This window comes from Ambystoma mexicanum, chromosome 1p (genome assembly GCF_040938575.1).
Source record: "Ambystoma mexicanum isolate Mex_15411 chromosome 1p, UKY_AmexF1_1, whole genome shotgun sequence".
In the NCBI taxonomy this organism is placed as follows: Eukaryota; Metazoa; Chordata; class Amphibia; order Caudata; family Ambystomatidae; genus Ambystoma; species Ambystoma mexicanum.
In genome coordinates this window covers 845,908,066-846,052,244 of record NC_090921.1, presented here as the reverse complement: position 1 = coordinate 846,052,244, position 144,179 = coordinate 845,908,066, and positions in this window count along the sequence as shown.

Here is a 144,179-nt window from a genome sequence, read left to right as displayed (position 1 = left end):
TTATCTCTATCAATCAGAGTTTTGAGATTTTGAATGCAGAAATGGAAATTAAGCTTGGTAACATCATTCAGGCACACTTGTTGGAAATTGCCCTCGATCATAAACCGTCTCCCACTCTAAGGGAACACAAACATGCATTTGACTTAAGAATTCATTATTTAGAACTCCTAAAAAACTACAACATTAGGAAACTAGCACGATTGAATCTGAGTTTTATTGCCTATGGAGTGGAAAAGAAGCATATTATCCTCTCGTTTAAGCACCATATTAGGGTTTTGAGGCAAGAAATTGCCCCTAAAGACAACCAGCGCATGATGCATAACATTTTGGCACATGATACTAGGAATATCTGGACTCTTATTAGAAATCTGAATGCCCCTAGCGCTTCAAATGAACCTTCTATCTCAGCCGCCACCTGGGTTAAATATATTTCTGGAAAATTTGTACCTCCTAAATCTTTCCTGATTGATCCATCTATGGTGTACTCAGAGTTTATCTTAGAATATTGTCCGTGGTCAGTAGAGGACATGACAGATGCTATTATCAAGCTAAAAGATACTAAAGGATGTGGACCGGATGGTATTCCTGCATGTGCACTAAAACTAGATCTGCAATTCTGGGCCGGAATTCTTAAAGTTAAATTTGATACAATTTTTGCAACTAAACACATTCCTAGTTCATGGTGTTCTGCCATTATAGTCCCCATCTATAAGAAGAGTCCCTAAAATGACCCTCAACATTTTAGACCCATAGCATTAACTAATGCTTCTGCAAAGGTCTTTTCTCAGCTCATCTTAAAGGAACTACAAGATTTTCTGCTCAGGAATGATAACCTGTCCAAATTTCAGACTGGCTTTCGCAATATGGGGTGTACTCTTAATGCTATTATTTTATCGCTTCTCCAGTGCCAAACCAAAAAAATGGGATCTGGTGCAGTCTATCTGGCTGCGTTAGACCTTAGTTCCGCATTTGACACTGTGATAAAATGTAAACTATGGAAGATTATGATCAATTTAGGGATCCCTGTACATTTAGTGGCTCCCATAGCATTATTGCACTCCAATACGAACTATATGGTACGTGTCAATACAATAGGAACACTAACTGAAGAAATTCCGACTGAAATCGGACTCAAACAGGGCTGCTCTATGGCTGCGATATTATTTAATTTATATCTTTCTGATATAGATATACTTTGGAAGGATTTAACAACTCATCCGGCAGGTCTTGGCCATCTCAAATTAAACTGTATCAGCTTTGCAGATGATCTTTTATTTTTTGATAGAACCCAATTTGGGTTACAAAATAAACTGGATGACTTCCATCTCTTTGCAGAGGACCATAATTTAAAAATAAATTGGGCTAAATCTAAAATCTTGATTTTTTCTGATTGCAAGAAAAAACCCAAGAAATACAACTGGTCAATTGGAAATGAAGAACTTGAGGCGGTTAGTGAGTTACGCTATTTAGGCTATACTCTTAATGACCGGAATTCCAAGATATGGTGGTCCAAACTCCTAAGAGATAGAATTAAACCTTTGACATCGCAAATGAGTATTCTGTATGGAAAATATTGTACCTTTTTCCCTAATACCTATTGTTCAATTTTATTTGTTAAAGATTGAACCATGTATATTATATATACTTGATTTATGTATGGTAGAGATGGAAGAATTTCTGGACATGATGCAAAGTCAATTGTGGAAAAAGGTATTGGGCTTTGCCAAATCTGTTCCAAATGCCATAATTCTGCATGAACTAGGATTGTTGCCTCTTTCTGCAAAATGGAATTGGAGACAATTGAATAATTACAGAAAGATGCTTAGTCCTCCTAGGAACTCCCTATATGTAGATGTCAGTAAAATAATAGAACATGGTTCTTTACCTATCTTAACTAAATTTGCTAAGAAAATGGATAGCATTTTAGAAGCTACTAATATTCCTAAGAAAGATTTCATACTATGTCTACCTGCAAACAAACGCAAATTCCAATTGTTGGCTTGGTGTCTGCAATCAGATCGTTTTGGTAACATTAAATCGTTTAAAGAATATGCACTTTTCAGAAGAAAAATGGGCGTTTTGCCCAGGTACATACACCTATTCCCTATATAGGATGTTAGCACTAACCTGAACATTCAGCAGTGACCGGGAAGGCAATGGAACAGACGAATATGAGAGTTTCCCTACAAGCCCAGTCACTCCCTACCTGGGTAAAACAACCAGGAGAAGAGAGGACTGCACCCCCAGGGAAACCCTCTATGGGAAAAAAACCATGTGTAGCGGTGACGGCTGTTCGATGTCGTCTGGTCTTCAAGAGCAGGAATCTTGCAGGAGTTTGTCTTTGATTCAGATATACGATTTCCGCAGGGGAGTTGTTCTGCGAATGAGAAAGGACAGGTATGAAGGTTTGTAGAATAGGGGGCAAAAAAGGAGTCCCACGGAAAACAGCCACCCACCTAAGATCCGCTTGGGATATTCTAATGCAGATCAATTATACTCGCTGTGTTTAGTAACTCGGAAGGCTGCAAGAAAGGGATGAACGATCCTAAATAGAAGGGTGAAAAGGGTTACGAAAGGTTCAGTTATAGTAACAGATATTTCAATGGCATAATCTGAGAGATGGTAAATATAGTTGGGAGGAAGTGCAATGTCGGGAAAGTATGTACCACTGAACGAAGTCAATTGCGGAATGCTATAACGAGTTCCAGGCAGAAATCTGGAGATAGACAGGAAGGAGTCTCGGATGGCGGAGTCAAAGATTCCCCGATATCTGGAATAGTCAAATCTGAAGCAAGCAAGAGGTAAGAGGTTAGAATTCAGGTAAGAGCCAGAAAGTAAAGATCCCTAGATGGCGATCACTTACGATGCATATGGGCTAGGAGTAGCGACGCACTGAAGCAATGCACTCGATCCCTTATATTCGGTCACATGACCGGCAGGCAACGTCGGGGAAGCACGTGAAACAACTAGGCCGGTGCTCAAAGAATGACATGAAAGATCAGCCACCATCTTGGAAGGACTCACAAAAGCGGAACGGCAAACTCGGCCGTAATGCCAAAAAGACCAACATTTATAGCAAGATGTAACAGAAATAGCATTAAGATCGGTAACCGAGGTATGGAATGTCGTTTCTGTCAAATACATGGTACTGTTGAATCATTGAAACATTTGGTGATCTATTGTAAATACTTTGATGAACTCAGAACTAGACATTTGGGAAGCCACTTGTATTCTGATACGGAATTCTCGAGGTTAACATTATGGAATAGATGTATGTGGGGGAATAGTGTTAAGCTGCTTATTAGTGTGACAAACTTTTTAAAAGTACTAGCGAAATGTATTTCAGCACTAAATGAAGAGAATTGAATTGAAGATTTTAGCTTTTCTTATTTGTTTTGATCCTTTAAATTAGTGGGAAATTTGTTTGAAATTGTGTATTATTGTATTACTAAACAGGAAAAGAATTCCGAATGTTTATATTGCTATCTATGTAAATTTATGAATTGTAAAGTTTCTTTTATGAATCAAACACAATAAAAAAAAGGGCATCCAATTGAACCCTGCAAATTATTGCCTATTAGCGATGCATGATTCTAGCCAAAAAAGATTTGCCACTATATTATGAAGGAAGCTGATGAAATGGGCTAACGAGAAAGCCCTTTTAAATCCTTTTCAAACAGGTTTCCAAAAGAACTACGGTACCATGAGAAATATTTTGATGATTCAATACTTGATGGCAGACTCTAATATAGGCATAAAGAAAACAAATATATATTGCAGCTATGTAGATTATAGTTTAGCTTTTGACAGTGTATCTCAACCTTTGCTCTGGAATAAACTAGTAAGATGAGGAATTAATCCTCGTTTGCTATATTACATTAAGGGATTATATACAAATACAACAGTCACAGAACATATAAGCTAGAGTGGTGAATTGACCAGTCATTCTAGGACAAATCAAGGTTTAAAGCATGGCTGCGCTCTGTACCCTACATTATTTAATCTGTATGTAACCGTTCTCCCATATACTTTAAATGCAATACGAAATTTCTCACCTAAAATAAATGGTGTCCCAATTTGTTGGCTCGCACATGCGGATGACACAGTCTTATTTGATATAACACCAATAGGATTACAAAGGTCAATTAATGCACTGGCTTTGTATGCAAAAGCGAATCACATGACCATTAATATTAAGAACACCATGGTCAGAGAAAATCTAAATTTATCTGGAAATTAAATGGTAATGTCCAAGCCATAGTTGAGCATTATTGCTACCTGGGTTTCGACATTAAAAAGAACCCCGGCTCATTATATTATGCTTAAATGTGTATTCCGCACACCTAGAAAAAATGGTCTACTGCTAAGCAATATGTTGGGAAAAGCGGAGGATACAATATAATGGCACTGATAGAGATATATAAAGTGTGTATTGTGCCGAGCTTTATGTATGGATTAGCAGTTTTGCCTAGAACTCACGTCAACCGGTTGGACAAAATAGAAGGGAAAATCTTACAAAGCATAATAAATCTTCCTTCATCTCCCACAGTTAAAGCTTTGAGATTAGATTAAGGACTTACCTCACTTTTCACAAATTGGGCAGTGCAGCGCACTCTGTTATGTTTAAAAATGATGCCCAGAAAACTGAATACCAATGATTTGCTGATCTTGCTGGGTAATAGTGGGTAATAGCGAGTAATAATGAGTTATTGGTGGAGATTTAATCATTTACTGCAGCATATTTGAAGAGTTTGAATGTTACTCTTCAGGAAGCCATGACATGCCCTACTGTTGACATTGTTCTGAAAAGAAAAGTGTAAACCTGCAATAAGATTTTGAACATTGAAAACTACCCAAAACTAGCAGATACGCGGAATATGCTACACATGGTTTTGCGGTGGCTATAACTTTTTCTTATCCAAGTAAATTGTGTTCAAAAGCTTTGAAACACTTCATAATAATGCTGCATCTCAACTTATTACAAACAATGGATCAAGTAGGAGCTCTGCAAGGTCTACCATGTGAAGCTTGCCAATGTTGATTGTGTGCCGAGACTATCGAAACATGTAGACATGTTTTAACGTTCTGTCATATAATGGAGAGTTATTACAAAAAAGAATATGCCAACATTTGCACTGACCTCAGACTGATTAACTCAGATCAATGTTGGAGCGCTTTGTGTAGAGCTGATTCTGTCGTTGCTTCATCTTCTGCTTTTTATATATGTAAAGAGTTTTTTAAATTAGTGGGATAAATTAAGGACTTTTATATAGTAGTTAGCATGATTTTATTGAGATATTTATGAGATAATAGTCTACACATATGAATTTGTTTGGATTTTAACTTTTAAATGTAATGTGTTTTATAATTATGTGATTATATATTGTTGTTTTTTTATTGTGCTTAAGGCTTGTTTAATAGCCAAATTACACATTGAAAACAAATCTAAAAAAAGAAAATCATTCAGAAATGGTATGGCATTTTATTTTCAATCAGTTCCCCAGTGGTTTCCCTTACAGCCCAACACTTTCAGTGGCCTAGCAAGTAAAGGATTCCAGAGGAAATATATTTAATTGTGCTGTGGCCTTTGTACTCCCTTCTGGATTTGTCTTTTAAGGCACAGGAATGGTATGGCATTTCACAATTCCAGGCAGCTTCACCCATTCATTTTTGCCTCCTGTCTTCTGATTGCAGCTTTCAAAATCCTTCTAAGGGAATCTGGTCCTATTGAGGGAAGGTTCTGCTTCAGGTTTCCTCCTCTGGAAAAGGCCTTCTTAGGGGTTGCCCCATTAGTTCCAAAGTAATATCCCACTTCTGCACTTTCACAGACTTATCAGAAGCACAGAGCTCTCCACACTTCCTATGTGTTTGCACTTGTATAGAGGTAACATTTTCTCATGCAGTATCATCTAACATTGGAATTTTTCATTTGACACGTTTTGTAATTGGTTTCTTTCAGATGCTGACACTCCCAGGGATACACTGCTCTATTTGGAAGGTCCAGAATATTTAACCATCTCAAAAGGGGAGGTTCTTGCCACATTTCGACCCGCCTCCATTTTTCTTCCATAACACTTGTTTAGGAAGATGTCCCACTATTGAGATATAGATTTGTTTAAACTGCACACTAATTCTGCATCTATAAACATGGTACATGCTCCACTACATGAAAGATGACAAAGTTATTAAATTATGTAAATGTAATAATTTATATTATTGATATATCATGGTTATACTTATACTGTGGGGCATGCTCCACTGAATTCAAAACTGCCTTTGCTTTCACAAAGGACCTAAGCATTACCAAGTTATAAGTGACAATGTAATTTACATTTGTGCAATCTTAAATGGACATATCTTTACATAGAGGTCAATCTTAGCTAACCATTAACTCAAGCAGGGGTCATTTTATGTCTCTTGAGATCTGAGAATACATTAAAATGAACAGATGTATTTATGGATGAGCCATATTTCATGTTAATTCGAAGATGGGTGAATCTTCTCTACTTTGATCCCTTTTTTCTGTGCAAAAAAGGAGTTCCAGCATGTGACCAATTCTAAGTGGCAAAAGGAAAGTAGACAATGGAAATTATTTGCAATTTTCCAACAATTAGCATTTGTTTCCTGTGGGTATAAATCCTCTTAATGGGTTCATCCAATGAAGGTTAAGCAGCCTGGCTTTGACAGGTGGATGACTCATGACTTCAAATGACTTTGGCCTCCCACTTTATTTTGAAACCTCTTTGTCCTCTTAAAATAACACGCAGGGTTAATTTAATATGTAGATTGTTTCTCTTTACTTTGGTTACAGTTCTATTTTGCATGAATTCAGTTTGAACGAGATAGCATTTACAGAGAAAACATTTATTTAGTATTTATTTGAATAACAGAGATATCATTTTCAATCAGAAATGACATACAATAACAGATTTACAGGCGGGTAAGGCATTCCCACACAAAGGGTGTCTGTACAATAGCACAAATATTAGAATAAGTTATCAAATTACTGTCCTGTCATCTCACTCCCTTTTCTGGGTAAAATGCTATAGAAAGTGGTTCCATTACAATTAAAGAAGTGGGTAAGAAAACAGAACCTTCTGGTAATGAATGTTCCAATTGGGCTTTAGGTATTGAGACAACAACATTACATATAATAGACAATGTATTAAAGATGACAGATGATGTTGGGAAATGTGTGCTTGTACTATTAGACCTCTAGGCTGCATTCAACACTATTGACCATGCAGTTTTATTAGACTTCATCTCTGAATGGGGTTTGGTGGGAAGGTATTATTATTGATTATTGACCAAGATTTTTTGATGTTTCATATAGTACCTTACTTGTTGTGATGCTGGAAAATGCAACGGAGGGACAGGTCCTCTGGATCCTTGTCCTTTACTGCTTTTTATTGTGTGTTCTGTCGTGTTTTCCGCACAGGAGTTCATGTGGGACTCCTGGCGGTGCAGCTCTCTTTCTTTTGGTTTGGTGAACGGACCTGTGGGATACCCTTATGGCACCCATGGGTGGGAGTACAACCCTGTGCCCCTAGTGTATGTTTTTGGGCACCTGTGGGTGGGCCACAGAGCAGGGTATGTGCTGGTGCAGCTCCATGCTAAATGTGACAGGTGCGCGGCGTATCCTCCATTTTGGGATACCCCGGCCCTGCAACTGGGATCAGTTGATTCCTGATGGAAAACAAGATGGCCCCGCTGGCCTCTTGCTTTCTATTACCCATTACCTTGTTTTGCCTAAGTCCTGGGAAGCCCTGACTCTGTCCCTTCCCCCTGACTGACTGTTGGGTGAAATGCCATATATGGTGTTGTTGTGAAGGCCCGGCCAGACTAGCTGGAGCCTTCCTGGTGATGTATGTTGTGGGTACCTCTTGTGGGTGGGACCTGGGTGAATAGAGTGTATGACGAATATGCATTCTGTGTTGTGGGTGTCTAGTATCTGGTGGTTGACACAATGACTGAGACAACCCTGCCCGAAACCGGCATGAATGCAGCTTGGAGTGTTGAATGGCTCGGTACTTGTCCAAATACACATAACTTGTTGTGAGTGTCTGGAGAGAAGTGAATGGCCTGAATACCTCGTGTGCCTGATTGGATGCCCGCCTGCATGAATGCCCGTAGTCGTGATTGGATGCTTGAGTGTGACCCAGCGGAATGAATGGGAGATCAACAGTATATCTGGGGACCTCTCACTGCTAGGAATCGTGTTCAGAAGCTGAAGTCCACTACGACGAGTAACTGGAGTAACTGACGCTTGACCTTGAAACCTCAGCTGGACGAGAAGGAGGGCTGTGGCTCTCCCTCGCTATCTGAAGGCTGCTGCGTTTCCAAGGACTGACCCAGAGAGGACCTGGTAAGGCGCCCTCTTCCCGAGCTACGAGGGGCCATCGTGCACAGCTGATCTTTGCCAACGCTCCCTTGTAGACAGACCTTCAACAGGCTGCCGACCCGATACAGGGACTGCTGCGGAACTCGAAGGAGAAGCACCCGGACTGTTGTCCGCCACTGTCGATGACCGCCATCACCGACCGGAGCCGCCGTGCTCCCGTTTGCCTAAGAACTTTAATTGGTCATCGGACGCTCTCGTCTGCATCGTCATACGCTTGTTTCCCACTGGAGAAGGCCTGACCATCGACGCGCCGAGGAGCATCCACCGGTGGGTTTCCCGCCACCTAAAGACCGCAGAGACGCCGACAACTCGACGCCCTTGTTGGGCCACAGTTCTTCATCATTTCTTTGCGGTCCAGAACTATCGTCACTGAGGTGCCCCGCACGCCTCTTCCTTGCAGGACGCCAACGCTCTGTCGTCGACGAGCACCGCTAGGAACGAAGCTGCCACTTCCTTGCCGTAGTTCAACCTGTTCACCATCGGACGTTCGACGACCCGTGACTCCCGCCTTAAAGGGAGGGCACTCAAGAAGGGCCATCGATTCCCCGACACCGAACGCCAAGTTCCCCGACACCTCTCGACGATCCATGGCTCCCGCCTGAAAGGGAGGCACTCAAGAAGGATCGGTCGGCGCATCGTCGGAGAACTCTACTCCACCAGGTACATTGGGGGGGTAAAACCTTAATAGGAAGAAGTGAGACCATTGAACATGTGGACTGGGCTTGTGCGATATATCTTTATTTTAAAGGTTGCCCAGGTGGGGGGATCTCCACACAGAACTGTGCCTAGGGGTAGGGGTCAGCATTCTGCCTATTGTTTCAACCATCTTACGTCCCTCCCTATCTCTATTGCTGGTTTCCTCGTTATTAATCTGTGTGACATTTTAACCGTACAGGTGATGCACTTTAATGAGATTCGATAACATTAGTGGTACCACTTTAGAATTGTATATATTTATCATTGTTGACTTCCGAGTACAAAGTGCATTATTGTGATCGTGTACATACCTTTGAATATCAATTATACAAAGACTGTGTTTTCAGTAATTCAGTAATACAGTGTGTGGACATTCCTTTGTGGGGGTTCGGGGACTACACTGTATTACTGTACTTAAGAACCAGCCTGCATCACCTCCTGAGAAGCTAGGCCTTGATTGCTCGACCACGTACCAATAATAGAGAATCTTGGCTGGGGTCCTCTGTGCCTCTCCTCTACCATATAGAGAGCGGAAGTACAGACACCCCCTACCAGTCTTTACACTTGTATCAAAACCAGTGGTTGATTCTCTCACCAATTGTATTTGATCTGTATATGGAACCATTGGGGGAGATTGCAAGAAAACACAAAGTGCATATAAGCCAGTACATGGATGATATGAAGCTATACATCACGGTCTACTCTAAATTAGTAGTCATACAATGGGGAGACTGTTTAAAGGAGTTCATTGAATGGATGTCAGCAGGCTTTCTTAAGCTAAATCCCACAAAAATGTTTTTCATTTTTTCACATAAAGTACCAGACCCCCAAATACCAGATTGGTTTTTCAGATTTGACGATGTTGGGAGCCTAGGATGTTGAGTTTGCAGACTCAGCGAAATCTATCGGTTCCATACTAAATTCAAAATCATCTCTTTTTACCACACATACATGGAATGGTGAAGGTGAAGGCTGCACATTTTTGTATCTTCAAATTGAGAGCAGTGACACCTTTTATCAATGAGGTGCACTTCTGGCTTCTTGTTCAATCTTTGCTAATGTGCCATATAGATTTTAGGAATTCACTGTTAATGGGCTTTCTCTGAACTTCTTTATCGCCTCTAAAAGTGTTTTTAACACGTCGACTCAGTTAATTTTGGGGGCAAGAAGATATGAGCATATTATTCCACTATTAAAAACCCTACATTGGCTTCCTATAGAACAGGGGATCATGTTCAACTTTCTTAGTATTATGCTTAGAGCACTTTAATCTAAGACACCTGCCTATTTAGCAGAAAAATTGAAAATCTCAGGAAGCGAGAGAGGATTAAGGAGACATGAATCTTTAAGATTAGGAGTTCCTAAACATAAAAGGTTAAATGCCATGAGTCTGCCATTATCAGGGGCAGCAACAAGGTGCTGTAATGCACTTCCCAGTGGTTTAAGAACGACACCCTATTTCTTCAAAGGTCATAAATAAGCGAATGCTGAGATTTGATTATTAATATGGCATATTTTAATTATAACTGTTTTGTTTTTAGTGATTTCTTTTAGATAAATGTGTATGGGAATTGGTGTGAAACTGGTACAGCGCTCTGATACATTTGCTTGTCGAATTTCCACTATGTGAAACAAATAAATAAATAAAATGAATGAATAAATCTGGTAAGTCTGTTAATGAGGGTGTACAAAATGGGCATCTACCAGGGACAAAACAAACAGAAAACAAATGTATATAAGAAAACAAGTGACAAAGGTAAGATTAACCTAAGGGGAGATACTTCAATCTAAAGAGGAGTGCTGTATAAAGATACAAAATTAAATGAGTATAAATCACTGGAGGATTTTGTGGGGTCAGCTAGCGAGAATGGGGGAAAGGGCAGGAAGCGCTCACTCTTAATCAACTAAGTGAAGTTTAAGGCAAACTTCAAAGAGATCCACAATTAGGCTGGCTTTCACAGTGATGGGCAGAGGGTTCCAGTTGAGTGGGGCCAGTAGGTACAAAGACCAGACGCGAGAAGAGGCACAGGGGGCATGGGATAATGAGGTTAAGTTCAGAATTCTGTCAGACAGAACAAGAAGGTGAGTAAACGGAGATACATTCCGACAGGTTCTGAGGAGCAAGACCATTGACAGTGCTTGACATAGGGCATAGTGATTGTCTAGAGAAACATTATTCAAATTGACTATTGCATTACACATGTCCTCCAAATGCAATACATTATTTGCTGGACACAAAATACAGTTTTTTTCCACGCACATTTTAAATATATGCACAATTGTATTTGCAGATGTTAAAACAAGTTATTTGAAAGGGCATATCATTGGAATTCTGCTGCTAAAAAACACATCTATAATGGGATGGTACATTACAGAGATGAAAAGCAATGCACAAAACATGTTGCTTAGTAAAAATGAATTTCATTTGTATAAAAACTACTACAGCGTGGTGCGATCTAAGCAGCAATGGCACAAGTACATATGGGACAGTCAGGTGATGTCCGTGTCAGTGTATCTCATAAGCATTTTAAGGCAGGAACTAGGACTCACTTCAGTTATTTGACTTCTGGGTTGCTGGGAGGTCCTGTCCCAGTGCTCCAGGGGAAGGGTAGTCCTTGTTATGCTCTTCCACATCAGGAGGTTTACCAGAGAGCACCTGCAGGAATTGCTAATTCCAAAGAGCAGGCAGCAGGCATGGCATTTATCCATGCACCAGGACCACACCAAATATGGCTGTGAGATGATTTATAACAGGAGCCTTCCTCTTGTTTGGAAGCCTCTCGGCTCCCCCGCTCTGACAGACAACTTTGTAGCATACTATATGCCTAACCAGGTGAATCCTTTTTCTTCAGTAGTCTGCTAAGGGGAGAGTCTACCCCTTATATAGGGAAAAAGCTACAGCAGATTGACCCAGAGAAAGCATTGTTTTGAGGGGTCAATCCAGGCCGCTGTAGCAAGTGCCCGTCGCCTGCTGCTGTTATACCCAGAGTGCCTTCTCTGCAGGATAGAAGGGGCATGAAGTTTGGGAGCCCTAGAAAGATACAAGATGTTAAGACCCCTCTGTGGATTAAACCTCTCCTCTGGGCTACTCTAAGTCCACCACTGCCTTCTGCCTGCCTACATCAAAGGCTCTCCAGTAATCATCCCCTTGGTGTGAAGTAGCCATTTTGATGCCATGACTGTCTTTGAAGCATGGGTTCCCAGGGGATCTTCTGGGGATACATCCTTTCGTCGCAGGATGTTATTCGCATCCCATCGAATTTTTTAGAAAATGGGGAGGTTGGGTGGGAACTCCCCACCCCAAAAAAATTCGATGGATTTTTTCGAGAAAAAAAATCACAGTAAAAAACCCTGTGAAAAAACATCCCGCGATGAAATGACATGGAGCCCTTCTGGGGAGGGTTCTTGTGCCCTAGAAGCAGATGACTACCACCCTCACAGAGGTGAAGAGAGGTTTCCTGGGCTGGGCACTACATGGTTCTTGTGGGTACACCCAGACCCTGCGGCTAACAAACCAAGCTATGCATGAATGATCCACTGCTCAGCAAGCTGCCAATAAATTAAATCATATGCGTGTGGCTTTAAAACAGTGCAGTCTCAGCAGCCACCACGTCAAACCTAGACAAGGCTTATATTTAGTTATGAAATAACTGCCATCACCAGAATTATAATGTTTTGAACCAGAGGTGCAGTTTAAAAACCATCTCTGCATGTTGGAAATGTGTGTTAGTTCAGGGATGCACATGTGACCTTAGAACCTGCCCTGCTCGAACTGTAGGGCAGCTGCTGGGAATGTCAGGAGATGGTGACAGCAAGGTACATGTGTGCATTATGCTTTTTGGCATGGAACATTATGGATGTGGGATATGATTAGCAGATCTCACTTTGAGGAAAGAATTGCCCACATGTATTAGTAAAAGTTAAAAAAAACTATTGCTCAGCAAGAAAATGTGCGGCAATGATGGTCGCTATGAACATGCATGGATGCTTTCTTCACAGTGAATCTCTATGGTTTCGCTTGCTTTTTTCTCTTGTAAAAAGCAGGTGTCAATCCATAGGGATTGTCTCTACCGGCATAAAAATTAGCTATAGGACTGGGAGCTTTCAGTTTTCCCTCACTGAGCAGATAAATGCACGTGGTTTATTTTGGCGCTACACTCTATCAGCAGAATCATCACTAAAATGGCAGGTTTTAGAAAAAACTTGAAGAGAACTTGTCACGGGCCACTGCCTTTCTTTTCTCACCTATCTGCGTTATTTAACAGAGCCATCAAATTGAGGATGTAAGATGTTTATGTTTGGGATTAGAATATTGCACATGCCGAGGTTACCCACACTCTATTATTGTCCCCGGGGCTGGGTGTGTACTCATCACAATATGCCCTGGAAGCATTTACAATTGGATCATTTTGCAGCATTGTTTTTAAACGTAAATCTGTGAAAAACCTTTCGAGAAATGACTCGGTATGATATTGACGTATGCTCCCTGTGAATATGATTTTGTAATTCGTGCATTGGAGTTGATTGGTTTATTCTGGGCCCCGGTTTATTCTTTGCCTTCTCCCCATTGTTTCAACTCCCATGATCTGATCTGCATAGACAGCATGTGGAGCAGCTTTTCCAGGCATGTGGAGACACAGCTAGTGGTTGCCAAGCAACTGTTCCTGCTTGGAGGCTTTCTGGATAACTCCCCCTCTTGCTCTTTTCCCATTTCATGCAGAATGCAAATCCCTGATGTGCTGGAATCCAAGCAGCAGTGGTGCATTCGTTTGGCAGCAAATAGCAGGATGGCATAACTGATTGCTTTGTTGTCAAGTACTTCACACATTTCGTTTTCCAGGAAATCATCTCCCATGCTCTGGAAATGGAAACAAATTGTAAATGAGTACCGCATGCCAACATTCATTTTAGCATATTTCAAAGCAGTGAAATACACGTATAGGATTTTTGGTAACTGTTGTGCTAGACCTCATAGTTCAAATATTTCATTGGCACATTTGGCAGCAGGCACAACAATGCAACACTTAATTGAAGCAACCTGTGATCAGTGAATTTCTAATGCAAACATGTCCACTATTCTGTACTTTGACAGTGGGCCTCATTATGACCCAGGCGCTAAGTATTAACGGCGCCGTAAAAGGTTGCGGCGCCGTTAACCACTTAGCGACTTACTACGAGGTCCCTTTGCGGGACCCGACCTGAACGGCTGGTCTGGACCAGCCGTTAAAGTAGTGACCCGCAAAGGGACCCCTCAGGCAATTACGGTACCGCAATTTGCGGTACCGTAATTGCCGCCTTCCCCATTCCCATTGAGCCCTATGGGGCTAAAATGGGAATGGGGAAGGGACATGGTGAAATGGGGAAATACTGCCTCGCCAACCTTGGAATGGGGCGGTATTTCACCATGGCGGCCTCGTTACAACACCGGCACCAAACATGGTGCTAATAACGCCATGGTTTAGCGCCGGTGTTGTAATGAGGGCCAATATGTTTAACTGTGATTTGTAATTGTCTAACATCTCACCACTTATATGTCATTCGTGTAATTAATGCAAACTCATCCTTCCCAGAAACAAATGATTTCAATTTTAGCTGAAAATGAAATTCAGGGATTATGTTTTAATTCCAGCATTGCTTGCACGTTTCATGCACATAGATCATATCCAAGGGGCCACAGTGCATCTGTGACGGCAAATGGCCCGTGCCAATCACATTACCTCATTTGCATAGAGATTTCAACATGTAAATAACCAGAATGCCAATTGTCCCTGATCAGGCCTCCATTTCTTCACACAGAACGTGGCAAAAAAAAGCTCACAAAAGAGCCACACAGTGTATGGCACTCGCAAGTGTGGTGATCATTTTAAAACACCAGTAAGTGGAATAGAGGGAACGATTGCCCTTAAAGGGGCAACGACAAATATGAAAAACGTGTGGGGTCGTCTAGCCCCATAATATGATATTTCTAACGCCCTTAATACCTCTGGTGCTCCGTGTCATCTTGCCTCCAAGGTGAGCACGTTGCCCCTGAGCAATCCTCCCAGCACCCATGATGGTGAGACTGACACATGTCACAAGGGAATGACAGTCTTACCAAATTTGCACACTGGCTTTTGTTCATTGAAGTTTCTTTTAAATCCTTACCTCTGTATAACTGTCGCAAAAAAAGCATGCTGTCACATGACTTTGCTAATTTCTGGTTCTTCACTATTACTCAGGGATTTGTAACTGGTACTGTTTGAATTATGTACTCAGCGTCTTCATATATATGGCCGTTTATTACCAGCTATGTGGAATTTAGTTGTGCTTAATATCATGTGTTCATCACATCAGTAGCTATAACTACCATGGTATGTTTTTGGAAGAGATGTATGTTCAAGTATATTATCACTGTAAGAAGTCTGTCATTCTGGCTTATTTTTAAGGAAACCACATTGCACTGTAAGGGCCTTCACAAAAATCACACAGGCAGACCTTAGCAGAAAGTCTGTTGCTGGTGGTTTCTTTATTTTTTTAATAGAATAATTTTGTATTATAGATATTAGCACCCCGGGTTTTGAATCCGTAATCCCGGTTTGCTGACAGCAATGTATTTTGTTTAAATAAACAGGACACCTTGCAGTGTCCCATTCATAAAAATAAAATATTTCCCTAAAATGGTCGCCATGGAACTGGAAGGCGGGGCTCCAGAGAGAGCCCCTATTCCATTTCCATGGCGGCCCAGGATGCAACCGCCGTCCTAGAAAGAAATCAGGTAAGCGCGGTAGGAATGCAGGGCGGGAATGAAACAGACACTAGAAGGTAGGGTGGGGGTAAAATGGCAGGGTGGGGATTCAGCCCACGATCCAAGCAACCTGATTGGTTGACTCCCCCACCCCCTGCTGCTAATACACATTAAATCCATAGGGAGTGTGCGTTGTAAGGCCTAGGATATTTAGTTAACATCACTGGCGCACATTATGGCTTAGGCCCAGGGAAACCCTGATCCTGATCTTTGATTCAGGAACTGCATACACACAGTTGGAGACACTTTCCTCCCCCTTCAAGGCCGGACCAGTCCAAAGAAATACCTTTATACAGTGGTGGGTATTAGTGTTGTTCTATGTGATGAGACCTATGCTAGCATAATAACACAATTAATGTTTTCACATATGTAGGATACATAATGATGCCCGACTGTAATGAGACCCAGGCTCTGGCAAGTTTGTCCTGCACGCCATGCTCATGCAGTCAAGGTGCAGAATACATGATATGTTGCTTGAGCCCCTATCTATTAATGTGCCCTATCTATGAAGGGACACAAGCATTACAACTCACACCATCACTCATCTTACAACTTATATTACTATCTGGTTAGGTCATGTTATGTCAGGTTATATCATGGCATATCATGCCATGCTCTATTATGTAATTTCTTGTCTATGTTTGAAGGCAGTTGAAGGCTGCATATTAAAAAAGGATGCATGTAATAGGCTGATTTGGTGCAGTCTTCAACGGGCGAAAAAATTGCCATTTTGGGGGATTTTGCACCACTGAATCCCCTGCCCCAACCTCCCCTCATCTTCTGCCGCATTGACAGGATTTACTTTTAATCCAGGAAATTAACCATCAAACGTCCCTTCCATGCCCCACCCCTCACGCTCCTCAGACTCCTTGGTGTGGGGCGGGGCTCGGCTTCAAAGTTCCTCAGGTTTCCGTTTACAGTCTTCTGTGCCTGCAATCATTAGATCGCGGGCAGCAGTTCGTAAATCGTCATTTCCCATTAGATGATATCATGATTTTGTTATATTAACTGATTAGGCTATGTTTTACTATGTCATTTAACATTACTGTCAAATGTTTTACCGCTTTGACAAAGACATAGGTGACAGGTAGCACTCCACAAAAAACCTGGATAAATAAATAATACACAGGGGCGGCACTCAGTTTATGAAAAGGGCCATTTTACTCAAAGTAGACCTGCAAATGTAAACTGACTAGGCACACCTGTTTGGAACTATGATCCAAATGCTTCCCTCTATTAGCAGGGCAAGATAGCTAAACCCACCCTCATTTAAAAGTGCCCATTGTTTCTCCTAGCTTTCCCCTCTGTCAAACCTGGCCATTCGTAGCCTAGGGAACAAGTAGGTCATTTTGCTTCCTGGTTCCCTTTTGTATGGTTGCAACACACCAAGACCCACAATGACACTCAGCCTAAGACACACTCACATCCTTACTATAAGGATAGCGCCAGATATCTGCCCTTAACTCAACCCTATCTACCTTGTTTGGGTCCACATCCACCCATGCCTTTCTCATATCCAATGAACACCGCCTGTATAGGTAGCACACGCTATATGTTCTGATGATAGATGTCTACATATTACTATACTTTGATAGCCTACTTTCAAGTAAGGCACCACCCTGTCTCACTGTGAAATAAAATAAAGTCTAGCATGGCTTGACATGAAAGAAACTCTTAATAATAAATAACCTTTTTGACATCGGGGTTCTAGGCTTTTTCAATGTTACCGTCCTATTTTGACCATTCCATCCTGTACCTTCTGCTCTTATGAACATTCAGCAGCATACACAGTTTATTTTTTACTATGGCACTCTGACCTCAGACTAGGCAGTCTCAGAATAGAGTATGAACTGGGATACAACTTATAGGCATGCCTGAAAAAAATGGATCTATGTGATAATTGTACTTGGAAAAAAGTAACCAAGGAGGCGATTTCATTTCCTTCACCCCTAAAAACCTTCCCCAACATATTTTAGGACTGATATTATTTACTATTAGCACCTTCGGTAGGTGGAACCAGCCACTCAGGAGGCACAGAACACAGACTGACACTGCTAGTGTTAGCCTGCGTTGCAAGCTGCCTGATGGCCGGTTCCCCTGCCCGCCATCTTATTCCTCACCAACCCTGCTTATTTTTTCTTCTTCTCCCTACCCCAATTCCGCTTACCTGATTACTGCTGTGGCGGGACCCGCCACCGCATCTCCTGCAGCTCCTGCCCCAGCTCTGTTTGGCCATATGGAGTCCTGCCTTCCTATTCCATTGTGGCCATGGTTGTATAGTATTTTCTCCCCGTCAATTGGAAGCCGTTCACGGAGAGAAAATAATTTAAATGATTTATTATTTTAAACCATTAGTGCCCGTGTAGCGCACTACACGGGTGCTAATGGCGATAATCCCCTCTGTGTCAGGCAGGCCCTCTAGGTAACTACCCTCCACCCTCGTTAAGGGACCCTGGCTGTGCTCGGGCACTTAACTTGTGCAGCAGACAGTTACCTATAGGGTCGGCTCACCACCTTGGGGCATATTGCCTCATTACAACCTCCAGTCATGCAATATTTGGGGAAAGTTTTTTATTTCTTTGGCGTGCAAATTTGGGGAAATGTCGCACCCTGGCAACTTTTTTTCAGGTGACATTATAACTGAATACCCTGAAAATATGCCACCAAAGTTCTTGGATTGCCTGAGAACACACCCTTGAGGCACTGATTCATCCAACCCTACATTGTGTTTTATAACCAGAACCCAATTTTCCCAACACTTTATGACATATTTGCCTCCTACCCTTTGCATAACTATGGTCCACCTGACAAGACTGACAAGAACCCATGCAATAACAAAGCATTCTTCTAGCGCGGCATCCCACGGTTTCCTTGTTTGCAGCATCTATTTCCTGCTTTCCCATTGTGATCCCCTTTGGCACTTTTTTTCCTTCAGAAGACCATAGTCTAGATAACCCTAGTGGGGCCACAGTACGCCACTCCAGAGAAAAGCCTAGGTGATCTGAAACTACTACAGTGATGATTTGGCACAGTATAAAAGCATATTACCATAACGTAATGTAACCTGTTGATGAAGGGATATTGATCAGTGACAAAAACGAAGGACAGACATAAATCAAATTAACTGAATACCCTAATGATAAAGAGATTCAGATTTTCATTTTTGTTTTGCCCTGAGCTCCATTGGGTTGCTAGGAAAGGGGCAGCAGACTCATATTGGCAGATAGGGAACACAACATGTCCCGTCCCTTGAAGAGATACATTTGCCCTTTTGTCAACTGGATCTCCTGTCAGAAAAGTGCGTGCAGTAGTAAAACCGATCACTTTGCACTTTTTGCCACAAGCTTGAGAAGCTGCTTTTCAATTGTTTGTCTGCAAAATGACTACAGAGATCAACCATGGTGAATGCCACAATGATGCAAGCTCAAGGATGTCAACCAACACTGCACTGACAATCCCAACTAAGATCGGAACATGCATTTGGTGGCTTGGTACATCATTGAGAGCATTCAGTCTCAGGTTCATAACACTGGGTATTAAATAGCAAAGTGCTGTAAGTCAATGACAATTTCCTCATATGGAGCTAAAAGCTGTTCTGACAATTTGTATGGCCATAGTGCATTGCTCTTATCTGAGATAAACTTCCAGTTAAAGCTGTGCATGTGTGCATTTTCAGTTGAAATGGCCCACTTAATACAATGGATTTGTTTCAATTATTTGATGGATTTGATTGTTAGATGTAGTCAATATTGAATTTCCAAGTGCTGCGTAATCATTTAGTTTGCCTGCACGAAGCTCTTCGTCAGATGATCAAAAATTTTGAAAGATCCTATACCATGCTTGCGAATGCCACTTAACTTTGACACAAAAGGCTGTCTCTGTGAGTTCAGAAGACTTTGTATCTACATCCAGAAGGGCAAGCGGCCTATAGTTTGCAGCATTGGCATGATCACCCCTTTTATAGATACAATTATAGAGTTCTTCCATGAATCATGCATCTGCCTAATTATATATTTGTCTATCTCAATGAGAAGTTTATTTTTTAATGTGATGTTTAAAAATCCCTTTCTCATATAGGTCGGTATTCAGTATATTTGTATTTCATTGTAATGTGAAATTTTCATATAGTTCGGTATTAAGCATACATTGGTTTCTTGCAATGTTAAGGTTTCATGTAGTTTGGCATTCAGCATACCTTGGTTTCGTACAATGTTAAAGTTTCATATAGTTCAGTGTGCAGTATAACTTGATTTCTTGCAATGTTAAGTTTCATATAGTTCAGTATACCTTAATTTCTTGTAATATTAAAGTTTCATGTAGTTTGGTATTCAGTATACTGTAGCTTCTTGTAAGATTAAGTTTTCAAAAAGTTCAACATTTAATATAGGGATGGGCACTTGCCTTTGGTCCTTTTTGAAGCTCCCCAGTGCTTGTGTGTGTCTCTGACACTCACCAGCTGCTTGTTTCTTCTGCCTTTGGGTCATCCTGGAGCTCACTGATACTCGCCAGCGGACTGCTCCTGTTCCCGACAGTTTATGTGGCGGTTCCCACTCCGCTTCTGGATGGGAAAGACTGCTGATGCAAGCCCTGCTCCCTTTGTTGCTTCTGATGAATGTGGACAGTGTTCTGTGAGACCTGGGTCTGCGGGTGTCCTGGTTTGGCATCCAGTCCCTCCACAGCGGTCCCTCGAAGAGCGATACCTTGCTGGTCTCTCTGCTTCTCCTTCACGGCTCTGTGATCTTTTATACACCTGCAGCCCTCTAACAGGCTGCAGGTGGGTCAGGCTAATTAGACCTGCCTGAGTGTAGTTATGCAGCTCCCATGTCTCAGTACCATAAATGGTAAAGAGGGGTAATCTCCATTGTTCTCAGTTGCCTCTTTTTCGTCTCAGTACTGTCAGGTGTTGTGTGTGGAATCATGAGGGGAGTTGGCTTGAAACAGCCTATAAAGTTTGGGGGAGTGTTAGGTAGCTATTACTAGGAAAAGGGGGATACCATGCCTCACCTAGAGGCATCCCACTCCCAATCCTCAAGGACCCTCCACTTAGGTGATCCTATCTCACTTCTTCACCCCTAGGGTCACGATCCAAATGGCGATCCGTTCCCTGGCCACCTGCGTAGATGATCCAGGGGAGTAGAAGTGAGAATACCCTCAGGTTTCTCACATAGGTTTAAAGTAAGTGAAAGAATGTATTATCGCTGACTAGCTAGTATACTGTGTGCTCACAGTCTGTGATCATGGCGTAGTACACAAAATATTCAATATAGGTCAAAATATAACAATTTGCGTGCTTTTTTCCAAAACAACCAATCTTTATAATCATCGGGGCCAATAAACAATTAAAAACAGAGGCGGACAGATATTGTGGCCAATGCATTTCGGATAGTACACTATCCATTATCAGGGCCGGCTAGAATACATGAAAAAAAAGGATGTTAAAGACCAAAATTAATAAAACCAAAACACACCTTAACAAAATCCCTCAGTAAGCACAAGCATGCATGGTGTACCAAGAATGCCTGTCTCCTAAGTTCAAGAGTATCCACAGCTGTCTATCACACACAAATCTAAAGAAAAATAGGCAATAAACACATGGTGAAACGCAACCTAAAGGGAATAGAAGATGGAAACAAGCAAAAAAATGTGTACATTCACATCATTAGGATACCTGTGACTAGGTTTGAGATGCTGCTGTATGAAATATACGGACAATAGGCTGGTAAGAAAACAGAAATGGAGGCTAAGCTACAATAAACACTCAGCACAGGGCTGTATATAGCTATGGGTTTGTACCTGAATAGGGTGCATTAGGTGCCTAAAATCACTGTAGGAAACAGTCGGGAAAAGGAAACAAGAAGCGAGAAAAGTCACGAGACTGCAGTCAAAGTACCGAGACTAGCTAAACAGATAGTAATTTCAAAAAAGGTAGGATAAGTCGAGTTCTTTGTTGATTCGGCCGGGTAGTATGTTGCCCATAACATGTTATGTTACTTGCATTTTCTGCCAGGTAGTATGCTGCTCAAAATTGTTATAGTACTTGCATTTTTAATTACCGAACTTCTCATTTGATATATTTCTTGTCATAGGTTTCTTTGCAATGTCAGTGGCCCCTGAAGTTCATGTCATGCAGGCTGTTTTTCATGACTTTACACGTTACATCACACTCTTACTCAGTGGCTGAAGCTAAATTATATTTTGACTGGACCTCCTATGGTTACTCTTTGCTGATAATGGCTACCTACATTTCTTTTTTAACTTTATATTCACAATAGCGAAACAGATAACAAGGAAAACAAGGACGAAAGAGGACACATGATGTATAAAGTTATCTTAGATGAAACTGTGACCCACTGTGTCTGGGATGTGTGAAACTTGAGGGCGGAATGGAATGTGCAGGCTGATAAATTACTTGCATGGTGTTTACAATTTAGGGTGATATAACAGTGTTATTTGGACCATGATTTGTTTTGGTGGTGTATCAGGCTATGTTAAATAAAAAAGAGGAGAACATTGAAATGATCTCATTGAGCGGCAATTCCAAATTGTTTGAAATATAAATGCTTACGTGCATACTGTAGATCCCTTTAAACAATGATCACTAGCTGTTATTATGCTGCTTTAAATAAGTGTAGTGTAATCTATCATTAACATTTGGCAGAAGGCTTTTCTTTCATGGATAACACCCCGTAAACTGTGTGGTGCATAACATTGTTTTCTAGACTCCTATTTTCCAATACCATTCCTTAGGGACCCCAACAACAAGGTATTGTTGCAGGATCATGCATGTTTATTCTGTGCAAACATTGAGCACCTAACCACTGGTATTTTTTATTCTCGTCAAAGACACACCTGGTTCTTACCTAGAGTCAAACACCTCCCCTTATAAAATGGTTGAACAAATGCACTTTACGAGTTATTGAATTATGTTCACATTTTCAAACAAAGTAAGCAAATTACACTCCCCTTGAAGGGTGGTAATGCAATTCTGCTTTCATGATGGAATCACACTGCATCATAACATATCTCATTATACTTTTTCCTTTCCAATTCTTTCAAGATGGACTGAGCAATCGGCTGTGTACTGAGTCTGGTCCCTGGTGAAGTGCACACTCTGATGAACGTTCGTGAATTCATGGATTTTCCTTGCGGGAAACCTTCTGTGGTTATTCTTACTGTTAGCCTCTTCTCATACTTTAACAGACAGTTTACATTCTCAAGGTTTGAGCAGGTGTTAATAATATGCAACACTAAACTGTCAACTGAGATCATGCATCCATTTATAGAAAAGTGTTGTCGCATGTGGTGTTCATTGATGCTTTAAATGTTCAAGATGCATGAAAGCTTTTAGTCCCCCGCTTTATTACAATGGCAGGTTAAATAGTATTCTACTTGATTTAAGGGTTAATAATTGTACAAGAAACTCACTAAGCACGCAGAAAGTCTTATAATCAGAAAAATAAAACAAGACAATCACATTAAACATATAGTTACCGCTGCACCATCTGTTTTGCAGTAGCTGCATGGATTACTTATTCTCTGTCTCCCTATGTTATCATTGTGGGCGGGCAATTCTTTTTAATGATAAATTGAAAGCATGAATGTACTAAAATCATCGGCACTCATTCGTACTTACAACAGACTCAGTCTATTTCTCTAATGGAGATTGAGGTCTTGGGACAGCCTGTCACGGGCAATGGATTAACATCATCTCCTTCTGCATTGACCTGAGGTAGGCGAATTTAACCTCTCAGACAATTGCGTCTACCACCCTTCAAGGTGAGAAACCAGACCTTCCTGTTCACTCAGGCTAGCATACACCAGGCTGATGGTCCTTCACACTGAACCTCCCAAAAAAGAAGATTCCATGTTGAGTTCATCTCTAACTAAAACTACCTGATACCTGGAGCAGTGGTCATAGGACTTGTCTTGAGAGGGCTCTAAAATATGTAGACCCAAACTCTAACACTCAGCATCGCTTATCAATCCCTATGCAAGATTAAGCTTGAATTAACCAGGGAAGAAGAGCAAGCTTCCATTAGATTTGCTCTTAAAACATTGGGAGCCTTGGTCATCAACATTGTTGATTGCGCCCATTCCCACTAGTCCCAGGAGGGCTCTCCATATCCTTATATATATGTTTTCATGAGGTCATCATAACTCCTCGTTTGTATGCATTTGGTGATGGTGAATTGTCATATCAGGGTTCTAAAGAGAAAACTGAAACATGCATTACTCAATGTGTACAACAAAACAGCAGCACACATAAATGAAAGTGACAATGAAGCTGTGAGTTGCACCGCCCATACGAAGGAAAACGACATGCCTTGAACTGTTAATTTTGGGTGGCGTCATAAAGCACTTGGTTTACTACAGAGCAACAATTCTGGGGCCTACAATATTGTGCACTGTGCCATTTATATCTGAAGTGATTGGCACTGAGGCTTGATGTGGTTTAGCTTTTTAAATGGCATAGTCAGATACCTGTAAACACTGCTTAGCTCAATCCATGCACAATGTTTAAGGGAAAATAACCACTACATAGAATTTGGAAGTATTCGTATTTAATTCATTTCCGTAATTGTTGTGCACTGCGAGAAAATAATTAAATCCGCACGGAAACCATTTGTTTTCGCGGATGCCAGACTGGCGGCCTGAAAAAAGCTTAGAAAGAATTACCATATGTCTAGTCAAAATGGAAAGAGATTGAGCTGAGTTATATCCTAATTGAGAGAATCAGTCATCAATTGAGGGAAATGAAAAATTGGATGGGAGGGAGAGCTTTTGGCGTTTGCCTTTTTGGAGGTCAGATGGTCAGCGAGACTCAGGCATTTGACTCTTGAGACTGTTTGGCCATTTTGTCTGGTCACTGTTGGGTGGTCGGCCTTTACCAAGTTTACTTGCTGATCTCTATTTCGGAACTGTGCTGGGGACACCCTATCGAACAATAATTCCACTCTTCATTTTATATTTATCAAAAGGTATTTTTATATTTGAGATGCTGATCAAACTTTCATTTTTACATTTCACTCATGGACGTTTTTTCAACATTTTATGTTTTTATTGGTGAAATATTCAATTGAAATAACTCATAACAATTGTTTAATTTTGACCTATCATGGATTGTTTTCAAAATGAATACCTGCTCTTTGCCACCATTCCATACATTAATTACCTTCTGTCTAGTGAAGGCTGTGGAATTCAGACCTTTCAGTGCATCCTTGGCCAACAAATGTGGTAAAAAATGTATCCTTTGTTTTTAATGTATTTAGTGAATAAAGAAAACACATTTTTCATGCTATGACACGTTGCCAAACTTAAAGTGTCATTTTACAAGAATTCCAAAAATCAAATTTTGGAGGCTTGATATATAACAAAAAAATTGCTTGTACTGGATTAATCATAGGTATTTTATACATGTAACTGGTGGTGTGTGCATCTCTTGGAAAGTGTGAATGTAAATATGTTTTTTTTTTCAAATAATAAGCTACTGGTCTAAGCTGGGTTTATGTAAATACGTGGGCTGGGTTCTAGAAAATGTTTCCGCCTCTTGGAAATGAAGCAAACATATTTAATTAATTCATGTAGTCATTCATCCAACAGGTTATTTAATGCCAGTTTACCTGAAGAATCCCCTCTGGTAACAGAGGTTTGAATTCCCAACATAAGGTGGATTTACTTGTTTCAGAGCTCAAAGGGCTAAGACTCGACTGGTACTAATAGTTAAACATTTAAAACTGTCCATTTTACAAGATGGGATTCGTAGGGTGAGTGATTGCATCAGCTGAGTGGAATAATGGCATTATAGTTTCAGTGCATTCTGTTTTCAGCTCAAGTTAGAGGCGAAAAGAGAGTGGTTGCATTGCACAGGGAGGAGAGTTACAGAAATAAGTGCATGCAGGAACCTCCAGTGCAAAGAAAATAGGTTTGCATATGACCCGCCCACAACACGCCCCCAGTGCAAACCAATGCCCTGCCGTAGAAGACTCTTCTTGCGCGAAATGTGAACCGTGTCAATAGATATGGCGAAAATGATTAAAAAGTGTACAATTACTGACAAGTAACCACCATTACTGCCACCAACCATTCCCAGTCGCATTATTGCTAGAAATCCGTGCACCCCAAATGCAAAGTGCAGCTACACCCTCTATTCCTACTCCGTGTACACCCACCAATCTGCGCACCCCAAATGCAAAGTCTGCTTACACCCACTATACCTACTCCCTGTACACCAACCAATCTGCAACTCACACACATAACTCTACATCCACTCTTCCTCCTCACAGTACCAGCACCAACAAGGTGCACCCATAATCCTCATGAATTCGCACTCACTCTTCGCCCTCTAAGTACCTGCACCAACAAAGTGCTCCCCTAATACTCAGGACTCTGCACCTACTCTTCCCCCTCAAAGTACTTGCACCAACAAGGTGCACCCCAAATCCTGAGGGCTCTGCATCCACTCACCCACCTCTCATGAAAAAATAGGACATTAAACCGATCACTGCCCTTGCTCTAAGCTTGACTCAGAGGCACATCAGTATGTCTGATACACTCCCAGAGCAATGCATGTGTCCTCTGTTATGTTGTGGATATATCTGGTATGAAAGGGAGATGTTATATTTAGTCTTGTATATTGTAGTCTAATCACTGGCCTGGAGTGCTTGCTATTAGAATTTGATGTATGAATGCAGCCAGGAGAATGTTGAGTGGATCTGTGTATGAATGTTCTGAGTGTGTCAGTGGGGGCCTGAGCTGGGGTGAGAGGATGGCCGGTGGGTCTTCTCCTTATATGTAATGTACTTACCAATACCTGTCCATGTCCAGTCATCTATGTCACTGTATATACTTGAGAGTAACAGGAACATGTATATAATGTACATATTGTACAATAAAGTCTACCTGGATCAATCTGAGTCTCCACAGCAGGTATGTGTGTCTGGTTGACTACAAAGAGACTTTATTACATCCTCCTGTTCCCTTGCAGACAGGAACACAAACATTGCCCTGCCAAACAACTATAGTTAAGTCACAGCGGACATCAAGACTGTCCATGGCAGAAGAAAGATCAGTACCCCAACCACTACCAAGGACAATTGGGAGTGACCAGTGCTGTAGACCATGACCAACCAATATTCAATGGCTCTTCTCTACCAGAAGAGCACACTGTGAAGTAGAGCAGCCTGTTATTGAGTCCATTGCAAAAACCTTTCAGCAACCTGGAAGGCCAGAACAGCTGAAGCTCCCTGTTCACCCACAACAAAGTGGTTTCTCCGTGTTCCATGCATCTTGAACAATAGCAAATGCCCCAGTGCAGGTATCTGCATTCGTTCAACATCTGCATTTTTTCAACCAGCAAAACCTATTGCACAGAATGAAATACAGCATTAAACTGATTTGTGTCCTTGCCAAGCATGTCACTGTCCCGCACACAAGTAACTGCACTACAGTGCACATAAACCGGATCTCTGGTGGGACACTCACTGGCTCAAATCAGAGGTCACCAGCATGGCTCTGCATAGCTCCCTGAGAACTGCAGCCTCACTGCTTGCACCTCAATGCACCCTTCAGCACCACTTCATGACGGCTACCAGTGGCAAAAGCCATACTTGGTGTGGCCTAGATTGAGGCACACTTGGGACTGGCCTGATCTGCATCACTTGAGCTGGTGAACTTCTTCTGCACAAAGCACCCACATTTTCCCCTGCCCAACACCCGCTTGCTGCCAGGGCCTCCATGAACGTCCATGCATGACTGAGCATGATCTGTTACCATCAACTTTGTAACATGTGTTGGGAAGGGGTGACCTCGTCCCACCCACCTAAGCGCTTTAGAGTAAGGCGAGCTGCATTCAAAGCATGATGATGGGCCATGGGGGAGGGAGGGCGGTGGTAGGACCCCACTCCAATATAATGAACCCACATAGTATGTCCAGGACATGAACAAGACTGGCATTTTATGTAGATGTTAGTAATCATAGTTGGGAGACAAGACCTGCGTGGCAAATGCACCATTTCATGCACTGGGCCCTAATTGCGAGACGAGGGAAACTTCCAGCCATGTCTGAGCTCCCATGAGAAAACCCCACACCTCAACTGCTATAAAGCTCATTCATTGTTCTAACGGTGTTGCAAAGATGTTTTTCTACCCGAAAGGAATGTGCGCTACAAGGCTGCGATCATAGACCGGCGCCAGGTGTGCATGTTATCTCGAACTGGCCAAGGTCTGACCTGGCCCATCCGTAGGCGGCCACGAGTTATAGCCCATATAACTGAATATGCCCCATGATCCCTGAATTCCATGGCACCAGGTGACCTTCAACCATCACACCTAAAGTAACAAGTCTTGAATGTTCAAAGCGAATGGACACGTCTGTGAGCTACAATCATGTGATTTATATTGCAAGGTGCTGGGAGGGAAACATTATGGTTCAAAATGAGGGTGGGGAACTTGGAGCTGGATGGCGTGAAGGGCAGTGAGTGAAATGTGTGTGTGGAGGTCCGAGTGCCCCAGAGCCTCCTTTGTGCCAGTCTCAAAGCCAGCCAGGTGCATAGTATAATAATGAAGTAGCATTGTGTTAGGAGTGTAGTTAATTTGTTCATTGACCTTCGTCGATGAGAAGAAGTTGATCTCTGCAGCACCCATGTGATGGAAGACGGACGGACGGATTGGGCTGGAATTAATGACACCAACCAGCCGCTCAAGTTCTTACTGTATAGTATTGCATCATGATGACAATGTGTGTCCTCTTAAGCCTCTGCGTGTACCTTTTTCCAGCAGAACGTTCTTAGTAGCAGAGTTCTTTGCTTTTGCTCTAATTTTTGTGTGAGATTAAAACATGTTATACTTACAAGATCGACTTGGTCCTTTCTTCCCTAACGGGTTGTGTTCTCTCTGGTGTGAGCATACAAGGGCGTGCCTTCACCTGCCTCAGATGGGTCAGTACACCATGAACCGAATTCAGGTACTGTGACACTGATCTGCCCCATGGCCATTTGGAACCTACAGACTGGTTAGGTCATGATTGCACATGTGTTCAATGAGAAAACTTCAAATGTAAATACCTTAACTACCAGCCCTGGAACGCACTTAATCCAGTATGTTGCATCTTCTCAGTCCAGTTCTTTCGGGTGGGATTGTCTAGTAATCGCTTTAAATTAAAATCGAATATTTTTCAATAAAACCCTGGTTGGGCATTCCCTTCATTTTGTGATACTGTGTGGTTTGGGTAACTACAGGTCAGCATTCTCAAACCTCATGATAGAATAGCCTTCCCTTGGCCCGCGTTACCAGAAAAGGTGAAGGAGGTATATCAATTAATTGTCCCCGTTCACCTTCATGATTGTGTGGTCTATACCTTTGTAGCTGTGTGAGGGCAGACTTGCCAGTTTAAACATGACTCGCCCTTGTACACCAGTAGGGCACAATCCTAATCTACATGGCCGTGTCTCCCATAATGTTCACTATGTAAACATCACTGACTCACTTCATCCAAAGGCACTTGTGCTGATGTTTCCATGCAATCACCATTTGCACATGTTGAGCTTGGAGCACACCTAGCCACACATTCAGCTGTCCTACACATGTTTAAGGGATGTGTGGGGTATGTGAGGGGTCAGAAATGCAGGGCAGACAACTGTTTGATGATGTATCAACATATGCCATTGTATTAAAGAAAATATAATCAAAAGGCCTCACTCTCCCTACTCTGCTGAGGGTTTCCCTACCTAGCCAAAACTAAGGGGAAACACTCTAACATGGGATAACTGGCCTTCACACTAAGCAACACATACACAAAGGAAATACATGGTAATACAACATAACATGAATACCATTCACAGTCTTTGAATAACCTTCTAATGTCCTGGGTGATTTCACTGCCACGAGATTCAAGATCTGCTAATGTTCACCAAAGAAAGAAATGACTGAAATCAGTTCTTAATGTTTCAAAGTCAATGTAAATGTTTGTCAACCAAAGTTCCAATGATAGCAAATCTCTTCTCCTTGGTGATCTATCCACTTTCCACTTTCAAGAAAAAAGCACCAATGGTAATCCCAGACACAATGCTTTGTTACCTCTTCAAGAAGACTTGCCACAGTTAAAAAGAAATGCAATATCCACAACTATTAGTGATACACAGTTCTTGGTAAACAGTTGGTATTCACGTGGTTACAGCATTGGAATTCACAATCGTATATTTGTCAGGATGACTTCTTAGTGCTGCTGCTTCCACCTCAACAACTTCCCTTCTACTTGATTCACTATGAGAACATTCACCTTTGTCTCACATTATTCCACTTTGTTTGGACTACTACAATTTTGCATCTACTGACAACCAGATATACCACCACTGCTTCAGTACTTTGAACTAATACCACAGCTTCACTTCTAGACAGGCTTTGACAAGATGCACTTCAAAGTACTTCTACAACTTAAAGTAGGCACGGCACTCTTCCTCTGAATAACTGTCTTCAAAAGGGGCAGCCTTTTTGCCTGTCTGTCTGCCACAATAATAACCTAGGTTTGCCTTTAAGACTCATTCTTTCTGTCTTCCACAGTTTCTGGCACTACAGGTTGTGTCAACTTCAGAATAGTGTTTACAAGCAGCTGGTTTCCCTTCCCCAACTTTATCTGCACCATTCTGCCAATTATCAGCCCAAGGAATTACCCAGATGCCTTGGTGTCACTCTCTTAGCTCCAGGTAATACTTGCACACTTGTATCTTAGGTCAATGAACTGTCAGTAACTTCACAGCACAGTTAAATTGATTTTCAACTCTGTGAAAGGCTGATTTCACTGTTAATATGGAGAGTCTCTTGGCATGGGGAGTGTTTGTTCGATTCTTCAATATAAAATAGTCTATAAATGAAAGGTATGCTACATTTAAGGAAAGAATAGAGTTCAGTCTCTCTTTAGCAATCACAATTAGGCACACTTGACCACTTATTATGGTAGTTTCCAAGGCTCAAAGACTTGTATTTAATTATATTCCCGTGTGAAAGTGAAGGATGGAGTTCAGTCCTCCTTTAGGAATCACAATTTGGCACATGCAACCACATCTTGATGTCGTGTTCACAAGTTGCAAGTTTTAACAATTATATTATCAAGGTTAGGTATTTGGTAATGGTCTTCACAGCATTCACTCTCTTTAATTAGTAACACACGACCATTCCTTGAGGCAATAACAGTCTTTTCAAGATTGAACAATGGGTTAAAGCATTGCAAGCTTCTCACGTCAGTAAAATAACATTCACATTATGCACAAGTGATACATTTCCATTGTTTTGGTATTTCGGCTTCACCTAACAACTTCTTCTCGGTTTAAATCTTGCGCAAGAAGTTAGAATGCCATGCTTCCCTCACCGGCTTCTTAGGCACTTGCTCTGCAGATTGCACTGCTTTCACACCTTCTGCCACACCTTCACCTGCTTCTGGCTTCTTAAGGACCGACACCCTTCCTTTGTGAAGGTGTCTCTATGGTGCGGCCACATTGTTTTGGAGCCCTTCTTGCTCCTGAGTCCCACATCTTGACAACTGCTTCTAACCTTGGTTTCCAGCATGTTTGCTGCATGGCAACCACTGCAATCAGGCTCACATGGGGAAAGACAGCTCTCCTGCATGCCTTACACTGTGCAGCCTCTGCACTTGGGGGGACAGGACCCTCTCAGAAGAAGCAGGTGAAATCTGCCGTCTCCATTTTCCAGCATCCCTCTTTTTCTCCCACCTCTGCTTGGTTTGCAAGCCTTGTGCCTTCTTCCTTCTGCTACTACTGCTACAGCTCGCATCCCAGTCACAGTTCCAGCTCCTTTCACTCCTTCCAATTGCCTGCACCTGAGGGGACCTTTTTTGCCTCCCAGGTTCCTCCAGGTGTGGGCTGCAGGCTTAATTTCCTGACTACTGCTACAGCATGCCTCTTCGGCCCTCTTCCTCATCCCAGTACTTGAACAATTGAGTTAATTTTAAGGGCAGATCTACTTTCCCTAAACGTATTCAAAGATAGATTTCCAGAATTAGCTGTTACAGAGGAAGTCATTTGATTTAAGGCATTTTCTCTACATCCTTAAACATTGTACCTTAGGGCGTAAGGAAGGTATTTATTCTTACAAGATCTTTATGTTGACAAGGTTTGCTCAGATTTAACAAAGCTTGTACCCCGGGTCACAGATCTTACATGTGTATTAGGGATACTATAATGGCAATGTACCATCACCTGTTTAGGCAACCCTGAAAGGCACTTCCTTTCAGAAGGCAGGTACTGTGTCCCATCCCATTGGATCTCCTCACCACCCTGGGCCCTGTCTCTTCACAGGTGATCCTCCTGCAGTACACCACACCCAAGTTCAGGATCAGGAAGTGTCTGCCTTTCTCTGGCCACCTGGGAGGAGTCTTTAGGCAGGGTTTAAGTGAGGGAGGCATAGGATTTTTCACAGGTGTTACACATGTATTTTTTTCCACTCTGGTCAAATACACATCATGGAAGGAGGAGGGTAGTACATTGTATCTGAACACATCCACAGGATATGTGACCCCTCATATTGCCTTAAACCACATGTCTTGTGGAATGCCAGTGTCACACACATGTCCATAGACCAATATTGCCCCAACCCAAATAGGACAGTTAAGGAGAACAATTGTACATTCTATTGTCACCAAGAGGAAGAGGCAATAATTAAGAAAGACCCAAACAAGCATTGGCCAGACCCAAGAAGAGCGAGGGTGATAGAAAGTAATTGATTCAAATTTGAAGAAGCAAGTGTGGCAGAATAACAGCAATCCTGATAGTCAGTATTCAGGCTGAGAGGAGTGGAATCTGCATTTTAGGTGGCAATCCCAAAGGTAAAACCAGCAACATCTATGTGTTTTATTTTCACCCAGCAAATGTAGCCCATATTGAAGTTGTTGTTATTGATTTTGTTGAAAATAAATACTTTGTTGTGGCAGAAGAGCTGCCCTCATGATAGCCAACACTCAGGAGGAGAGAAACATAGTCTGAAATAGAAGTGGCATAAATGGCATCAATGTGGTTCATGTTCATAGAAGAAGTGTTTATCTCTGAAGTTGGTGAAAGCCAATAGATTTTACAAAGTTGTTCCTGAAGTTGCTGAAAGTCCAAAGACTAACTTTACCACAGAAGTACTTGCAGTAGAGTTTGTGGTACTGGCAGGCGAGTATAGCAGGGCAAGGGACCTTGTAGTGTTAGACCTGGCAGGTGAGTGGACCAGGCGGAAGATTTTAAAGTACTGTGTTGTGGTTAAAGATTGTAGGGAAGAAGAAGTGGCAAAGCCACTACCTCATATTGTGAATCATTGTTGCATCATCCTTACAAACTATTTCTGTTGCCATTAAGGAACGGTGGAAATATTTTGGTTCTGAAGAAGAAGTTATGTTTAATTTTTTGTTATCAATGGAAAACACAGATTTTTTATTTCTGTTGCAGCTATTGGGAAGACACATTCAGAGACTTGTTGGAGCAAGACGAACATTGTTTTCCAGACTGTGTTATAAAACTGACCTTTCCTATTTGGGACTGTGGATAGAAAATTCCTGCTTTGAATCTGTGGAAGGGAACATTACCCAGATCACAAGGAGAAACTGTTATTAAGTATATGTTTGATATATCTGTGGTTTTGTTATACTTTGAATTGTTATACATTTCCTTCATATGTTTATTAAATGTATAGGTGTGAGGGACAGATTCCTTTTCTTAGAGTGTTTCCATTAGTTTCTAGGCAAGGAAATTCTCTTTAGGGTAGGGATAGTGAGGCGTTTATCAAACCCTTTTAAGTTAATAAAATGGCACTTTATGAAAAACCTTCAGAAAGTTGTCTACCACACATTTCTGACCCCTCAAACCATCCTGACAAAACTTTATTGTATTGTTTTTCAAAGAAGAGAAGTTGTATTGAAGACTGACTAAAAGTGCGAAGACCAAGGGCCTCATTATAAGTCCAGTGATAACCCGCTGGTGCTACCAGCCAGTTGCCGACAGACTGAAACACTGTTTCCGCTGCCTGATATGCCAGTGCCACCGGCACATTACAAGTCCCAGTGGCCCAGGATATCAGGCAGTGGAAAATGTTGTTCCCCATTCCCATTGAGCCCCATAGGACTCCATGGGATTGGGGAGACAGAAGCACCGGCACTACTCTGCTTTCCGGGGTAGTTGACCCTGGCAGGTCAGACCTCCTGGGTGCACAGGCCCAGGAAAGCAGAGTTGTAGTCTGCTGCTCCAGAAGGAGTGCCGGTACGTTGCTACCGGCACCCTTAATTCCAGACCGGCAGACTTGTAATGAGGCCCAAAGTCTTTTTGGTTTATTGAGTAGAAGCTTATGGAAACTTTGATCAAACATATTTGAAGAGTGATAAATCGAGTTTAACATATTCAAATGGCAAGTGAAAGACATATGGAGCGAAAAGAACTTTGTATTGCACTTGAAGCAGAATTTGGGTACTGAAAAGAACTTTCTTGATTGGAACTTTGATCTGGAAAATCCTGCATTCATTTTGGGTAAGGGGGTTCCGACCCAGGCTACAAGGACATATGTTTACAAAGTTTATGTTTGCATATCACTATTACATTGGTGAGTTTGATTGGCCATATAATACCTGTATGATTTTGTTTTATTTATAGGTGTGAGGGACAGAAACCTTTTTAGAGTGTTTTTCTTTAGTCTTACTTTAACAGGTAGGGAAATCCTCATTAGGTTAGGGAAAGTGAGGTGTTTTTCTCACCCTTATTATTTACTAAAATGGCTAATTGTCCGCCTTGCATTTCTGACTCCTCTTACAAGGTTTGAGGAATGGGATCAGAATCAAATTAAACAAATTGGGGAACGATTAAATTTGAGAAACTTAGTAAAACAGCCTCCAATCACACCATTGAACAATCTGTAGGATTTTACATTTATAGTCGTAGAGGAAAATTGATTCAACCTTGAGATAGAGCATTGATATCCACAGATTTAATTCGTATTCCTCCTACTGGGACCTATATCAGACTGGCCTCTAATGCAGGTCTAGCTTGGCGCTATGGCTTATTGATCAAAAATAACGGGAAGAAAGCATATCAAGTCAAAGCAGGAGAGAGAATAGCTCAAGGAATATTAGGGAAGGCTTTATTTCCAAAACACAGAGAAGTTAAAAACAGTGACCAAACTGAAAGAGATATAGAACGTTCTCTGGAACCAATAATAAAACCCAATATTGATGAAGAGGAAGGGACTATGCGTGACTTAGCTTTTGCTCAAAGAAATGATCCTTTGCTAGCAGAACCCTTCATTCAAGTAATATCAGAGAATGAAGGTAGATAAAAGATGAGACCATTTGTTTTTCTAAAGTCTGGATTGTTTTATAGAGTTGGTGGGGGACCAGCAGATATACCCTGATCACAAATTGTAGTACCTAAAACCATACAAATATTGTTCTAGAAATTGCTTCGTCCCATTTGACAGGAGGCCATTTAGGGACTGCAAAGAACTCAGGCACACATTTTGAATAGATTCTGTTGGCCTGGGATTTATGCTGACATGAAGAATGTTGTCAATGCATTGGCCTTATGTCAGTAAGAACAGTACTCCAATTTCCTCCTCCAGTTCCTTTACAATCCTTGCCTATTATAGATGTTCCCTTTTCACAGATAGGGATGGATATAGTAGAGCCTTTTGTAACCTCAAAACTAGGAAACGGATACATACTGGTAATTTTAGCATGTTACCCCGAGGCGTTTCCATTGAGAAATAACACTTCACAACAGTTCTTGAAACACTTACTCGCTTTATTCTCTAGAATTGGATTCCCAGAAGAGATGTTGATGAATCAAGGATCCACGCTTATGAGAAAACTTATGGCTGAAGTTAAGGAAATTCTTCAGATTAAAACTTTACGCACATCCATTTATCATCCCCAAACTGATGGATCAGTAGAAATTATTTATCAGAACTTAAAACACATCCTAAAGAATTGAGTGAAAGCAGACGAAAAGAATTGGGAAATTATGATACTGTGGACCCTGTTTGCCATTAGAAAGACTCCTCAGTCTTCCAGGGGTGTTTCCTTCCTTGAACTATTATATAGGAGAGAGCCAAGAGATGTGTTGGACATGTTGCATGAAACATGGGAAGAGAGAGGGAGGGGTGCACCCATACCATTATCCCAAACTGCTAAAAGATTGAATGAACATATAACAGCAGTTTGAAATATAGTTGAAACCAATATGGCACAGACTCAAACATAAAAAATAATACTATAACAAGAAGGCGGTGATGAGATACCTTTCTGTAGGTCAAAAGGTATTGGTTTAGATTCCATCTTCCGAAAAAAAGATGCTCTCCAGGTGTCATGGCCCTTATGAAATCATAGAACAGATGGGACCTTTCCATTATAAAGTCTATCATCCTGACAGAAAAATCAAAACCCACATTTATCACATTCATTTATTAAAGAGTCGAAAGAGGGCTTTATTAAAAATATATCAGTAATATTAAGCAGTGTATTATGAAGAAGAAAATGATACCAATAAATACATTTCTCTGGATTTACCACAAAATCAAAAATAAGACCTGATAGTTCTCCTGCAACAGCTCCCTGATGTATTTAGAGCTGAACCAGGTAGAGTAAAAGGGGTATATCATTAGATCTTCCCTTATTGTGCTGGTTGCTAAGCATGATAATTCATAGAGGCTCTGTATTGACTTCAGAAAAGGTTAATGAAGTATCACAGTTTGATAGCTACCCCATGCCCAGGATAGGCGAGCTTATTGATAGGTTGGGATATGCTGTAGATGTTTCTACTATTGATTTAACAAAAGTATATTGGCAAGTACTAGTTAACCTCATAGACAAACCAAGACAGTCTTTTCTAATCAGATAGGCTTATTTCAATTTAAGGTTTTACCCTTTGGGTTGCATGGTGCCCGAGATACCTTCCAAAGACTAATGGACCACGTTCTTAGACCATATGCTTCATGTTGTGGTGCCTATATTGATGATATCATCATCCATAGTATGTCATGGCCGGAACATATGTCACATTTATATATCGTTACTTAAGCTTTAAGGAAAATTGGACGTACTGCCAATCCGAAGAAGTGTTACCTTGCCAGGTCTGCAGCAATATATCTAGGCTTCTATGTGGGAAATTGATTAGTTCAACCTCAAACTGAAAAATGTAGAGCAGTACAAGACACCCCAACCACTAAAACCAAGAAAGATCTACGGGCCTTCCTGGGCCTAGTTGGTTATTAATAACTTTGCTTCCATCACTTCCATTCTCACAGACAAACTTAGAAATGCCAAACTTCAAAAACTTAGTTGGCATCCCAAAGGCCATGTATTTTTTGACAGATTAAAAGATATATCTTATGTTTTGAACCTGTCTTGAAGGTGGCAGCAGTGGCAGAGCCAGGGGGGAGATCAAGGGCACCACCCTGGTGCCCAGTGTGCCTCCCCTGGCTCCCAGTGGGCTGTTGTGGTTGCGGCACCGGTGGGTACATCACAATCGTGCCTGCTGCGGGCCCGCAACATTCCTGCTGTGTCGTGCCCATGCCACTAATGTAATGCGACTGCCTGCCTGCACAGTGTTTTATTGAAAACTCACTTGACCTCAGTCATTTCCTGCAGATGTTTGTTCATGTGACCCACCCGGACCCAAACTGAGGTAAAACTGCATGCATTGGATAAGTGCATCCATCAGTAGGGAAGGCTGGCTAGGCATTTATTTGCTACACGAATGTTGATTACAATGTAATAAGGCCCAACGAATGTCATCCAGCAACATGCTGACGACTGCACACAGTGGTACCCTGTGGCCACTACTCCCCAAGGATCACTGTTTATTGCACTTTAGTAGACCCAGAAAACCACATTACCACTCACAGCAATGTCGAATGTAAGCATTTCTTAAATTCTAGCTCAACCATAAGAAAGATATATTTGCAAACCACATGTTTCTTCGAGAAAGTGCCCTCGAAAGGTAAGCCAAGGACAGCGTTCTGCTTGTGCCAGGTGAGTATAGCAATCACCTCACAATGCCATATCTTGATTTCTTCTTGTATATGGTCCATATGCAATGCATATGCATTTATATCACTTTGTATTTATGGCTAAATGGTCTTCACATAGGAAGTGGTCATTTTGTGAAGCTTATATTTGCAACTATACAACAAAACTGCATAACATATCCAAGTTTGCCAGGGGCAGCAGAGGAGAGAGCCCCCCCCCCCTGGTCTCAGACTGGGATGATAATGTGAAGGATCCCACATCCGGCTGTGAAAAAACAGATGGTAATTAATTATGCAGGCAGCACCAGCCAGCCAGGCCCGGGATGCAGGGTAGGGCTGAGTGCTCAGGGGCGCACTGCAGGTCACAGAGTTTGATGAGCGGCTGATGGCCTGATGCTCTTGCAATTAATGAAAATCACACTATGGTGCTAAAATGACACACTTCTGGCACTGCAGTTCAATTTCCCACATCCCCGGCCAGACTATCTGGAGCCGGGACCGAAGTAGCCAGGGCACATTTGCTATAAATTGCCTTTGCTGTTTGCTTTGTCCTTTGACTGACTACATCCTCCACGCACCACTATGCCACGCTGTCTTGTCTGGATGTGTCTGTCTTATTCAGTTAGAGCCAGTAGCCAGCCAGCTCAGGCCTGGGCGAGTATGGCTGCAGCCTGCTGCCCTGGGTACCCCGGGCCCCCTGCTGGGCGCTGCAGTCCCTCAGTCCCTGTCTACATTTCTGCCTGACCCTGGGCTTTGGCGCTGGACTGTGACAGAGCCACTGATGCTGATGTAGTGCTGCCGAGGGTCTGGGACGGCTAGTGCTATCATGGGACGTGTCATGGAGAAGAGGTGAGAGAACGTCCATGTGCCCACTGCCCTGCCAGCACCTGGCTGCTGCACTGCCTGCCACTGCCCTGTTGGCCTGCTCTGTGGGTGCCCAGAACCCAGTGCCCTGTGTGCGCTGCTCACCAGGCCCGGCAGAATACAGGACTTCCCGCTTTCGCATGCAATGTGGTAAAGTTAGCCATAGGCACTTCAGTGTCAAAGTTGGAGGTTCTGCTCTCTGGCATATATATATATATCTATAAAGCTACTGGGGACACTGTGCCTTTGCTCGCATGGGCCTTGTCTTATTTCTACCATTAATATAGTAACTTGCGGTGTGTTGAGCCTGCCATATAGTCAAACTCACAATTGTTCTCATAATTGTCACTATTTCAGTGCACCAGTAACCAGTGTTGTAAGCAGTGTCAGCCAGGTGTAAACACGGGGGAAGGTGCGAGGTTTGAGAGGTCCTCCTCACGCAGAACACATAATTTCCCCAAGGACATACCAGGCTTCAAAGCGGCTTCCCAAAAGCGCAGTGCAGGCTGTGCAGCAATGCACTGGCGCTGGGGAAACTAGTTAGGGAGATTGCCTTCATCAGCTCCCATTCATCTTTAGAGGCTGGACTAGACTTCCAAAAATAGGAGCTTGAATGGCAATCTCTCTCCTGCAGGAATTGGCAGTGGTTCACTCCACGTGGCTACCAGAGAGAGAGGTCATGCTTGAGTGACTGTCACTGGGCAGACATTTACAGTGGACGGTCACTAGGCAGGCCGGGCCGCTGTTTAGACATCTTAAAGGACTGCCACTTGCTCGACAGGTCTGTGGGCGTATGGCCATAAGTGACTGCCACTAGACAAGTCACCCAGGTCTGCATTGTTTACATTTTAAGTGACTGTCGCCAGAGAGGTGTGATATGCATGTGCAGTGGCTGTCACTACCAGTAACAGTCAGTAGACCGGTCTGCATGTGGACATGTTAAGTGACAGCTGTCAACCACTAGAGATGTGCTGTGTGCAGGTATTTGAAGATACAGTCACTTAGGCAGGTCACTCAGGCAGGCCTGTAAGTGAAGCTATACCATCTCATTTCCCTCCCAAATTATGCCAGAAGGGTCATGTGCATTGCATAACTTTAAGGCTTAAGTGCAAAGCTGACGTTCAAATGGCATTTAAATGAATCGAGACACCAGTCGATCGGCAAATCTCTAGAAAGGGAAATGTCGACTTGTCAAACTGATTCGGACGAGTTCATTATTTGCGAATGTACCCGTAGCTAAATCCAGTACTGCGCAGTACAAAGCTGTGGGCAGCTGTTTCGCCACTCTGGCTGGCTTTACAATGTACACGCTACAGGCTCACACAGCGAAGATGCAGCAGGAATCTCTCTGCCTTTGGGGAGCCCCTATGGCCCTTGCCCTCCACTGCCTCTCCCTGGCCAAAACACACCCTTCTGGGCTCTCTTTGAATTAGCTCTATCAAACAGTAACATGAAACTTTGCACATCCAGTGTTATTTCTAAGCAGTCTGCTAGTCATTCTTTAATTGCAGTTGTACATTTGGTGATGTAATAAAGTTTTAACCATCTGCCATCAGCAGCCATTTGATTTAGATCTGTTCATTTCACTCAAGTGAGTCCTGATACAGACATAGACAAAGCCAACAGCTTTGCTTTTATGTAGGCATGGGATAGGCATTTTCCAGGCACATGCCCAGGTAATCACACAATTTTCCAGCTGTTGCCCATATAGCCAGGTACTCCCGGTATGGCAGTGCCTGGCAAATGCCTCCCCATTGATCCCGTTAGACTTGGACATTGACCTGTAAGGTTAATGTCACTCACTCCTCATGTTACAATATCTGTGACTACAACCATAGCCTGAGTTAATGTGAATTTTGGGAGGGAACACTGCAACTAACTCATAACTACACAACTGACTGCCTGCCCTCTTACCAGGGCTCTGTCAGCCACAGATCCATGATCATGTTTTAGCTGCGGTACTGAAATTCATTCCCTAACTGCACTTGCAAATGGCAATTCATTCCTTTTGTGAAAGACTGAGTATTATCCAACGGGGGTTGTGGCGGATGTTGACGGTATTTGATGCAAATTGTGCATCTTAAAGAATTTGTATTCAGTAATACAGGTCAGAAATACTAGCCAATGGTGTAGTAACCTATCAAACTGGCCCACAAGTAAGTGCCCCAATTTGACCCAATAAACTGGCACAAACTGGCAATTTGCATTTTTGGTTCGGCCACTGCCTATTGCCCTGTGGCTATAGGTCAGTCTGAGCCTGCCTCTGCCAGCCTTGTAGTGCAATCCAGCCTATTTACCTGGGAGAGCTTTAGGCTGGGAAGTAAGCATTTTTTAAATGAACAGGGCTCAAGTGCAATGTGTGGGTTGGCATGGGGGACTCATTAGTGTATGCATATGCACCCAGTATATGGGGGAAGAGACAGGGCATAGGCGCACCCATTCTCCTTGCCATGCTCAGCTAAATCACTGGTTGAGTGGCAGGGTTTCTTTCTCCTCTCCTTCTGGCATGCTTGGGGACGTGTTACTAGTAATGCATGTATCAAAATTAGCAACTGCTGCTCATTTCAAAATTGGAAAGGAGCTTCGTTAACAACTGAACGTTGTTTGAAGGGGGAGGGATGAGCCTAATCTACTTTAGGAAACTGCTTAATAATGAATTTAACATTCTGTTTAACTCATCACTTTATTAGAGAGAGACAATCTTGTTGCTGTTCAACTTGAATCATTGGTAAGTTCGCTGTGTAAACTTAATGAAAACATGCACTTATCTGTGTTGCTTTCCTTCTCTTTCTGCAGAAGTTGGGAATGGAGCAACATCATTAATCCAGAGTCATCAAAACCAACAACGTCAGGAGCCACAAGACGAAAAACAGGTCAGCAAACAGAAACTTGCCGAAGAAGCAAAATCCACTCAAGACATTTTGTCTGCTTTTAAGATCCAGCCCAAAGGTTCCACTGACAAGCAGGAGCAAAGGTAAGTTATTGCCCATTTAAGTAATGCCAATCTTTTTAACCACTGACTGATGTTATTGTAGCTACAAGATTCTTTCAATCCTTTCTTTCAGAACTCAGCAGGAAAACCCCCTTCATTCTGTCCCTCATGTTTCTGGTGATGAACATCTGTCTATTGCTTCCCCTATCATGATACATTCGACAGATCAGCCCTCATGCACTGACATTTCTGAGTGTCCACAATGCTCTACTGAATCTACAGAGGGTCCTGATGATCACTCAACAGACAATGTTAAGTATGTTAAGTATTACAATATTTTAGCACAGCATATTGCTCATGGTAAGTGGAATGAAACCTACTTGACCCATGAAATTCAGAATTATTTCATTAGTGCACTTGTGAAAGAGACAATGCACATTATCCTTGAACAAGTTAAATGGCCACATTAGTGTCATTGTTGACTCTACAATAGATGTCAGATGAGTTTATCATATTTCTTTATCTCTTAGATATGTGACATCATCTGGTCATGCAGCTGAACATTTTGGAACATTTGCTGAACTTTCTAGAGCAGGATCGGTGGACTTTTATAAACTATTGACATAGGGGTAATTACGACTTTGGGGGCAGCCATGGTGCTATTAGCACCATGGCTGCCCCCAAAGTCGTCTCCGGGTAGTCGGAATGGGGATTTACCGGGTCATTCCAACCTTGGAGGACCCGTCAAATCCCCATTCTGAAAACCATTCCCCATTCCCATTTGAGCCCCCATAGGGCTCAACGGGAATGGGGAAGGAGCTAATAACGGGCCCGCAAATAGCGGGCCCGTTATTAGCTCCCTGGTCCCTTAGTGGTTCCCCCTAAGGGCAGCTGGTAAAACCAGCCGGCCTTAGTGGGACCTGCTAAGGGACCTCGGAATGCGGCGGTAGGGGGTTAAAGTCACCGGCATCCTTACCGGTGCCGTTAACCCCTTACCACTGGCCTTGTAATGAGGCCCATTGAGTTTAGAGTCCCTGGAACTGGATGCTTCCTTAATCTGTGGGCATGGGTATGATGGTGCAAGCACTATGTCCAGGTACATTGCTGGAATGCAAGCACTTGTGAAAGAAGTCTTGCCCAGAGCTATATATGTTCATTGTTGTGCACACCATTTAAACCGCATGATGATTGAAGCCGCACACCCTTGTATAAAAGGAAAGTTATTTTTGGGTACACTTGAGGCACTGTACACTTTCCTTACATGCAATCTGCCTCGCTTGAAAGTTCTGCAGGAAGAACAACAGGAGCATGACTTACAGGAAACCAACCTGACATTAAAAAAGCTATCTGACACTATATGGGCTGGTCATAAAAGGGCAGTAGATTCTGTGAAACAAAACATTGTACTAATTATTACAGCATTGGGCCGAATATCCACTGTATGCATTCCATATGCAAATGGAAAAGCACTTTGGGATGCACAAGAGCTCTGGAACACAATTGAAACCTTAAGGTTTAAATTCGTAATATGTTTTGGCACAAACTACTGCAAACTATGCATACACTGTCAACATATTTGCAATGTAGAACTGAAGGTTGTGACATGCTGTAAGGAACTAGAGAAACTTCAGTCAGATGAGACATATGATCGGTTTGAAACAGATGCTAGATACATGGCTGAAGAGTGTGGGGCATCAACAAACTTTCAAGAAAAAAGGAAGAGGGCTAGGAAAAGCTTTCATGATGAAGCAGTTGATTATAATCATTTAGAGAGTGGGAGGCAAGCATTCAAAGTAGAAACCTTCTATGTTGTTGTTCATAACTTTATTTCTCAGATGACAGTGAGGTTTCAAGATTTTAGAAATACTGTGCATACATTCTCAGCACTGAATCCTAAACTGTTTACTAGCTCAGATAATTCGGACTCATTGAAAGAGTTAGCTACATTTTATGCAGGTGATGTCACTGTGCCCAACGCTGTGGAAGAGTAGTCTTCTTTTTGTGCACTATATGGGGAAATATTCTCTGACAACAAGCAGTTAATAATAAATCATGTGCCGCATGTCTTGATAGCCAATGATATGCAAGCTGTTTACCCAGACCTTTCTAATTTGAACAGAATATTTCTCACTTTGCCTGTAAGCAGTGCCACTACATAAAAATATTTTAGCAGGCTGAAGGTGATCAAAAGTTACTTACGGTCAGCAATGGGTGAAGACAGACTTTCAAATTTAGAGACCTGGCTGACTCTGTGAAGTAACTTTTGATAAAGTAATTCAGACTTTTACTTCAATGAAACCACACAGAAAGGTTTTGTAGCGCAGATGCTCCATAGGTATTTGTTGTTGTGGCAGATGGTTTCTTGGTCCTAATCTGTCACAGCAAAACATTGTCAAGCACATTAGTCTTTTTAGTAGCCTACCGCCGAGTGGGACACAATCTCATTCTCACGTTGCATTTGATTGAAGAGTTTCATCATCATTACATGTATATGTTTGTGTGTATTTATTGAGTCATTATTATGCAGCAAGCATTTGATAATGGGGATGTTTATTTTCACCTCAAATGTTTGGCGACATGTTGGCTTTTTGGTACTTAGAAATGTTTACAAAAGATGTTGCACTGATGCACTAAGGGAATAATGGCAATTATATTGAAAGATGTACACAATAAACAATTGTAATGTTTTGCTTTGTTTCTGGAGGATCCATATGTCTGTTGCTGGGGTTATTTTTGCTCCCACTCCCAATCTGATATTATATTGGTATTTATATTATGAGGGTATTTTGTTTAAAACTGAAATGTCCGGAAAAATGATGGCTTGTTTGTGCCAGGCAGACAACTTTGGGTCAGAGAATCTAGGAAAATTATTAAAACATTTTTCCATTGCAGTCTGTGGTTTTGTATTGTTTGGCCTGGTTACCACCAGCACAGTATGGTATATTGCTTCCTTGCAAATGTTAATTGAATTTTCTTTTTTGCATTGCTGATGGATGGATTTGATTCAGACCTCTAGATTTTAATTGTCAAATTGAAATTAAATTCTAATTGGACATTCCTTCCATAACAAACGTGTGGTCTGTAACTGATAATAGATGTGACTTGTAAAAGTATAAGGTTTTATACATGAAATATATATCGGGTAAAAAACCCTGCCAGTTTTTCATTGAATATTAAGGCCCTGATTCATGGAATTATTTGGGTGTAAAACTGGGGTCTGTGTGCCATTCTGCCCTCAAATCCCTGTTTGATGAATCAGGGATTTGCGGGCAGAATGGCACGCAAATCCCCATTTTACACGCATATTATTCCATGAATCAGGGCCTATGCGTCAACAGTTCTTAGTTATACCCGCAAAATTAAGGATACCTTGGAGACCCCCGGCCTGACCCCTTTCTGACCATCTGGCACCTGGCTCAGCGGCACCTGCCTGAGCGGCATTTCGCCCCCTTGCATCTTAAAACCTTCCTCTGCCACTGGGTGGTAGACTTCAATATACCATTTATCCTACAAACAGACAAATCACATACTGGTCTTGGGGCTGCATTGTGATAAATCCATAATTGTATAGAACATCCCATTGTTTGCATTAGCAGGAAATTATTTCCTAGAGAGAAACATTATGCCACTGTGGAACTTGAAGCTCTAGCCATTAAATGGGCTATGACTTATTTAAAATACTATCTGACAATTAGAAAATGTTGCCTGGTTACCGATCATGCTCCCCTAAAATGGTTGAGTCTAAGGATACCAATGCTAGAGTTATGCACTGGTGTTTGGATTTACAGCCCTATTGCTTTTTGGTTGAACATCGTAAAGGAAAAGAACAGGGTAATGTTGATTTCCTTTCATGATTTCCAATAAAGACTGTGAAAACAAGTGACATTAGGGTAAGGGTATGTCAGGAATCTGAGGCGATCATCCCAAAGACTCTAGACCAGATCCCTTCTCATGTGGCTAAGGAGAGGCAGACACTTCCTGATCCCGATCCTGAGTGAGTTGGGGTGGTGTTCTGCAGGAGGATCACATGGGACTCTGGTCAGGAACATTGGGAGAACCCTCTAACCAACTTCCCTGATGATCACACAGTCTTAATGGCCTATTGTAAAACTGATGCATGTTATAAAGAGAGGAACAAGAACATTATGGACTTCAAGTCCCATAATGCTCTAAGTACTGAGATGAGGATGAAGGGCTCAGAGGTGCAGAACTGTGATGCACAGTCTAGTGGCTCTAATGACCCACAACTGAGCATGACCTTGGAATATTTAAGACCCCTTCAGCTACAAGCCATTAGAACTCATCAGCAGCTTGGAACAGCAGAAGCAGAAAAAGACGCTCGAACCGCCGCTGAGTTTCCAGTGGGTTTCCGGTGCCGAGAGAGTTGTAAGAGTTGGGGCTTGGTAGTGCAGAGATCATGCAGCGGGAAGCAGTGTGGAGGCTGGCTGTCCCATGGGAGAGATGAGTTCTCCTAGTTCGGTGCCATTCTCCGGTGGCTGGCGAGCACCGAAGTATAGGAGGAGTGAAGCAGACTACCTGCACAGAAGGCATAAGCACTGGAAGTGTGACCAGAGCTGTCAGATGTGCAAATCCTGATGGGAGAAGAAGAGGCTGAAGCAGCAGTGTGTCCGACAAAGGTACAGAGAAAGACCAGTGAGCTGATCTATGCTAGGTGACCATGGGGCACTCCGTTATAGATTGCTTACTAAAAATAAACCTCTTGAATACCAAAATAATGGATTATAGCATTTTGGGAATAATACTTATATTGAGAGAGACTGAACTAAAACCATAATTGCCACAGTAAAGAGGGGGCAAAAGTTGAACAAAAGTGTAACCATCATTTCCAAAGTCAAGACAGGCCAATACTTGAACGAGACAAGCAACATTGCCTAAGCCAAAGAAAGGCAATAATAAAGAGAGAAACTTGAACAAAAGACATTACTAGCAGTTAACTGGTGTAGTCGAAGGAACTTAACGGTGGCAAGAGAGAAGCACTCCTTGCAACAAATCAATGGACAGAGGAAATTAACCTGCATGGCATGTGGCAAGCAAAACAGTGGAACCAACTACATCAATGTGTATCATGCCCTTATGAATCTCCATGTTGTTAAAAGTCAAAGACTTTTCTAAAGTTTGAAGCAGGCCTCACCACAGAGTGCTTACAGTAGTAGGAGTTTTATCCTGGCAGGCGAGTATACCAGGAAAGAGACTTTTAGTAGTTAGTCCTGGCAGGTTACTGGACCAGGAAGAAGACATTGAAGTACTGCACTGTGGTTGAAGGTTGTGGCGGAAAGAAAGTGGCAAGGTAAAACCATCCTGACAAAACTTAGCTTTTCAAAGAAGAGAAGTTGTATTGAAAACTGGTTACAAGGATCTATGTTTACAAAGTATATGTTTGCATATAACTAGGATATTGTTGAGTTTCATTGGCCATATGATTCCTGTATGTATAAGTGTGAGGGACAGAAATCTTTTTAGAGTGCTTTCCTTTAGTCTTAGTTTAATAGCTAGGGAAATCCTTGCTAGGTTAGGGAAAGTGAGGCACTTTTCTCAACTTTATTATTTAATATAATGTCTACTTGTGAGAAAACTCTACATACTTGTCTGCCTCACATTTCTGACTCTTCACATACTACAAGCCCTTCGTAGACGCAAGTAAAACTACAAAGCACACACTGTATAGAAAGGGTAACAATTTGCTTGGAATAAAACTCTTAGCCACAGTCACCTGTATGCAGCAAATGACATATATGCCATCTTGTCACAGCCAGGCACACACAAACAATAAATGAAACAGCCATATACTTATGACAAATGTGAAATAAACAACAAAGACAATATTTATGTAGTTGTCTACATAGCATCCATACACCACATTTAAAATGGCAAGGGGCTTAAAGAGGGAAAACAAGGAGACTGCAATGCAAGAAAACTCACCTTTAAAGCCAATATAAAAAGTTGGCTGAGCAACAAGTCTCGTCACTAAGAGGCCTCCACTGTGCGAACTGGCCACTGCCTATTTATGCTTTTGCTCATCTTTATTTTGTCATACTACTGTATTTTATCTCCTTTTCTAACCCACCTGTAACCAGGGTCCTTCTTGCTGTCGCTACACGGGATTGTAATATGCCTGCCTTATCTGTATGTAACCATTAAGTTTTTCAAGCGCTTAGTTACCTTTGATGCGTGATACAAATAATAAACAAATAAACAAAAACAACAACAAAATGCAGGTAGACCAGTAAATACAAACAGCACATCTATATAGACAAATAATCACTCTTCTAGCACACCCCATACATAACACACACCAACCGCTGAATTAAAATGCAAATATCTATACAAAATAAACCAGTAACAGCAAATGGAAAAGCATAATGCAAAAACTATCCATAGTATAGCCAACAGAAACACTAACAGACAACCGACTAACCAAAAAAGTAAGGAATATGTATGACATACCACAACCTACCAACACTTCCAACAAATGAAACTCGTAATGTGCAACGTAATTATTAGCCAGTGTTGGGATGGAAATGAGTCTGTCCCACCCCCTTAGGTGCTTTAGAGTAAGGTGAATCCTATAGGTAGCCGTGCAAGGTGCTACGGGGGAAAGGACTGTGTTAAGAACCCTGACACGGATACAATATCACTGGTTTTATAGATGCATAGACTTACAGGGTAATTCATGGAATAAATGTGCGCCGAGAAGGGGAGTGCAAGCATGAAAATCGCAGCGCACGCATGCTAAAGCCGCACACGCAGCCGTTCATCGATTCATGGAATACGCTGCACGTGTAAAACCTGGGATGTGCTCCAAATCCATGGGTGGTGCATGCGGGCGCAGACGTCACTAAACGCTGTGCGCGGCCCACACAGGGAAAGCGCACATCGTGTAGCGCACACAAGAAAAGTGGGCGGAACACGGGGCGTAACACGCAGAATGGGGAACAACGCGTGAAAATGTAGGCGTTATGGGGGAAGTACAGGAGGTAAATGCTCGCAACACCCACACGCGCGCTAACAACATGTATTCATGGAATCGAACAGGGGAATCCCATGCGGCAAAAAAGATGCGCTAATCTGGAAACGCGTATGCCAGCAGGAAGCAGGTGTAAGCGGCCCCGCGCAGCATAAAAGTGCGCGGCAACAACAAACAAGCTCATACGCTACAATGAAAATACCATTCCTCGCAGCAGTAGTCGTGGGACACTGCAGGAGGAGGAGGATAGCCAGGCCCTGCATTTTTGTTACCCAGGACGAGCCTTTTCGGGATGCCTGATGACCAGGTGTATGGAAGGTACAGTTTTCCACCACTAATAATCCTAGAACTGGTCAGGGAGAGGGAGGATGACCTCACATCACCCACCCTGTGCTCCCAAGCACTGAGCCACTTGGAAAGGTGCTCAATGTACTGCACTTCTTGGCTACTGGGTCATTTCAGTGGACGAGTGCCATAGTTGGGGGTGTCTCACAGGCCACGCAGTCACGCTGCCTACACCAGGTGTTGGCGATCATGACTGCATGCCCCTCAGTCCGCAGGCACATATACATGCACAGAACACCTGCAAAAAGGCAGGCAGGCTGTCGTCCAGGACTTTTACGGGGTGGCACACTTCCTCAAAGTGCTAGATGCCATTGATTGCACCCATGTGGCTCTACGTCCTCCCAGGGCCACTGAGCACATCTATGAAACCGCAAGCACCGCAGCCCATATTGCAACCCGGGGCATAGTGGAGCGCACATTCTGAGTGCTGAAGTCATGCTTTCGCTCCCTTGACCCCTCTGGTGGGCAGCTGCTATATGCACCCCCAGTAGTGTGCAGGATCATAGTGGCAGCATCTGTCCTGCACGACATTGCAACCCGATGGGGCGTGCTGGTGGACATGGTGGTGCCCCCACATCCCCAACCACATGTACGCCTGCTGTGCATGGGAGGTGAAAGGGCACGTGGTGAGGCGGCCCGTACCCAGCTTGTGGCAAATTTCTTCACATAAAATCCCACCTTTGGGGGGTGCACACAGGCCTGGCACATACCAGCTGACAATTTATGATGATGACAAAAGGGACAGTCAACTGTCAGAACCATACCACCCTGAGATTGTTTACCTGGAAGTGCTACATTGTGTGCATCACTAGCTACTTAAACACACCCAAAGCTGTGTCAGTAAAAGACACACATTCATGCAGCATGAAGGACTACCCCCTTTCAAAACACTACAAACAAATAGTGGCATGTCACCAAACCCCTCCCTAACCCCATCTCAGCTACCCAACACACCATGGCATGGCATGCGATGTGAAAGCAACCAAATGAATGCACATCACATGACACAAGTGTCACAAAGTGCACCGTCCCAAATGGAAACAGGCCACAGACAATTCCTCTCACCAATGAAAAGAAAACAGCACACATTAACAAATACTTACCAACAAGACAAAACATCAGTACATGATCCCAACAGTGGCAACATATGACAGTAAAAAATTAAAGTAGTGCAAGTGTCACAACCTGGCTAAGGCAGCACATCCACCCCTTCCAACTGCAGAGTGTTGCTGGTAGGCAAATGTGGCAGTGTACTTCACATAACATGAACTGCATCTGCAAAGGAGACGGGCTCGTTAAGACATGAAGAAGCTACATGTATATATGCAAAAAGTCCTGTATGTAAAACCATATACAAATCCACCATGCAGTGGAGAAATGAACAACAATCCCAACTAGGGATGTATACACAGTTTGTACTACAGACTGCCCACACAACTTATGGGAGCCCAATGCCTCTGTGTAAGTTACTGTCACTTGGTCACACCCTTTGCGAGCCCATGGAAAGGGGAAGCAAGAGGGGTGTGTGTCAGGAACCCAAGTTTCTAACCCAAAGACAGGACAAGCCTGCATGTGCCCAGCTGGAATGCACAGTGGATGCCTACGGGAGCCACACAAAGCAACACACTGTAACATTAATTCACAATCTGAGGGAAAATGGTTATGAACAAAAAAGTAAATGCAAATCAAATATAGACAAAGACAAAATAAATGTAAAGTAAAAGAAATAAATGAAATAATAAAGTAAAAATCAGAAGCATAACCAAATAAAAATAAATGTATGAAAATCAAAATAACAGATCAACATTTAAAATAAAATGAAAATAATAAATAGAAAAAAGAAGAAGAAATAAAGATAACAAATGAATTAAATACTAATTTCATTTAGCAAATCGGAATGAAATGTGAAAAATAAAATGGCCATGTGTCGACCAGGGTGGAGGGGGGGCCACCCAGGAGGGATGAGGTACAGGGTGCACCCCAACACCCACATGCGTGGATGTTGAGAAAAAAAACCCCTCCATGGGCTCATGGCCTGCACGGCTACCCTACAGTGGGAGAACTGTCATTGCTGTCATCACCCTGTGGCGATACATCAGAAGGTGGGCTTGATATGGGAGGCAGGCCACGCAAAGCCCTGCCATGCTACTCCATGGCAGCAAGCAGGCAGGTCTGAAAGGTTTGGTTCTGCAGGATGATGGTACGGAGACCCCCATGCAGCACCTCACGGGTAGCACGCATTTCTGCCTACAAGGCCTCGCGTGATGCCCAGATCTCCTCACGGGTTGCCTGGAGCTCAGCTGGGAGTGTGCACCCAGAGTATCTCTGAGGGACGTGTGTTCTAACCTTAGGGCATCCCTGTGGGCCTGTGACTCTGTAGATATGGCTATGCTAAGAGTCTCCAGTCCAGCCCGTCGGTCCCTGTTGGATGCCAACATGTCCTCCCTGTGTGAGTGGCACATGGACTCTGTTGCCTGCTGCTGGAGCTCCATCTGCCTTTCAGGGGGGAGAATGGAAATGGCCACCCTATCCACGGCCTGAGCCATCATCTCACAGGATGCCCCCTGTTGTGCTGCTATAGTGTACATGGAGCTCTCCCACACCTACAGTATTGCCTAGTGGCACACGCCCACCGCGTTGGCGGGCACCACACCTGTTTGGGGCAAGGTGATGTGCACCTTGCTGTGCTGGCACTGCCTGAGGCTGCAGGACTGCATTCCTCCTTTGATCTGCTGGCCCAGGAACAGGAGCAAATGTTGTGGAGTGTGACCCTGCATCCGTAACCACCACAGGTGGACTTTCCAACACTGAATGCCCCATAGAAGGGTCTACCCCAGTGCAGGTAGGTTGGACAGGACAGCATCCATGCCAGAAACGCTCACCTGCGATGGGACATATGTCTCAATGTCAGATTCAGCACCTGATTTATAGAGGTCTCCGGAGGTGTACCCAGAGACACCCATGGACAGTATCAGCATCTCCTCCTCCTCAACAGCATCTAGTGCCTCATCACCTGCAAAAACATAAAAGAAAACTAATGAAAACAGGCATGAGCATCATAGCCCACACACATAGGCATGACGAGGTAGACATGGAGTACATAAATGACACATGTCACACATGACAATAACTCTGGCATGCATGCACTGGCAATGAGTTTGAAGGGGCGGCAAAAAGTAGACACTGAGGACTACAAGATGGAAAAGCAACACATGTTCTGCATGCTGGATAGCACCGGCATCACACATTAGCCTGTGAGTGGCATGGACAATCCACATACATGACACATGCCAGCACACAGATGGCATGTAGCATAGCCATGGTAGATTTGACAAGGACACCCAGATGGTAGCAAATCAGTACTGTCACCCATCCATGTGAGATGGACATCATGAAATGGAACATGCAAAATAGTGTGACAAAACACGCATGTTCCACACGCTGCAACAAAGCCAGTGTTCAATAATGCAGTGATGGCAGGCACATGGATACATCAATGGTTGGTCACTTCGACATGACAGAAGACAATTGTCATGTTGAACATTCAAAGAGGGCCCCGAAGTGATTGTGTGCAGGCCATGTGTAGGTGCACATTACTCAATCAGCCTGATTGATGAAATCATTCCCATAATAAGGAAACATATATGGCCCATTGTGGGCTGTAATCTATGTCTGAAGTATGTTACATTTGGGGCATAGGGCACAAAAATGTGTGGTAAACATGCAAAGGATTTCATCAATCAGGCAGAATGAACAGGAAAACAGAATGAACAATGTTGTGGCAAGATGACAGTTGAAGGGCAATTGCAGTAATCAGGTGCAAATTGTCAACTGCGGTCAGAAGGGATATTTGAAAACCCAAACCCAAGGCCGGGGTATGGTTTGAAGGCACCACATGGGTGACCCATAGCAGTCATGACTACACAGCCTCACCTAGCACTCAATCAGAACACATCACCCAAGCAACATACACATGGTTTGTACACACATGCATGGCCACTCAGCGGACATTGCCTCATGATCTGGTAGGTCTCCCACGCCTTGGATCTGATCCTCTGTGATGAAGCCTCCAGTGATAGACTCATGTTCTGTGAGTACTTCCTCCTCTGGTGGAGACCCACTGCCAGTCACCAGAGTAAAGGCATGATTAGAAGCCAGCTTGTTCTTTGCTCTGCGTTTGAGGTCATTTCCCTGCTTAGAGCAATCATCAGCTGTGCGCCTGACAAATCCAAGGGCACTAATCTGGTCCACGATGCACTGCCAGCAGTCGTAGTCTTGCACCCTGCAGTCACCAGCATTTCGTGGTCATTGGCCGACACATAGCCCACAAGTGCGTCTAGTTCCACATCATTGAAACTAAGCTTCCTTGACGTGCCGGAGGGGGGAGCCGTGTCTGCAGTCCCAGCCTGTACCGCAAGAGCACCCTTCTTCTTCTTGGGAGGTGGTGTGGACCCTGAGTGGCTTACGCCGCTCTGGTTGGTAGGGGCTGAAGCGCAGGTGGACTGGCCACTGGAAGTAGCCAAAGGCACGATGACCAAAGGTTTCACTGCAGACATTGGCTGCTGGGTGATGTTGGCAGGACCAACCTCGGTGTGATGGACTTGGACCAACACTGTCCCGGCTGGGAGACTCAGAGCTGGGGTGGATTGAGCTGCAGCTGCCCGTGCAGCCTCCTCACCCTGGCTACTTGGGGCAGCAGATGACATTGCTGCCCCAGATCCACGGGGCCTGGTGACAGCAACTTTCACCGCCACACATGGCTTTGACTTGGTGACACCGAAGTCAGCCTGGGAGTCATCCTGTGCCGGTTCGGTTGACAATATGGGCCAGATTAACAAGGCCTGAGCTGGGATGGTGTCAGCTGTATCTCCCTGACCCATTGGATGGGGGCATAGGTGTCCCTGATTGGTCCTCCCCACACTGGCCTCTTGGGCCACCCTGCACATCCTGGCCATGTCCCCTACCGCGGCCACCTCTTGGAGGTCGGCCACCTTTGCCTCCCTTACCGCTTGGTCCACTCCCAACCATGGCACTGATGTTCTTGTGCGAATGGGAGGTGCAGTAAACAATTGTCCTGGGCAATTGGGGTGAAAGGGACAGGGTACTAGATGGAGAATGTACCCTAGTACTCTAGCAAGGCTGTCTGTGACCCCTGGGGGAAGATGACGATCACACAACGCTCAGGCACCCGAAAACAAAATTTAACATGCATGCGACCCCTGGTAGCCCACGTGCATGGAATAAAGAACCCGCACTACACTGTGGCACCCAGAAACACAAAAAGAAGCGTACGTGTGGTACACGCTGGCTACAATGACCTCTGAATGGGTACGCAACACACGGGGGCAACCACAGTTGAAAAATACGTGCGCGACTCACAGTCTGCCTGGAAAAAGAACGTGAAAAAGACGCGCGTTGGCAACACCCCCGCCAAAAGAAGAATTGAACGCTGTCTGAGTATACAAGGAGTACGAACTGGAACCGTTGTGAAGTAATCACTAGTGAACCGACAAGAAGTACAAGAATCACCCGCTCGCTCTCCATAAAAAGCATGTGCAAGAAAATGGCGTCCTAGGCGTACCTTTTAACCTAGCCCACACGTGCGACGTCACTTACGCGCGTACGCGCTAATGGCCTTTCCTCCAATTACACGCATTGACACCCGGACGTGCAGTTTTTGAACGTGTACAATCAACATGCACCCGTGTGGAGGGAAACGCCTGTGCGCGTTACGTCACAGACGCAATTACGCACTAAGGGCCTTTCCTCGAATTACATGCTGACGTGCAGTTTTTTAACGTGCCAAATCACTCCGTATCAAGCTGGCCACGCGACAACACATGGAAGACCACACTCCTGCCCAGAAGGCCATTTTCGTGCCCCCCACAGCCCCGAGCATGCTCCCACCTGCCATCTGCTGCTGCCTGCCTGTCTGCTAGCCATGTGCCCTGCTGTTTGGTGCCTGCACGTCAGCCATCTGCAGGGGTCCAGTTGCTGTGACCACCCCTACTGGAACAGAAGACTCCCGACTGGCATTCCATCACTCCACAGCCCAGCCCCAGGACCCAGTTGCCCACCCACACCTGCCTCGGGGGTTGCCATGTCCAACACAACACCATCTGGCACCAGTGCAACCCCCCAGCAGAGAGGCAGAGGGCTGCCAGCTTCAGTGCCAATGAAGTTGGAATCCTGGTGGAGCAAGTCCTGAGGCATTATTATGCCCTCTGGAAGTTCACGCGCCAACAATGAAGGACGGAAGAGGATCTGGAAGGACATCGTGGCTACCATCAACGTGTAGGGGGTGGAGCCCATGACATGCAACACGTACGGAAGTGCTGGGAGGACTTCAGGTCCAGGACCCTCAGCAAGGTCTGGTGCCTCTTGAAGGGAAAGCATGCAGAGGGGTGCCAGGTCCGCCTTACCAACATCCAGATGAGGGTCCTGGAACGCATACACCCAGCGCTCCACCTCCAGATCCTTCAGAGGCAGACCCGTCCGGAGTCGAGCGATAAGTGTCCATGCATACTGATTGGACGCTGTGCATGTTGAGGTGTGGCAGGAGTGTGCAGTTGCACATATGTCTTGGAAGGGCCATGTATGGATGTGTATGTACATGGACATGAGCCTGCCGCAAGTGAGTCCAGTCATGTGTGCGGCACATCAATGGTGTATGTGTTCAAATGCATGGTGCCCAAATGCATGTGTCGGTGCACACATGTGTATAATTATGTGTATGTACTGTGGCATGGTTGTGGTGTGACACATGGATACTGGTTCCACCTTCATGTATGTGCACAATGTACATGTGCGTGTGTGTGTATTTGACATGTGTGCCACTGTGATACACCATGGATGCATGTGACACTGACATGTAGGAGGCTGATTGGCAGATGTGACATGGATGCCGATGATTTAACTGCGACAGGTGGTGGAGATGTACAGATGCATGCATCTGTTGGCGTGTGTGCATGTTTTTGGCACTCCCCGTGTTGCATGTGACATCAGGCTAACATTCGGATGCTCATGCTGTTGTATGTGTATGGATGGTGCTGCCTGCTGCAACATTCCTCTTAATTTGCGCATGTGTGTGGGTTCAAATGATAGGTGTGTTGGGGATTGTGATTACATGTGTGAAGTTTGACACTGCCACTCATGTGCAACTGTCATGTGTGTATCAGACGATTGTACAGTGCCCTGATGGCTGTGTTCTGTCTCTCCCTGTCTGCAGCGTCAACTGATGAAGAGGGCAGAGATGGTGCTGTGGAGCACAGCGGCAGGGATCCCACCGCCAGCCGGAGACTCAAGGCCCAGCTCCTCTCCCAGGTTGTCATCTCGTCAGGGAGTGAGGGGTCTGGTGCCGCGTCCGTGGCTGCAGCTGCCGAGGGTAGGTCCAAGAGGCGGAGGTCGGAGGTGGACTCCTCTGCAGCAGAAGGGGCAACTGAGACCCCACAGGGGCCTATGGAGGAAGATGGCAGCAAGTCATCCAGGTTGGTGGAGGGTTTGGTTGAGGAGGAGGCCGTGGAAGGGACACACACGGGGTCTGGAGGGGGGGGATTCCACTGGTACTAGTGGTGCAGTCCAGGGGCAGGGACAGGAGGCAAGCACAGGCGGCCGCAGAAATCCTGTGTGTAATCCTGTCCCCGATCCTGTGACTGCATCATCCCGCACCAGCAGGGATGCGTTCATCCAGACCCGTTTTCAGGGAGGGGATCCGCTAACAACAACTGGCCTTCCTCTCTCTGCAGATGTGGCAATCCGGGACTGTGTTGAGCCTGTCCTGGCTGGGGTGGCGTTGCGTCAACTGGAATCCAGATAACGTGCAGTGTTCTTGTGAGGATGCTGCACGTTATTTCAGATGCCTCATTGACCGCGTTGACTGGCTAGGAGGCATCACCGGTGCTGGGTTCCTCCATGTGCTGGGCCTTAAGCCGATCCCCTCCTCAACTGAACCCTCTATGCGCCAGTCGTCCTCCGTGCCATCTCCTGGCCCAAGTATCACCTGGGCACCCTGTGGAGCTGCCTCTGACCCAGCGACCAGGCTGGTGGAGGACACATCCCTGCCACAGTCAGGAGTCGGAGGTCCAGCAGGGGTGGCCACCCCAACAACTGGACCCCAGCAGGAGGAGGAAGTGCAGGCATCAACAGGCAGGCCACATGCACGGCAGCAGCAGGCTCAAGGTGGGAGCAATGATGGGTCGGGGCAATCAACATCAGAGGGGCAGGCATCGGCCAGGAGGCAGGGGGACCCTGGATCTGAAGCGTCTTCCGTGTGGCAGCGGTTGGGCCAGCAAATAGATACAGAGCGGTGGCGGGCGGAAGAGGCACGGCTCACTATGATCAGGGCGGAGAACTCCATGCGCAGGGCGCTGAGAAGGGCTGAGTGCCTCGAGGAAATTCACAGGGAGTTGGAGGTGGAGATGGCATTATCCCTGCGAGATCTCAGGGCCAGGGAACAGACCCGTCTCAGGACGTTGAATAGGAGTTCAATGATGCCCTGGCCCGGGAAATCAACAAGTGAGCCATAGGACTTGCCCGCCGCCATTGTATATTGTTCATTAGTGTTAGGTTTCTTTTCTATTTTTCTTTCATTTGGGGCGCATGGACTATGCCCCACCTTTTCGTATAGAGTTATTTATTATGTAGGGTTTTTTGTAGGTTTCCTTTGGATTGTTGGGCTCATGGACCGTGGATTTTTACATTGTATATAGTTCAGGACTGAATTTGACTTCATTGATTTTTTTTTCTTCCATGGAGCAATGGTTTTCTATTTTTTTTACCTTTGGATTTGGTTTGATGGACGAACTCTTTGGAGCCATTTTCATTTGGATTTATTTGGATTCAGCATTCATATGTTTTTCATTCATTTTGGACATCCAGCCTTTTGTTTATTATTTTTTATCTTGTGTGATTTTCTTTCATTCCGTTGATTTTGTATTTAATACATTTTGATTTCATACTTCATTTGTGTGGTATTCTCTCATTGGTTTCGTGCATGTCACGATGTGGCTTTTCTCATTCACTTGCCCCCATTGTGTGTGTCTGACGGACATGTATTGATGTGCATACTTATCATTTGGGATCTATCATGACATGGGGATTTCAATGTGGAGTGGATGGAATACTTGGTTGGGTGTTTGGACTGGGGTGGCATTTGGGTGGCCATAAGGGCCACGAGTGTGGATCGTGATGACGTGTTGGGGGGACATGAGTCGCGGCCTGCCGGCAGGTGCCTCTCACTACTGGGTGTGTGGGGTGCAGGGGGACATGAGTCAGGGCCTGCTGGCAGTTGCCCGTCACTACTGGGTGGGTGGGGGTGCAGGGGGGCACGAGTCGGGGCCTGCTGGCAGGTGCCTGTCACTGCTGGGTGAGTGGGGGTGCAGGGGGACATGAGTCGGGGCCTGCTGGCAGGTGCCCGTCACTGCTGGGTAGGTGGGGGTGCAGGGGGACATGAGTCGGGGCCTGCTGGCAGGTGCCTGTCACTCGGGGTGGGTGGATGGGTGGGGGGACATGAGTCGGGGCCTGCTGGCAGGTGCCCGTCACTGGGGGTGGGGTGGGGGGACATGAGTCGGGGCTCACAAGAGTGCTCACAAGTGCATGGTGCCATGTGGGCTGACTGCAGGGCATGGTGAGGGTTGTAGGGTAGTCCCCTGTGGTGTGGGCTGCCTACAGGGCATGGGGAGGGGGAAACCGTACACCCGGGATGGCCCACAATGCCAAATAGCATGTAAAACTCCCTGTGTGCACCCCAAATACATGTACCCCACTCTCGCCTGGAGTATCGCGTGTGAAACTTCCCATGCACCCCCAAAATACACATACCCCGCTCGCATAAGGCCTATCGCGTGTGAAACTCCCTGCGTACCCCCAAATACATGTACCCCGCTCTCGCCTGGAGTATCGCGTGTGAAACTTCCCGTGTATCCACCAAATACACGTACCCTGCTCGCACAAGGCCTATTGCGTGTGATACTCCCCGCGCACCCCCGAAATAAACCTACCCCGCTCTCGCCTGGAGTATCGTGTGTGAAACTTCATGCGTATCCCCCAAATACACATACCCCGCTCGCACAAGGCCTATCGCGTGTGATACTCCCCACGCACTGTCATGATCTCTGCTTCCAAAAGGTCAGGGTTTTCCCAACTCCCTTGGAAGCAGATCCATAACCCAGGTTCCGAGTGCCAACCAGTCCCAATTGGGACCTTTTGGACCCAGTCCTGGCGCCAGTGGCACCAGGCTCATAAATATGCCCAGTCCCAGCGCTGGAAGCGCCGGGCTCATAATGCTTGGGTGGACTTACCTGCAGCAGACCATGCTGCTTACTTGCCTGCCAGTTGAGCCTCTGATCCTCTTCTGTTTGGAACTACTTTTCATGTTGGGTGGGGCAGGAGCCACTCCCTAGATTCAGAACACTGGAACTCTTCTGGAAAGCGGGAACTCTTTTCTTACCTAGGCGTGGCTGTGGAAGGAGACACCTAAGCACTACAGGAGGCTATTTAAACCACACCCGATGGATGAATCTTGCTTTGCGTTATTCTGCATCCTCTGCAGCAGAACGCTCATCGTGTCTTCTGCATCTGATCCTGGGCCTAAGGAAAAAGGCTTACCATCCTGAATCCAGTCTTCAGCAACACCTATAAAGACAAGAAAGAACAGGTTAGCATTACGGTCTTCAGTGACAGCTCTTCACTTACCTGGTCCATCGGCTGTCACCAACGCCTCGCGCTGCATTCCGGCATCTGAAAGACAAAGGCTTACCTACTCTTCGTGCGCTCCGGAGGTCTTCACACTGCATTCCGGCATCTGAAAGACAAAAGCTTACCAACTCTTCGCACGCTCCGGAGGCCTTCGGCGCTGCATCCCGCATCTGAAAGACAAAACAAGGTGCGTTTAAAGACATTGGGGAACTTTAATACTCACGTGCCATTACTCCTTTCCACATCTAACCCAGTGGGTATTCCGGCACCCTGCAGCCGCTCCGAACTTGCACCTGCAAAATAAAAAGACAGTTAGAGCGCATCGTGAAGCAGGCAACAAGCGCTTACTTACGTGCTTCCAGGCGCTTCTATTCATCACACGGGCTCCATCTTCAACTCACTTCAGCCCGTCATCCGCCATCGCCGGAACCCTGCAAAACAAGAAACATCATTACTAAAGACTTTAAAGACATTAGAATTACTCGAAACTTACCGTTCGTGCAGTAAACGACGGACAGCAGTCCTCTGAAGTCAAGAGGCCTGCTCCCCTTATCCAGTGAAGAAACTGGTTACAGCACCCTGCCCCGAGGCAGATGGAGAGCACGGCATTCACTTACCTAAGGTGAGAGCGTTAACCTTTGGGGTTCTACAGGAGAAGAGAAAGGGAAGAAGAGAGAGACATTCAATAACCCAGTTCCTTAATCCCATATTTTCTATCTGCAGACATCTTACCCTTCGAGTCAGACATACAGTGCACAGAGGTCCAGCCCAAAGAGCCAGCCGTGTGTTACACATCACCTTTGAAGATACGGTATACGCCCAGTCAAGACCGGCGCCTCTACGGGAATCAGGTGAGCGTTACAGAATGCAAAGCCTACCACAAAACTCCCGTCCAGGTGCTATGAAACCTCGGATACCGACCAGCTAGCCCAGTTACTTGGGGAACTAAGGGCAGAAGTGCATGCAGCCCGTCAGGAAACGAACGCTCTAAGAAGGGAACTGATTATTTCCAAGGAGCGAACAGATGATCTCGCTAGACAATTGCTACAGTCACAAGCCGGACAGACCCCGTTACCCGCATCTGGGGGAAATCTTCCTTCTACATCCTCTATGAATCCAGTGCAGATCAACCTACTTGGGAATGTACCTCTGGCTCCACCTGAACGATTTTCTGGTGACCCAAAGAGGTTTGCAGTATTTATCAATCAGTGCCGGTTGCATTTCTTATGCCGGCCAGCAGCCTTTCCAACTGATCAAGCTAAAGTAGCTTTTGTGCTTTCGTACCTTAGTGGCAATGCGGCAGACTGGTCGATCCCTCTAGTAAATCAAGATGATCCGGTCCTCCATGATTTTCAAGCTTTTCAGCTCAGTATGGAAAAACTGTTCGCAAGACATTCACAGGGGCAGGCCTTGGACAATGAGCTTCTTTCGTTGCGACAAGGTAATCAAGACCTTTTGGCTTATATTGCGTCTTTCAACAGACTGATAGTGGAAACTCAATGGCCTGAGGACAAAAGGATTACGCTGTTTTATAGAGGTCTACGTGGAGAGCTCAAAGATGTGTTAGCCCAAGTAGTGAATCCCCCACAAGATTGTTCGGACTATATAGACTTAGTCGTTCAAATAGATCACAGACTGCAGAACAGGAAGGCCGATCGTTCCAAGTTTGATGCTCGAGTATTTTCCAAACCTCCAACTCCTTCCAAAGGAGTAGACTCCGGGGAACCCATGCAAATAGGGGGTCTGAAAGGTCCTCTAACACAAAAGGAGCGGGAAAGGAGAAAACAGTTGCAATTATGCCTCTATTGCTGAAACTCAGGGCACTTTCTTCGAGACTGTCCGGTGAAACCTGCCAAGAAGGCAGTAGGAGCTGCAGTTACCAAAGTTACAAACTCTGAGCAGGGAAACGACCTCGCCCGACAAGAATAGAGGTCCTCTTGCCGAGCGTGAAAACCAGTTCTGTGACCTTGCATTTCGTGGTATGGTCCTCATTAGCCCTGATAATCCGGATCGATTACATGCAGTTGAAGCTTACGTCGACAGCGGTGCCATCAGCAATTATGTGGATCATGAAATGGTTTTGAGGATGAATCTAACTCTTTGTCCCAAGGCTGTAAAGGACGTCATTACTACGGTGGATGGTACGGAGATAGCCTCCGGGCCAGTAACGCATAACACTCAAGAGGTGACGCTAGTAAGTCAAGATGGACACCATGAGAAGATCGTGTTCGATGTGATCAAGGCCCCTCAGTTTCAGATTATTCTAGGAATACCTTGGTTAGAGAAACACAATCCTCTGATCGATTGGCGAGCAAGAACGGTCCAGTTTCCAGAATGTGTCTCTACTTGTCACCCTCCACCTGGTGTTGCACTGGCAGCAATTTCTTCAGAGACTCCCCAGTTACCTCCCGAATACCTAGAATACCAAGATGTTTTCCGGAAGGATCAGGCTAACTCTCTACCTCCTCATAGGTCTTATGACTGCCAGATAGACCTGATACCTGGATCTACTCCTCCTTGTAGTAGAATTTATGCCCTCACCGAGCCTGAGAACCTTCACCTTCGACAATACCTGGATCAATACCTGGCAAATGGGTGTATTCGTCCTTCCAAGTCCCCTGCTTCTTCAGCTTTGTTCTTCGTTCCAAAAAAGGAAGGAGACCTTAGAACTTGTATAGATTATCGCTCCCTGAACCAGATCACCGTTAAGAATAGATATCCGTTACCTTTGATCCCTGAACTCCTGGACCAAGTCAGAAAAGCATGCATATATACAAAGCTGGATCTTAGAGGAGCTTACCACTTGGTACGAGTAAAAGAGGGCGATGAATGGAAGACGCCCTTCCGCACCAAGTATGGGCTATTTGAATATCAGGTCATGCCCTTCGGACTTTGCAATGCCCCGGCCGCCTTTCAATATTTTATGAACGATGTCCTCAGAGAGCTCATAGATGTGTGTGTTGTTGTTTACATTGACGACATCCTCGTTTATTCTTCATCGGAATCTGAACATCGGAAACACGTGAAAATGGTCCTCGAAAGATTGCGTCAACACAAACTTTTCGCTAAATTGGAAAAATGTGTTTTCAACGTGACTGAAGTTGAATTCTTGGGATTCATATTATCACCTGGCGGAGTGCGTATGGATTCAAAGAAGGTCGATGCAGTTCTCAAATGGCCATCACCATCCTCCGTAAAAGGTGTGCAAAGCATGTTAGGCTTCGCTAACTTTTACCGCAGGTTTATCCCCGAATTCTCTCGAATAGTCCAGCCCATCACTGCCTTGTTAAAGAAAAACAAACGTTTTGAATGGTCTACCGAGGCGGAACAAGCTTTCCAGGATTTGAAGACTAAATTGATCTCTGCACCAATCTTAAAACACCCTCGCCCCGAACTCCCCTACATCGTGGAAACTGATGCTTCAAGCCTTGCCATGGGGGCAGTTGTATCACAAAAGGACCCGGTAACCAATCAGTTGCATCCTGTGGCATTTTGGTCCCGCAAATTCTCGCCTCCTGAAATCAATTACACGATTACTGACAAGGAACTTCTGGCTATCAAGTCTGCCTTTAAGGCTTGGCGGCATTATCTGCTGGGGGCCCGACACACCGTTACTGTGATTACGGATCACCGAAACCTGCAATATTTGAAAACCGCAAAAGCCCAATCGTCTAGACAACTCCGTTGGGCATTATTCTTTGCCGAGTTTGACTTCATAATTACCTATCGACCTGGTACAAAGAACGGTAAAGCTGATGCCCTTTCTCGGATGGGAGTGGAAGAACACTTGATCAACCCTAAACCTGTACCAATCATTCCCGAACAAAGAATTCTGGGTGTAATCGCCACAGAATCCATAGAGGAAGTTAAGGATAAAGCCAGGCAACTTGTAACTCCAGCAGACATACAGAATTGGCATCTGCAGGGAAAGGAGTTTGCAGTAAAGGACAACTTATTGTATTTCCAAGAACGATTATACCTACCAAGCACAGATTTACAGAAAAAAGTAATCTCTTGTTATCACGATTGTTTAATGGAAGGACATCCCGGTATGGCCAAGACCTCAGAAAAGATCAAGCGCTACTTCTGGTGGCCGTCTTGGAAAAAAGATATCAGAGACTTTATAATGTCCTGTGGAGTATGCGCCCAAAACAAGAGTCAAAAGGAAAGACCAGCAGGCCTCTTACGCCCTATTGACATCCCACCTCGCCCTTGGCATACGCTTTCTATGGACTTCATCACCGATCTACCTCCATGCTCCGGATACAATACGATTCTAGTAATCGTGGACTTATTCTCCAAGATGGCGCATTTCATTCCGCTCAAAGGCTTGCCAACAGCAGCAACTCTGGCCCGAGAATTTCTCGAAAACATCGTCCGACTGCACGGTTTTCCTTCGGTTCTAATTTCGGATCGAGGTAGTCAATTTATTTCTCATTTTTGGCGAGGTTGCTGTCGGTCAGCTACATTTGATGTGAGACTATCGACCAGTCACCACCCTCAGACCGACGGACAAACCAAGAGGACCAATCAAACTCTGGAACAGTATTTACGCTGCATGCTGCAACAAACTGAAAAAACTTGGAAAGACATCCTTTGGATAGCCGAATATGCCTACAATAACTCTGTCCATTCGGGAACTGGGAAAACCCCGTGTTTTCTTTTGTACGGCAGTCACCCTCGAACCTCGGAGTTGGATCCCCTCCAAGATCTTGAAACACCAGCAGTAGACTACCTGCATTCTACAATCACCCAAGCCTTTAAGGAAGCTGTTTCTCACCTTCAAAGGGCTAAAGAACAATACAAGAAAGGAGCAGATCAACATCGGAAGGAAGCCCCTCAATATCAAGTAGGAGATCAAGTCTGGTTATCCACCAAATATCTACCTCTAAAAGGGCCACGCACATTCAACCCAAAATACCTTGGTCCCTATTCCATCACTACCATAGTAAACCCAGTAGCGGTCAAGTTGGACTTGCCCCCGCACATGAAGATACATCCGGTCTTCCACGTCTCTCTATTAAAACCCGTGCAACCTCAAACCCGACTAACTAAATCTCCAAAACCTATCCTAGTTGATGGAGAACTCGAGTTTGAAGTCAAAAGCATTCTGGACTCCAAGATCTCCAAATCTAAACTATTTTACCTAATTGACTGGAAAGGCTACGGCCCCCAAGAGAGATCCTGGAAACCTGCTGAATATGTCCACGCTCCTCGCCTAATCAAAAGATTTCACCGAACATTTCCTGACAAGCCAAAACCCCCGGAGAAGCCCGGTTTGGGAGGGGCCTTGAGGGGGGGTACTGTCATGATCTCTGCTTCCAAAAGGTCAGGGTTTTCCCAACTCCCTTGGAAGCAGATCCATAACCCAGGTTCCGAGTGCCAACCAGTCCCAATTGGGACCTTTTGGACCCAGTCCTGGCGCCAGTGGCACCAGGCTCATAAATATGCCCAGTCCCAGCGCTGGAAGCGCCGGGCTCATAATGCTTGGGTGAACTTACCTGCAGCAGACCATGCTGCTTACTTGCCTGCCAGTTGAGCCTCTGATCCTCTTCTGTTTGGAACTACTTTTCCTGTTGGGTGGGGCAGGAGCCACTCCCTAGGTTCAGAACACTGGAACTCTTCTGGAAAGCAGGAACTCTTTTCTTACCTAGGCGTGGCTGTGGAAGGAGATACCTAAGCACTACAGGAGGCTATTTAAACCACACCCGAGGGATGAATCTTGCTTTGCGTTATTCTGCATCCTCTGCAGCAGAACGCTCATCGTGTCTTCTGCATCTGATCCTGGGCCTAAGGAAAAAGGCTTACCATCCTGAATCCAGTCTTCAGCAACACCTACAAAGACAAGAAAGAACAGGTTAGCATTACGGTCTTCAGTGACAGCTCTTCACTTACCTGGTCCATCGGCTGTCACCAACGCCTCGCGCTGCATTCCAGCATCTGAAAGACAAAGGCTTACCTACTCTTCGTGCGCTCCGGAGGTCTTCACACTGCATTCCGGCATCTGAAAGACAAAAGCTTACCAACTCTTCGCACGCTCCGGAGGCCTTCGGCGCTGCATCCCGCATCTGAAAGACAAAACAAGGTGCGTTTAAAGACATTGGGGAACTTTAATACTCACGTGCCATTACTCCTTTCCACATCTAACCCAGTGGGTATTCCGGCACCCTGCAGCCGCTCCGAACTTGTACCTGCAAAATAAAAAGACAGTTAGAGCGCATCGTGAAGCAGGCAACAAGCTCTTACTTACGTGCTTCCAGGCGCTTCTATTCATCACACGGGCTCCATCTTCAACTCACTTCAGCCCGTCATCCGCCATCGCCGGAACCCTGCAAAACAAGAAACATCATTACTAAAGACTTTAAAGACATTAGAATTACTCTAAACTTACCGTTCGTGCAGTAAACGACGGACAGCAGTCCTCTGAAGTCAAGAGGCCTGCTCCCCTTATCCAGTGAAGAAACTGGTTACAGCACCCTGCCCCGAGGCAGATGGAGAGCACGGCGTTCACTTACCTAAGGTGAGAGCGTTAACCTTTGGGGTTCTACAGGAGAAGAGAAAGGGAAGAAGAGAGAGACATTCAATAACCCAGTTCCTTAATCCCATATTTTCTATCTGCAGACATCTTACCCTTCGAGTCAGACATACAGTGCACAGAGGTCCAGCCCAAAGAGCCAGCCGTGTGTTACACATCACCTTTGAAGATACGGTATACGCCCAGTCAAGACCGGCGCCTCTACGGGAATCAGGTGAGCGTTACACGCACCCCCGAAATACATGTACCCGGCTCTCGCCTGGAGTAGCGCGTGTGAAACTTCCCGCATATCCCCCAAATACATGTACCCCGCTCGCACAAGGCCTATTGCGTGTGATACTCCCCGCTCACCCACGAATACATGTACCCCTCTCTCGCCCAGGCCTATCGTGTGTGAAACTCCCTGTGCACCTCCCAAATACACGTACCCCGCTCTCGCCTGGAGTATCGCGTGTTAACCTTCAAGAGTATCTCCCAAAAACACGTACCCTGCTCTCGCCCAAGGCCTATCGCATGTGAAACTCCCCGCGCACCCTCCAAATACATGTACTTCGCTCGCACAAGGCCTATCACGTGTGATACTCCCTGCGCACACCCGAAATACACGCTGGCACGCCATCCACACTGGGCATGCCCCACAGACAGCCCACTCGCCCTCCCCATGCCCCGCAGGCAGCCCATTGACCCATGGCATGCTCCACAGGCAGCCCACGCCATATGGGGGTGCTTTTTCTACGTAATTTACCTGGCACGAGCAGGGTACGCATATTCCGAGGGTTGCGCCAGTACATTTTCATGCTTTTGGGTGCTGTGAGCGGGGTCCATGTCGTATTTTCACACGATTACAGTGTACCGGCCCTGTAAACTGGTGCAGGGTTAGCGTGGTCCTTTGCGCTGCATTGGGTATTTCAATGCCTTTTCCTTGCGCAAGGGGCGTTCCTAGGGGCGTAACTGGCACTGCGGGATGTTCTCTGCACCAGTGCTCAAAATGGCTTGGTAATTCCATGAATACGCAGTGCGCCAGAATGCTGCTTAGCGCGCACGCAGGCGCACACTCCCTCTCTGCGCTGCTCGCGTGCGCTGCCTCTGCGCTGAAATCTATGAATTACCCCCCTAGTGCGTGCATAGAAAGAGACGCCATTTTATAGTTATGGAAGACACATGCAGCCAGTATCAGGTAATGAAATTGTGGCAAAAATGTTGCTGGTAAAATAAATGGTGTCAAAAATGCTGTGGTTTGATCCGGTAAAGGTGTATCCCATTATACCATTTGAGGAGAGCAGGGGTTGCGGGGGTGTCCCCCACTCACCTTAAATGGTATCATGGGTTTTGGGGTTGCGGGGGTGTCCCCCGCATCCTTTACATGATTTGCCATGATATTTTGTATAAACGTCCATTTTTGACGCAATGTTAAGACATGGAACCCATGCAGCCCTACATAGCTGCATGGTAAATGTAGACCCGATGGAGAAACATGAACTTACCCAAACACTGAGAACAGGCGAGCCTGCGCTGCTAATTCCCAAAGAAATTTCATCTTGTTCCCTGACTGTTGCAATTGTTTAGTATCACAGAGAGGAATGCACCCTGCAAGGCCATGAGACAGCACCAGGCTCCTTGCAGCACCCATTCATCACAACCAGGCTAATATCAGACTTCTAACCCCCACCAGCCCACCAGGAATGATAGCACCCACCACTGACCCTGTACAAGAATCCCTGCATTACATGATAGTGAGTGACCCCAGCCCATCAGTCATAAAACTGGTGGTCATAAAAGAACCAAACACGTGCAATCATTTTACCTTGTCCCATAAAAACACATAGTAAGAGGTACAGGGAGGGATAAGTTATAGATCAAAATGAAGGTGGAAGCCTTGGGTGCAAGGAGTGTGATATAGACAGAGCACAGAATGTGTGGGTCAGCATGATTTTTATTTCTTCTGTCTCCCCTGGTGCCAGTTCATAAGCCTCCCATATGCATGGCATAATGATGGGTGTCCAGTTAAAGTTTCGAAAACAAAAGGATCGAATGCCAAAGGTGAGAGTGCATTCGACCGAAAACAAAAGGATCAAATTTTTTTTTTAAATGTATTTTTTTTGTTTACTCTAATTTAGCTTAAAAGATGTGTTTTTCCTGGTGCCCGGTCCCACTATACGATCTCCCACACCTGCCATCGATAAAACCACAAGCAAATGCCGGGCCCCTATCGGCCACAATGGTCACAACCCAATGCTGGAAAGCCGCAGCGCGGAAATGGAGAGTACGAGGTGCCATGGGTCCCATGTCCCCCATCTGGAACAACCCTGAATTCACACCAGGAAACCCTCCACGGGTTTTCCAGGCCTGGATAGCAGGGGGACTGGCGAAAACTGGCAACTTCCTGGAAGAAGGCTCACCCATCACATTCGAGAGGTGCAAAATAAAATTCAGAGTGGGTGAGCGAGAAAGATTCTTTTACTCTCAAATCAGGCATTGGATGTCACACAGGAGAACTCGAGACAAATGTTCTAGAGAACCAACAGCACTGGAACTCACATTATCATCTCTGACCAGCAGAGGCAGAATTTCCACTATATACCAGCTCCTAGACAGATCTGATCCGTCAAAGAAAGAAAGATATATGACAGAATGGGAAAAGGACATTGGATGGGAAATAGCAGTAGAAGACAGGGGGAAAATTTGGACCAGATTGCACAAAAGCTCGCAATGCGTCACAAACAAGGAAGTGGGTTATAAACTGTGTTATAGATACTATATCACCCCTACTCAAATCCATAAAGCCAACACTGAAATTCCCGCCACATGCTGGCGCGGCTGCCCGGTCCCCGGATCCCTATTCCACCTAGTGTGGGCCTGCCCAAAGGCAGAGGTATATTGGAGGGAAGTGCTGAAGCACATCAAAGAAATATCCGGTCTCTCCATCCCTTTGGACCCAGGAATAGTCCTTCTAGGTGAAACGGGAGAAGGCGCATTCCCGATCTCAAGCCAAATGCCTCGCCTATGCAATCACCTACTACTAGCCGCGAAAATTGCAATGGCCCGAATATGAAAAGACAAAAATGGCCCCTCGATCGCCCTATGGTGGGACAAATGTTGGGACATAGCAGTTGCGGAAAAAATCACAGCAATACGTTCAGACTCCCTAAATAGAACTCTGAATATATGGGACCCATTCTTGGATTATGCGGCCAAATACCCAGCCCTCACCAGGAGACCCCCACTCACAAGGTGGCTCCAATGTAGCCCAATCTACTGAGCCCCGAATGACCCCAAACATGCCGGAATCAAGTCGGACAACCATCCGGGACCAAGATGACCCAACTTTTTTTTTTTTTTTTTTTTTTTTTATTTATTTAAAGTGCATTAGCCAAAATGTGACTTTTAACACATTTCATACACAATGTATTAACATAAACAATAAAAACAAACATTTGCAATTTCTAGATAAAAACATATATCATAATAAAAGAAAAGAAAAGAGTAGAAGATCTAACCAACACATTTTTTTCATAAAACGAAAAATCAAGTTGTTACTAACTTCAATTCCTTTAAAACTCTACCCACTTCAATTGATAAAGCCATCTCATTACCGGAGGATAGTCTCACCCAGAAATCATCAGTATTCAAATGAGACTCCTCATGAACAAATCTGCCAAAAGAACTGGCCCTGATACTCCAAGTCCCGATACACTTAGAAACTAAATGCTTAGAAGTCTGCACTTCCATAGTTAAGCATCTATCACATATTGGTGCAGTACCCCCTTCTTTATCCCTTATAGCAAGTAATTCCAGGGAAGGGAGTACATTTAAACGAAATCTCAAAAAAGCAGATCTAAACCAAAAACTGGGGGACTTCTTAAGATAAGCCGGAAGAAACGATAAACGCTTATCTAACAGTGTCAGTGAGGCTGATCTTGTAGTTCTCCGCATCTTATCAATCGTGTGAATCCAATCAGTCACTTTCAATTTTTCCTTTACTTTTAGAGGATTCTGTAAAAGGGACTCTACATCAGAGTCACAGCCAGACAATAGTGCTAAGCAAGTTAGTTCTAGCCTACACAAAAAAACATTATTTCCTTGTTCCCGCTCTACATCAATTTCCTCAAAAAGTGAGTTCCTAGGGGGATCAAGAATTGACCTATAGAGAGTAAGCCACTTCCAGGCTAGCCATGATCTAAGTGAAGACAAGCCAAGCTCATATCGTAAAGAAACAATCGGAACACAATCAGGGAGGCCCAAAGTACGTTTCCAAATCTTTGATTCAATAGCATCCCAGTCTAGTTGGAAGGCTAAAGGATTGTAGTCCATGCCATATAGGATTATGGGAACTACCTTCCCAATATAAAATCTTATAAGAGGGAGGATGGTAAATCTGCCAAACCTAGAGTAGATTTTTTTCATCTGGGCTCCCAATTTGATCACCTTTAAATCAATAGAGGCCATCAAAGTAAGCCTAGATGGGAAGGATCTTAATTCAGCTCCCAGATAAGTTAATTCGGAGACAACCTCTACCCGGGCGAAATCTAAATTACAGATCAAAGTCTTCACTATTTTGTTAGGCCTCCTAAATACAAGAATCTTGGACTTTGAGGGATTTATTTTTAATGTATTAATCCTGGCATAAGATTCTAAAGCAGTTAACAAACACTGCAACCCCACTTGTGAGTAGTCCAAGACTACTATATCATCGGCGTATGCTAACCAATTGATTTTTACGTTACCGATGGAAGGAGATATTAACCCTATATTCTGTAGCCAAGCCGCTAAATCCGCCATAAAAAGGATGAAAAGCAAGGGAGCTAATAAACAGCCTTGGCGTACCCCTTTAGTTATCCTGATTGGGTCAGAGAGCAAACCGGACCTGCCCAGTCTGACCTGCATATAATTGTTAGAATGCAGCTCTATTAAGATAGAAAGCAGGCCAGCAGGAATACCCCAGGCATCCAATTTACCCCATAATAGTTTTCTATCAACCATATTGAATGCCTTGGATAAATCAATCCAGGCTCCAAAAAGGGCAGGGCCCACCTTGGTGAAAGACTTTGCCGCAAGACAACTCAAGACTAACCCACTCAGTGAGGTAGAAAGACCCTTTCTAAAGCCAGATTGCTGCTTTGGAATAATTCCCTTTGTTTTCACCCAAGATTCCAATTCACCTAGAACAATGCCCGTAAAGATTTTACTATCGGCGTCTAGAAGAGAAATGGGGCGATAGTTAGAAGCCAGTAGCCTATCACCCTTTTTGTAAATGGGAATAACTATTGAATGAGTCCAAGAGTCAGGGATTCTCCTCTGGACAATTATGTTGTCAAAGAGGGCTTTAAGGATCTTCGCCCACATTTCTGGATCCGATTTCAAGATCGAATTACTTAAACCATTTGGACCAGAAGCTCTGGAAGTTGAGGATTTTTTAATTAACAATTCTATATCCAGAACGTTAAACTCAAGAAACCAACTACGGAATACATCCGCAACCGAGCATATCGAGGCGTCAGAACCATAAACCTTAGAAAAATGGTCAATCCAGATCCCCTCTTGAATAATTGAATCTTGTTTCTGATGTTGAGTAACCTCATTCAGATTCACTAAAGTCCAGAAATTTCGAGAATTCCTAAGAGACAGGGCGTAGAGCATTCTCTCAGCATCCTGTTGAACTACCAGATGATTATGTGCACGAAGCCAATTCCTATAGCTATTTTTCAGCTTTACTAACCCCTCTCCATAGGCTTTCTCACATAGGCCTGATCTCTTTAGGATAGATATCTGGGACCTCAATTCTTTTTTACGACTTATAATTTGCACATTGAAAGAATGTTTATGCAGCTTATGTGGTTTCTGCGCGGGGGGCTCCACCGACGCCTGTACCGACAAAAAATTCAAAAAAACACTAGGGATATAAAATTCAGACAAGTTCTGAGTAGATAAATGGCTTGTCCTAAAACGCAACTCGCCATTTAATAACTGACCTCCTTTTTGAAATTTTCTAATGACATTTCCTGAGTTATTAACAAGTAGCTCATGATCATAGCGAGAAGTTACTGGAGCACAATCATAAGACAGAGCCACCTTCAACATAGCATGGTCATCAGGGTTCCCATCTCCAACTATCAAACTATTACAATTTTTGAAGATGTTTCTAGAAACAAAGAAATAATCTATCGTGGAGAAAGAGGAACCTCTATGCCAGGAAGGGGAGTTAGGAATATCCCCCCTAATATTTCCATTCAACATATATAGATTCCATTCCTGCATACATTTTAACCATATTTTGCCATTAATAGACTTCTGCTTACAGTTGCCTGATCTGGGATCCACAGTGGAAATACATTGGGAGTTAATGTCCCCGGCAATAAGAATTTCATCCGCTGGGTAACGGATAGAGCAATCAAGTAAACCCTCCGAGAGAGCACACAGAAACTCACAAAGTGGAGAAATACCCGGGTTCCAATACAGGTTTGCCACAATCCAACTTGAACATTCATTGGAGTTTCTCAAAGATACTCTCACCATGAGGATCCCCTGGGTGCTATTTGAAACAATCATCGAAGATTTGAACATCTCGTTATTAGAGGCTACCAACAAACCCCCCATCGGTCTGCCCACCCCAGGAGCCAAAGCCAACTGTTGAAAAATTGAGTATTTATCAATACTCACTAGACCATTTAGCCAAGTTTCTTGAAAAAGAATTAGATCGAAAGTTTTAAAAATTTCCGATCTCCTAGGCTCCTCAGAGAAGGATGTGTAGCCTCTAGTGTTCCAAGATAACACATTGACCTCAGTTGACCCTAAAGCTTCGGATGGGTCATCCCCATCTTAAGAAAGACTTGAGAGATCACTTCCGGTAACATGTCCCACATATTCGTTGTAATAATTGGGGAAATATCCTTACTGATTGCCCCCCGACAATGATCTTGCTTGATTATCTGGCGGGAGTCGGTGGGAGTAAGTACTGGGCAAGTTAAAGAGATCTTCAGTCCCCTCTGCTCCCATGCCACCGCCTCACCCATAATTATATTCAAACCCAATATTGATTTCAATTCTATTGCCGCTATATTAGTATCAGTGTCACATGGGAAGCTCACTACTTCAATATCGTCTGAAGAAAAGTACTTCAAGGCTGGGATTGACTTCATTTCAATTATAATTGCAGAACAATTTAATGGAGAGTCAAAACGGGAAGAAGCAACAGATCTTGATAGAAAAACTCTCAAATCTAGGTTCTCTTTATACAGTTCATCATGCACCTGGGATGATGTATCAAAGTTTCCACTCTCCGTCAAAATTCCTAAACCTGCTGGAGCATCAAATCCTACAGCCCGTGGTTCACCATCAGACAAAAGGGAAGTCAGTCTATCAGGTGGATGCTTTGTTATAGCAGCAGTATTCGCTTGTGGATTTTCAAAGCTAGAAGTGGCCCCCTTGGCACCCTGATCTACGGCCACCCTCACTGGTTTTTTAAAAAAAATAGGAGCAATTTTAACCAGAGGGTTAGGCAGCAGCTTTTTCTGTTTAGCCATTAGAAAGATCAGTGCAATTTTTTTTGGTTGGTCCACATAGTCAGTTTGACTTCCCACTGTAGATTTACCTCCAGACACTATCGTTTCATCCATAAAATGTACTTTTTGAGCTTTTGATTTGGGAATTTTCTTCCCCTTTTTCAAGCTAGGAGTTTTAACCAAACCCTTTTGAGATTTCTCAAGGGTTTCAGAGCCATCATTTGATTTTCGTGGATGCTGATTAATTCCAGAATTAATCTGTTTTTCCCTTCGTTTCGCCTTTTTAGTTATGGGGGTGATGGCTTCATTGGCTATTAACTTCCTATTTTTTCTCTTTTTTTTGGACTTCCCATTTGATTTCTTTTTCTGAGGGACTGGTAAATCCGAGTTCGAAGAAGAGATATCTATTGGAGAACCCACAATTGGGGCCCCAACTTGAAAGTCACTATCAGCCAGAGAAGCCAATCTCAGAAACTCCTCCATCACAGATGACGAGAGGAGAGTATCAATAAAAATGGCCTCAGCGTGAGGGGGAATAGAAGGACCCACCGGGCCTTCCTGTGTCTGGTTATCACAGCGATCAACTTTTTCTAGTAAGATCATAGACACCTTTTTTAAATCCCCACATAAATCAGTCAAAAGGGCCATTTTGCACGATTGATCCTTTACTTCTTTATGGAGCTCAGTCAAAAACCCTCCCAATGATTCATTGACTGCTGATTTTAAGGCTACCATGGCAATTTCGTTTAATTCCAAATCCTTGTTAATCTCCAATAGTATACCCGTATGCTTATAGACCTGTTTTCAAATTTTCAAAAACTTTAACCAAGGAAGATAAAACAAAATTTAAAGCTGTTATAGTCAGTGGCACTAGTGCTTCGGGGGAATTCTGAACAGGGTGAACCGGTCTCTCATGTTCGGGTAAAGAGGTTGGCAGTTCCTGAAAGATCTTGTGGGAACTTACTTCGACCGGCCTCAAAGCCATTCCCATGTCGGGAGCCAAGGCTGCAGCTTCCAACTCCAACATGTCCTCATCTCTAGGCTCATTAAAGTCCTCACATCGATGAGTCAAAGCATTCTCTAATTGGACTGAGCCCATCCTAGAGAATAACAAGGGAGGCATAATATTAGTCAATGGAGGCTCACTTGAAGAGACTAGATGGTTTAAAATCACATTCTTCATGGTGGAGGTCCTCAGGGTAAAGTCAATATTCCCATGGAAAAGCGCACAGCTGGGTTGATTTAAAGGTGTTGACAGGTCCTCCCTGTGCGATAGAGAATCCGCCAGACCCGAGCCAGCTGGTGCCTGATCATCTGATGGATAAACACTTGGTGGGGGAAGAAAAATACCACCACCTGATTTATAAGGTTTAAAGAAGGATGCCCTCGGTTTTGCCTTCTCTTTGCGAGGTGCCTTCTTTCCCACATCCACTGGAGTAGAATGTAGAGGTCTCTGAGCTTCTGAGGAAAGAGCCGCACTGCGAAGATCATACATGACGCCCTTATTAATTCAAAGCTACGCTTTTGCTGAGAGTAGTGCTTCTTCTGAAATAAGTCAGAAGCCAAAAGCGGGAAAAAAGAGGAGAGGAGAAGCAATGCGATGCAACGGACGGCCAGCAGACTCAATCCCTGTCCGCTACCTATCCGCTGCCGCCCTCCACTCCTATTTTTACCTGGTTACACCCTTGTCACTTATTATAGCCACAAAGGGTAGTAGTGGGTAAACTTGCAACACTTCGCAAAGCCGTTTAGATTAGAGTAGGGTAGGTTAATTAGGGTCAGATAGGAATAAGAGGGGGACGGGCGAAGGGAGGCCTCTTTGTAGGCGCCTTTTTAGCCTCTATCAACCTTTATCAATAGTTTTGAGGCTGTACCCAATTTCATCCAGTAACACCCGAACCCCCCACTTTAACCTAAACCCTTTACCCTTTAGCCTTTACTTTTAGCAGTTAGCCGACAACTATCGTCGACCCACTGCCACACACTTTCTCCCCGCAGCACAACTCACTCAGAGCGGGTTCAGCAAGTTCCACAGGCTCCACCTGGAAGAGTCCCGGAAGAGTCCTGTGAGGATCCAACTGGAATTTGCAGGAGTTTGCAGGAAAGACTGTAGTGCCGGCAGCGCACGAAGGAAGTCCAGGAGCAGTCCAGGAGCAGCCAACACTCGAGGGCTCTGGAACTCGACACTCGGCTCTAGCAGCAAGCCGGTTGGCCTCAGCTGGGCTCCGCTCCACTCCAGCGATCCGACCGCGATGCCGACACCACGACTCCACTTCAGAGGAAAGGACCTAAAGTCCCAGGATGTCAGCCCGTAAAACCGTCAAGCCGCACTGAATGAACTGAACGCAGAGAGCGAAAACAGATCAGCCGCTTCCGACAGTCAACTGCTACAGCCTGGATCCCGTCACCTCTCTCACCCCCAGCTTATAGAAGCATCTAAAGACTTCAAAAAACATTGTTGTACTGAATATACTATTTTGCAAAAATCAATAAAATGCTGTTATGAAAAAAAGGTGTTTTTACACCAGAAAAAGAGAGGTTTGGGGAGTTTTGATCCTTTTTTTCGTTCGAATTCACTCGACCCTTTTGTCATTCGACCCTTTTGAGTCGATACTATAACCTATAACCATAATGATTTATTAGTAGCATTAGCTCACAAAGAGTAGCCTTGGAACAGCAACATGTGACGCGCCTGACCTTCAGTCCCTGAAGAGATGAGCCCAGCTGACCCACGTGGGGAAAAACAAAGGGCGAAGATGAGACCCAATCATAGCCTGGGATCCCCTATGGAGCAGGAAAATGTATGCGGTCTTACCAATCAGCTCTACGGGTCTAGAGCCTAAGGAGGACGTCATTAGTGATGGAAGGAACTTCTTGTGTTGGCACGAAAAGGTGTCTTTACAAACACAGGATAGGAATGTTTTTGTTCTTTTTATTTTGAGGGTGAAAGGGGAAAGTACATAGGAAAACGTTTTTTGGGGGGTTTTAATTAAAGTCGTTGGCACACAGGGGACAAGGGAGCATGGGAAAGTACAAAAGGAAAGGCAGGAGGAGTAGAAAGTGGACATTAGAAAGGGGCCTACACAACACATATAAACATAAAAAGGGGATAAAACAGGGACCTTGAAACAACAGAAACTACAGACATATGCATGGACTTCAAACAGGAATGAACAACCAGCACACATAACTAATAGAGACCTCCAAAACTCTCTTGAAGGCTCATAAACTTGCCAAAATCCATTCATGTCTCCTGCAAAATCCCTGGTTTGTCAGCCTGTCCTGACTACTCCTAGCTCAACAACTAAACAAAATCAACAAAGGAAGCAGGACGCAAACTGGACCTATTACAAAAAACCCAAAACAAGCCTCAGGACCTCTGATGGGTTTGTCAAACTCCTCTCTTGATTCTCAGTTCTCCTGCCTGACAGCGGGCCTCAAATACCACCTTGATTCCCGAGTCAGGGTTTGGGAATGTCACCTGGAAAAGATAAAATTTCCCTCAGGGCACATTTTAGGAAGTTCAAGCCCCCCTACGTACGAACCCCATCAAGGGTAGAAGCAACTGCAAAGAAAAAGGAATGTAAAAATTATGAACTGGGGACTGCACCTCTTATAGGGCATAGAATCACATCTGACAAAAGGCAAAGCTGAGACATAAGGAGGAACCTTTAGAGGGCATAAGCATCTCTGAAAAGTGTCAGGATAATTATAGGCCTCTGAGCAATGAACTGAGAATGAATGTCTTCCATGATGATGCATGACGCTTTGTGAACACGTGGCAATGAGGCTGAATGGCAAAACACTGCTTACAATTGTGTCGGCACTAAGCCAGATAGCATGAAACATGACGGCACTGTACTGTAAATCAAATAATGTGTTATGCAAAAGCATACAATATTATTGATACACTTTAGAGAGACTACAGGAATTACTCTGTAAAGAAAAAAATGGAGGTGATTAGCATATTATTGATGTGAGAGAATGAGTGAAAAGCCAAGGAATAGCATAAACATCCAACTGGCAAAAGATCTGAACATAAAGGTCGACGTGATAGAGATACAAGCTTACGCTACAGAAACAGATTCTAACTCCAAAGACTAAGGGCACGATTCATGGAATTAACTGTGCGGAAAATAGGGTACTTGCGCGCACAACTGCGTGCAAATCCGCCTTTGTTGATTCATGGAATCGAAAGTGCAGTACTTCTCCCGGACTTGCATGGAGTTCGAGCTGGTTCGGCATGCCTGTGTGAGCCGTCATGGGCCTTGCGCGAGACTCCAAGCAGAGCGTGGGCATGGCATGTGCAGAGGGCTGGGAAGGGAGTGCAACACCAAAAATGGGGAAGAACTTGTGAAAAGGTAGGTTTTCCGAAGGATGACCTGCAGGCAGTCCCTCGCATGCCCACAATTGCACAGGACAATTATCTGGGTAATGGCCACGCAAGTCCATCATATGATCTGCCACCCGAAGGCAGGTGTAAACACACTTGCGTAAGGATTTTCAGAACGCAGGTGGGGTTGCATGTCAGATTTTGGGGTGCGTGTACTCAATCTGAGTTCCGATGTAACTTAGGGATGCACGTAAGCAGTGTAGCGGGGTGCAGGAACGTTTTACGGGAGTTTGCATGCAGATCTCCTGACTTATTACTGAGTTATGATTTTTTATACGCATGTTGTCGGAGTACCGGATACGGTTACGAGGGACCTCGTGTAGGGTCCCTGAGTCGCAGGCCTGGTTACGGGGCACCCCACACTCTGGTTGGAGGGTGCATGTATTTGTGCCCGGGGGCGCATGCAAAGGTAACTGTTCTGGCTCTTTATGCATTGCATGTGGCCGTGTCGGGGGTGATCCGGGCGCAACTTGCAATTACGGTTACTTTGGGCTGTAAGTTCCATGAATACGCGGGCCGCGCATTTTTTCTTGCTGTAAGCAGGCTCACGCAGTGTCCTTCTCTGAACGCTGCGCTTGCGGGATTTATGTACACATTTCCATCAATCAGCTCCTAATTTTTTAGACCAGCAGTAAATCATATTACAGTTGTCCAGGAGATGCCCTAATTGCTTGGAAGACCTCAGTAAACATTTTCCTGACAGCAGACTGTGCTTATAACATGTTCTGCGTATCATAGCTTCTGATTTCTTACACAACATTTCAGGGTGTTTTTCCCCATTGTTGATTGCTCTCTGCACATATCACGACATTGTCATTGTGGCACAATGCTCAGATATTTGTATTTGTATTTATATGTATTTTTTTTGTATTGCGCTCCTGGCTCTGGGGCATCTGGGTGCATGTCTTACAGATATAAATAATAAAACAGGGCAAAACAACCTTTGTTTGAAGTTACAACATAATGAGAAGACAAATGCATCGTATTGAGCTGAAGGCACAAGTTAACGAAGAATACAGAGGTATATTCATCGGTACGCAGAATAGTGCAGGCAGGTAGATTACATTACATGAGTAGAAGCAATTGAATGTAACGGTGACGGTAACATAGGAGGGACAAGGTAAGGTAACACATTAAAGGAAGGTAATACTAAGGGCAGGGTGGAATGGAGAGCCCTCCAAATCACTGGGTCAAGAGGTAGCTAGGCTTAAGAGTGCTGCCCTTCATGGCCCAACCCCTGAAGCCAACATTTGGTTTTACTTTTAAATAGTTGGAAGGAGGGTCCAGCTCTGAGGGAGGGAGGTAGAGTGTTCCATAGCTTGGCCGCTAGGACAGGGACACTAGATCCTCCAGCTTTTTGGAGCTTAAATCTAGGAATGGATAGGGGGTGTGCTTGAGCTGATCTAAGGGGTCTTGTAGATGTGTGGGCAGAGAGCTGGTTGGTGAGATATGCTGGGGTGAGGTTCGCTCGAGCTTTGTGCGTCTGTGCCAAGGTTTTAAGGGAGATTCTGTGCTCAACGGGTAGCCACTGAAGGTTTCGTCTTGTGTCAGAAATGTGAAGTTGACTCAGGATGTTGAGGGCAGCCCTAATGGCATTATTCTGGGTTACTTGGAGCTTGTTGATATTTCTTTGACTGGTCCCTAGGTAGAGGGCATTACAATAGTCAATTTTGGCCATGACTAGGGTTCTAGCAAGGGTAATACTGTTAGTTGCTATGAGGAAGAGCCTGATGCTGCAACCACAGCGTTAGTTTGTCTGGTGAGCGATAGTTTAACATCAAGGTAGATACCTAGGGTTTTGGTATTATTGGAGACATTGATAGCGTTGCCATTGATAATGAAGGATTTGAAGGCAGAGTCCAGTTTATTAAGTCTAATGTGAGAACCGAGGATTAGTAGCTCAGTTTTCTCATCATTTAGATAGAGTCCATGATGCGCCATCCCAGCTTGGATGACTGATTAGACTTCATTCAGGGCTTTTGTGTCAATTGCGTGGTCGCCTGTGATAAGGATGAGTATCTGGGTGTCATCTGCGTAGTTTGTGTACCTAACACCCAGATAATCAAGAATGACGAAGAGAGGCTTTGTGAACACATTATAGAGAGTAGGGGAGACACACGACCCTTGCGGGACCCCACACAGAGGACTGGTGAGGGTTCAGCGGAGGCAGACGGAGAGAAAACCCTCATGGTTCTATTTGCAAGGAAGGATTTGATCCAAGATGTAGCTTCATCAGAAAAGTGAGCAGCTGTTTGTAGGTGGTGGCAGAGAGTTTGGTGGTTGACCAAGTCAAAAGCTGCCGATGGATCGAGCAGAAGTAGGAGTGCTAATTTTCCCTTGTCTTTTATGACTTGGATTTGTGGTATGAGGTCAATCAGGGCTGTTTCTGTACCGTGTCTAGAGCGGAAGCCTGATTGCCTAAGGCCCAGGAGATTGTTAGATTCTAGGTAATCCTGTATTTGCAGATAGGCTGCACGGTCAAGAATTATTTGTAGAAAGGGTACCGTTGTAATCGGTCTATAGTTGGATGGGTTACTAGGGTCAAGAGTGGGTTTTTTGATTAGAGGGATGACCCAAGCATCTTTAAGGTTGTCAGGCACAATTCCTGTTTTGAATGGAGGCATTAATGAAAGTGCTAATGAAAGGAGCAAGGTCATGAGCTGCCGCTTTGATGATTGGTGCAGGGCATAAATCGCCCTGACAGTTGGAAGGTTTGAGCTTCCTAATAATGTTTTCCACTTCCCAAATGGACAGAGGTGAGAAACTGAATGGTTTAAGTGAGAGTTCCGGGGTAGTGATATTATACGTAGCTGGTTTGGATTCTGGGTCAGCGAGTAAGCTACCTTTTTTAGAGTTGATTTTAGCTTGTAGCATAGATATTTTATCAAAGAGTGCCTTTTGAATGTTTTGATGGCCAGAGTGGCAGGCAATGTCACAGCCAATGCAACAAAGATGAAGGGGAAAGCAGGTTACTTCATTCGTGACAGCATGCGCTCAACCATCACTAACTCTTTATGGAATATTGAACCAGCCAGTGAGTGAAGTCCTTTAGCTATCTCATATGTTATGAGCATTCCAGGTCCAGCCCGGAATGGCAGTCAAGTAAGAACAAATGTCCCTCATCCCTTTCAAATCAAATACCTCTTCAGTGCATTCACTCATACCTAACATAACCAAAATTCAGAATGATCAGAGCTGCAGGATCCAATTTCCCAGTCATTGCAGCAAAACTATGGAACACCTTACCATGGACCTTGAGAGCAATCCTATTGAACTTTCCGCAAACCCCTAAAAACCAGACTCTTCGCCGAAAGTCCTTCCTATGATTTCCCAGCGGTCTGTGAACTTTTCTCAGAATGCAACTGTGTAACCTTTAACGCGACTGGCGCCTTGATGCCCTCGGGGTTTAGTGCACTGCTATAAATATAAAAATAAATAAATAACTAAAATAAATAACAGTGGATATTCATCTGGGGACAATCTTGGTATTGATAACAGAGTTTTTTCATACCCAATTCAATGGTACTGATTTTATTGAACTCTGAAGGATGAGAGGCTGAGGGGTCCTGCTGAGATTCAAATCTATCATGATAAGGTCAAACAAAAATGACAGCTAGTCCACTGTGCCACAACCCAGCAATCACACCACTATGCAACTGCAACTAGCCCCCATCCAATGACTGGAGTAGCATACTCAGTCAGTGGCTACACCTGCCATGCAATGTTGGGGACCTGCAGTTCACCATAGTGAGAAACATAACAATTGGGAGTCCACATATTAAAGATACTGGTTCACCTCTATGGCTGTGTCACTGTGCAAATGGCCGTATCTCTTCAACGCACATGCTGATGAAGGGCTAACGTGCCATGCTGACACTTCATGGCCACTCGATAAATGACTCTGCTGTTCAGCCCTTGCTTGTTGCTGACTGTGTTTACACGGATAAACCTGAGAGCATTGAAAAATCTGGTTAAAGTTGCTTCACTGTGGTTCCATGATGAAGTCCCATCCGGCGGCCACATAACCTAGCATTGTACATTAAGCTCTACTCTTGCTTTTAGTGCTTATGAACAGTTGCAATTTGCTTGGAGGGTGAAACGTGGACTGGAGGAAGTTGTGAAGGTCACCTCTATCTTTTTGGCTATCAAACATGCAGTCAGAACTTGATGGGGATGAAGATATAGATGTTACTTTGGCTTGTTGATGGTACGGCGAACAGTATGCTGCTGTGCCTTCATGCAGAGTCACATGGGTCTGGCTCCAATCGTATTTCATTTATTATAACAAAGCTCCTGGCATATAAAAGCGTTGGCAGATTGCTGAAGGCACAGGTAGGTTTATTTTGAGGTAGGTATACAATTTTAAATGTAGGCTAGATACGACAGTGGAAGGAGACAAACACCCTGGGTCCTCATACTTATGCTTGTTAGATGTAATTGCCCCAACTAACACACTTAGAACACCAACAGATATTTCACAAGATTGCTCATCCATGTCACACACACCAACATTCTATCCACACTAGGACAATCAGAATATTACGCTACACAAATGTACAACATTTAATTTGCTTTGTGCACAATGACTACAGGAGATAACTAGTACGAGGAATCAGTAGGTTCACTGACTTAGTTCTCACACAGTCTATTAAGCTCCTTCCTCAATTATGCTTTTACTGCTATAGGAGCAGGCCTAATCATGCATCTAGGCCTACATATCGTTTGCATGCAGCTGACCTTTTTTTAAACCTAAATGTACACAAATCTAGGGCAGAATTGGAACGTCATCCAGATAAATGTCTCTGTGAGCCCATCCCCACAGGCCAGCCTTTCGCATATATGCATGCAGTGTATACACCCATTAAAAATAATGGTTGGAGGACAGTAAACATAAAATGCCTTAACTCAGTATTGAGCTGTAGTGTAGCCAAAGAGTACAATCTAACCTGCACATGGAATGGTACAGATGTCTCCTGCCATAAGTGTGGGGTTGGTGGGTGGCAATCAGATAAGAGCCTAGGCCCCCTGTCTCCTGTTGCTGGTATGAGCATTAAGAGCTCAGGATTGCAGCCATCACCAAACATGATAGGGGAGAGAGAGCCACATGGGAAGGATGTGACATGTTTGTATCCTATTAGAATAGTAAGGATTGTTTCAATGTCTTTTGCTTTATTTCAGATTTAGGTAAATCCTGAATTGCCCTTTTAAAATTGCCAAGATATATCTCCTTCTGACCTATGGTGCATGGTGACCCTGAGTTAAAAAGCATGTGGATTTCTAACCCATGCATACCTATCATGCACCATGGCCCCTTGCTATTTGTAACCTGGACCACTTTATATGTCACTTCACTGCACCAACCCTCATGCTCACCACTGACAGTTGTTTCAAGCTCCACGATTTACCACTGTCCACCTGCACAAAACATCTGAAACCTTCTGGGACTCAGAATAGACCAAGGTACACTGACTTGCTCAAAAACCATGTTTTTGGGAGTCATTATGTGAAGCCAATCATCCACTTTTGTGATGTTGTTTTTGATCTATCATAATGATGCTGATGAAATACTTTCCAGATTCCCGAATATGAATGAGTGAACTACTGACATGATATAATGCTGTGTGCCACTCCTTTTCCACAGACATTAATACATGTAAAAGTATGTGACCAGCCACAGCTCCTGAGCAGCACTCTCAGGCAAATGCTCAAGTGAATATGCCAGTCAAGCTTAGAGAAAACAACCAAACTGATCTGGAATAAAGATACACTTGCTGGATGTTGATGACCGCACAGTACTACTTGCAAGCATCATGGGCATCTTCATTAGGTTCATTAATTGCCAATGTTAATATAAAGCCGTATGCAGCAAGGTAACCTTATGGTTTTATCAGGTGGTAGACATCCAACCTCCTAAGATCAGACCCAGACTCTTTTACTGCATGATGTTCATAGGACATAGTTAATAAGTCTGCGTGGGTGAGTGGGCACAGCGTGTTAGGTCCAGTAATTCCATTTCTAAATAATCTATCCTTTATATTAGTTCTGTGTGGTGTGCAGCCCACTGTCTAGTGCCACCATGTTGGTCACTATAGGTCTTTGCAGAGGAAAAAAGACCAAGGATTTTTTAGGAACAGGACAAAAGGGAAAAAAACAGGAGGGGGAAAAGGCAAAGGTCAGGGAATGACAACCAGGTTCCAGTCGCATCGGACCTAGTGGTCAATCTCTTAAACCGTACTCTAGCTGCACAGGAAAATCACACGTTACAAAAAGGACTCAAATTCGTACCTACACACAGCACCAACTTATTCAACACCAAGGTTGAGTTACACAAATTGGTATGCAAGTTGAAACTGAAAGTCTTTTTTGCTGAACTCCCAACTCAAGATACAACAAGTAACACAGGCACCAAATTTGTTTTGAGCACGTCGGTAGCCCCCATCAGTGTACCAGCCATAGACATAGTTCAAAAAGATCGTACTGGCAGACCGCAACAAGGTTCACTTTGGCAGAACAAAAAACAATAACTTGAGCTGAGGAGAATTGTCAATTATCAAAACACTGTACACTGAAACCAGAATCAATATCAGACCTGATGATAAAGGAGGAGCACTTGTCCTATTGAATACGGATAAGTACAAATAAGAATGTAAGAGCCAATTTGACGAACAAACAGTGTATGCCAGAATCGATCACAACCCTACCAGTGATACTGTGCATAATCTTGACAAACTACTGACTAGAGCAGAAGAAATGGGATACATTACACAGAAAACAAAGGCATACTTATACACAAAACAACCGCAGATTCCCCATTTTTACCTCCTCCCAAAGATACATAAGAGCTTGCTAGGACCGCCTGGACGACCAATTGTTGCTGCCACAGGAGGTATCCTGCAACCGCTGTGCACTTACATCGATTATTTTTTTAAACCGACATTCAAAAAACCACTACCTACGTCACAGACAGCACTCACTTCTTGAACATTCTGGAATATATTATGCTCAGCGAAGATGACATCCTCTTCGCAATTGATGTCAGCAGCCTCTACACGAGTATGCCACATGATCTGGGGCAGGAGGTAGTGGAATGGCTATTGCTCCAAGAAGGTGACATTGGAGCAGCCAAGGAGTTCATTATGACATTACTAACATTCATTTCAGTCAACTCATACTTCCACTATGCGGATGAATTTTATTTACAGATCCCCGGGACAGCAATGGGTGCCACTATGGCTCCATCGTATGCTAATTGCTTCATGCATCATTTTGAAAAGCAGCACATCCTTGAGAACCCAATATGGAAAGAAAACATTTAAATCTGGGTAAGGTACATCGATGATATTTTTGGAATTTAGCATGGAGATAAAGACTCACTCACACAATTCCTAGCAGACATCAATGGGATCGATCAGAGAATTCAGTTCACTGCCGAAATAGGAGACCCTGGGATTCACTACCTCAATGTCAAAGTTAATGTTGTGAATCTATGGATCACCACATCATTGTTCACCAAACCCATGGAGAGGAAGAATCTACTGCATCGCATGAGCTTTCTCCCTCCCAACACTGTACACAATCTACTGTATGGCTAAATGATAAGGTTGAAATGCTTCATTAGTGGACCAGTGGAGTGCAACATCGTATTGGACAAATTAAGGAAGAGGTTGCAGGAAAGTGGTATCTGGATACAGAATTGCAGTCAGCAATGGAGCAAGTAGACACACGGTCACGTGAAAACCTTCTACAGACCAAAATCAAACCAGCAGCACCTACAGTAGTGTACGTCTCCCGCTTCTCGACTCAAAGTGCACAAATCAAAAAGCATATCACTAAGCATTGGAATATCTTGACTAGAGACAATCGCACAAAGGAGTTGTTCACATCCAAAGCAGTCTTTACTTATCAAAAAAGCAGCAACTTAAGAGACTTATTGGTTAACACAAGAGGAACCAAAAAGAAGGCTACCAAGAGCAACAGACAAGGAACCTTTCTGTGCCTTAACTGTGGCAATTGCCACAACATCATTAAAGGGAGCCTAGTTTCACATCCCCACACGGTCGAGAAAATCAAACTGAGAGACTTCCCTATGTGTAAAACGGAGAACACAGTGTATTGCATTAAGTGCCCATGTGGTCTGGGTTATGTGGGTGAGACGGAGAGGAAAGTCTGGATTTGCATGAACGTGCACAAATCCTGCATCAGGAACAGAAACCTCACATCATCAGTAGCAAGACACTTTGCTGAACAGAACCACAACGTAGCGCAAATAACATTTCAAGTGCTGATGTAATCGAGAACCAAGAACAACATCGAGACATGAAGAAAAGGAGACAGCAACGTGAGGCCTTTTTTGATTGATCGGTTAGACACAATGGCACCTAACAGCATGAATAAGGAATGGGATCTTAACTGCTTCTTATAACAAGTATCAACAGATCTCTGCTTTGGTAACTCCACAGTACTGTGCTAGATAAGAAAAGAACCTGAATACCAGGTCTCGGAAGGATAGCTCAGGGGCAACATGCTCGCCCTGGAAGCAAGACGACATGGAGCACCACAGGTTCGATCCTCTGGTCTGCACTTAGAAACCTCTGGGTATTAAGTGCGTTATAAATAACCTATAATATCATACTTCAATTTAACATTGCACGTTTGTTAACAGCAGTAGTTACCCCCGGCACATGTGACTGTCCGCAAATGCCCTGGGAGACAGAAAGAATCATGAGAATCACCTCTCGACCATCTTGAACACTTAAGAAGATTTATATATGTCCTATCGATATTTGTAAAAGCACCTTTCTCTGTAATACTTCTATAATAGCAATTTCTTTGTTAACAGGTTATGAATGTTAGAAATCATTAAGGCACACTGCTCATATTTAATATAGTCATATAAAAGAGGGTAGACACCAGTTGCAGATGACCACACACAGTGACACAAGTGTGTGACACTAGAGCTTGACATTTGTTTTACAATAACTTAGGTTTAGTGAGGCATATCTGTCACTTATTATATTCAAGTGATTGAAGAGTGAGAGGCGAGCATAAGGTGACATATAAAATGAAGGATGACAGTTATGTTTACATCATATAACTTTTAATCGGTATCCTTTTATTGTTATTTCTGATTACGTGCATTACTAACTTTTAATAAAATGCAGCAGTATTTCATTTGATCCCATTTCTTTGCAACAAGTACACACGTTGAAAACCTAACTACATTGCACCCACCAAAGATGGCTGCCGCCGTCAAAGCAGTACAGCCATTTTGTCAGACACACCTTTGTTGCCATCCCCATGGCAATGTAGCGGCCTAAGTAGGGATGCCCACAACAGCCCAGGCTTTTGCTGCTGCTGTCATGCTTCGCGTCTTCTCGATCGTTTATCACAGTAAGATCTGATAGTTGTAGACAACACCAATCACACGTAGCATTCAACTGTAATAGACATTGACACAGTGATGTTTCTTTACAGATTGCACTGCACGCAGCAACACATCATGGAAAGTCTGTACTGTTCTGTAAAGGTCCATGATGTTACCTAATCGGGACATCTCGCGCATCGATACACGCCACCTTTAATCATCCCTGTATGCATTACATACTATGCCTCTATTTGTAAGAATATATAAATCAGGTTGTTACTAAAACACATGGGTGAACGCGTCGCCAAGACAACTATAGTTATAGCACCACCAAGAAACCCAGGTAAAGGGACACGCTCATCTGCATTGTCTTCTTCTAGCATGAGCACCAGTTTTACGCTGCACTCTACATGGTTTAAGTTAACATTGATAAATCGAGCCAACGAGGCAATCACCTACAAGGTAAAGGACTGTGACTCAGAACCAATATGGAACTTATGATAAACATGTGATGTTGTATGCCTAACTGACTGAGTTTCTTTCACCATCTCTTGTCTTTTATGTTGTTCGTGATTATATGTCTTGTACCACGTTGTGGGTGCCCTGTCAATGCACTATGAATATTGCTAACAATCATGAAACAATGATATGATGAATGCTACAATTGGTTCTTTCATATGATGTTTCTAACATGGAATTGCAAACAATCATGGAATAATTACACGATGAATGCTACAATTGGTTTACAACATATGATGGTTTTGATGGATTGACTTTCCCAATTTTGTATTACAAGGATTTTTGTTGACAAACTAGGGAATAAGGCCCTGATGAAGGACCACAATGGTCCAAAATACATAGGCCTATTGTCGCTCTTTCCTATGAACTTTAGAACCATTGTTTGGTTCATTCTATTGGATTAAATACAAATTATTTGGCATAATTCCGTCTGACCGTATTGTATTCTACCCTAAATCACCACATCAGTAAAAGCAGTATAAATATTTTGAAGAAGATTGACCCTTCATAGGTACTAGGGTGGGTGACCCACACCGATGGCTCATAAGCCTTGGTCTTTTTTCCTCTGCATAGAACATGGTTAAGACGCAATATTACAGTAACACAGGTATTACAACAGAGAGCAGCGTTTATCATAACCCTGAGATCTAAGAAAATTGCAAGAAGCAGTGTAAAGCTATGTTGAAGATTTCATATCTTCTTTGAAAGAAATGCATAGAGAGTGGTGGATTGGAGTTTAGGGTAAAAGGAGGAGCATGGGGTTCATCCCGTGGAATTCCCTGTGGTTAACACACATTGCCTCAAGCATTTTCCATCATTGCCTTGTGTTTTTTCTAGGTTAGTTTCTATGATGTTTGTTCACATGCTTGGGGAAACCTCTGAGGTTTTTACCTAATTACAGGAGCTCTATTGAATGTATTCAGAATTAAAGATAGGCCTGTTAAACAACCTCACCTTTTTCACCTTTTTAAAGCACAGTCTGCCTTAAACCCAGTTGATAGTGCTTTCTACCAAGGTGGGCAGGCCAGCACATAGTGTGCACAACTGGATTAATGACCTCCAGATATAGACATATATGTATGCTTTCTGCTCCACAAAGTCTACTGACACACCATCAGCTGTTATGGAACAAAGCCACCTTTCAGGAATAATGTTACCTACTGCAGAGGAATGTGCCAATGGCATTCTGAAGCAGTGTCCTGACACTTTCCCTTAAACATTTAATGGCCTTATATTACAATATACTGTTGTAAATTGGACATCTGAACTTTTAAGCTTATGGTTCAGGTGTTGCTGGTAAAATCCACCCCCCTTCAGACAGTGAAAAGTATTGTGTGCAAGGAATTCTGGATGCTCTAGTGTGTAAAAGCCATTTAAGACCCGACTCTCCCCTATTACTCAATGCTCACCCTCAGTGATGTGGGAGGGGATTACCATCAGTGTGGAACTCCTCAGTAAGGGATGGATCACCTGGGTGCAGCTCCTCTGGAGCCCGGAACTCCTTTAGCATGCTTTTTTTAAAGGGGTAGGGGTGCACTCTGGAGTGGGATGGATTTAACCAGCAACACCTGAACCAATCTGCCTCACTGATGAGTGCTGAGGCATGAGAGCACTCTAGGAGGAGAACAACACTAGACAGTGAGGTTTGACTGCACCTGGGATCCAGAGTGCGCCCCTCACCTCCTTTTTGATATATATCTGTATATCTATCAGTGAAAATATTTTGTTAAAGGGACATAATGGTTCATTTGCATTAATAAAAGCCTATGAAATTCAGTGAAAATACTTTAAAGGGACGTTATAGTGACACGTAAAACCGAAAAAAGCCCAGAAATTCACCAGTTATGGTAAGCTAAGCAACCTTAACTTGCGCCACCACCGTGCACTGCTAAGCCTAACACCCAGAACATCAAAGATGACATCACAAATGTCATTGATGACATCACTGATGACATCAGATATCTAGGCCACTTGTTTTTGGTCTTTGACATATCTAAGCCAGGTGTTTTTGTTCACTGACAGTCAGAATATGAAAGTTCAAAAGGTGCTACATATCTAGACGTTAACCTTGTTGTATGTTCTTAAAATACTTTCCTTCGGGTTTGCCTTGATATATGTGCTGGCTTGGTCAGTGTATCAAAAATATGAATGTAGCCCATCAATGTTTAATCTTCAACAGATTTAAAACTGCACTGCAACTGAAGAGAAATGAAGCATAACCTCTGTTCTCTAAGTCGGGTGGACTTAGTGTTTTTCTTTTGGTCTCTGTTAACAGCTTTTGCAGACTTTAATTAAGGCAACAACTGCTTTGAGTAAGGAATATATAATAAGCAATGGTAACTGGAGAATTATTAAACTGCGTGTGTGCAAATATTTCCTATGAATGTGAATAAGAGACTGAATGTAGCAATGTGGCCCCAACCAACCAAAGAGGGATTGTGGATTCTCCCATTCAAGAGTTATTTTTAAAAATGGGTTGAAACTGTGCATTTTACAGCAGAATGTTTGTGAACAAATGGGTTAAAAGTAACACAATTTAGCAAAAGACATGGTCAGAAGAGGAAAACTCACCATGTCATGGCTAGGGCGTCTAAACGCTATAAAAATGGTAATATTGCCTAAAATATTATACCTATATGAGATGCTCCCAATCACTATCCCCCAATCCCACTTTGCTGAACTGAAGGCCATGTTTCCAAAATTCCTGTGGCAAGGGAAAAAACAGCGCATCGCCTATGGCACTTTAATTCAACCAAAAGAGGAGGGAGAAACAGGGCTCCCAGACCCCCACACTTATTATTGAGCGGCCCAATTTCGTGCCCTGGTGCCACATTTGAGAGGTGATCCACAAAACAGTGGGTTTCTATCTAAAACCATTTACTAAGGCCTGTGACACTGGGAGAGTGGCTATGGGCCCCCAAAAAATCGTTCCCCAACAGTGTAATAAACCACTTCGCACTGGGATCGCTCCGGAAGCTGTGATGGAGTAGAGGTGAAATGAAAGGTCTCATGACTTGTGCGTGCCCCCCCCCATCAGGGACGAAATTCAAGAACCAAATCCATATAAAAAATGGTGCGAGGCAGGCCTGGAAAGAGTGTGGCAAGTTGTGAAACCTAGCGGTGCATATCAATCCAAGATTTTGAAGCAGGCCTACAAATGGGGATGCTGGGGTGCTTATGTTTTTACAGGTAAAGGGAGTGCTAATGGCACCAAAATGGTGGGTTTTCTGTGTACGTGATTCATGATGTGTGCGTTGTATGGTTCTGGAATGTATCCCTTTTGTGTGTGAATGTGCCCCGGCAGCCATACGCTCCAGGGGCTCTAGGAATAAACCTGGTTACCCACTTATTTGTGCCTCACATTGAATTTATTACATATGGTGACGAGGTACCTTTAATACAGAGCCCCCGGGGTTAGTACAACATCACAGCTGCACCAGAGAGACAGCGCAGCCCACCGAGACGGAGTGAGGATCTGCCAACACCTGCATTGTAAAAAGAAGTGCTGTCGTGTCCTGAATAGGCACCGGAGAGTGTCTCCTGATCCCGACTTCCCCACGACTGAAAGAGATTGGGTGAGCCGCCCATATATCATCAAAATAAGCTGAATTGCATAGGGTCAACACCGCGCGAGCATGCCGTATTTTATGAATATATATGCTCCTGCAACGGAAAAGTTCGAAAAAGGACCAAAGGCGTGCCAAAACATGGTGGCCATATTGTAAACAGAATTACTTTCAGTGTGTTGCCAAAGCAACAATGTCACGGGGCAAAGAGGAACGACAAAAACAATAATGAGCTAATTGACATAACGTGCACACGCAAGAAACAAAGTAGACCCTGATATATGTGATTGATGTGATTGGGTGAACTAAATATCCTGCATGGACATTTCATAAAAAAGGAAGACATATCTACATTGATCATTTTATGTAGAGATATACAAAAAAAAGGGAAAAAGATAAAATGAAAGGAGCCAAGTAAAGCAAAGACATACAGGTGATTGAAGAAAACTCTGGACCTGACAACATGTTAACGGTCAGCAACGAAAACACACAACATGTACAGATACTCAGTCACTTTAATAGAGGAAAATAAAGGACCTTGGGTAAACACGCAAATAAATGGGATATCCTTGACCATTATGGTCGACACTGGGTCTCCATACACTATGGTAGATGTCGGCACATTTGTCAAGGTACTGTCTGGCAACCTTCAGGAGATACAATGCACTGGGGTGAGAGCAACAGGATATGGTAAAACTCCTATAGATATCATCAGATGTACTTGGGTGAAGTTGCGTTTCCGTGACAGGGAAACATACTGTAAGTTATACGTAGCAAAGAATAGTTCATCCGTAGTGAGATGGGAAGAACAAGCCGCTCTACGTGTTAGGATTCATCCAGGGGAAGAAGTGCCCATTTTGAGTGTTTTGAAAGACAATAATGACATTAAAGGTGCACTTGCTAAACAATTCCCCAAAGTGTTTAATGAAAAGATTGGACTCCTGGAAGAGTTTCAACATAAGATAATTCTTAAAAAAGGAGCAATACCTATAGCACATAAAGTAAGGGGTGTTTCCATTGGCACAAAAGAGGCACTGAAAAAAGAACTCTCTCGATTGTGTGAACAGAATATAATCAAACCTATATAAAGCTTGGAGTGGTTATGTGGGATGTTTTAACCCACTTTCTGCTCTGCTATGCTGCAGCATTCTGTTATAATGGTGCCAGAAACATCAAAAATGGCTGCAAAACCCTTGTACGCGCCAAAACCTCTGAAAATCGTGCTTTGCAACCCTCAAAATGATGGCTGCCCTATCGGCCACGCATGTTGTCAGTGGTGGAACAGAGATCTCATGCCTGGAATATGTCACTGGGCTCCACAACAAGTGAAAATGGAGTACAGAAGGAAAAAGCAGTGTTTTGCTAAATGAAACCCCAAAATCCTGCTTTAAATCCCTTTGTCTTTGTTGCTGAAACTGCAGAATGCTGGTACAAAACACCCTCAAACATCCACAATTCTTGCAAGGTGCTACAGTTCACTTAGTCTAAGAAATCATTGTGAACTTGCAAGGTCCTGAAAAGCTAAGAGCATAAAGAAAATTCCACAGCAAAATTAGCCTGTCTGTGGATCTGTCAAAAATCTGGGTGCAGTACCCTGGGCCGCCTGAATGACAGCTGTCAAGAGCCTGTCTGATTAAACTTTAAACATGTATAAACTGAAATCACATGTTTGCAATCTGAGAGGCCTGTTACTGAGAGTAACCATCTTGTAATTGTTTTGATCCCATGGTTTAAAATCTTGAATCAGAATTCTAGCTGCTATTTTGAAATCACAAATTTGTTTTAAGCTAAGGGAAAATGCAACAGAATTAACAATTAAATCAAGCCTGGCTAAAAGCTACCAAACTGGAATATCGGGTTTCTCCACAGAAGGATGGCCTTTCCCCCAACCAGGAAATCACACCCAGGCGGTAATTATAGTGCTTGGAAAGAACTTGGTCTACAGAGGCAAAAGGGAACAATGAATAGCTGCTACTAAGGAAATGTGGGGTGTGAGGACCGTCGTAAATGGCTTCTGCAAGGAGCAAACATGGGGGATGGCTCCTGGGCTTCCATGGAGAGACCAAGGGGTGGAGCTAAAACAACCATTTGTTGCTTAAAAAGGACAAAGAACACATTTTAAAAAGACAATTAACTTACTGTTTAAAATTGTACAAAATATAAAAGTAACAGATTGGTGAATCTAAATTTTGGCTGCACGTTTCAAGAGGCGGAAAAATTGTGTGACATGTTCTGGAGAGAAAGGGCAAGAAATGTGATTTCACACAAAATATATTTCTGCTAGAAGTATGAAACTTTATACACGTGTTCCCATGTTAAATGCACACACTTGTAGAAATTTTCTTATAAATTGGACATTCTGTTCCTGATGAAAAGGGCAACATTCTGTGAAAAGCCGAGACAAGATCCCACAGCTATAGGGTTTTGAGGGATAGCTGCTATATAAAATATGTGTCTGTATATGGGATTCTTATAGAGGTTGCACATGTGTAAATATGTATGGTGCCAAAAGTAGATTTTGTGTTCCAGGGGCTAAGGGTGGATTCTCAGCCTCATAAAACCACACCATAAAGGTGACGCTCTGTTTCTCTCCTCCTATCAAGGCAGAGGGGAGACTCTGACCCAATCACCTGTCAAAAGGGGCAAGCTTAGGCTAAACCAGCCCACACAGCCCTTTATCATAGCATAAATAGAGACAGCTCACCACTCAGAAGGACAGACAGATTCACCCACTATCCTGATCCTGGCGGAGCACCCTGCTGCTGAACTCTACACCTTCCTTGCTCCAGACTCCAGAAACTTGGCAAAGCAGAAACCCATTGCATAGCTGAACCAATCAGGATCAGACTCAGGAGGCGAGTCTCCTGCAGCAAAAGTTGGCCCAATACTTCCAATGCAGACAAGAAGCACAGAGAGACAATGAGGCGCTCTTTGAAAAAAATGACAGGCTCCATAGACAGATAGCCATGCAGGAACAACTAATAGAGACCAGTAAGGCCTTAATAGAAGAACACAAGCGTCAGATTCTTGCATGCCATCAGGGAGTAGGCACTGAGAGAGATGAGGTCAGATGGGAGAGGGAAACCTCCCGAGCATAACCTCAGGAACCCTGTTCTCACCAGAGACTTTAATCCCTTCAATTCCATGGACTCTGCCCCCCCCATGTCCACTGGCTCACATGAGCCTAGGGCCACGGGGATGGTAGACTTCAACCCAATGGGAAAATATGGGGCAAATAGGTCAGCGCCTCCCAGAAATGGATGGGTGGGCACCCATGTACAGGTTTCCAAGTACTAGGGCCATCTTCTCTGATCAGGGAGACTCCAGTGAGGGGAGAATCAGGGAAATGGATCCTCAGAAATATGATTTACCAAGAGATTAGGCAATGAAATTTGGTGGGGGATTCCATGAGACTAGGCCCACTAAGAGCATACTAAAAACCTCTTCCCAGCTAGGACAGCAGGGGGAATACTCAACCAATCCTGGGAGCAAGGAAGAGTCAGAAGACTCTTCTGAGCACCGCAGATCCCTAGAGACTAGGCCCCCACATTCTGCCAGCCCTTCCCAAGCTCGCAGAATCCGGGAGAGCCTAGAAGATCAGACAGCCACCTCTGGTAGCAGTGCCTCTGAATCAGAGGATGAGTGGACCAGGGTGACCAGAACTAAAAAGGCTAACAAAGTTAAGAGGGGTTTACTCAAGGATCCCCTGAAGCAAATAAAAGATATTAGGAGCGTCATCACGCCCTACCACAAAAATGCCAAATATTTGGGTTGGGAGCACCTTGAATTATTTGAGCAGATGATGGAGACTTTCCATCTGAAGGACAGCCAAAGCTGTATTCAGTACGTGAAGTGGACATTTTCTCCTGAGTACTCCAGCTTCTTTGCGGGACTGGAGGATCAGAACCATTCCAGATGGTCCACCTATAGGGCAGCCATCCTGAAACATTTTTCCATTCATAGGAACCCTCAAGAGGCTCGCAAGGCAGCCTACAACTTACAATGTGGGGAAGACCAGGCCCCACAAGAATGTGTTCAGGAATTGAAGAGCGCCTTTGCGCAGACCACTAGAGGGTTGCGAACTGACAGTAAGGAATTTGTGAACACCTTCTTTCATGCTCTCCTGAAGTACATTATGACCCAGCTAGTGAGGGGCTTTCATGAGAAAAGATCACTAGACTGGGTCATTGAACAAGCAACGTGCATCTATGAAGTACAGAAGCTGTTGGAAAATAAAAATATTAGCAAAAGCCCCAAACCGACCAACACCCCTGCTGCTGCTAAGGTGGCGTTGGTGAAGGTTGCCCCCATTTTAGATCTGGAGATGGGGGTCCTAAAAACCTTCCTGCGCAGAATCCAACCAACCCCAGACCCAGAAGGCCCTCGGGCCAATCCCAAACAGGGAGCCAGTGAGGTAACCCCACAAATGGGACCCCTAACTCCTCTGACTACATCAGCCCACTCTACAAGGGAAATAGACCCATCCTGGGTTATGTGTGTACTCCTCCATCCCAAGGCGTGTGGGGGGGAATCCAACCAGACAGCAGGAAACCCAGGAAACGTCCCTTCTCATCTTTCCCAGGAGGGTAGTAATCCCCCAAATGCCGGGCCAAATTTCTTTCCCCGGTACCCACCAAACTTCAACCCCCAAAACAACCCATCCTTCTTTCCCCACTTTCCTGAGCCCAGACAGCCCAATCCGGGAGAGGGGAGGCCAAGGATGGAGGGGTAGCCAAACTTTCCTAACCAGGGCTATTTTGCAAGAAGGGATAGTTTCCCTTCCCGGGATCAACCCAGGGTAGACCTAAGGACCCCGTACCAGCCAGAGCAGGTGTCCCAACAAGAGCGCCAGGTCCAGAATATGGCACAGGATCTGGGTCACATGCTGAGGGCTCAACAGAACCCTCAGATGAACATGGCGGCTCAGAATTCCTCAAATCCAGGGTCTGGTGCTCCAGAACAATGACGGAGGAAGAACCCCGACAACCCACCGGTTCCCAGGGAGGAGGCACATGGGGAAGGGGGGTGTAAAGCCTTAGAGGAAGCTTCCTTCATCACTTGTGAAAAGCCCCTGGAAACCCAGGAACCGGAACCAAAATCTCCTGCCCCCGAAAGTCTGCAACCCAAGGAGCAGAGGGGGGATAGGAGAAATAAAGAACCTAAAAAGACCCATTTTGTGGAGGAGGTGCAAATCTTCCAGTTTGAAGGAAAGGGGTCCTCAGAGGATTCTGGGAAAAGGATCTTCTCCTTCAGGGATGGGGGAACTCCTCCCAAAGCAAAATGGGTCCCAAAGGATCTAAATCCAGACTGGGTAGATGTGGGGACCGAGTTAAAACCGCCCATCATCAGTACCCAGAATGACCAGTCCGAAAATCCCCTTGTTCAAACCCATTCTGGTGACTGCCTCCAAAAAGGGGGGGGGCAGCCCAGTATCAGAACCAGGGGAACCCAAAACTTCCCCCATATCTAGCTGTCATCTTTTTCTTACAGGTTCCCAAGATCCCAGACAGAATCCGGCCTAAATCACCTCTCTGTCAGTATCCAAAGCAGGGAAATTAACCCACCATTTGGCCAAAAATGTGCATTATCTTTGCCCCCTTTCTGAAGAAAAGGAGGGAAGATTTTATGCCCCAGTCCAAATACAGGGGCAATGTACAATTTTGGCACTGGTGGACACTGGATCCCAAGCCACCCTTCTGTCAAAAAGGGCCTATGATCAACTGAATTCGGGAAGGGGGGAGAAATACCAAATTCCTCTCACCCCTCTTCCTGGACAACTTCAGAACTTCGATGGGAAGGAAATTCCTGTCGAGGGGACTGCGGATTTGGACATTAAAATTGGGCGACACAAGGTGAAGCACCCAGTCATAGTTGTGACTCCAGAGGGCACACCTTGTTTACTAGGGAATGACATCCTTCGTAGATTGTCTCCCATCATAGATTGTGTAAACAAGGTCCTCTGGACCCAGACTAACCGACCAATAACATTAAAACAGAGTGTCAACCATGTTAGTTTAAATGGCACATGCCACATGGTTGAACAAAAACATGACCAAATTGAATTCCACTTCCATGTGACTCGCTATTCCAATCCATCCTATCTTACTCCTGTGCTAATATTGCTAAAACTATCTTTGCGCTGATCTTTTCTCATCTGAAGAAGGCAAGTTTCCTCTGCAGGCAGTCATTCTGATAAAGTGGCTGTGTTCCTGTATGGTATTTGTTTTGTTCATAGTCATCCTTTAGTGTAAGAAATCCTTTTGTCATTTTAAAAGTGCATTCTTGTTTTCCATTCTTGCGCCTATTCCGAAAAAACAACCTCCGCTAAAACGTCCATAACCTGCTCTGGTTTTGCGGTAAAATTCTGCTTATAGCTAACATCCACAGCTTTAAATCGCATCTAAAACCGCATTCCAAATCCATATGGTTTTCCCGTTATCGCGATTATCGCGCAGTGAAAAGTTTGCTGCAAATGAGAGGGGCGTGATATGAGTGGTATATCGTTCAGAACAAAGAATTTAGTTTTTGGGAAATTCTGACACGTGTAAAACAGCTTTTGATTGCTTCCAACTCAAATTGTAAGATTTCAAATTGTTTCTTGGTATTAAGTAATTGCTTGTGTTTGTGTGCATCTATCCAAAGTGACTCCCATAAGAATGTATAATAATTTCAGCAATTTTGACCATATTTAGTGTTTTTGCCCAGTCCATTCTAAAATAACTTTAAAAGCCATTCTGACAGCTTGACAGTGAATTCCGCTTTTCTCTTGTGTTTGCTGGGGGAAAGTGGGATTGATATTTTGTTTGAATTCTGCCATTCCTGAATACCTGCTCTCTCCTCCTATCTCTTTAAAATACCTATTGGGGGTTTAGGGGTGTGCAGGGGGAACCTTTAACCACAGTGTTATCTGATCTGAACACACACACAAAAGTATTATTTCTGTGCTGAATTGTTTTGCTCACTATTACTCCTTGTGTATTAAAGAGATTATTCAGTGTTACACCACCCCATTGGTGATTATTGTGTACCCATTAAAACGTAGTGTGATTAAATTGTAAATATATAAATAAATATTTTAACTTTGCAAACCAGCCTGATTCCTGGTTCAGTGTGACCGGGGGAGTTCCAGGAGAGGGGCGTGATATGAGTGGTATATCGTTCAGAACAAAGAACTTTTAGACAAAAATAAATAAGGATTTCAGTTGTGCATTACACGCTAGGCATTGACTTGGGTGTGTGCCAGATTGAAATCACTTACAGCTAACCCCTATAGTGTTGGTTAAGAAACCAGATGGGACCATAAGGATGTGCGTAGATCTGAGGGATCTTAACAAAAACATCTGGATAGATAGACACCCTCTTCCAAATATAGGGGAGTTGTTGACCACCATGAAGCCAGCGAGATTTTTCAGCACGTTAGACCTATCCTTTGCATACCACCAGATAGCATTAGAAAAAGAATCCAAGAGTTTAACATCGTTTGTCACTCCACTTGGTGCCTTCATGTTTAAGAGGATGACGGTTGGCCTTGCTTCAGCTGCGGTGGTCTTTCAAGGACTAATGTCACTTTTGTTTGGAGGCCTTGAGGGAGTATATTGCTTCCAAGATGACATTTTAATATCTGCCGAGATGAAAGAGGAACACGATGCAAAACTAATGGGAGTGTTACAAGTAATTCAAAAGAGTGGACTCACCTTGAAGTTAGAAAAGTGTAAGATTAAGTGACATATTTGGGCCACTCTATTAATGCCGATGTTATAAGTCCAAAGAAGGAATTGATGAATTCTATATTGAACATTCCAGAACCAAGAAACAAGGACCAATTGAGAACTTGTTTTGGCATGACAGAGTACTACTCTAAGTTTGTGAGTGATTACACTGATAAGACAAAAAGCATGAGAGAACTTATGAAAAAATCCACAACATTTTTATGGTCAGACGAGTGCAAAAGTGGATTTGATCAGATAAAAACTACAATCAGTGAGGCCCCAACACTAGGGATGTTTGACTGCAAGGCAAAATCCAAATTTCAGTGGATGCCAGTAAGATTGGCCTAGGGGGAGTATTGGAGCAACTTCAAGACAAAGGTTTAGTTACAATTGTGTTTGCATCAAGAACCCTGAGGGGCGCAGAATTGAACTAGTCCACGATAGAGAGAGAAGCTTTGGGAGTAAAATGGATTTTTGAACACTTTAGGAATTTGGTGTGGGGGTTGCTCGTTCTCCACAAAACTGATCATAAGCAACTAGTACATGTGCTAAAATCCAAGACTCCACATCTGATATCACCAAGGATTAGACGTTGGATTTTAGACATACTGCAATACAACATTTGCACATGCTATACTACTGGCAAATTAAAACTAGTTGCTGACTGTTTCTCCAGGTTGCCATGGGATTGTGGAAATGCAAACACTGAATCAGGGAAGGAGTCTGAGCATGATGAAATTATAGCTACCATAAACCCAAGAATAACAAAAGAAGAGTGGAAGAACTTGGCTGAAATTGACCCGGAGCAAGTGAGTCTCAGAGAAGCAATTAACAGCGATTGGAATGACTATGGTCAAAGCTTGGGAGCTTATGCTCAAATAAGATGAGATATCAATAGACTCGGAACACATTAATAGAGGAGATTGTGTCATCCCCCCCACGAAGTTGAGGGATAAGATATTCACATTGGCCCATGAAGGACATTTGGGTAGAAGTTTAACCAAGAGAAGAGTAAGGAGTGATTACTGGTGGCCAGGAATGTGGAGGGAGATGGAAGAGAGTGTCAGGAACTGTACTGCATGTGCAACAAGTGATAAAGTGAAAACTGCGAGGAAAACACTTTTACAACCAGTGGAGATTCCCAGTAGTGTGTGGTCAAAGTTGGCGATTGATATCATGGGACCGTATGAAAATCTTGATACTGTAAAAATATATATTGTGGTTCTAATGGACTACACCTCAAAGTGGGTTGAATGAGGCGTTATGGAAGGGAATGTCACCACTGAGAAAATGTTGAGTTTTTTTAATGAGATTTTTAATAGAGAAGGTGACCCCAAAGAGATAGTTTTGGATAATGGAGCTCAGTTTACCTCACTGGAATTCCAATTGTTTTTAAAAGACAGAGCAATTGAGCATATAACCACATCACTCTATCATCCCATGGCAAATGGACTTGTCAAGAGAATGAACAAATTTGTAAAGAGTATATTTCAATTGGCTGTGGCCAACTCACTTCCATGGAGAGTTGCCCTTAAAGAGGCTCTTTGTACTTATAAAACAACTCTGCATTCCACCACAGATGTAGAGCCATTTACTATGATGCGTGGCAGGCTGGCATCTAATCGTTTGAGACCTGCATGGATGTTCATGGATACGGGTAAAGTTCATTTGAACATTGAGCAAGTTATAAGAAGAGTGAGAGAGAAACAGGCAAAGTCCAAAGAATACTATGATCAGAGAAACGGAGTGAAGAGGAAGATAATCAAAAAAGGAGACTGGGTTTGTATCAAAGAGCCTAAGAAAATTTTGAAGGGTGAATACAGATTTAGATCACCACAAAGAGTACAAAGTTGTTCTGCTAAATCAATTGTGTTGGAGGATGGAAAGAAGTGGTCATGCAATGATGTTGTGAGGGTGTAAAAGGATTTCAATATGCCAAGTACCAGCAAGCCTAGTACCCAAGTGGTAACAAACCACACTAACAGGAGAATGCAGGACAGAGAATATGACAGAAGAGAAAATGGGGTGGAGAGTAGGAGTGAAGTTTCAGAAGGCGTGTTATCCAATAGAAACCGCAGGATATCCAGAATTTCAGCAATTACTATATTTACTACTAGTGGTGTTTGCACACCTAGGGAACACAGATGTATCCTTTTCTCTATTTTCTTTTTCTGTCTCACATGTTTTTGTTGCTGTTGTATTCATTTATATTCCTTGTTTATCTTTCCTTTTTATAATATAAGGGAGGGGGATTTTATAGTGGGTTTTCTACGTAATCTACGTAGTTCATGATGTATGCGTTGTATGGTTCTGGAATGTAGCCATTCCAGAACCATTTGTGTGTGAATGTGCCCCGGCAGCCATATGCTCCGGGGGCTCTAGGAATAAACCTGGTTACCCACTTATTTGTGCCTCACATTGAATTTATTACAATAAGCTCCAAAGGGAGCTCACCTGCCTCGAGAAAAAACTTAGTGAGACCCGATCAACCTAGAGCCTTATCTCCCAGCTTTACAGATCCCTGATAGGGGAGTTAGGATAAAGACTTGATAGCCTTAAAAAAAGATGGCAGAAGTACTTGGGCCCACTGCTGTCAGACCAGCTATGTTCGCAAATGTGCAGGTTTGCCCAAAAAACATCCATCTCAGCACAACATAAACTGCACGGAATTAATAGGCTGCACAGACGGCATATGTTCCGATAAGGCTCTCCAAAATTTTGAACAAGCCAGCCCTCAATGTTGGACGGGATGTGGTGCCCAAGTCGACTACTGGCACTTATGGTGGTCATGTCCCAAATCTCAAAAGTACTGGAAAGAGGTGTTGACATGGATTAAAAACATTGAGGGGATCCATGGGACCTCTGTGACCCTAGACTAGTGTTATTCGTGCTCGAAGAACAAGAAGGCCATTGGAAAAGAGCCCCACACATGACATATTTTCTTCTACTGGCAGCCAGGGTCTGTATCACCATTCACTGGAAAGCCCAAGCCCTCCCATCAGAACTAACCTGGGCACGGAAAGCCAGAGAACTCTATGAGATAGAAAACATCACAGGTGCCATCCATGATATTTCCCAAGGCAGAGAATTGGAGTGGGTGCCCTTCCTCGAAGCCTACAAATGACCCGAAACGAAATGGACGACATTCTTTCCCACAAAATCAAGTGTTATCATCTGGAAGACCATTTTTCTTGAACCATCAAGTCTCCAGGTGGGTGTGGGAGGAGGGGGGGAGTTAAAGTTAATTGGAAAATGTTTACATGTGACATGCTTTTTATGAAATCAATAATGTGAATATGTAGAAGTTGAAATGCGAGAGCTCATGTCTTAAAAATACTTAATAAAGTACATTTTGGAGAAAAAAAGCCACACAATATACAATCAGTTTTATCAGGTAAGACAAGAAAAAATCCAATCAATGGCAGGTCACCAACAGTGCACAGAGCATTTTCAAACACATTTTCATGATGAATGTACTGACAATATAAGCCAGCATAACAACATGTTTATGTTGGCTTTGCCCATAATGCAGGTAGAAATTGTGCTATGCCACTTTAAGGCATATGGTCTACATTGATGCAGGTAGATTGCACATCATGTCTATGCTGGTTGCACCAATGTAGGCCATTATTCCCACAGAAGAACACACAACATGTTGACCTGTCCCATCGTGTCGGTAGAAATGTTATCGCACTATAAGGAAACGTGGTCTGCACAGCTGCAGCCAGTACGGGCATCATGTATATACTGGTTGCATCAATGTAGGCCAGTATCCCCACTTATGAACGCTCAAAGTATTTGCTTTAACTATAATGCCAGTCAAAATGTCATGCCACCATGTGAAACCACATCCATACTGGCTGCACCAATGTAGCCCTCCCCATATGTAAGAATATTCATCATGTTCAATGCTTCACAGCCGAGGTTCCCTGTTAAAATGGCTGCCTTGGATTTGGCACTAGCATCCTTCCTGCCCTGGATGCACCTGACTACATATAGAAAAAACAAGGAGTCAGAAGCTACCCCTGTTCAAAGGCGTATTTGGGGTTGGTCCAGGTTTCAGCAGGCTAGTTTTAACAAATGCTAGCCGGAAGGTCACAAAAAAGGATATAATTGAATACAAATAACTTTAATTCATATACTGACAAAACATCTAAAAGGTGCAGGCTTATAACATAACAAGAGACCTTAAAAAAACAAATGAGCCCGTAGGGCTGAAGCAAGAATACATTTTAGCTGTACATTATAGTGAAGGTTAGTAACAAAAGTATTTGTGCAAATTCATGTACTACTTTTCAATAGTAGTACGCCATTATTGTCAGTACCTGCACCTTTTAGATGTTTTGTCAGTATATGAATTAAAGTTAAAGTTATTTGTATTCAATTTCTCCTTTTTTGTGACCTTCCGGCTAGCATTTGTTAAAACTAGCCTGCTGCTACCGGGAGCAACCCCAAATACACCTTTGAACAGGGGTACCTTCTAACTCCTTGTCTTTTCTATATGTAACCCAGCCTCTCGAGTCAGGCCCCCCTTCAACAAAAAAGAGGTTCCCCTTTATCCCCCATTTTATCTCTTGCACCTGACTACATCCAGCTACCCAATTGGGTAAAATGCGTCTTAATTTGTAAGCCCTCTCCGAGCTGGGCCGCGAAGCTGGCCCCTTTCAAAGGCCCCTGTTTAAGGCTCATTGAGCCTGTCTTTGCCACATGTTCAATGCTGCGCACTGCTAAGCACCATAACAGTGATGCCCCAGCTTGGGCAATAGCGAAGTCTGTTACCTCGTAGGAGCTGAGGTTCCACGTTAAGATGACTACCGTGCATTTGGCACCAGAATCCTTCATGTCCTGGATGCACCCGACTACTTCCAGCAACCCGATTGGGTAAAATACATCCTAATTGGTAAGCCCTCCCCAAGCTGAGAGGTGTAACCAGCACCTTTAAAAGGCCTCTGTTTAAGGCTCATTGAGCCTGTCTTTGCCTGTCTGTGCATGTCTGCTGTGCCCGCCGCCTACTATGGCCTCTTTAATCACAATCAGATGACAATGTCACATCTCCCATTCAGGCAACCTGCAGAGACTGAACAGAGCTTCAACTTAAATCTGCATGCACCCCCTGCTCTTATTAGCACTTGCAGAAGTAAGAAGAACTCTACCTCTTCACCCGATCCTTCATTGCATGTATCCTCCAACAATAACATTGAACTTCTCCCTATTCCGCCCACAACGTTATGCCTACCATCTTTGTGCCATTCTATCCCTGCGCAGAGCCTCTGCTACTCCTGCTTGTTAGCCCATATTGCTCAAGAGGGCCGCCCCAGCCCAACATCATTCAGACCTTCCTTGGCTAGCAAGACCCCTACAGCGTACTTCTGCACCATTAGCGTCATAGCAGGGAACTACTATGTGTGTCTCCCCCGCCCACCTCAACTTCATTCCTGCCTCCCTTGGGCAGCGTTACCCCTGCAGCAAGCCATTGCCCCCCTAGTGCATTACCTGGTAACACTCTCAAGTGCCTCCTTAGCCCACCACCAACACCATTCCTGCCTCCCTTGGGCAGCGTTACACCTTCAGCGAGCGTCTGCTCTACCAGTGTGTTACCTGGTAACACTCTCAAGTTCCTCCCTAGCCCGACACCAATACCATTCCTGCATCCCTTCGGCAGCGTTACGCCTGTGGCAAGCCTCTGTGCCACCAGTGTGTTACCTAGTAACACTTTTCAGTGCCTCCTCCAGCCCATCACCAATGCCATTTCTGCCTCCTTTGGGTAGTAATACCCCTGCTGTGGTCTTGTGCAGACCTAATCTGACAAGATACCCTGCTGCCCCTTAAGTTGGCTGCTGGCACCAACTCACTACCCTGACTGACCATCCCCCACCCTTTTTCTACCTCTGGCCCTCCCACATCTAGCCGCTGTTAACCCTTTGCTACTGCATGCTGCACACAGTGCCACCAGAATAGAACCTCGTGCACTCTGGCACAACACACCTACTCCCCAGCATCCTCCTTCACTGCCCACCTCACACCTACTCTGTCTCTTCCTAACCTCTCTACTACAAGGACACTAGGCAGGCCCAAAACCGTAGTTATTACCCACTTAATTAAAGGGTCTTGCCCTACGTCAGCACCATGTAATTACAGCTCCAGAAATTCTCCCCCAGAACTCCCACTTGGGCATAACACTCTTCCCATCCTGGGCACAGTCAGACACTGTCATATTTCTTCCCATACCTTACCCCCTCCCTTCCGAATCCCCCGTAACTCTCTGTCACCACTCATTATTCACAAGATTGAGCCCCCACTTGAAAAATGCCTGCAACTCAATGGATCACTGATTAAAGCCTGACCCCTATGTGCTCACGCCACCAATATCTACAACTTTATAGATGAACACCACCTTTACTTCATAGTGATCACTGAAACCTGGCTGCATAGTGCTGCAGAACCCTCGCTTGCACTTGCCATGCCACCTAACTACTCCATCCTTTGATCTGAGGTAGTAGACAAATCAGTAGGACAAATCAGGAGGTGCCGTCGCCCTCATCGCCAGAACCTCTCTGGGCTTTAGAGAGATCCCTACCCTCCCCACAGCCAAGCTTCTTATCAATCTGCACACCACCATCAATATCCTAATTATCTACCGCCAGCCCAACCCTGAGAACTGTCCAGAACTAGACATCCCTCTCTTCCTCTCCCCCTGTATTAAAACAGCCACTAAGTTCCTAGTCTTAGGGGATTTCAACCTAGGCTTGAATGATGCCTTCAATAATAGGCCCAACGACCTCATCAACTCACTCACGGTGATGCAGTTTACCCAATTAATCCACTCCCCAACCCACTCCAAAGGACGCCCCCTGGACTGGATCCTCACACTGAGCACTTCAGTCACTATTGCTATCATTATGCCTATGCCATGGTGCAACCATTCTCTCATAGAGTTACATCTCACAAACCGAGCTCTGCCAGTCACTTAACAGTCTGTAACTTACTTCCTAGCACTTCTCTCCTGGTACTCCGAGAACGTACCCCGCCCCTCATCCCTCTCTTTTCTGCACTTGTACACTCTGAATGCTCACATGGCTTAGTAGGACTTCCTCTATCTTTCATTGTTATATGTGCCTTTCATTCCCATGTTCCCTCCCTGTAGCCCTGTGGGGACTTTGAAACACAATTTACTTGATGTATAAGTGCCTTACAAATGCACAATAACTAAATGAAATGCCCAACCGACACCTAACCCATCAACCGTTCTTCCACTGACCCTTGCCCCCGCAACACCAGCAGACTCACTGAATCCAGGATGTCCCCTACTCTGGTCAAGCCCCTCTCAAAACACTTACCCTCATCCGATGACTCTCAAGCTCACGACTCCCTGATTCTCGCTGCCCTTACACGTACCATTGACCAAGACTCCTCGCTTAAACCCAGAACCCTCAAACTAGGTAGAAGGACTAAAAGCTGATTTTCTGACAAACGTATCTCTCTGTGCCAATGCAAACGTGCCCTGGAACACACTTGGAAGAAAACTCCCGACCTTTTAACATTGATGCTTTCCTAACAGCGTCCAAAAACTATAAAAACACCCTCAAAATGAACAAAGCCACAAGTGTTAACACAAGGATCAATGAAGCCAGCTCGAATTCGAAAAAACTCGTCACCATCCTTAAAGAACTGGAAATCCTCTCTCCCACCTCCTCTCCCATCCATATCGACAAAGCTTGGTGGTCAACCATCCAGGCAGCCCTCTGTTACAAAATCGACAAGCTAAAACTTAACATCGCTTCCAAGAAACAACAGCTCCTAGCAAAATCCCCCCACCCTACTACCCCCTATACCCCTTCCATTTCTCCCCTGTTAACACAGAATATATCGCCACTATCATCTAACACCTCAAACCATCTAACTGTAGACATGATGATTGTCCTGCCCATATTGTCAAACTCTGTGCAGCTACCTTAGCCCCTGCCATAGCTAACTTTGTCAATGCTTACTTCACCTGCAACAACGTCCTGCCCTGCCTCAAAACTGCCTTGGTGTCTCCACTCATCAAGATACCCTCCCTTGACCTCACCCTCCCCACTAACTACCACTCCATTACCACAGTACCCTTTCTCCTCAAAATCCTAGACCGCATTGATTATTCCGAGATCTAAATCTACCTAGAACAAAACCAAATTTTAGAAGCAAGACAATCTGGTTTCAGACCCAAACACAGTACTGAAACAGCACTCTTGGATCTCAAAATCCCACTCGATAGGGTCTGCGATTCAGGCAACATCACTATCCTGCTCCTCCTTGATCTTTCAGCAGCGTTCAACCTTGTTGACCATGACATACTCTGCCAACACCTCCCCACAAACCTCCACTTCTCCCATGAGGTGTCCAGATGGATCAATTCATTCTTGAGTGAGAGTACATCCAGGGTCTGTATAGGCAACTATACTGCTGATGCCATTAGGGTTCCATGCGGTGTCCCCTGCCCGTTACAACACCTATAACAAGCCACTCATTGATCACTTTGATGCCTTGGGCATTCCCTACACCAACTTTGTTGATGACATGCAAGTCCTACTTCCAATATCAGGAAATTCATTCGAAACAATCAACCAGAATTACAGTGTCATTCAGAACTGGATGGCCACCCACAAACGTTTTCTTAACGATGAGAAAACCGAGCTTCTTATCGTAAGCTTGTCTTATCGTTTAAGCATCTTGGACCCATCCTACTCCTCCTTCCCCATTGACGGAATTGCCATCCAGGTTTCCGAGCATGTGTAGACACTGGGTGTTCATCTTGTTCACAATCATTATGTTAGCTTTGCTAATAACACCCATGCAACTACTATGCCCAATGAACAAAGAAAGCCTAAAACAATGTAGCCCCCTCAAAACACTTGCCCATAATGCTAATGAAAGTGCTAGGCTAACAGTGAGAAAGTGAGAAAAGTCCATACTGGCTGTACCAATCTATGTCCCTCCCCAATTTGTGGTTCGCTTCCCAGCCCGCATGCACACACATTCTTACACACTTGTACCTGTAAATACACAGTGCTCTTTCACTCTCTCTCCCTCTCTCTCTCACACACACACACACACACTCACACACACATTCACATGTGCAGACATGTCACACACCCAGTGTATTCAAGTATAACATACGTAGACACGTATATATATATATATATACACATACACAAAGTAATGATTTTTTTTCCTTTTCTGTAAGATGCCCAGTTCCAGTTCTCTTGGGACTCCTGCTGCTGCCATACATGCTGCCAGGATGGCCCTCCTGCCCCCGAGTGACCGCAGACAGGAACCAGAAATCAGGGTGAGTTGTCACGCAAACAAGTCTCCCTTCCTGGTATCTGACATGCCTGATGGAGCCTGAGCACCACCATCTTGCTGTCAAAGGCCATCGTAATCCGCAGGGAGGTGCAGGAGAAGTCCCTCTGCACATTTGAGCCGGAAGTACTCCATCTTGTATGCCCAATAAGCCATGCAAGTCTGAGAAGCAAATCACCACCAGCCGTGGATTTTGGCTGGGGTACACTAAACCAAAGAGAAACCACACTTTCCTAATATTTCCTACATCGCAGTGCACACCCTCAGCTGTTTGGTGCAGCCAAAGAAGTGATCAGTGTTTTCACTGGTCTGGCTTGCTTAGTTGCATGGCTCCTCCATAAATGGTACTGCTTCTGCACCCCATTGCCCATAATGGATGAGCAGCCCCTGAGAGAAAGTGAGAAAAGTAAGTCCCCAGTGTAAGGACGTTGGGTATTGAATATCCCTCAAAATCTGGCCTTCAAGCGTATAATTACATTAGGTTTTCAGATAAGCACAGACTGACTATTTAGCCTACTTTATTGCATGGTACAGTTTATGGATCGGTTATTGTATGTAGTTCGAAATGTACAGGGCTGACTTCTACCATTTACCAGAGTTTATGGCACTTGTATCCTACACATATAGATGTGATTTGTCCTCCTTGGGCTGGACTTGAAGATCACTGAGCTAAAGAATCGACTTGACTGAACTCAACTTTTCCAATACTTAGCCAACACCGAAGGGAGACAATGTATTGCATCATCCAGTATTTTGCGGCTGGCATGAGGCCATTTATTGTTTATTCATGTCTACCTAGTAGGGTCTAACAAATATATTAGTTTGTCACATCCAGTTATTGAAGTTGGAACACCTATACTTCAATTCAAGTAACTTTTTATGTTTACTTTTAAAAAGAATATTCCTTCTTTTTTTACTTTGATGCGCACCAGGTTGGGTTATTTCGCTTATGACACGGGTATCAACAGCAGCAGAAATAATGAAAAAAATGGGGAGGAAAATAGTCAGTGCTAAAGAACGATATATGTATTCACCTGTCTTCTGCCAGGACGACTTTATTCAACGAAGCGTTTGACTTGGCTGCTATCAACTGAAGACATAAGCGCATCCTTTCCACGGCGGCGCCTTTATTTATTACGACATTTGAAGTAAAATGGAGCTGCACGAAGGCTTGGCTTGAGTCCCAGATTCGGAATCCTTTAGGCTACGAGGAAACAGTTAGCGAGACATAAAGTATCCCCACAGAAATAGTCTACGATTTTGTATATTGAGTACAAAATAAAAAGCCTACTTTTCATTACGTGCCAACTGCCGAGTATTTAACAGAGCAGAATGTTGAGAAGAACCATTCTGGAGCAGTGCGCTGCCGTATTTCTGCAGATGTGTGCATTGGGACCTGCAATGGAAACATGCACCAAGCTTACATTCAACACTGGACTGCAGATGAGCATCCTTGCAGCACACATATGGCGACAGCTATTACGCAGGGTAAAACGTAACATTTTAAGAAAGACACAACATTCATCATTTTAATGACTTGGGAATTAAGGGACAAAAAAAGGACTTATTTTGGTCTGATTTTTTAAAAAGAATTATATGGCCTCGCAGTTAGCATAAGGAATATTATTGCTGGCCTGTAAGAACATCAATTTCCAAATGAAGACAGGTGAGGCGTAACATCGCACAGCAGTTGACATCACAGGAAGTGATGTCATTAAAACGTTTACCCTGATGGCATCACAGCATACATCATGTCACCTTAATGAAATCCCTCAAATTGACATTACAGATGTAACTAAACAACTGATTGATGACAAGCTCATTATTGAAACAATAACAAATAGTTACTTAAATAAACCGTTTCTCTGCTTTTCTTACCACCGATAACTAAACTTGGCATTGCCTTGACAGGCTAAGGGCGGGGTTATTATTTGACAGGGGCGCACCTAGCAGAACCAACTTACACCAGATGAAATACCTCCTTTTTCGCGGGAGCAGGCATACAACGCTAAATAAAGCCGCACATTTCCAGGTATTACCGTGAAATGCCAAGTGTAGCCTCCTACATGCAGAGATGCACCTAACCTATGCCTGCTAAAGACTCATACGGCTGGAGTAGTCATAGTATGTAAGTCAGAGCCCTGCATGTCGAGACCTGGCATCAAATGTAAAGCCCAGACTCAAATGTCCCAGTAACGAAGCTGACCCCCAGTTAATGTCCCGTATTCACATGAGAACTACCATTTGGAGGGTGACCCCCTCACACATCCATGTGCTGTCATCACAAGCCAGCCTCAGTCTCATATTCCTCAGCAATCTCATCCAATAACATGCAAATGAAGCAATACTTCATTTGCATGATACAGTCACTGTATATAATATGCAGGCTCACATGTTCCGTTGCTGCTATCATATGAATGTTACCTTTCTGATTCTGCACTTTCTTTTGGTTTCTTTGAGATTCATCAGATGCAAATGGACTGGCCTAAAGACATGCCTAAGAGACTGGACTAACAGATGAACACCCATGCCAAGCAATGTCATAGAGCACACCACAGCTGAGCTGTAGAATGCTCTGAGGCCTCAGACTGCTGGGCATGAATAGCCCCTCCTGAGAAGTACACAGTGGTGACTGACGCTGCTGGCTCAAATCCCAAGACTGCCAGAGCCTGCATTGCAGAAACGGCCTGCAGTTGTAAAAATGTTCGGCAGAATGACCTGTTTGTTATGATACGTGCTGTTTAATGGTGGAGAATAGATTTAGCTACTCTATTGTACATAAGGATAAGCCAGGGCTGGGAGGGACAGGGTATGTAGCCCTCCTATGCACTGGTGTGTTTTTCCAATACAGCCCCTTTCTCTCTACTTCTGGTCTCTTTTGTATTATTTGTGTCTGAGTGCCTGGAATGCCCGAGGTGGCGTGGGCGAGATGGATGAGCACTGGTATCGTGGGGAGCAGGACGAGCCTATAACAATGCCAAATGCAGAATCAAATACCCCAGAAATGCTACTTTGTTCCTCTTATGAGTGGTATCATCATTATGGGGCCTCATGTGTCCAGTTGCTGCTATCATATGCCACGAAAGGCCTCAGATGCCTAGAAATAAAAGTTAAGACATCATACAAATTGTATGTCACCATATGTAATGTACATCCACACATCCAGTTGTTGCCATCATATTCCTAGACAACCGAACCTGAAATCCCCTAGTAATGCCTTTCTTATAATGTCTCATAATTAGGATACAGCCACATGAAGAAACAGATGAGGTGTATGGCCCATACAACTTCCCCACTTGACACCCCAGCCCACACTTACCTTCCAGCGCCAACCTGAGCTCTGCCTCTAGCAGCGTGTTGGCTTACCTTTCTGTTCCTTCTCTGCACTGATGCTGTTTCTCTGCACCTCTCCCGTTCAATATACTTCCATGCATCCTCCAATTGTGATACCACTTCCTACACATTTCCCTTCTGAGGCTGAGCCTCTAGGTACATTTCTTCATTGGCTTCACCTGAGCACCACATCAACAGGCTGTTATGTGTGCCGCAACAGGAGTTATCAGTCCTTCAGTTGCAGAGGGAGGTTTTTGTGCAAGGGGATGGAGGGGGTGATTCCTTCCGATCCCAGCCCATGAATACCTCTAAACTCCTCTTAATGTGGACAGTGACACTTTTAGGAAGCATATTTTACATGCCAGCAAGTTGCATGCCTGCACATACTTCAATGTGATCCCTCTTCCAAAAATGGTTCACCTCCATCCGCTTACAGGATCAGGATTGTACCCTCATTAGAGAGTCGGTTAGTTGATTGCTGTATGTCTACACCCCCAGGGTTGCAGATTTGAATCTCACAAAAACAAGCTTTCCTTCCTACCTTCCATTCTTCCTTCCTTCCTTCCTTCCTTCCTTCCTTCCTTCCTTCCTTCCTTCCTTCCTTCCTTCCTTCCTTCCTTCCTTCCTTCCTTCCTTCCTTCCTTCCTTCCTTCCTTCCTTCCTTCCGCAGTATTGAACATTTCTATCATTCGCAAGTTGCAGCAGGTGAGATGTGAGCAGCTCAGTTTGACAAATTGACTTCTTCCCTGCAGGAGTATAAGGACGAGTACAGGCTAAAGTGCCTACTCATCCCTCACACTTCTATAAACAAAGAGCCAACACAATCATAAAGGTAAAACAATCATAGTTATGAGATATATCTCCTTCGCCTTTTGTGGTTACGTGTGCCAAGGGGAAGGCAATACTCTCAAGAGGGGTGTGAATGTGGTTCACTAGCAACCCAAACAACCAAGTATAACAGTCCAAAATAAAGGAATGTCCAATCAAGGGTCTACAAAGTATATATACTTTAATTAAACACATCATGTACAATAACGATTAACTAGAAAAACATTACACAAAACCCACTCCTGAGGAAAGAACACAGAATATGCAAATATAGAAAAATGCAGCACTCTGTGTAATGAATCAGAGGTGCAAACAAGTAATAACCACAATGCTCTTAAGAAGGATGTGTTCTTGGGGATAAAAGTGACCTCTAAGGCCAAATAATTGACCAAAGGGGAAGAGTTAGCAGTTTAATATTACCTCTCTTGGTTCTTGATAGTCCGGCAGGGCCAAACCAGACATCTTGGCACTGTACAAGCGATTCAAAGATTGGGAAAGTGCAAAAGGCAGAACCGAAGGGTCCAGGTGGTTCAAATGTGTCGAACAGTTCTTGAACCACAGCTCCAAGCAGTCCAATGGCAAAAAACCATTAGGATCCTGGTTTTTGCTCTTAGGGTGCTGTGAGTCCTGATCCAGAGACTCAGGGAGAAGATGAGTCCTTTTCTCATGCATGCTTTCAGACATGTGGGAGGCAGACACACAACAGCAGGTGTCCTTCAGTACAGTGAGGTCCTGGGTACCACTGTAGCTCGCAGAGAGAAATGTCTTGTTCCATCAGCGGGTTCACTCCCGATGGTCCCTAGGCATGGATAGGAGACAGAGATTGTCTCTGCCTTCACATCACAACTGAAGGACTTTGGAAAGGAATGCTCTCCCAACAGAATAAACCAAATCTACAAGGGTTGATGTCCAAAAGATGATTCAAAGAAGTGATGGGAAACTCTTTCTTTTAAAGGCAAAAGGCCTCAGGTGATCGGAATAGAGCTATCCAGTTTTAGGGGTCATATCCCTGCTCTTGCAACGAGTGGACTTTGCTTTCTGACATCACACCCAAAGTACTTTGTGATGCAGGAAGTGGAGCGGACAGTAAGGAAAGAGAGAGGCAGAGAGAAACAAGATAGTGAAAGCTCCCTTTGTCTACATCAACCTTGCCCCTTTCCCTTCTCAATAGAATCAAAGGATCTATGTTATCACTGCGCTTCCGACAATATGAACCAAGAAAATCCCGACTTCCATTACAACGAAGCGCAGTGATCACATAGATCACTTGCTCCCTGCATCCCCCTACCCACTACCTACTTACCTTTTCGGCAGCACAACTCTATGTGTGCCGCCAACTCCCCTCTATCTCTGCGATATCAGTTCCCTCCCACTAACGTGGGTTGGATTGGTCGCAGGGTTTATTTATTACTTTATTGTCCCCCGCTTATCCCGCTCCCCTTATTTGGTGTAATAGGATTTGTTTGTTTGGGTGTTTTTGCATTTCAATAAAGGGATACACGCATTTGCCCCGTACCAAATTTCTGACTGCGACTTCAGTCGGAATGTTGGTACAGGGCAAATGCACAGTATTTTCCAGGTCGGAACTTTGTTGTCGACATTTTTGTACGATACAGAATCAAAGGCCTTTTCGATATGCCTCACCCTAGTTTGAGGCCTAGCCTTTTGTGAATGGGCACATGCCCTTTGATTTCTGTTTTCCGGCCAGCTTCCTGTGCAGTGGCTGTCTCTCTCTGGGGAGGGGTTACCTGCCTTCACAAAGGAACAAAGAGAGACACTCCCCCAAGGCTACCTTCCTGGCAGCAGTGGAAAGGTCCAGCCTGTCTGGGGAAAATTCCCATAATCCCTTCACAGCTCAGCTGGGCTCACAGGGCTAATACATGTGTGATATCAAATTGCTCTGGCTGTAAAAATTCTGAGAATACCATCAACCATACCATAAATCAGTTGACTCTGCCACCAGGAGGGTAGACTTATATTTATAGGGTTTTGGTAGAGGGGTGCATGTGTTAAATGCAGCCCTTGTGCTGCAGAGACTTGGTTGTCACTGCAGCTGTCACTTGGGCACTTGTGACCTCTGAACCTTTTCTGTGTCACTGGTAGAGCAGGCATTAGAGATCAGGATATTGATGTAGCAGGACACAGACACCTACTATGCTTTTGGTATGAAGCTTTATGAAAGGGGAATCTAGCAGATTTCCCCATCAGAGATGGAATTACACGCATCATTTTATTAATTTGTAAACATCAAGAAAGCCAGGGATTCTACACCCTTGCCAGATGGCAGTTCCTCACACTCATTCACTGCTGTTTTGCTCACTTGTGAGGCATTGGTTTTCAAGTTCTCAGATTGTATTTACTCCACTTACCTGCACCTGGAAGGAAGGTGCAGTGGCCACAGAGGGTGTATTCCCTTTGAGCCACACTGATTGGCTGGCTTGTTCACTTGAGACTACTAATTACAGACAAATGTGTGTCTGCCTTATTTAGCAATTGAGATGTTTTGGAACTAAAGAAATTTCCCGTAAGATACATCAGTGGGAGCAGTGCGATCCTTGCTTTGATATGCAGTACGTTTCCAGACAGGCAAATCATATGTTTTTCATTTGGCAAATATACTTTGGGCGTCATTAGGACTCCGGCGCTAAACCATGGTGCTATTAGCACCATGGTCCATGCTGGAGTCCGCCATGGTGGAATGGGGAATTACCACCCCATTCCGAGGTTGGTGGGGCGGTAATTCCCCATGCCGCCATGGCCCTTCCCCATTCCTATTTTTGCCCCATAGGGCTCAATGGGAATGGGGAAGGCGCTAATTATGGGACCGCAAATTGCGGTACCGTAATTAGCACCAAGGTCCCTTTGCGGGTCCCTACTTTAACGGCTGGTAAAACCAGCCGTTAAGGTCGGGTCCCGCAAAGGGACCTCGTAATTAGGCGCTAGGTGTTTAACGGCGCCGCAGCCTTTTACGGCGCCGTTAAACACTTAGCGCCTGGGTCATAATGAGGCCCTTTGTCTACTAATGGCGACCACTATGCTCATAATTGATTGTTAGGTTGGGGTACGGTTACTAGTCCAAGATAGCGGACGCTGCCATCAAATATGCTACTTCGGCTGTTTCCGGCGTTCCGAATATCAAGCAGGGGCCAGCACAGCTGGTTGCCATAGAGGGTGAGCAGAACACTGAGAGGCTGAGGGACCAGTGCTGGAAAGATCATTAGGGAGTGCATTGCCTCACTGAATTGTGTCAATATTTTTTATTGCAGTCTTCATTGGCATTGTCGGTTTTATTGGTACATATATTATAAGATAAATACTATTAAACCTTCTCACTGATGGGGTGTTTTTTTAGCTCCTGCTCTGGTGAGGTCTCAACTCTCACCTTTCCTTCAATTATTCCCAGGTTTGCAAGTTGCAAGGCTTCATGTGTCACACAACACTGGTAGAGGGCAATGTACTAATGTTGCACATCACACATGATTGTTTAAGGTATTGATATGTATGAAGTGCATAGCATTCATTCACTATCTTGTGACAATGCAACATGCTCACAACATGGCCAGTAATTTTGCATCTTGCATTATTAGGTTTTGGAGCCGTAATTAGTGGACACAGGATTCTTCCAGTTATTTTTGGAACAACACAAGTAACATTATTGGTAGGAATCTCAGAGAATGACCTATGGTGACGGTGTACTATCACAAACTAGCCATGAAATAGATTTGGTTTGGCAATAGGCTCTGGGTCGCATATATATAATCTCATTTGGGAATATTATTAAGAGTGACTCTCAGGATATAAATGAATTCCTTGTGCATTTTTTGTCATTATGTTTCAGTGGGGTCTACACAGATTAAGAGGGATCACAGTTGTGCGAGACATGCACACTTGGGTGAGTGGATCTGGCACTGGCCCAGGTGGTATTTCAGATGAGGTTGATATTGCCAATATTGTGTTTTACGCTATGACAAACATACTAATGCTTTATTTTATTTGTGGTTTTCTTGTCCTTATTTTTCCCCTCATTCACTTTCTTTTGTTCATGTTTGTCGTGTAGTCATACAATTATTTGTCAAAATATTGGGAATGTGGTATTTCTTTACACTGTATTTTTTAAAATGCTTTTCTGTTATAATTCCACATGATTTAATGGTTCCATGTGTTAATATCCCCCCAGAAATATCAGCATACAAAAATATCGCCATATTTTTGCTGCGATATTAAGGCATTGAACCTGCAGGGGACACCCCCGCAACCTCCATATTATTTTAAAGGGAGCGGGGGACACACCCGCGAGCCCCACTCCCATAAAAAAACCAAATATTATCCCCACTAAAAATATTGCCTATGGGCGTTCTCGACGACCATATATTTGGCGATATTTTTGGTGGGGATAATATTACCTGATACCGATTTAATGTTGTATAATGGAATGCCAGTTGGTGTTTATTTGGTTCTTTATTGTATTTCATGCGCAATACGTGTACAGCCTAGATAAAGACCCGGTGGGTCGAAACACATGTTGGCTGTGTGTCTCAGAACATTGTATATGGGCACAGTACCCACAACATTTATGCTTGATCAATAAATCTGTTGCAAGTCAGGGCAGTGTAACAGTGTCTATATAACCTTGTTACTAATTACAGCCGACAACACTGAAACAGCGCGCTAGTGGTGCGACAGCGACGCACGCAGAGCGCACAAAACATGCAGAGTGTTGCCTTCAAGCCATCATCCAGTGAGTTGGCACTGGACTGGGTGCAGGAGAATAGCGACAAAATTTCACCTACACCGTTGATTGTAATGGCGAAGAGCGCAGAGCTGCAACTTGGACAGCAGTCGCAAACTATTTATCATCTCGTGAACTTGGTGAGTCTTGAGAAGCTGAGCTCTACTAATAAAATAATTATGAACTCCGCCAACCACGGTCCCCTTTTGATAACTCTACAAAGGCAGGTCATAAACAGGTGCCTTCCAAGCTTGCTAGTAACAAAATTACTAAGTATTGTAGCAAATACGGAGCATTTAACAAATAACCCCTTTATGTGAACAGTTGAGAAGCTTGATGGCATGCCTAGTGGCAAAGCTAAGTGACTCTATCTTGTAGCTTCTCTCTAACAACACACAAGGTATCCTCCCATAGAAAGAAGGCTGCTCCAACTCTGTATTGGGAGCTATGGAACGAAATGACATTCTATTGGTAAAAGAGCCCATAATAATTACTGAGTACAACCACCCGGAGCAGGACATTTCGGCGCAGCTGGTTCGGCGCAGGATGATTTTGCGCAGACGGTTCGGCGCGGCAGCCTGCGCCAAACTGGCCGCACCGAAATATCCAATCGTGTTATTCCACAATTGCTACAGGGGTTGGAAAGTAGTATATTCAATATTAACAGATAGCGCATATGTGATATTGTCTACGCCACCAACTTAATTCGAGTTTGCAAGTAAAATGATAAGCGCTCTTACGCATCTCAACAATGGTTATTTTGATCAACTTGGAAGGTTGGTGCGGTGAAGCGAATGTGCCAGTATTCAAATGCATGCCATGCAAGTTACACGTACAGCCCATTGGCAGGTGCGTTAACCCGCTGCGGTGGCGCTCCCTCCAATTGTGCACCAGTTGAACTTTCAAAACAAGGCACGGTTTACACTCTGTGTGTAATGTGTCTGATTCCGTTTGTTGGCTGGTGGCCTCATTTGCCCGCATACTCCTTCCAGCTGAATACACGCATGCCATGTCTCTGTTTTGTTTCAGTCCTGCCGTCTTCCCCCGACTCAGCCTCCAGTACTGGCGCGCAAAAACATCCCAGCGCCAAAACATCCCGTCGCCGAACCGGCCGTGCCGAGCTGGCTGCACCGAACCGGCGGCGCTGCCGAAACGGGGTGAACGGCAATCACCATCTAAATCCCCCAACATCTTGAAGCCTGATGACTTTAAAGATCATTTAACCAGTACTGATCTGTTATACAAAAGTTTATTATGCACTCCCCAACTTTCACTAATCAACTCAACACTATCTAAAATAAGTTGGCATCAGAGACGGAAGAATTAATTTCTAATGTCTGTGAAAATCCTGTAACATTTGACCACTTGGCCAATACATCAGAGAGGGTTCCTACCCCAAGTATATAGAATATTTTCTAGGAGCAGCAACCTCTTTCTTTCGCTGTCATATACATTGAGAATGTAGACTTTCGATTATCTGCTTACAGTTTTGATTAAACCCTCTGCCGAGATAAAAAGGAAACTGTAAGGCATTCTGACCTGTTAAATCATATAGTCGCACATCTTGGTATCAGACCAGAATTATCTAATGCTGCCTGTAATCTCTGTGAGCGTCAGCTAATATGGGCAATATGACAACAACAGCAGAGAAGTTGGCTACGCCACCCATTAAGATCGGAGACATTGCTGATCATGTATCAGAGCCAGTAGCAATGAGCTCGCCTGAGGAAGGATTGCAGAGGGCCGATCTCTAAACATAGAGACAATGAGAAAGGTAAAAGGTCTACGAACACTGCAAAAAAGAATGGAGGTACTAATGCTCTGGCCAAGAGTACACTTATGGAATCCAAGAGTGGTCCTCACATTCAAAATCTTAGTGTAATTTCTGCCTTGAGATACACAGTAAGGTATCATACCTCCTCTCTGAAAATCAGCGATCAAATAAAAAATCAAAAGAAATAATAGACAAGATATCTGCTAAAGTCCCCCTGCCTGGGTCAGAAGATGTGGAAGCTTTGACTTTATTAACTCCCTAACAGAGGAATAAGAATATGCCTAAAGCAAAAAATGTCCCATTGATTAATGACCTGAGAAGAAGCACTAAAAACATAGAAATATATGTATATTTTCAAATTAAGGACTCACTCTCCCAGCCAAAGCCACAGCCTTCCTTGAAGATAGATATATCGCATTAGAAGGTTTGAGTTCTCTTTCTAATTCCAATGAGGGAGGTGATGATGAAACATAGGTGTATAACCTGAAAATACCTTTTAAGAAAGAGGTTTTCAGCTGCCTTATTCCAGCACAAAATAAGCGTGTAGAAAATAAGGAAGTTACTCAAAGGAGTAGTAGGGAACATGCCTACCATGGCTTTTGAACAAGGTGCTAATAGAAATGGGATGAGAATCCAAAGCCTATTCTGTACCCCTACACAATGCTATTTAAATCTATTTTGGTCCTATTCCTTTTTTTGAAAAAAACGTTATTTATGCTTGGTAGACACAAACAGTAAACAGTGAGTCGATACAAAATTGGGCAATACAGGATGTAGTGATATATACCAGGTGTGAAAAAACCTAAGGGTCTTTCCCTGCCTACACCCCCGGGATCTTCCATTCAGGTGGCCATGGAAGGGCCATCGCTTTTAGATCCCAACCCTGGGGGTGAACAATCGAGGGAGCATCACCTGCGTAGGGGAGCCCAGGGTAACAAACTTGGGAGACCCTCAGGCGAGACACAGTATCCTACTGCGATGGTAGGGGGATGAGGAAGATATTCCTGAAGCATTCATAGGATATTCAGATCTATCTCTCTCTGATCAGAGAAGGAAGCCTAACCATAGTAGAGTGGGAAAGGCGGGGAAGTATGAAGACCAGAGGGAACCAGACCTTTTGTTTTGCTTTGACACCGACTTTTCCCCCCTACCTCAGATCACAGGACATGTTGTCAACACCAATCCTTCCATTCTATGTTGCCAGCAGTAAGGGATAACATGAGGAAAGGGGAATTACCCAGGCCATCTGAAAACAGAACCTTCCGTTCTTCCCACTTTCAGTCACTCTATTATCCCTCAGCCTGCACGAGCCATTATCACTCTTGTCCTGGTCCCCCTTCCCCATTTCCAACTCATACTGAGATGAGGCAGAGGCATCAGAGAGTAAGAAAGATTACTTATGGGAAAAGTCCCTACAGTACTGTGAAGAGGAAGATGAATGGAGAGGCCTACTACACCACACTACTAACTTGTCCCTTTAATGAGGTCATGCAGAGTCAGGCACTTAACAGCAACTATGCACACCTGACTTTTTAACACCGACCAAAGTATAAAAGGTGGAGCTTTGCCAGAGAAGCTGAGCGAGCTGTGGGTTCTGAGCATGCCATGGGTGCTGAACGAGCCGAGGGAGCTGGAAGCCAGGAAACTGCAGCAAGGAGACCCCAAGGTATCTGGAGGAGAGTGGGACACTGAGTGGCTGACCCAGTGTTTTGTGCAGGTTGCAGCGCGGGAAGAAAGCTGTGTCGCCAGGGAGCCGGATTGGGGCATGCTGAGTGGCCAGGCAGGTGCCTGTTCCCCTGGGAGGAATCTAGGTTCCAGGGGTTTCTGAGGGGCAGGTGGTGAGACCCTCACGTCAGCACTGAAGCTGGCAAGCCTTTTCGACAATATTGAGCTAACCAGTGAGTTTCTAAGTGTTTAGAAACACGGTGCGCGTACGAGGCTGAAGTGGCCGATTGAAGGAAAGGACAGAAATTAAAGTGTGCAGGCGGCACAAAATGAAGGAAAGAAGTTAGTGTGCAAGCAGCACAGAAGAAAAGGAAAGTAATTAAAAACCTGCGATCGGCAGGAAGAACAAAAGAAAAACAGTGCGAGTGGCAGAAAAAGCGACAGGAGAGAGAAAGAAAGTATGCAAACAGCGTAAGGAAGAAGATAAACAGAATGAAACACAGAGAGTGCCAGAAACACGAGAGGAAAATCCCATGTGCTAGAGGCACAACAGCAGCTAAAGTAAAGCAGAGAAAGAGAGAAAGAAGAGGAGGGAACTAAGTATCAGAGTGGTCGCGCATTGGGGAAAGCAAAGCTATTCGTTCTCGAAAGTCTATGATATAGACCCAGTATTGAAAGGAGGATACAAACGGCGCCACTTGAGAGAAGGTAGGAAAAAGGGGAGCTACACTGAAAGTGAAGTGAGAGTTAAATCCCTAAAGTGTTGTGAAAGGCTGTTTGAACTCAAGAGAAGGAATTGTGTTTTGAAAAGTGAACCTTGAATAGCGGAACTTTTGTGTTTTGTAAACTTTTGTGAACCTTTAAATCCAGAGGGGCCGATGCTTGGGGAAGGGGGACCTTGAGAGGCCTAAGAGAGACTGTGAACTAAACCTTTGAAACGAGAGAGGCCTATGCTTGGGAAGGGAACACTGAGAGGCCTAAAGGAAATGTGAACTTTAAGAAGCTTGGGGAAGGGAGTCCAAGCGAACCTAGGAACTTTTTTGAACTCATGTGTTTTAAAGCCACAAGAAGCTTGCTTGAAAGATTCCAAGGGCATTTTTTAAGTTGATTTATTATTGACCTGGCAAAGCTGAACCTGACGAGAAGTCCTCCTGAATCCAGCCTTGTTCTATACTTCTTTTTGGAACTCTATTTTTCTTTTTAAGAAAACCCTGCACAACATTTGTTTCAAGAGTGAGGTTGTTTTGGGACTTACGGACCTTTACTCTCATTAGAACCATTAGTTGAGAGGAAACCCAAAATAGAGATAGCGCAAGTTAGGCAGTACACCATTCTGGGGTCAATCCGTCTGGGCTTGGGGCTCTGTTTCTTGGGAGCTTAGTAATAACCTGCATAATTTCTTCCACTTAAAGAGTGTGTACATTTGTTCCCTAGTGCTACCGAAGAACCTAGATATTGGGATGTTGCCTAGCAGGGCATGAATATTGTGCTCACTCTTGGGGGCACCAGCCCAGAAGAGGGTCTCATAGAATTGTTTAAAGACAGTGTTGATATCATAATCCATGAATGTACTACTACCTTTGTCATCTTGGATGCAGTCTACCTGAGGTGGACAATTCTCCAGGTGTATTAATCATGACAACATCCTCCCAGGTCATTCTCCCTCCCCATATCTCCTGGCTGCTTTGGGTTTCGTGAAGTATTTAACTTCTCTGTGTGCATGCTCTTTGAACTGTTCCAAGATGGCCTGAATGTCTGCTAACAAAGCCATAGCCATCTCCCTTATGTACACCTTAAGGTTTTACCCTAATGTGCCATAGGAGACCTCTTTTGTGCTATTGATGAGGAAGAATGTGCGTATGTCATTCTCGATGTCCGTCCTACATAAAAGTTTTTGTGGCGCTTTGGATTTACATCTCCACTCTGTTCGGTTTGGGAAATTGACTCCCATTGTCAGCTGTAGCACAATGGGGGGAGTGGTTGGATTAAGTGCAGGGAAGTATTTCAGACTTAGTTACCTTTTCCAGTAGGTGTCATGAGATCAGGAAAAGATCAATTCTAGAAGACGTCATGTACTGTGGAGTAGTAAGTAAATGTGTGTGTTTGTGGGTATATCGTCCTCCATACCTTACGTAGGTCAAGCCTTTCTATCAGACGCATCAAGCTGCACGCTCCTTTAGACAGTGGTCTGGGTGCTTTGTCAGTTCTATCTAGGCGCTGGTCTAGTATTGTGTTCATGTCGCCCCCCCCATATTATAGGCATGAGTGGATATGTCTCCAGTATGTTTACAATTGTATCATAAAACGCTGGGGTGTCTAGATTCAGGCCATATGTGTTGGCCAGCAGTGCCTCTATGTTTGCTAAGGTACAATGTACTATCACATATCTGCCGTCTGGGTCAATATGCATGCATGTTGCTATGAATTTTACAGATTTATGTACCACGGTAAGTACTCCCCTGGATTGCAATGAGAATCCCATGTAAAACCTATTGCATCCCCGTGTTTTGGTGAAGCCATTGTTAACAACCCCTGTAGCATGTGCCTCCTGAAAAATGAGGACCTTTATTTTATGCCTGTTTAAATAGGCTTTTATTTTCCTTGATTTACTATAATTACCCATCCTACAGACTTTCCAACTCAACACATTGATAGCCATCATTCAATAATAGCATATCATTAGAGTATCAACAATACAGATAAGACTCGCTACTAACCACAATTCAGCAATCCTTACCCCTTTGATCCATGTGCATCTGCCAAGAAAACATTTTTTAGTGTTTTAACCCAACAGTTAAAATCCCCCTCCCAATCAGGATGCTGTCTCCCCTCCCAGAATCCCCAACATATGCCCAATAACTCTACTGGCAACCTTGCATGGGGGAACAACAATTTTGCTGCTGCCAGCCTGTGTTACCAAGACCAGCTCCCTCCTTATGAGGACACATATAAGCGTAGCTTGCCCCCAACAGTGCCCCTACTACCAGACTAGGCATGTATCATTGAGAATTCCATTGATTTAAGGCACTGAGGCTGCCCCCATACCGTTTACACAGTCATCCTATGCTCCAGTTTAGGAGCCCATGCCCCAGGAGTCTCAAGTAGTGGAGTCACCCCCGTCAGTGCTTCCAGCCGCCCCACAAGGGGGGGTTGTCAGCCTCTATGAGCGCTGTAGCTTCCTCCAGTAGCGTAAAGAAGAGTGTTTTCCCCTAATGCTGGATCCTCAGTCTTGCAGGAAAGAGCATTGCGTATTGCACAGCTCTCTCCCTCAGGAGCTGTTTTACACCCAAGAATGACCTACGCTCCATCTGGAGAAGTTGGGGCAGATGTGCACGTTGTTGGACTGGAGCCAGAAGGGGCCTTTTTCTTTTGCCAGTCATAGGATTTTCTTGTAGTCCCGGTTTTTGGGCAGGCATATGATCACTAGCCCGAGGGGCATCCCACGCATAGGCCTCGTCACTGGCAACCTATGAGCTCTCTCCACCACGAAGGAGGATGAATAGTTTGGGTTTCCCAAGAGATCTTTAATGTTAATGTTAAAGGACATTTGTACCGCGCACTATCACCACCGGAGTGGCCCCTGATGCTCTGGCTGCTCTGAAAGAGGAAGGGAGGGGAGTTAGTGGGAGGAAGCTGGAAAAGTGCAAGAGAGCAGTGAGGCCGCCATGTGCTGTTGGCGGCCTCAGCCCGGTGGGTCCGTTGGTGGGCCTGGGGTGTTTGCGGCCGCTAGTCTATGTGTGTTTTTGTTTTGTGGTTGCAATGTAGTGAAGTTTGTGCGGTTTGTTTTGCTGTAGGTTTGTGGTTGTGTTTGGTTTGGAGTTTGAGAGATGTATGCAGAGGGGTGAAATTGTTAGTGCAAATTGGTTAGTTGGCATCTCTATCCTCACTTGAGGTGGTGGGCTTCAGCTTCTGTAATCTCCCCAGCTGGGATTCGGGAGCACCCGTGCGCCTCTGTCCTGATCTGGGTCCATCGGGCCTTCAAGGTCCCTTTCACATCTGGCCCCCGCCTCCCTCGCAGCCTTACCTGTCTTCCCTTCCCACTCAACGGCCAGTGCACCTGCCAATGTCCATAGCTCAGTTATTGTGATGTTTGATAATAAATCCGACAATTTCACAACACTGTGGTACCTGGTGGGAACTAAGGGGCGAGTGCGGGTGTTGGGTGGGGTTAGGGTGGGATTGTTGACTCCGTCTCCATGGGTGTCGCCTGAGTTCCACTCTATACTCAACGTCACTCGTCCGGGTGCCTTGGGAGCTACCCAGTCGGTTATGGGAGTTGTCCGTGTCCACTCAAGTTTAGTCATCCCTTTTCCTTTCTGTTTCGGTTTTCAGTTTGAGTCTGTGGTGTTTAAGAGCCAGGTTTTTAGTAATTTCCTAAATTTTAGGGGATCTTTGGTGTTTCTTATTTCTTTTGGGATGTTGTTCCAGGTTTTTGCAGCTAAGTGGTAGAAGGAGGTGCCTCCAAGTTTTTTCTTGAGGTATGGTTTTTGTTCCATGCGGATGCCGTTGCTTGACCTGAGGGGTCTTGTTGTCTTGTAGATTGTTATTTTCTTTTGTAGGAATTCTGCTCCTTGTCCGCTGATTGCCCTGTGCGTTATGCACATTGTTTTGAAGGTGATGCAATGTTTTACTGGGAGCCAGTTTACTGTTTTTAGACCAGGAGTGATGTGTTCTCTTCTTGATAGTTTGAGGAGTAGTCTGGCTGCTGCATTTTGGATCTGTAGTAGTTTCTTCAGGAGGTATTCTGGTATTCCGAGGTAGATGCTGTTTGCATAGTCGATTCTTGACATGATGAGGGCGACGATATTGAGTGTGTTGTGAGTGAAGGAGAGGAAAGGTAGGATTCTTCTTGCCGTGTGGAGGAGGAAAAAGCATTTCTTGACTGTTGCATTTATTTGTGGTTCTAGGTTAGGGTGTTGTCCATCATGACTCCCAGATTTTTTACTACCTTAGATGGTGATGGTGCGGTTCCCATTTCCGTTGGCCACGGGTTGGCAGTTTCGTTCTCTTGGTCTTTGGATATGATCATGATTTCTGTCTTTCCTGGGTGGATTTTCAGGTTGTTGGCAGTCATCCAGTTGAAGACTTCTTTTAGACACTCGATTAGGGTTGAATGATCGGCTTGGGTGTCTTTGATTTTGTAGATGATTTGAGTATCATCTGCATAGTTGTAGCATGTAATGTTGTACTTTTTGAAGATTCTCATAACCGGAGTCTGGTAGATGTTGAAGTGCAGTGGTGATAGTGAGGATCTTTGTGGCACTCCACAGTCATTAGCTCTTGGAGTGGATTTGAAGGGTTTAATCCATATGGTTTCTGTTCTGTCTGCTAAGAATGTCTGTTATGCCTATGTCTTCTAGTCTTTTGGTTAGGTTGTCATGACTAACTGTGTCGAAGGCTGCATAGAGTTCGAGTAGGATAAGGGCTGAGGTTGTGTTTGAGTCTGCATTAGTTTTTAGGGCGTCCCAGATGGATAGTAGTGCTGTTTCCGTTCCTCTTGCAGGTCTGAAACGGACTTGAGCTTGGTCTAGAAGGTGGTGTTTTTCTACGTGTTCTTGGGTTAGTTTGTATACGTAGGTTTCCAGGAGTTTTGCTGGGTAGGGAATGTTTGAAATCGGCCTGTAGTTGAAGTGGTCTTCTACGTCGCCACTTGTGTTTTTCAGAAGTGGTTTGATATATGCTGATTTGAAGGTCCTCGGTACAGTTCCTGTTGCTAGTGAAAGGTTCAGAAGGTTTCTGTAGTAATCTGCTGCCGTTCCTTGTGCGAGGATTGATTTGTAGATGTCCGGGGGACAGGGATCCATGGGTGATCCAGCTTTCTTGCTGTGTTTTACCAGCATTGCGAATGCCTCTGCTGATATTTCAGGAACGTTTTTGAGTTTTTGCTGAGGTTCTGTGATAGGTTCGCTTGGTAGTATGTTGTGGTCGGTTGGTATGTTTTGTATGGTTTGTCGGATGTCATTTTTTTTTTTCTTGAAGTGGTCTGCCAGGTTGTTGCATAGTTTCTCTGAGGGGGCTGGGGTGTTGTCACAGCCTGGTGGGTTTCTCATATCTTTAATTATGTTAAACATTTCTTTTTGAGTGTTGGTAGCATTGGTGAATCTGTCATCATAATGCCTTCTCTTCGCCTTTTGAATTTCCTTCTTGTATGCATGGATTTGTCTCTGGAACAGTATTTTTTGGGGTTGTATTCTTTCCTCCATTCCAGTTCCATCTTTTTGTTTTCCTTTTTCACAGTGCTTAATAGTGGAGTGAACCAATTTGCCGTGGCCTTTTTTTTGATGGGGTCAGTGGTTTTTCTGGGGCGATCTTGTCAATTGTGTCTGCAATCCATTTGTGTAGTAGCTCCGCTTTCCCGTCTAGGTCAGCTAGCTCTAGTTCTGTAGTTGAGGGTTTGGTTAGCTCCAGTTGTTCGAATAGGTTGCTTTCTTTGACGTGTTTCCATTTTCTTTTTGTGGTGGTTGTGAGTTTAGGAGGTTGGATGCAGATTTGAGTCGGCAGAGTGATCACGAGTGGGATGATGAGATGGTCGCTCCACAGTATTTGTATCGGAGGTGCTGTGGTGATGAGTTCTTCCGTGGCAAAAATTGCGTCGAGGGTGTGCCCTGCCGAGTGTGTTGCCCCTTTGACTAGTTGTTGTAGTTTTATGGTAGTGAGTTGTTCAATCAGTGTGTTTTGGGAGTTGGCGTGACTGTCTTCAAACCAGATGTTGAAGTCCCCCAGGATGATTAGGTGTTCGTGGTTGATGGCTATGTTGGTGATGGCTTCTATGAAGTTATCAACGAAGGTTGCATCATATGTCGGTGGTCTGTACACCAGGATGAATGTGACTTTGGTTTTTGGGCTTGCTGTTAGGTGTATTACCATGGTTTTGCAGTTGAGGATTTTAAGTGGTTCATCTGTTTTTATTTTCAGGTGTCGTTTGAATGTTATTGCGATGCCTCCTTCTTTTTTGTTTTTCCTGTTTATTTGAAGTCTGTTGGAAGGCAGCTTTGAAGTGTGATTTTGTAGTTGTCGTCCAGCCATGGTTCTGTGATGAACAGGATGTCAATGCTGTTGTCATCGAGTAGGTCGAAGATCTCTGTTGAATGTTTTGACATGGATTTTGCATTTTATAAGATTGCAGTGGAGTTTGGAGGTGTTGTTTGGTTTGGACTTTCTTGTTGAGGTCGTCTTCTGATCGGAGTTGGGGTTTCATCAAAGAGTTCTTCTAGGTTCTGTCTTGGGTTTTTGTTTTCATCCGGTTCGTCTTCCATGAGTTGTTGTTGTCGATTGGAAGTTCTTTTTGCTTTGGTGATGTAAGGTGTTATCGCATCGGTCGTGTGTTTGTTGTTTCTTGTGTTGTTCATCCTTCTTCTGCGCGTTTGTGTTGGGTAGTTTGATGTTGCTGCTTCTAGCGTTGGGTTGGTTTGCTCTGGTGAGCCGTTGTCAGCGAGGTAAGGAGTTAAGTAGAGGGATTTGTCTCTTCTCTCTGTGTTGGTTTGATTCTTGTTCCTGACTGTGGGAGTGCGTTCTGTAGTTGTGGTTCTTTGTTGCTGTTCCGGAGTGTTTGTTCTTTCTTCTCTTTTTCTTTCCCTCAGAATGGGTTGTTTGCGTGGCATTATAAGATAGAGAGTTGTTTAGTCTTTATTTATTTGCTGTTGGTTCTGCTTTGGTCTGGTTGTCTTGTGGTGTAGTAATGGGTGTGGATGCTGTCCGCTAACAGTTAGGGTTCTGACTGTAGGTGGTATTTCCGGCTGATGTAGCCGACTCGTTCAGTCGCTGTCTTGAGAGGGGTAGGGTTGGTGGTTAGGGGTTATATAGCTGGGTTTTATCCATGGCTCTCTTTAGTGTCCATCTCCCTATACGTGGTTCACTGCAGTGAACAAGCAGTATGGGTTTAAGAAGGTTATCTACTGGTTGAGGGTGGTTTTGAGGGGTGCAGCTAGGGCTTGTGCCTTATGAGGTGTGAGCCCCTAATCGGGGTGTCACTTCAGAGTAATTCACTGGTGGGTTCTGTCTCACTTTAGGAGTGAGTTGGTCAGCGGGATTTGAGAGGTCTGTCTAGAGGTCTATCAATGAGGTCTGAATATCGTACTATGCAGCCTGGAAGTAGAACCCCTACCAAACTGGAGAGACCTGTATAGGGGGAGAGAGGCCTATCAATGAAGCCTAAGTATCACATGATGCAATATGGAGACAAAACCCCTATTACATTTGAGAGACCTGTATAGTGGGAGAGAGGCCTATCAATGCAATCTAAGTATCACGCAATGCAATATGTACCTACCCAGAACCCCTTTTAAATTTGAGAGACCTGTATAGTGGTGGAGAGGCCTATCAATGCAATCTGAATCTCACACAATGCAGCCTGGAAATAGAACCCCTATTAAAATTTGAGAGACCTGTATAGTGGGAGAGAGGCCTGTCAATGCAATCTGAATGTCACACAATGCAGCCTGGAAATAGAACCGCTATTAAATTTGAAAGACCTGTATAGCGCGACAGAGGCCTGTCAATGCAATTTGAATGTCACACAATGTAGCCTGGAAATAGAACCCCTATTAAATTTGAGAGACCTGTATAGTGGTAGAGAGGCCTATCAATGCAATCTGAATATCACACAATGCAATATGTACCCAGAACCCCTATTAAATTTGAGAGACCTCTATAGTGGGAGGGGGGCCTAATCACACTGTTTAATGTTGGTTTGCTAAATGGCTAGGATTCTGGGGTGGAGTTGTAACTCTCCCCTGAACCAGGCTACTCCTGCCTTACTGGTCCTTGTAGTTGATGCTTGACGGCTGGTCACTGACTTCCCCTGCGTACACCTGCTGACACTTCCTGGAGCCGCCTCTGTTGGAGCCGCCCTTGGCCTTGGGGCCCTTAGCCGCAGGGCTGCCAGGCAGGGGGCTACTTAGGAAGGGTCTGCTAATATCTGGCTAGGTAGCCAATCAGGAGCAGAGGGAGGTGGGTAAATGTCTGGGTGAGTAGTGGGAGAGGCGCCTGCAGCGCGGGTCTCTAGGCCCAGCTGGCGAGGTCCCAGCCAATCAGGGCCGGTGTTGTGGGCCTCAGATGGCCAATCAGGGATGCAGGGAGGCAGGCTGAGCAGGAGCTGGGAAGCGAGGGAGGGTTGGGGCTACGGAGCAGCATAGGGGACTGGGGCAAGCAGAGGATGGTGGATTGGGCTGATCGAGGCCCGGAGGGTCTCTATGGGGGATGCGCTTACCTGGAAGTCCGGGTGAGCGGTGAGAGAGGCGCCTGCAGCGCGTGTCTCTAGGCCCCACTGGCGTGGTCACTGCCAATAAGGGCCGGTGTTGTGGGCCTCAGATGGCCAATCAGGGATGCAGGGAGGAGGGCTGAGCAGGAGCTGGGAAGCGAGGGAGGGTTGGGGCTACGGAGCAGCACGGGGGACTGGGGCCAACAGAGGATGGTGGATTGGGCTGATGGAGGCCCGGAGGGTCTCTATGCGAGGTGCGCTTACCTGGAAGTCCGGGTGACCAGTGGGAGATGCACCTGCAGCGCGGGTCTCTAGGCACAGCTGGCGAGGTCCCAGCCAATCAGGGCTGGTGTTCTGGGCCTCAGATGGCCAATCAGGGATGCAGGGAGGCGGGCTGTGCAGGAACTGGGAAGCGAGGGTGGATTGGGGCTATGGAGCAGCATGGGAGACTGGGGCCAGTAGAGGATGGTGGATTGGGCTGATCGAGGCCCGGAGGGTCTCTATGGGGGGTGCGCTTACCTGGAAGTCCGGGTGACCAGTGGGAGAGGCACCTGCAGCGCGGTTCTCTAGGCCCAGCTGGCGAGGTCCCAGCCAATCAGGGCCGGTGTTGTGGGCCTCAGATGGCCAATCAGGGATGCAGGGAGGCGGGCTGAGCAGGAGCTGGGAAGCGAGGGAGGGTTGGGGCTACAGAGCAGCACGGGGGACTGGGGCCAGCAGAGGATGGTGGGTTAGGCTGATCAAGGCCCAGATGGTCTCTATGGGGGATGCGCTTACCTGGATGTCTGGGTGAGCAGTGGGAGAGGCGCCTGCAGCATGGGTCTCTAGGCCCAGCTGGCGAGGTCCCAGCCAATCAGGACCGGTGTTGTGGGCCTCAGATGGCCAATCCGGGATGCAGGGAGGTGGAGCTGGGAAGCAAGGGAGGTTTGGGTCTACGGAGCAGCACAGGGGACTGGGGCCAGCAGAGGATGGTGGATTGGGCTGATCGAGGCCCGGAGGGTCTCTATGGGGCATGCACTTACGTGGAAGTCCGGGTGAGCAGTGGGAGAGGCGCCTGCAGCGCGGGTCTCTAGGCCCAGCTGGCGAGGTCCCAGCCACTCAGGGCTGGTGTTGTGGGCCTCAGATGGCCAATCAGGGATGCAGGGAGGCGGGCTGAGCAGGACCTGGGAAGCAAGGGAGGGTTGGGGCTACGGAGCAGCACAGGGGACTGGGGCCAGCAGAGGATGGTGGATTGGTCTGACCGAGGCCCGGAGGGTATCTATGGGGGGTGCGCTTACCTGGAAGTCCGGGTGAGCAGTGGGAGAGGCACCTGCAACGCAGGTCTCTAGGCACAGCTGGCAAGGTCCCAGCCAATCAGGGCCGGTGTTGTGGGCCTCAGATTGCCAATCAGGGATGCAGGGAGGCGGGCTGAACAGGAGCCGGGAAGCGAGGGAGGGTTGGGGCTACGGAGCGGCACGGGGGACTGGGGCCAGCAGAGGATGGTGGATTGGGCTGATCGAGGCCCGTAGGGTCTCTATGGGGGATGCACTTACCTGGAAGTCCGGGTGGGCAGTGGAAGAGGCGCCTGCAGCGTGGGTCTCTAGGCCCAGCTGGTGAGGTCCCAGCCAATCAGGGCCGGTGTTTTGGGCCTCAGATGGTCAATCAGGGATGCAGGGAGGTGGGCTGAGCAGGAGCTGGGAAGCGAGGGAGGGTTGGGGCTACGGAGCAGCACAGGGGACTAGGGCCGGCATAGGATGGTGGATTGGGCTGATCGAGGCCCGGAGGGTCTCTATGGGGGGTGCGCTTACCTGGAAGTCCGGGTGAGCAGTGGGAGAGGCACCTGCAGCGCAGGTCTCTAGGCACAGCTGGCAAGGTCCCAGCCAATCAGGGCCGGTGTTGTGGGCCTCATATGGCCAATCAGGGATGCAGGGAGGCGGTCTGAACAGGAGCTGGGAAGCGAGGGAGACTTGGGGCTACGGAGCGGCACGGGGGACTGGGGCCAGCAGAGGATGGTGGATTTGGCTGATCGAGGCCCGGAGCTTTAAGCAAGGCCTCCAACACCTCTTTCATAGAGCCCAGGCCAAACCTCTCAAGCAATCACACAATGCGGATATTGTTACAGTTAGAGCATGATTCAAGATCGTGGCACTTTAGCAAAGCACGTTTCAGTTCCTCAGACATTGTTGTCAAATGGCTTTTCAGCCCATCATGTCATCTTTGGCTATTCCTATGCGGATTTCCGCCTCTGTCACTCTGGCGCCCTCCCATTCCATCCTGGCTTTAAGGGTGTTCATGTTTGAGGTTAAACCATCTAGCTTGTCATCGACAGAGGCAAACCTTGTCTGCACACTTTCCAGTATTTGTCTTAGGTCTGGCATGTCAGGCACACTCAGCCAAGCTGGATCACAGAGTTCTTTCTCCTCCTCTGGCCTGGTTTTGCTTGCCTGTTTAGTAAAAGCCTCCATATTACTCTGATTTTATTGTCTTCCACTGCGTTTTGTCATGGAGGTGGTCAAGTGCAGCAGCAAGGCTGTATCGCACCCTCTATCTCAGGGCCAGGTAGGGTGGGGGCTACTAGGATCCTGGAGCAAGCAAGGCACAAACATGGGCCCACCCGGGGGCCTAGGGACACCTCAGGGTGCAGACTTTGTAAATGCAGAGCCCCAGCGCATGGGTGTCATTCACTCAACACCACAAGCCAGGCCTCGATCGCCGGTCCCCCCAGCAGCACATCCACACAGCTCACACCTCTGCCCACCCTCAGTCATCCCATAGCTCCACACGTTTCTGTCAGCTCCTATCACCAGCAAGAACAGCAGGCCTGATGTCCCAGTGGTGCGCTCCATAACAGGGGCAGCGCTCCTCTTGATCCACACCAGGTGGCTCCTCATTGCCTAACCCCCATCTGTGGCAAGCATGAGAACGTCACGAGGCCCCCTTGGGACCACACTACAACTATGTATATCCCTGCTGCACCTGGCTGGTGCACAGGTGGGGTAATCTTCATGACGGAGCACCAGCAGGAGCCCTGCATCAGGCTAGAGTGGTCCCCAGCACCTGCACCTGCCCCATGGTGCCAGGCGAAGTGGCACCACTTCTCCCGGTCCTCGCGATCATCGGCCCGTCTCTTCACCTGCTACTTCGGGACTGCTGGTATGCGGAGCGGCCACACAGCTCCCATCGCCACTGGGTCACCACAAATCCCGCTCCTCCCACGCCTGACCGGACCCCATCTTGCATCTATCAGGCCGCGGCAGCTGAATATTCAAAGGCTGCAGCACCACATCAGGAACAGGGAGGCGCCAGATTTTCACCAGAGCTTTCAACCTGGTTCAGAAAGCAGTTTTCTCGTATTTAAGCAGGCTTTCCAACTTCTGAATGGGGCAGCAACGGCAAATGGCAGATGGTGAATGCTGAGGCTCAGCAGTTCACAGCCATCTTGCAGGCTGCTCAGAAATGCCCCTCCTATTTTGGTCCTATTCCAACTGATTCCCCTCTATGAATGTTCATTCCTGAGGATATTACAATTGTGGACCAATTGGAAGACACTGAAACTGCTATGCCAATTGTTCACTTTTGCTCCGAATTGAGGATATCTTTTGTACTCGTGTATGAGGTGGCATTTGCTAGATTGGGGTATGAATGCAGTGAGTCTGCCTTGTTTTTGGGAAAGCACACTGATAATTATACTGCTGGAGGCCCCCTTTCCTTGAGTGAATGCATTTTAGTTGAGGCTACGAAAGATGGTACTAGAATTGCAAAAATGTGGGACATGAGATCCCTTATAATCATCTTGTCTTCTTATCTTGGAACACACATGGTCATGCACATTTTAAGGGTGGTCTATGGGGTGCCACTGAGGATTTAGATGTTTTGGCTCTGCAGGGAACTTGGGCTGCAGAACATTTGCATTGCCGTGGTAGGAATAATATTCAGCCTCCGGCCACCCAAGGGAATGAGTGGAGTTCACACTGGCTGGCCTGCTAAAGGGATGCATATTGATTCCATATAGGGGAATTCTTATAATTAATCTATATGATTATTAAGCATGAAGAAAATAAAAAAACTACTACTGGCCACTCTTATGAAAACATATTCTATTATGAGGAATATTCCTAGGATCATTCTAGGCGATTTTAATGCTAAAACACCCCCTGGGCTAACCTACATTATTGTATAGATGGTGATCTTATGTATAACTATCCAATTGCACAATCCAGACAAACTAAGTTTGATTTGAAGGGGTGGCCATGGTTTTACATTCTTAATTCTACCAGGGTTACCACCAATTGTGTGTCAACAATAGACTATTGCTTTGTTAATACATCTATTTCTAATGCCTTCTTAGCGCTTAAGGAAAATTACCACTTCCCATTTGTCGTTTGTTGCAGAGGGGAATCACAAGAAAAACACTCTCACCATATTGCCCACATGGTTATTAATAGAGGAGCTAATCGTATCAATTGGAAACCTCCCATCTTTGAAGAAGTGAACGTATTGTTTACAGCAGTAGGTGCAGAATTGAACTGCTTATCAGAACTAGAGCACATTGTGTGCCTTAGGTGCCTCCCTTTAAAATTACATGATCAGACACATACATTGTGTGCTGTCTTCATTGAGAATTCGACTGTTCTCACAAGTACATTTGGCCTTATTGACTCACCCAATAAAGGAGGATATTACAAAAGACCATATGCAAAGAGTGGGTTTACACCACATAAACATATTTTGGACCCACAATATATGGATAAAAATAGGCGCCTGAGAAAGAATCTTCTTTTTCTTAGACAGATGGACATGGATCCAGGTGGATTTAGTGAGGCCTGCCATGTGTTAAGAGTAGACTTAGAAAAATGGCTTATGCCATATGTAAGCCTAAGAAAAGTGGAAAGCCTGTTAAAGGCTAATCGAAATATGTAGGTTTGGGTGCTTGAGCCAATTTTTGAAATTAGTGAATGGAGGCAAGACTGCCCCCTTACTTGTGGTGGGAGCCTCAAAAAAGAAATTAGAGACACGTATTAGATCCACAATCAGGAAGAATGTTTTGTATTGTCCACAGTTTATTTTAGAATCTGCTAATTGGTAATACTCCCTTAGACTTGAAAACTTAATTATCATCATTAAAAGTATTAAGGATTCTAGAGCATTGGATCCAGATGGCATTTGCAATGCCCTAATAAAAAAGAATCCAGGGACATGGGCTATGCTCCTACACAAGCTCTTTATGACTCTAACAGGGAGTATCCCTAAGAGCTGGAATCAAAGTATTATAGTCCCTGTCTACAGGAAGGGCCCGATGGAGGACCCAAAAGGCGATTGTATGCTGGCCATGTTAGATGCACCCACCAAGATATTTGATAGGGTTCTTCTCCTTGCACTTAATGAATGGATGCAATGTAATAATATTCTGCCTTTAAATCAAACTGGCTTTAGGAAGAATCCCTCTACTTTATGTAACATACTGGCCCTAACAACCATTGTGGCACGTGCATGGAGCGAATATGGGTAGCTATTATATGTTGCCTTTATCGACTTCAGTGCGGCATTCAACATGGTTAATCGTGATTAACTGTGGTGGAAACTTTATAGATGGGATATTCCCCATGTACCTCTAAAGATGATTATTGCACTTCACCAGAACACTTTGGTGAAGATAAGACTGGCCCAAACTGGGGAGCTAGCAGGCTCCATATCTACATATCGGTGTTTAACTTACGTTTGTATATTAGCCCCCACATTGTCTAATTTATACTTGGCAGACTTAACATCAACACTTAGATCTAAGGAAACCTTCCCACCTAAATTAGGGAAGGCTTTCTGCAGTACATGGGCTATGCAGATGATTTAGTCCTTATGGATCTTACTACTTAGGGACTCCAGCAACAATTACATCCATTCTACGCATATACACAGCAGAAGGATCGCAAAAACAAAGATCATGTTTTTTTATTCCAGGCAGAAAATTGCAATGAAAAGAATTTTGTTGGCAACTATCGCGGCAAAATATACAGAGAGTAAACTGCTATAATTATCGGAGAGTAAAAATGACCATAAACTGAAGTGGATGGCTTCAGATGTAGAAAATAACGGGGGAACATAGTAGATTTTCACTCTTATCTTTAATTACGGTCGACAGGACCAACATTAAAGCTTTAATTTAATATTATATGGTATTGAAATTTGGGGTATGAGCTTTGAGGGACGATTTAAGAAATTAGAAGTGTTTTCACTCAGGTCCCTATTTAATATGGCCCAACATCTCCCCATGGAATATCTTTTAAGACAATTTGGGATTAGGTCCATTGAATCTCTGAAGTTGATGTGTTGCATAACTTGTTCTTGGAAGTTAGCAAACTCCAGACAAAACACACTCCGGAATGTAGTTAGGGAAAACTGTACAATGAAGTTGGGAGTAACAAGTAGTCAGTGAGTGCTTGGATTATGCTGGAAGCATCCTCTTGGTACAATCGTGTTGACATAGAGCCACAGGACATCTCGGCATATGGGGGGAGTACCTGAGAATGAAATGTAACCTTCTGGACACTTGTGAGGTTCTTGGTGCAAGAGAGCTACTTACCCTAGAAGGAAGAACATGTAGGCTATGTGGCAATGGAAATGTGGAAAGTTGCAAACATTTATCAACAGATTGCAATGCTCTGAATGTTCTGTGGAAAAAATATATGTCTTCTTTAGGTGACCCTAATGTCATGTATTTAAACATCAATACCTGGTGGTCTAGCTTCTTGGAGGGTAATGATATTATTTCAATTTACCACTTAACTAAATATTGGTGCGTTATTAAGACTATTTAAAATGATTTACTTGGATGAATTTTTTTAGGTTAGGTTTCATATGAGAACATGTGAATTTATGTTATTATTTTATTCCTAAATATGTATACAAAGATGTTTGTGTCTATATTGTAAAAAGCTAGGAATGAGACGCTGACACAGAGGACTCATGGTGTTTGCCATAAACTTGTATTAAATAATAAAGGGGTTGGAAAATGCCTCACTGTCCCTAATCTAGGATGTATTTCCCTACCTCAACCAAAACTAAGGGCCTATCGTGCGTCAGGATGTCCAAAGCAAAAATGGCCTGTGACTGAAATCCTATCCTAGCCCTCAGACTCTAACAGTAACTCTAAGGTGCAAATGGTAATGTCTCTGACTTGCAAAAGTGTGCAAATGTTCAAGTTCAACAAAAGGTATACATCCAACAAATGTTTCAAATGAATAACGTTCACTGTTTGAGGGAATGACTCCTTCCCCCAGGTTTCTCTCCACCAAAACAAACGTTCAAAACAATAACCAAGTTCTTTGTAGCTCAAGAGGATAACTCCCCTCCTCTTGGTGTTGCAACTTTTTCCAGGGGAAATGTCTCCCTTCCCTAAATCCTTTTCACATTCAACGTAATCCAAAAATCCTAAGGGCATGAGTCTTCCTTGGGATTCTCTGACTCACAAAACAACACCTGGTATACTCCCCTGCCAAGTTCTTTCATATAGTTCCTTCATACAATTTGGGTGCGGGTCTCAGCCCCACAAGACACCTGGTATACTCTCCTGCCAGGTTCTCTCTTATCCACATTCACTGCAGTTCAGAATCCTTAGGGCATGGGTCTTCCTTGGGATTCTTTAACTCACAAAACACCTGGTATACTCTCCTGCCAGGTTCCTCTTCACATTCACTGCAGTTCACTTTGCCCAATTAGCTTTGTCTGTCATACTCACCTGCCAGAACCTTCTTTATGTAGTTCGCTTTATACGCACTTGGCTTTTAACATTCATTTCATTTCCTTCCTTTCTGCCACACTGTTTTTTCTCACACATACTTTCCACTGTGACTATGGGTCCCAGATCCTTTCTCGTGGACTTCTTATCTTGTAATCAAATATCCCAGGGGCATATTATACTGCTTAGGCTTCTCCCAGCTCTTCCCCCAGATCTCACACTGTGATTCCTTCGGTATGCAGTAAACCCTCCAAAGCACTCCAGTGGCCCCATCCCTCTGAGCTGGCTCACTGGTTATCTGCTGCGGCTTCAGGGTCCTTTGCATCTCCCGTGTCAATCTGCAGCTTGTCATCGAGTCTGCGGAGCGCGTATTTTGCTTGTCATGGCAGCTTCTTCTCTTCTCTGCATCTCAGTGGCAGGGCTTCGACCCGTGAGCTTCTCTGAACAACGTTCCCAGGACTTCCATGACTTGGCAAGACCGCTTGCTTCTGCTAGCTGTTCTTACCCGTGTCGTAGTTTGCTCGTCATGGCAGCTTCTTCTCTTCTCTGCATCTCAGTGGCGGGGCTTCGACCCATGAGCTTCTTTGAACAACATTCCCAGGACTTCCATGACTTGGCAAGACCGCTTGCTTCTGCTGGCTGTTCTGACCCGTGTTGAAAGCAGTAAATGTCCTGCGCTGCCCGCCACTGTACTCCCGGTCTCTCTCCTCAGCTGTTCTCACCACAGCTGGGTAAGACGATCGCAAACTCTATGTTTCTTTTCCCGGCATGGTTTAGCCCCAAGTATAGCTAATCTATACATGCAATTTTTCAAAGAAATGTACATCTACAATGATAGAAATCCCTTCAAGAAACATCTGCACCTTTGGTGCTGATACATAGATGCCATTTTGATTCTATGGACAGGGAGTGATGTGGAAGCAGAACAACTGTTCGAATGGATAAATAAACAGGATGGACATTTTAAGTGTACCCATACCCTGAACCGCTATGAGTTGAATTACTTGGATTTGACAATGAAAGGAGATAGGGAAAAGAAGATTCTATATGTCAAGCCATTTCACAAACCAACAGACAAGAACGCTTTACTGCATTACACAAGTTTCCATCCTAAACATACGCGAGATCACCTTCTGTTGGGACAATTCTTGAGATTAAAAAGAAACAGAACCAAATAAAAAGATTACAAACTGGAAGCTGGTGTCCTTAGAGACAAGCTGCACCAGAGGGGATAGATATCCTGAAAAATTAACAGCAAAAGCCATGAAACGTGCAAAGAATAATAAATAAGATGCCCTATTAAATGCAGGGAGACAGAAATAAAAAGAGAATGGTGAAAAACTTGTCTTTGTGAATACTTAGTCACCTATCTAATCAGATTCAGAAAATTATCCATAGGAACTTGAAAGTGTTAGAAAAAGGAAAATAAAAACTGGAGAGACCTTTGATAGCCTTCAAAAGAAGCAGGAATATTAGAGATCAAGTGATGCGGAATAACATATCACTGAGACCCCCTAGACAATAAACTCAAACAGAGAATTGAGGAATGCCACAGACCTTAGGCCACACACCATGTAGTAACTGTACAAGCTGCGCACAAACTAAAAGGAGTACGGAGGTCGACATAGGACTTATAAAACCATGGTCACAACTGTAATTGAACAATGGTTGTATATTCCATTTGGTGTCCATGTGGGAAGATCTATGTAGGCAAGTCGGAGAGGAAAATGAAGATAAGAATAACTGAACACAAAGGTTCTATCAAGAATAGGGTACTCACAGCCTGTCTAGTGGGTCATTTTATTGAATGGATCCATAAAGCAGAAGATCTGAAATGGACTGTTCTCTATCAGGTAAATTCAGGAGGAGAAACTAATTTGGAAAAAAGAAAGTTGATGCGGAAAAAAGTGAACTGATATTCCTGACTAAGAGTGCAATCATTGGGTTGAATGAATGCACAGAGGAATAGGTACGTGTTCCCCATATTGAAATGTCGAGTGTCAATTAACTAGAAAGGGTTGCAGGCATAAGATGACACAGTTATGAGTTAGAAGATCCTGATTAGATTGGAAAATAACAGCAAATGATTTAAAGCTATATCTTTGAATAAGCCATAACGGCGAAACAACCAGGCTTGGTAAATACGAGCCATTGGGTATACAGCCTTGGATGAATGTGAAGAACGACATGTAAAGAAAAAATGATTTGAAAAGTTAAAAGGAAAAGACCTGTTGGTAAAGTAACTCTGGTAGCTGGCAACTACCACTTTTTTGAAAAAGAAAAAATAAAGTGTGATGGTGAATGTTATGCTAGTAAAAATAAGCACGGCAGTATTGTATTTAAAGGACCTATAGAAGGGGAAAGCTTAAAGCTAGGTTGCCAAGGAAACCACGTGAACGCCAGGTGATCCGTAGTTCATGGTTTACAGAGCATAAGTCTTTGGAGATAAGAACAAAGGAGCACCGCAGGTTTTGTAAAGTAATAAAACGGAAGATAGAAGTGGTTCATTTGGAATACAAACGAGATGTGTACTTTTTTTAGACCGGAGTTTGAGTGGCTGTGTAATTAACGTGAAACCCTGAGCATCAATAAAAACATGGGGCGAGGAAGATCATTAAAGATAGGTAGGAGAAGGTATTTGACAAACCCGTTTTTAAATCATTAGAATGTAACGGAGTATGAAGAGAAATGTATAACACACGCATGTTCTAAGTAAGTGGATAAAATGATGTTTGAGAATTGATGCCCAATTAGGTAAGTAAAAATGGAGTGATAAAGAGAAGGCACACTTGTAAATTAAAACAATTCCCCCCTCTGTAATAGGTAGAACGTGGGTGACCAATATAACGAGGCACTTGAATATCAAAGGGCATGCAATTAAAAATGAACTGGAGAAAGTCAAATTGTCTTCTGAGTTGTATTTTCCGCCTTTAAAAATACAGGTGCTGACTAGATGGGAAAGAGTGCCAGCGAATATTGAAATTTAGACTCCAGCAGTATTGAGAAAACTCAGAATACACCTATAACAGGTGAGTTGAGCATTAATGCCAAATCAGTTACGCCATTATTGCTAAGGAAATTGAACTGTATGCACACAAAATAAATGTGTGTATTGATACTTTGAAATTTTAACTCAGGTCTGAGAACGGTGAATTAAAACCGAAAACCGGCTCTTTGTTGTATTGTTGATCCTTTGTAGATGGTGACGGAAGACAGAGTCTCACAGAGTCAGTGGATGAGTGCCACTGAGTATATACATAGGGCCTCATTAGACGGATTGCGGTAAGGGATCAATGATACCGGTAAGGGAATACCGGTATCGTTAAATACCCATGCAAATTACGACCCGGATAACTGCTATTAATGGCACCGCTAAGAACGGTGCCACTAATAGCGGCTAGTCCGCAGGCGTGCGACTCTTCAACCCGTAAATAGCGGCATGGCGGTAATAGCACACCATCACACCATCACAAGCCATGCGCACATGCCAATAGCAGCATGGAATAGCCCCAAAAAGGCCATACTGGCATGGCGCAAATACCGGCATCGCGAAGCACCCCTTAAAGAAATGAGCAGTGTTCCCACCCTGCCACAGGTGAACACAATCAGCACAGGTGGAGGCAATGGAGACTGGGGCAGCACAAAAGGAGCACACCACACCCCTTCCCACACCCCTTCCCACACCCCTTCCCACACCAAGATGGTTCCAATACTAGCAGCATGATTGCATTGCAGCACCAACAACAACAGGCAACACAGAGGAGACGCAGGAGGAGGAGGAGGGCGAGACAGGCCCATCAAGCCCCACCAGGGCACCTAGTAATACCACAGAGGCAGCCACCAATCCCCAGGATTCGAGCCACTCCATTCAAACTAACCCCTGAGCAGATACACACCCTGTACCGTCTGGACCGGGATACCATCACCAGCATCGTGGACATGATACATGACGACATTGTGAGCCTCATAGACATCCGTACTGCCATCCCCCCTCTACTGAAGGTGGTAACTGTGCTCCACTTCCTGGCCACAGGCACCTAACAGCATACAGTAGGGCAGATGCATGGCATCTCACAACCAGTATTCTCACGCACGCTGACCCAGGTGCTCGATGCCCTCCTGAAGCACACATCTCCCTGCCACAGACTGCCCAGGAGATCTCCAACACCAAAGTTGGCTTCTATTCACTGGCAGGCATCCCAAGTTGCATCAGGGCCATCGACTGTACCCATGTGGAATTGGTGGTCCCACATCACAATGAAGCAGTCTACCGAAACAGAAAGCAATTCCACTCCATCAATGTCCAAATGGTATGTGACTCAAACAAGATAATCACACATTGTTGTGCCCGATACCCAGGATCAACACATGATTCAATGGTCCTGCGGAACTCAACAATACCATGCTACATGGAGCGACATGCTGGACAACGTTTGTGGCTACTTGGTGTGTAGCAGGGCAAGCACATGGCAGTGTGATGTGGGGTGTGATTGGGGGGGGGAGAGATGCATACTCCAACTGAGTGTGTTGGGGGGGAGAGATGCATACTCCAACTGGGTGTGGACTGTCGTCCGTAGAACAAATGGACATACAGATGTACGCCAATGTCCACCAAGGCAGGCCACAATGGACCGGAAACAAAACCACATGCAATTATGAAGCTGCACAACATTGAAAACAATCCGAGATGGGAAGCATGAACCATCTATCCACATGCACATTGCACATCATACCATATCCATATGACACAAATCAGCAACATGGCGCCAATATGCCAAATGAAAATGTGCGCTGACCAACATCACTACAGCTATGCGCCCTTAGGTGCATGCAAAGGGATCACCTGTAGCCATTGTACTGACCAACACCCTTAGACCACTACTGAAGTGAGGCTTCACAGCATGGCGACATCAATTTCAGAATGGCAGTACAATAGCAGTGTGGTACCAAATTTGCCTGGGCCCAGGAACACCTAAGACCTGTCCTCACCGAGGACATGGCAATAACTGCCGGAGGCATGCATGGTGCATGTCCACTTGCAGGGACTAGCTCACCCTCATACATTGCAGTTACACAGATCGTCTCCATGCATGCTGGGATCCGTGGATGCCAATCACAATGCAAAGTTGATTTGTGTGATATGTACAGGTTCCCATTGTTCCACCCATGCAGGTGATGCCGGCTATCCCCTGAAGAGGTGGCTCCTTACCCCTGTATGGAACCCACAGAACAGGCACGAAGAGGAATACAATCGTGCACATACCCGTACCCGCGTCGTAATTGAGAAGACAATTGGCCTTTTGAAGACACGGTTCCGGTGCCTCAGCAGGTCGGGTGGAGCTCCCCTGTACGGCCATGAGAAGGTGCCCAAGATCACCATGGCATGTGTCATGCTGCACAATATGTGTATCAGACAGAATGTGCCAATGCCCCTGACATTGAAATGCTACCACCTGATGAGGATGATGATGGGGATGAGGAGGGAGGAGACGGGGCTGCAGGTCATGCAAGAGGCGATGCCCAGGAGGGACGCGATGTGCGTTAGCATCTGATCAACCAAATATTCTGAATCACATGGTTCAACTCTGTAGGATAGGTGTGGGTATGTGTGCACTGGGTTTTGTGGTGAAGCGCACAATGGGCCCTGTCCCCCAATAAAGCTCACATACACAATGATGGAGTCCAAGCCTGTGTTATAACTTGTCACTAGTGTGTTTAATATGTTTTGAGAAGAAGAAGTGCACGGCCCCAACTATGCAACCACCCTTTCCCCCTCCCCCCACAACACTCCCAAAACACCCTTTCCCCCCTCCCCTCACAACACTCCCAAAACACCCTTTCCCCTCTCCCCCCACGACACTACCAAAACACCCTTTCCCCCCTCCCCACAATACTCCCAAAACACCCTTTCCCCTCTCCCCCACAACACTCCCAAAACACCCTCTCCCCTCTCCCCCACAACACTCCCAAAACACCCTTTCCCCCCTCCCCCCACTACACCCCCATGTGTGGCTGGTACAATGTTGCTGTCTTGCTGTACATGTGCCAGCTACATCGCGCTGGCCCTACTTCCCATCCCCACCTCCACCATTGGGAGGGTGTGCGCCTCATGGTGTGCAAGGAGCGGCGCAGGGGGCTTGTATGCCTTGAGCAGGCAGAGGAGGATCTGCCTGGTTGTTCTTGTGGTGGGGGGGTACTGTCTGTCCATAGCGTCCGCTCTGCGGATGAGAACCTGCCTCAGTTGTGCCATCTCCTCACAGAGCCTGTTGGTGCAGGCTTCCATGCCCTGTCTCGTCTTCCTTGCATTCTCCCTGTACTCCT